The sequence below is a fragment of the Oncorhynchus gorbuscha genome, linkage group LG22, assembly GCF_021184085.1.
Source record: "Oncorhynchus gorbuscha isolate QuinsamMale2020 ecotype Even-year linkage group LG22, OgorEven_v1.0, whole genome shotgun sequence".
In the NCBI taxonomy this organism is placed as follows: Eukaryota; Metazoa; Chordata; class Actinopteri; order Salmoniformes; family Salmonidae; genus Oncorhynchus; species Oncorhynchus gorbuscha.
The window spans coordinates 17,130,011-17,274,189 of record NC_060194.1 but is presented as its reverse complement, the minus strand read 5'-3'; the positions used below and the strand labels follow the sequence as shown (position 1 = coordinate 17,274,189).

At 43.6% G+C, this 144,179-nt stretch overlaps 3 protein-coding genes and 1 long non-coding RNA gene across 10 annotated transcripts; 2 read left to right on the top strand and 2 right to left on the bottom strand.

Moving 5' to 3' along the window:
• Positions 1-291: 291 nt before the first annotated feature.
• LOC124009525 lies at positions 292-1,438 on the top strand. The gene is made up of 4 exons (XR_006834302.1): positions 292-559; positions 705-864; positions 1,085-1,166; positions 1,357-1,438. It is a non-coding gene; the product is annotated as an uncharacterized LOC124009525 (long non-coding RNA).
• A 78,862-nt stretch (positions 1,439-80,300) lies between these two features.
• Positions 80,301-82,900, top strand: LOC124010234 (frizzled-8-like). The gene has a single exon (XM_046322683.1). It carries the CDS (start codon positions 80,622-80,624, stop codon positions 82,374-82,376), a length of 1,755 nt encoding a protein of 584 aa, XP_046178639.1. The 5' UTR covers positions 80,301-80,621; the 3' UTR covers positions 82,377-82,900.
• Positions 82,901-89,407: 6,507 nt separating this feature from the next.
• On the bottom strand, positions 89,408-91,910 carry LOC124010132 (gap junction delta-4 protein-like). Its single transcript, XM_046322497.1, has 2 exons — positions 91,657-91,910; positions 89,408-91,404 (listed from the first exon to the last, which is right to left on the bottom strand). The coding sequence occupies exons 1-2, from the start codon at positions 91,718-91,720 to the stop codon at positions 90,233-90,235; spliced, it is 1,236 nt and encodes a 411-aa protein (XP_046178453.1). The 5' UTR covers positions 91,721-91,910; the 3' UTR covers positions 89,408-90,232.
• A 689-nt stretch (positions 91,911-92,599) lies between these two features.
• Positions 92,600-142,496, bottom strand: LOC124009531 (cyclin-Y-like). Of its 7 annotated transcripts, none has more exons than XR_006834304.1 (12): positions 141,880-142,468; positions 103,512-103,586; positions 102,800-102,820; positions 102,289-102,323; positions 102,150-102,173; positions 101,448-101,542; positions 101,304-101,339; positions 101,137-101,194; positions 100,880-100,999; positions 98,281-98,505; positions 94,616-94,778; positions 92,600-94,314 (listed from the first exon to the last, which is right to left on the bottom strand). XR_006834304.1 is itself a non-coding variant. In XM_046321398.1 (12 exons), exons 2-12 carry the CDS (start codon positions 103,576-103,578, stop codon positions 94,198-94,200), a joined length of 903 nt encoding a protein of 300 aa, XP_046177354.1. In that variant the 5' UTR covers positions 103,579-103,586; positions 142,475-142,492; the 3' UTR covers positions 92,600-94,197. The 7 variants fall into 7 exon arrangements, 6 of the variants coding, with proteins under 6 accessions (XP_046177354.1, XP_046177349.1, XP_046177355.1 ...); XM_046321398.1 differs by lacking the exon at positions 141,880-142,468 and adding an exon at positions 142,475-142,492 and having other exon boundaries at positions 98,339-98,505; XM_046321393.1 differs by having other exon boundaries at positions 98,339-98,505.
• Between the last annotated feature and the right edge of the window lie 1,683 nt (positions 142,497-144,179).

Below are 144,179 nucleotides of genomic sequence, written 5' to 3'. Positions count from 1 at the left end.
CTTAAACCATTTCACATGGTAAAACACCATTTTCAGATCTCACTTAGACTTTTCAGCAAAACTCTAAACACATTCTCATTCTCAAAACACATTCTGTACTCTAATGCACATGTCATCCATACTGGTAAACACAAGTGGCAACAATCAAATACAAATAGAGAACATATGTCATTGATTGAACACAACCACTCAAAATTGATTTAACCTGTTTCAAATGATGCGACACAACCAATATAAGCCAGTTTAGAGAGCAAACAGGTTGTTGAAGATAGGAAGGAGAAAGTCTGAGAATGGATAGAAGAAACAATGTGAGAGGACAAGGACGAGTGTGTATGCGAGGTGGGCGACGAGGAGGAAGAGGAGGAGGAGGGCAAGAAAGAGGAAGAGGAGGACGAAGAGGAAGACCAAGAGTGGAAATATCTGATGAAATCCGAGCAACATTTAAAGACCATGTTCTTGTTCATGGACTGACAATGAGGGAAGCAGGACTTAGAGTGCAACCTAATTTGAGCCAATTTTGTGTGTCCACTATAGTAAGGACAGTCAGAGAAGAGAACAGGTACAGTATACTACTGTATTTTTGTAATTGCAAATTTACTGTACTACACTATATGCAGCTGTTTCAATAGACATTTTTAAAGTTAATCACTGTATGTATTGTACTGCATGAATATATTTTGTAACTGCACAACTACTTTTTGTAGAATTGCAAGGCTGCCACATGCAGGTGGAAGGACAGCTATATTCACTCAGGACCAAGAGGCTGTTATAGTTGGCATGGTCCTTCAAGATAATGCAATACGACTCAGAGAAATCCAGGAACGAGGGATACAAGACCACACACACTTCCAGGGAATTGACAGTGTGAGTATTTCCACAATTGACCGTGTCCTCCATCGGCAGCAGGGTAGCCTAGTGGTTAGAGCGTTGGACTAGTAACCGGAAGGTTGCGAGTTCAAACCCCCGAGCTGACAGGGTACAAATCTGTCGTTCTGCCCCTGAACAAGCAGTTAACCCACTGTTCCTAGGCATTGAAAATAAGAATTTGTTAAATAAAGGTTAATTTTTGTTTACAAATTAACAGGATGTGAATGAAACAAGTATACAGAGTACCTTTTGAGCACAACTCACCAAGGATGAAAGAACTGCGAGCTCAGTATGTGCAAGTAAGTGTACATACAGAAACATTTACTGTAATCCAGATTGTCTACAGTACTAACAAATACTATGTGAATGACATTACACTTCAGTACATACAATGTATGTGAATCAAAAGCCTAATTGTACTCGACAGTATAGCACTGTCTCTGTACAACTTACAAAATCCTACATACAGTATATTGTATTTCTACACAGACAATATTTGACTTGGAATCCTTGGACAGACCCCATGAGTTCATCTTTGTCGATGAACTCCATGAACTACATGATTGGACAGCGGGCCATTGTTGAAGTCCCTGGTCAACCAGGTGGCAATGTCACAATCTGTGCTGCTATCGGCAACCATGGTGTTCTACATCACCATGTTACACTCCTTCTAAGATTTATTGCCAATCTAAGATATATTTTATTTGAGCAGCAGGTTCAAAGAGCAGCAGGGTCAAGAGCTAAATGAGAATCCCATTCCCACCTATGTGATAGTGTGGGACAATGTCAGTTTCCACCGAGCTGCTCAGGTAAGGGAATGATTTAACATCAATGGGCAGTTTATGAACTTGTACCTCCCTCCATACTCGCCTTTCCTGAATCCGATTGAGGAGTTTTTCTCCTCTTGGAGATGGAAAGTGTATGATAGACAACCCTACACCAGAGTAAACCTGCTGCAAGCCATGGTTTTAGCCTGCGGTGATATAGGTGAGGAATCATGTCAGGGCTGGATACGGCACACAAGAGGCTTGTTCCCCCGTTGCCTCAGGAGGGACGATATTGCTTGTGATGTCGACGAAGTGCTCTGGCTTGACCCAGCCCAAAGACAAGAAGAAGCACATTAATCACATGTTTACTCCTTAGATTTGTGTCCCTTTAAGTATTGTATACTGTATTACAGTGCATTGTAGGCTGTATACTGTACAGTGGACAAATTGTATGGCCCTGAACATTGTGCTTTCCATTTATTAACCATTACTGACTGCTCAATAGATTTTGAGTGGTTGCACGTTCATATCAACAAAGAATTACAGTATCACAGAGACAAAGGACAAGTTTGTGAGATGCAGGGTACAGTACTGTAAAAATAGGGGTACAAGGAGGAGGAAGAACAAACAACAAAATTGCAAAGAGCAAAGCAGAGTAGTAATTTCTGATACATTTTGACCTACTATGATAGAACATGTTTTCGTTCATCAAAAGACAATGACGGAAAAATATGAATATTTTTTTTAGATTAAAAATGTACTTCTCCCTGAGAATTGTATGTTTTGAACAATGTGTTTTCTATTTCTCAGTGTATTGTTTACTGACTGCTTGAGAGTGTATATCATTTTGATCACTTTGTTGATTTTGACCACAGAGGTAAAACTGTTTTGAGCTGAACGTTTCATTTTGGGAGAGGAGTTATGCAAATAGTGCTTGAAGATGAGGTTTTGGGTTGAATGTTTTCAGGAAATGGAGCAAGGTTTCAGAAATGGTGTTTTAGCAATTGAGAACAACTGTAAGTTAGATTTAGAGTTAAGTGATGAAAGAGATATGTGACATATTGGGTCTTTACCGAAGAGCAGTGGAGGAGCAAAGTCAAAATGCTTACACAGTAAATACTCTACTGCATACGTTGCCTATCTAACTCTTAATACTACTGTGTGTGCTGCGGGGGTAACTCAATTAAGACAACATATTTCTGAAATTCGATCCTTCAAATGTAACATTCCCCCTGGGGAATGACTGGGGAATAGTATGGGTAATTCAGTGACATATAATTTAAACGTTGTGCATTGGGATCATGTGAGTGTTTGAATATGGGGTGGAATTAATCCAAATTGAAGTGAAAGGGGGGATGCCATATCTGTCGTGAGAGTACTAAAACCTGAAGCAGTTGTCGAGCACACTGACATAATTGCCAGTTGTGACCTCTCTGACAGGCGAATCACACTGGAGCCAGCAAGACGGTAGTAAAAGCATCAGTCTAGTAGGACAGAATACGACAGGTCAAGAATAGCACTGGAAACAGCATAACCCAGCCCTGCTAGAGGACAGGACACTGTTGCATCCCAAATTGCACCTTATTCCCTATATACATTTTTGACCAGAGCCCTATGGCTCTAGTAGTGTACCAAATAAGGAATAGGATGCCAATTGGGACGCAAACACTAATACCACAAAGAGAAAGCCAATGTCATCATCCATGATGACCAATCCAACAAACGTACAAATTTCATCATAAATTGTGGAGCAGCCGACTACCAATGTTGTATTGTCATGTTTTGTCATAGATTGTCATGTCTTGTCCCTGTGCTTCCTCTTCTATTCGTTTCCCCCTGCTGGTCTTATTAGGTTCTTTCCCTCTCTCTATCCCTCTCTCTCCCCCTCTCTCTCTCTCTCTCTCTCTATCGTTCCGTTCCTGCTCCCAGCTGTTCCTCATTCTCCTAACTACCTCATTTACTCTTTCACACCTGTCCCCTATTTTGCCCTCTGATTAAGTCCCTATTTCTTTCTCTGTTTTCGCTTCTGTCCTTGTCGGATCCTTGTTTGCTGTACTGTGTTCTTGTTCCGTCCTGTCATGTTTTTGCCTTCATCAGATGCTGCATGTGAGCAGGTGTCTCTGTCAGCTACGGCCTGCGCCTACCCGAAGCGACCTGCAGTCTGTGGTCGCTTCTCCTGTCCTTCCCCTCTACAGACGAGAGGATTTCTGTTATGGATTCGGGATTTGTCGTTTTCTGTTGTGGACTTGAATAAACTCTGTTTCTGTTAAGTCGCTTTTGGGTCCTCACTTCACCTGCATAACATGTATAGTCAAATATTCATTCATTATCACCCCAGACCCCAAAGTGTAACATTTGTGTTTCAGGTGCCTTGCATTCGATGGTGCGGATAGGCAACAATATCCTTGTGAGTGACAGCTACTCATGTGTGGCTCATTTCTAGGGCACATATTGACTATGTCTGCAATCCCAAATGGCAGCCTATTCCTTACAGTGCCCTACGTTTGACCAATGTTAGCCACAACAAATTTGGATTTGTAACATATCATACGCATTGCAAATTCGTAACATATTGTACCCGTTTTAGCTACTTAGCATGTTAGATACCCCTAACCTTAACCCTTTAACGTGACTCCTAATCCTAACCTTAACACTAACCCCTAACCCCTAACCCCAACCCCTAGTCTAGCTAACATTAGCCATCTAGCTAATGTTATCGTTAGCCATCTAGCGACCTAGCTAACAAATTCAAATTCGTAACAGTATCATACGTATTGCAAATTCATAACATATTGTACAATTTGCAATTCATAATATATATAACATACTAATTGTAATTTGTAACATATCATAAGAAATGGATGATGGACATTCACTAATTAATACATACAATACCAAACGTAACATATATGAGTGTGCTGGATTTTCATTTTTTGTTTACTATGTTACACCTACACCCGAGTTGATCTTAGTCAGTGATGTGTGTATCACTGAATTTCTGTGCAAATGGACCAATAATTATATTGTATGTAGCCATGTAGCCACACCACTGTATTGTAGTCTGTAGCCATGAAGTGCTTTGAAAGGCTGGTCATGGCTCACATCAACACCATCATTCCAGAAACCCTAGACACACTCCAATTTGCATACTGTCCCAGCAGATCCACAGATAATGCAGTCTCTATTGCACTCCACACTGCCCTTTCCCACCTGGACAAAAGGAACACCTATGTGAGAATGCTATTCAAAGCTCACCTCAAAGCTCATCAATTAGCTAAGGACCCTGGGACTAAACACCTCCCTCTGCAACTGGATTTTGGACTTTCTGACGGGCCGCCCCCAGGTGGTAAGGGTAGGTAACAACACATCTGCCATGCTGATTCTCAAAACAGGGGCCCCTCAGGGTGGGTGCTCAGCCCCCTCCTGTACTCCCTGTTCACTCATGACTGCACGGCCAGGCACGACTCCAACACCATCAATAAATTTGCCAATGACACAAAAATGGTAGGCCTGATCACCGACAACAACGAGACAGCCTATAGGGAGGATGTCAGAGACCTGGCCGTGTGGTGCCAGGACAACAACCTCTCCCTCAACATGATCAAGACAAAGGAGATGATTGTGGACTACAGGAAAAGGAGGACCAGGCACGCCCCCATTCTCATCGACAGGCTGTAGTGGAATAGGTTGAGAGCTTCAAGTTCCTTGTTGTCCACATCACCAACAAACTATCATGGTCCTAACACACCATGACAGTCGTGAAGCGGACACAGCAAAACCTATTCCCCTCAGGAGACTGAAAAGATTTGTCATAGGTCCTCAGATCCTCAAAAGATTCTACAGCTGCACCATCCGACCGCAAGGCACTACAGAGGATAGTGCGAACGACCCAGTACATCACTGGGGCCAAGCTTCCTGCCATCCAGGAGCTCTATACCAGGCGGTGTCAGAGGAAGGCTCTAAAAATTGTCAAAGAATCCAGCCACCCTAGTCATAGACTGTTCTCTCTGCTACCACACGGCAAGCGGTACCGGAGCGCCAAGTCTAGTTCCAAGAGGCTTCTTATTAACAGCTTCTACCCCCAAGACATAAGACTCCTGAACATCTAGTCAAATGGCTACCCAGATTAATCGTATTGCCACCCCTCTCCACACCACTGCCACTCTGTGTTGTCATCTATGCATAGTCACTTAAATTAACTATACCGACATGTACATACTACCTCAACTACAATGTTGGTTAGGGGTTCGTAAGTAAGCGATTCACTGTAAGGTGGATACCTGTTGAATTCGGCGCATGTGACTAATACAATTTGATTTGATTTGATTATCTGTATCTTAAATGAAGAGTAATGTCAGTGACACAGCACAGGCTGAGGCAGTGCCGGATGGGTCTGTAGACTGATAGTGAGGTGCCTCTGACTACGTGTCAAATGGCATCCTATTCCCTACATAGGCCACCAGGGCTAAGATGGCTCTGGTCAAAAGTAGTGCACTATTAAGGAATAGGGTGCCATTTGGCAGCGTCTGAGTCCTTAGGTACTACTGTACAGACATCTGTCTGACTCCCAAGGCAACCTGCAGAACATGGAGATATGCTCAATGAAATGTCCCACTGAGCAAAGACGTCAATTCAACGTCTATTCCACCTTGCATGAAACACAAGCATGCGATATGTCAAAAGAGAGAGAGAGGAATAAACCGTGTAGTGCCTTCCCTTCCCTTCTTCCCATCCACAACCTCAGCTGTTCATTCATTCTACATTTTGTTACACGCGAGTTCATGTATATATATTAGTACTTACTGGATCTCCACAGTGCAAGAAATGCAAGGTTGCATCCCAAATGGCACCGTATAGGCCATGGTCAAAAATAGTGCACTGTATGGAATACAAAATGGCTGTGTGTAGGAATCAGAGTGGGGTCCTTGGCTCTCTCCCTCTCTGGTAGGTTGTCATCTCACTGCATACTTTATACATCGACGCTTAAGCCAATACTAAGGACACACACACACAGACACACAGACACAGACACAAACACAAACACACACACACACACACACACACACACACACACACACACACACACACACACACACACACACACACACACACACACACACACACACACACACACACACACACACACACACACACACACACACACACACACACACACACACACACACACACACACACATGGTACATCCAGTGCAATTCATAGAGAGAGGTTATACAAGATGCTATCTCGTAACCCCAAGGACAATTTTACTGCAACTCTATCTTTCCATTAGCCTCTCGCTTTTTCCATTATGGAAGATAGGAATGAAACAAGTCATAGTTCCAGCTAAATTTATGGGACAAGATCTTAACAGTCCACAACAACAGCGTAAGTCTTGCAGCACTCAGCTGTAAGCCTTGTCCAAATGTAACACCACATGGGATAAAAAGGTTTGAATCACTCATGTGACCGCTCAGGGATATTTCCTTCAAATGTTGAGAGGGAAATTGGCCCCTTCATGCCCTTAGGCACAGAAGCAATAAGTCTGCAATGCATACCTCAGCTCATATCGCTATGCTCTTGATGTGTCTCCTCATTAAATGCTGTATGTCTCACCAGAGGCCATTCGAGGTATTGTATGCGTCCCGAATGACACCCAGGGTCCGTAGGGGGGATATCAAAAGAGAGTTCCAAGCATCACTCAACAGCCAATAACAGATGGCGAGAGTTCCATAGAACACAGGGTCAAAGGTGACAGGAAGCTGAGGGCCAATCGTAATCCTCTCATAAATATACAACGCTAATGATTGATCACTGCCCTGTCTCAATCCTAGCCTGTGCCCGAAATGGCTCCATATACATTTACATTTAGATTTTAGTAATTTACCAGACGCTCTTATCCAGAGCGACTTACAGTTAGTGCATTCATCTTAAGATAGCTACAGTTGAAGTCAGAAGTTTACATACACTGAGGTTGGAGTCATTAAAACTAATTTTTCAACCACTCCCAAATTTATTTTTCTCAAACTATAGTTTGGCAAGACGGTTAAAACATCTACTTTGTTCATGACACAAGTCATTTTTCCAACAATTGTTTACAGGTCCTGGTCAGTTCCTGGATGGGAGACCAGATGCTGCTGGAAGTGGTGTTGGAGGGCCAGTAGGAGGCACTCTTTCCTCTGGTCTAAAAAAATATCCCAATGCCCCAGGGTAGTGATTGGGGACACTGCCCTGTGTAGGGTGCCGTCTTTCGGATGGGACGTTAAACGGGTGTCTTGACTCTCTGAGGTCATTAAAGAGTCCATGGCACTTATCGTAAGAGTAGGGGTGTTAACCCCGGTGTCCTGGCTAAATTCCCAATCTGGCCCTCAAACCATCACGGTCACTTAATAATCCCCAGTTTACAATTGGCTCATTCATCCCCCTCCTCTCCCCTGTAACTGTTCCCCAGGTCATTGCTGCAAATGAGAACGTGGTAAAACAACGGATAAATAAATTTAAAAAATACAGACGGATTATTTCACTTATAATTCACTGTATCACAATTCCAGTGGGTCAGAAGTTTACATACACTAAGTTGACTGTGCCTTTAATTAACCTTTAATTAAACAGCTTGGAAAATTATGTCATGGCTTTACAAGCTTCTGATAGGCTAATTGACATGATTTGAGTCCATTGGAGGTGTACCTGTGGATGCATTTCAAGGCTTACCTTCAAACTCAGTGCCTCTTTGCTTGAAAATCAAATGAAATCAGCCAAGACCTCAGAAAAATAATTGTAGACCTCCACAAGTCTGGTTCATCCTTGGGAGCAATTTCCAAACGCCTGAAGGTACCACATTCATCTGTACCAACAATAGTATGCAAGTATAAACGCCATAGGACCACGCAGCCGTCATAACGCTCATCTCCTAGAGATGAACGTACTTTGGTGCGAAAAGTGCAAATCAATCCCAGAACAAGAGCAAAGGACCTTGTGAAGATGCTGGAGGCAACAGGTACAAAAGTATCTATATCCACAGTAAAACGAGTCCTACATCGACATAACCTGAAAGGCCACTCAGCAAGGAAGAAGCCATAAAAAAGCCGCCATAAAAAAGCCAGACTACGGTTTGCAACTGCACATGTGGACAAAGATCGTACTTTTTGGAGAAATGTTCTCTGGTCTGATGGAAGAAAAATAGAACTGTTTGGCCATAATGACCATCGTTATGTTTGGAGGAAAAAAGGGGGATGCTTGCAAGTCGAAGAACACCATCCCAACGGTGAAGCATGGGGGTGGCAGCATCATGTTGTAGCGATGCTTTGTTGCAGGAGAGACTGGTGCACTTCACAAAATATATGGCATCATGAGGTAGGAACAGTATGTGGATATATTGAAGTAACATCTCAAGACATCAGTCAGGAAGTTTGGTTGCAAATGTGTCTTCGAAACGGACAATGACCCCAAGCAAACTTCCAAAGTTGTGGCAAAATGGCTTAAGGACAACAAACTCAAGGTATTGGAGTGGCCATCACAAAGCCCTGACCTCAATCATATAGAATATTTGTGGGCAGAACTGAAAAAGCGTATGTGAGCAAGGAGGCCCACAAACGTGGCTCCGTTACACCAGCTCTGTAAGGAGGAACGGGCCAAAATTCACCCAACTTTTGTGCGAAGCTTGTAAGAAGGCTACCCGGAATATTTGACCCAAGTTAAACAATTTAAAGGCAATGCTACCAAATACTTATTGAGTGTATGTAAACGTCTGACCCACTGGGAATGTGATGAAAGAAATTAAAGCTGAAATAAACCATTCTTTCTACTATTATTCTGACATTTCACATTCTTGAAATAAAGAGGTGATCCAAAACTGACCCAAGACAGGAAATTTCTACTAGGATTAAATGTCAAGAATTGTGAAAACTGAGTTTAAATGTATTTGGCTAAGATGTATGTAAACTTCCAACTTCAACTGTATGTTTAAACTCAGTTTTTCACAATTCCAAGCACATCAAGACAGTCGTGAAGAGGGCACAACAAAGCCTATTCCCCCTCAGGAGACTGAAATGATTTGGCATGGGTCCTCAGATCCTCAAAAGGTTTTACAGCTGCCCCATCGAGAGCATCCTGACGGGTTGCATCACTGCCTGGTATTGCAATTGCTGGGCCTCCGATCGCAAGGCACTACAGAAGGTTGTGCGGAAGACCCAGGACATCACTGGGGCCAAGCTTCCTGCCATCCAGGACCTCTATACCAGGCGGTGTCAGAGGAAGGCCCTACAAATTGTCAAAGACTCCAGCCACCCTAGTCATAGACTGTTCTCTCTGCTACCGCACGGCAAGCGGTACCGGCGCACCAAGTCTATGTCCAATAGGCTTCTAAACAGCTTCTACCCCCAAGCAATAAGACTCTGCAACAGCTGATCAAATGGCTACCCAGACTATTTTCACCCCACCCCCTCCCCACGCTACTCTCTTTTATTATCTATGCATAGCCATTTTAATAACCCTTCCTGCATGTACATAACTACCTCAATTACCTCGACACCTGTTCCCCCGCACATTGACTCTGAACTGGTACCCCTGTATATAGCCTCCACATTGACTCTGTACCGGTACCCCCTGTATATAACCTCCACATTGACTCTGAACTGGTACCACTGTATATAGCCTTCACATTGACTCTGAACTGGTACCCCTGTATATAGCCTCCACATTGACCCTGAACTGGTAACCCTGTATATAGCCTCCACATTGACTCTGAACTGGTACCCCTGTATATAGCCTCCACATTGACTCTGAACTGGTAACCTCCCTGACCCTATATAACCTCCACATTGACCCTGAACTGGTACCCCTGTATATAACCTCCACATTGACTCTGAACTGGTACCCCTGTATATAGCCTCCACATTGACTCTGAACTGGTACCCCTGTATATAACCTCCACATTGACTCTGAACTGGTACCCCTGTATATAGCCTCCACATTGACTCTGAACTGGTACCCCTGTATATAACCTCCACATTGACCCTGAACTGGTACCTCTGTATATAACCTCCACATTGACTCTGAACTGGTACCCCTGTATATAGCCTATACTTTGACTCTGAACTGGTACCCCCTGTATATAACCTCCACATTGACCCTGAACTGGTACCTCTGTATATAACCTCCACATTGACTCTGAACTGGTACCCCTGTATATAGCCTCTACTTTGACTCTGAACTGGTACCCCTGTATATAGCCTCCACATTGACTCTGAACTGGTACCCCTGTATATAACCTCCACATTGACTCTGTACCGGTACCTCCTGTATATAACCTCCACATTGACTCTGTACCGGTACCTCCTGTATATAGCCTCCACATTGACTCTGAACTGGTAACCCTGTATATAGCCTCCACATTGACTCTGAACTGGTACCCCTGTATATAGCCTCCACATTGACTCTGAACTGGTACCCCTGTATATAGCCTCCACATTGACTCTGAACTGGTACCCCCTGTATATAGCCTCCACATTGACTCTGAACTGGTACCCCTGTATATAGCCTCCACATTGACTCTGTACCGGTACACCCCTGTATATAGCCTCCACATTGACTCTGTACCGGTACCCCCCTGTATATAGCCTCCACATTGACTCTGTACCGGTACCTCCTGTATATAGCCTCCACATTGACTCTGTACCGGTACCTCCTGTATATAGCCTCCACATTGACTCTGTACCGGTACCTCCTGTATATAGCCTCCACATTGACTCTGTACCGGTACCTCCTGTATATAGCCTCCACATTGACTCTGTACCGGTACCTCCTGTATATAGCCTCCACATTGACTCTGTACCGGTACCTCCTGTATATAACCTCCACATTGACTCTGTACCGGTACCTCCTGTATATAGCCTCCACATTGACTCTGTACCGGTACCCCCTGTATATAGCCTGCACATTGACTCTGTACCGGTACCCCCTGTATATAGCCTCCACATTGACTCTGTACTGGTACCCCCCTGTATATAGCCTCCACATTGACTCTGTACCGGAACCCACTGTATATAGCCTCCACATTGACTCTGTACCGGAACCCCCTGTATATAACCTCCACATTGACTCTGTACCGGAACCCCCTGTATATAGCCTCCATTGACTCTGACTCTGTAACCTCCACATTGAAACCCCCTGTATATAACCTCCACATTGACTCTGAACTGGTACCTCCCCCCCTGTATATAGCCTCCACATTGACTCTGTACTGGTACCTCCTGTATATAGCCTCCACATTGACTCTGTACCTGGTACCTCCTGTATATAGCCTCCACATTGACTCTGTACCGGTACCTCCTGTATATAGCCTCCACATTGACTCTGTACCGGTACCTCCTGTATATAGCCTCCACATTGACTCTGTACCGGTACCTCCTGTATATAGCCTCCACATTGACTCTGTACCTCCTGTATATAGCCTCCCATTGGTACCTCCTGTATATAGCCTCCACATTGACTCTGTACCGGTACCTCCTGTATATAGCCTCCACATTGACTCTGTACCGGTACCTCCTGTATATAACCTCCACATTGACTCTGTACCGGTACCTCCTGTATATAGCCTCCACATTGACTCTGTACCGGTACCCCCTGTATATAGCCTGCACATTGACTCTGTATAGCCTATACTTTGACTCTGAACTGGTACCCCCTGTATATAGCCTCCACATTGACTCTGTACTGGTACCCCCTGTATATAGCCTCCACATTGACTCTGTACCCCGGAACCCACTGTATATAGCCTCCACATTGACTCTGTACCGGAACCCCCTGTATATAACCTCCACATTGACTCTGTACCGGAACCCCCTGTATATAGCCTCCACATTGACTCTGTACCGAAACCCCCTGTATATAACCTCCACATTGACTCTGAACTGGTACCCCTGTATATAACCTCCACATTGACTCTGAACTGGTACCCCTGTATATAACCTCCACATCGACTCTGTACTGGTACCCCTGTATATAACCTCCACATTGACTCTGAACTGGTACCCCTGTATATAACCTCCACATTGACTCTGAACTGGTACCCCTGTATATAACCTCCACATTGACTCTGAACTGGTACCCCTGTATATGTGTGGTCCTTCTGTAGCTCAGTTGGTAGAGCATGGCGCTGTATATAAGCCGCCAGGGTACCCCTGTATATAGCCTCCACATTGACTCTTCGATCCCCGGGACCACCCATGACTCGTAGAATGTATAGCACACATGACTGTAACCCCCTGTCATTGACTTTGGATATAAATTGACTCTGTCTGCTAAATGGCATATATTATTATTATTATTATTATAACCTCCACATTGACTCTGTACTGGTACCTCCTGTATATAGCCTCCACATTGACTCTGTACCGGTACCCCTGTATATAGCCTCCACATTGACTCTGTACTGGTACCCCTGTATATAGCCTCCACATTGACTCTGTACCGGTACCTCCTGTATTTAGCCTCCACATTGACTCTGTACTGGTACCTCCTGTATATAGCCTCCACATTGACTCTGTACCGGTACCTCCTGTATATAGCCTCCACATTGACTCTGTACCGGTACCCCTGTATATAACCTCCACATTGACTCTGTACTGGTACCCCTGTATATAGCCTCCACATTGACTCTGTACCGGTACCCCTGTATATAACCTCCACATTGACTCTGTACCGGTACCCCTGTATATAGCCTCCACATTGACTCTGTACTGGTACCCCTGTATATAACCTCCACATTGACTCTGTACCGGTACCTCCTGTATATAACCTCCACATTGACTCTGTACTGGTACCCCTGTATATAGCCTCCACATTGACTCTGTACTGGTACCCCTGTATATAGCCTCCACATTGACTCTGTACTGGTACCCCTGTATATAACCTCCACATTGACTCTGTACCGGTACCTCCTGTATATAACCTCCACATTGACTCTGTACTGGTACCCCTGTATATAGCCTCCACATTGACTCTGTACTGGTACCCCTGTATATAGCCTCCACATTGACTCTGTACCGGTACCTCCTGTATTTAGCCTCACTATTGTTATTTACTGCTGATCTTTAATTTTTTGTTTTTCTTGTCTCTTACTTTTAGGTATTTTCTTAAAACTGCATTGTTGTTTAAGGTGTGTAATTAAGCAATTCACTTGTTGTATTTTTTGTATGTGACAAATATAATTTGTGGGCAAGAAGGACCTTGGTCAGGGAGATGACCAAGAACACAATGACGGCTGGCAGAGCTACAGAGTTCCTTGGGTTAAATGGGAAAACCTGCCAGAAGGACAATAGTCTCTATCGCACTTCCCCAATCTGGGTATTATGGGAGCGTGGCAAGACGGAAGCCACTCCTGAGAAAATGGCACATGACAGCACACCTGGAGCTTGCAAAAAGGCACGTGAAAGACTCTAAGAGCGTAAGACAAAAGATTGTGTGCTCTGATGAGTCAAAAATGGAACTCTTTGGCCTGAATGCAAAGCGCTAAGTCTGGAGAAAACCAGGCACAACTAATCAACCATCTAACACCATCCCTACTGTGAAGCATGGTGGTGTCAACATCATGCAATGGGGATGCCTTTTAGCAACAGGGGCTAAGGGACTGGTAAGGATAGAGGGAACAATGAATGGAGCCAAATACAGAGTGCAAGAAACCTTAGACTGGGGTGGAGATTTACATTCCAACAGGACAATGACCCCAAATATACAGCCAAGCAACACTGGAATGGCTTCTGAATAAAGCCCAGACTTGAATTCCATTGAAAAAATGTGGAAAAACTTGAAGATTGCTGTTCACTGTTGCTCCCCATCTAGCTTGACTGAGCTTGAGAACATCTGCAAGGAAGAAAATTCCCAACAAAGCTGATACAGACATACCCAAGATGACTCAAACCTGTAATCGCCACCAAAGATGCTTCTACAAAATATTGACTCAGGGGTGTGTAATAATATATGAGATATTTCTGCATTTCATTTTCAATACATTTGCTAACCTTTCTAAACATGTTTTCACTTTGTCATGATGGGATATTGTATGTAGATTGGTCAGAAAATATTTATTTAATCCATTTTGAATTTAGGCTGTAAAACAAAATGTGGAATAAGTCAAGGGGTATGAATACTGTCTGAAGGCACTGTACATCAGGTTTTATTTGTTGAGGGGCTGTATGTCAGTAGTACAATAGTATCAAAAGTCTAAATTCACATGGGTCTGACACTGAAAGAAGCAAAAAAGCCACTGAACATGAATTTGAAATATGGATTGGCATGTTTTTTTAAATTGGATATATCATTTCTTGACTATGACTCTCTTAGGTTCCTGTTAAATATCACTACCATCTGCTTTTGGTGCCCCTCTCTGGCTACCTCCCTCTCTAGCAATCTGCTACCTATAACTTCCAAATTATGTTCATCATATTTGTCCCCCTTTAAACTGTTAAATCTTCCTTTGACTTGGGAAGTTGAAGAAGTCAATGGAAACGTGTGTCTTCAGAATGTTTGGCAGTGCCAGCGTACAGCCACAACCCCTCCGGAGTCATCTGTCATGTCATCACGTGTGATAGGGAATACAGAGCTTAAGCAAAGCTCTTCCTGTCATCGCTGTTGCCACTGTGAGATAACTGCCGCGTGGCCAGCTGTTACCAGCACTCAGGGTCAGTACAATGGAGTCCTGTGTTGGTTGGAGTCAAGACTATCTGCCTGGCTGTCACTCACACACACAGCCGTGCTGTGCTGCCCATTCCTACTGCAGAGCTAACACCGTTTCATAACCGAAGGGTGAAGGTACTGGGGAGAGGGGGTGTGTGGGGGAGGGGGGGGGTGCAGTCAGGGGTGTTTTTATTAGCTAGTAAAAGAGATATAAAATGCTAAATTAACTCATTTCTCAATTGCTATGGCCCAAGCAAAGATAAGGTTTCTAGCACATGCCAAGTTAACTTTGCACTTTCCACTCATAACCAGATGGCAATAACAGGAGTGTTTTAGATCACAGCATTAAGATCATAGTGTCAGATAGTTATGAATGGATGTCAAACCGCTGACAATTCTGATCAGACCTAGCAGAACATAAAAAGCGCAGGCCATGACATTTGAATGAATAGTTAATTAGCTTTTAAAAGCACCACTTAAACACATTTGTTTCTGTTAGAGTAACGGTCATCAAGTTCATATCCACCCATTTTAAAGGGTTATAGGATCCATTCTAAATGTAAATAAGTGGTGCTTTAAATGGCCATGTTGGTAGAGAATGAGAGATACCCTGTTGGTAACCGGGTCAAGTCCTTCATTTACCCAACTGCCATAGTAGTGACTGCGTGTAACAAGGCAGGCTGTCGCCTTGTGCCCTTAAAGGCTTAAAAAGTACACTGAGAATCAAAATATATAAAAAATACTTAATTTATTGTGAAAAAAAAAGCACAACATAAACCAATAAACCAGCTTGCCATTCCAAGGTTCTAAACTCAACCTCTCAGACATGACACACTCTAGGACATCCTAGAACACCGCTGTTAAATAATTAAAGTAATTAGGTACACCTGGAGAGTGACCTGTCAGGCAAAACAGATCAAATACCAATTAACACACGATTGAAACACTTAAAGGCCCATTACAGTCAAAAACGTGAAATACATGTGTTTTCTATATATTCCCACATTGAGGTTGAGATAATACTGTGAAATTGTGAAAATTATGCAACTGCCCTTTTAGCGTCAGAGCTGAAAAGGCTGCCTGAAATTTCAGACTGTTTTGGTGGGATGAAGTTTTGGCCTGCCTGGTGACTTCACCAGGCCGTACATTAGCTTTCCAAACATCATTTTCAGTTTTCCCCTCCCGACACAGACCACTCCCAGACAGTCCTAGAAAAATTCTTGCTTGAAAAATTGCTCTTTGCTAAGAAGCTATTTTTATTGTAATTTAAAACAATCCCAGTAAGGTAATTAATTGTTATCCAGAAACTCTTTTATAATGAGAGAAAAATGGATGCATTGGGCCTCTAACAAAACCTTTAACTGCAGGAAGTGATACTGATTGAAAGCGCTTGAATATATAAAGATTTGAAAGGTGAATGAATGAAACACAACAAACACATCTTGCTCTTGAATAAATACTTGCATAAATATATTTTTCTCTAGTGAAAGAGCCTCTCCTTCGCACTGTGTCGGCGACCCAAATGGCACCCTATTCTCTGTAGTGTACTACTTTTGACCCATAGAGCTCTGGTCAAAAGTAATGCACTTTGTAGGAAATAGGGTGCCATTTGGATCGCAGACATCTTTTCTTTCCATTTTATAGAGACTGACGAACAGTTCTAATTCTGAATGACTACTAGAGACTACACTTGTTTTCCTCACAGTAAAAGTACATTAAAATAAAAAATAAATAAATAAATAACACATTTTTTTTTAAATGTAGCCAACGAGAGAACTTGACAAAATCAGAGGGGACGTGAAATGGCAAAGACGAGAGAAGATGGGCTGCTGTGCTATGCTATCTTACTGCTCCTCTCTGTTCCTCTACTCATTTCCCTATGTAGTGTTAATTCTGCAGGCGCAGTCAGGGGAGAGATGAGCTACTGCGGTTGCACAGCGGCACCCTGGTGCGATGACAAGTTCTGTGGGCCACCCTTTCATCGGGGGGTCCCTGCACCCCGCGGCTCCTGACAGCTCACCCACGGCTCTAGCACGGCTTGGCGCTGACACACACACATATGCGTATGCATGTGCACACCAGACACACACACATGTACACACACACATGTACACACACACACACACACACACACACACACACACACACACACACACACACACACACACACACACACACACACACACACACACACACACACACACACACACACACACACACACACACACACACACACACACACACACACACACACACACACACACACACACACACACTGCAGCGGCAGCCTGACAGGAACAAGCTGATGTCTGTGTCAAAGCCATCTTCCTCTCTTCCCTCTCCTCCCCCTCTTCCCTCTCCTCTCTCTCTTCCCTCTCCTCCCTCTCTTCCCTCTCCTCCCTCTCTTCCATCTCCTCCCTCTCTTCCATCTCCTCCCTCTCTTCCCTCTCTTCCCTCTCCTCCCCTTCTGCCCATCACTGTGCCTAATGGAGTCCTGCCAAGAGAGAGACAGAGAGAAAGGTAGAAAGGGAGTGAGAAAGAGAGAGAGAGAGTGTATGTGAGATAGAGATGAGGGTGAGGATTAGAGAGAAATAGAAATAGAATTAGACAGAGAGATGGAGAGAGAGAGAATGTGAGAAAACAAGAAAGTGAGAGAGAGAGAGAGAGAGAATGAGTTGAGGATGGAAATATAGAGAGAAATATAAATGGAAGGTGATAATTAAAGAAATGGTGTAGGTTTTCCATACTTCTGATGATGGGAGCACATTTCCAGACACATGAAACTAAACCCACTCATCACCAGCTAACACATGTCATGCCCTGGGACAGGAGAGATGGAGGAATGTTTTTTAAATGTATTTCCTGGGTACGTATTTGAATAAGGATATTCAGCATCTGCATCCCAAATTACAGCATGTTCCCTATATTGTGCACTACCATAGGGCTCTGATAAAAAGTAGTGCACTATGTAGGGAATAGGGTACCATTTGGGATGAAACCCGGGGTAAGAGATTGGGGATTTCACGCTTGGCTAAACTAAACCCTTTTAAAGATGTTGTAGCTACTTTTTTAGAAAGCCCTAGTTCCCAATGCAGAACAAAGGTAATTTCTCCCTTTAAACAGCCCTGATCCAGCCCGGCCACCGCCTCATTAGCTGGTAAATCCCTGAGGACCCTTGGGGGGCTTCCTCTGAGAAGGAGGGCCCTTTAAGAAAACACACAGCTGATGTGCTAGTGGGCTACATCCCAAATGGCACCCTATTCCCTGTATTGTGTAGTAATTTTGACAAAAGTAATGCACTACAGAGGGAATAGGTTGTTATTAGAGACTCAGACAGAGTGATGAGGGTCCATAGTGATGTGGAGTCCCAGGGCAGGGTGGGCGGGGTGAGGGGCTTCCAGTTTCAGCCGTCCACCTCGGTTGATGAGGGGCCTTAGTGAGGGGCCTATGCAGGCTTGTGGTCATAGAAGATGGGTGAGGCAAACACTGAGTAAACACCCTCCTCCCATCCCCTGTGTGTGTGTGTGTGTGTGTGTGTGTGTGTGTGTGTGTGTGTGTGTGTGTGTGTGTGTGTGTGTGTGTGTGTGTGTGTGTGTGTGTGTGTGTGTGTGTGTGTGTGTGTGTGTGTGTGTGTGTGTGTGTGTGTGTGTGTGTGTGTGTGTGTGTGTGTGTGCCAATGCCGGTTAAGACTGGGGTGGAAGGTTAAGCTACAGAGAGGAATGCCAATTAACATTGACTTGATGCGTTCGCACAGACCTGCTTTTGGTTGGGTGAACTTGAACCTGGAGATGTAAGCCATGGAAGAGCAGTCTTCTTGACAGTTTTTCACCAGACTGAAACATGTAATTTCCTATTGGCGCAAGAGACTGGTTTTGAGAAAAGCCTTAGAGCGAAATCATCTGCATTAAACAGTCTTAATTATATCCCCTCGTCCTGTTGTTCTTATAGTACGTAGCCCTACAGGATATATTAACTGTGTGGCACTGGCTTTCATCATTTTACACTTCCAGTACCCTTAAAGTCTGATTCGTGTAACTGTAATGAAGACTACTAATTCTCAGCTCTATCTGTCACCCCACCAGCTGACTGTCTGTCTGTCTGTCTGTCTGTCTATCTGCCTTTACACAATATCTCATTTAAGTCGGCTTCATCTGCATAGAATAGAGAGCGGAGAGGAAAGGGGATTGGGAAACTGAGACGTCTGGATTAGTGCAGTGTGATGTATGCAGATTGTCTCCGGGGGGGGGTCTGGCCCCAATGTGTAATCTCCCCTGTCTGACAAACAACGTGAAAACGTACCTCAGCTCTCCATCCTTCTTAATCAGCAATTGGACAATTAATCCCCAATTTGCTGCTGCTCCCCCTGGATTAGGCTTCACCCTGAGCCAACAGGGCCTTTCAATGCAAATGGTGCTTAAACAGATGTGATTTGAAGACTCAGGTGAGGCTGCTTTTAAGTTATTGCAAAGGTGCAAAACACACACACACACCACTAGAGGTTGGTGGCACCTTAATTTGGGGAGGATGGACTCGTGGTAATGGCTGGATCAGAATAGGTGGAATGGTATCAAATACATCAAACACATGTTTTCCATGGGTTCGGTGCCATTCCATTCGCTCCGTTCCAGCCTTTATTAAAACAAATCAAATCAAATTGTTTTACAAGCTCTTAACCAACAATGCAGTTTTAAGAAAAATAAGTGTTCAGTAAAAAATGGACTAATCTGGGTAGCCATTTGTAATCTGGGTAGCCATTTGTAATCTGGGTAGCCATATTTAATCTGGGTAGCCATTTGATTAGCTGTTCAGGAGTCTTATGGCTTCGGGGTAGAAGCTGTTAAGAAGCCTTTTGGACCTAGACTTGACCGCTTGCCGTGCAGTAGCAGAGAGAACAGTCTATGATTAGGGTGGCTGGAGTCTTTGACAATTTGTAGGTCCTTCCTCTGACACCGCCTGGTATAGAGATCCTGGATGGCAGGAAGCTTGGCCCCAGTGATGTACTGGGTTGTACACATTCCCCTCTGTAGTGCCTTGGAGGCTGAGCAGTTGCCATACCAGGTGGTGATGCAACCAGTCAGGATGATCTCAATGGTGCAGCTGTAGCAATTCTGAGGATCTGAGGACCCATGCAAAATATTTTTTCATGACTGTCTTGATGTGCTGGTTGATGTGTCTTGACCATGTTAGTTGATTGGTGATGTGGACACCAAGGAACTCGAAGATCTCAACCTGCTCTGCTACAGCCCCGTCAATTAGAATGGGGGCGTGGCTCGGCCCTCCTTTTCCTGTAGTCCACGATCATCTACTTTGTCTTGATCACATTGAGGGAGAGGTTGCTGTCCTGGCACCACACGGTCAGGTCTCTGACCTCCTCACTATAGGCTGTCTCATCGTTGTCTGTGATCAGGCCTACCACTGTTGTGTCATCGGCAAACTTAATGATGGTGTTGGTGTCGTGCCTGGCCATGCAGTCATGAGTGAACAGGGAGTACAGGAGGTGGCTGAGCACTCACCCTTGAGGTGCCCCTGTGTTGAAGATCAGTGTGGCAGATGTGTTATTACCTTCCCTTACCACCTGGGGGCGGCCCATAAGGAAGTCCAGGATCCAGTTGCCGAGGGAGGTGTTTAGTCCCAGTCCTTAGCTTATTGATGAGCTTTGAGGGCACTATGGTGTTGAACTATGAGCTGTAGTCAATGAATAGCATTCTCACATAGGTGTTCCTTTTGTCCAGGTGGGAAAGCGCAGTGTGGAGTGCAATAGAGACTGCATAATCTGTGGATCTGTTGGGGCGATATGCAAATTGGAGTGGATCTAGGGTTTCTGGGATAATGGTGTTGATGTGAGCCATTACCAGCCTTTCAAAGCACTTTGTGGCTACAGACTACAATACAGTGGTGTGGCTACATGGCTACAATAGAATATAATATCACTGACTAAGCTGAACTCGGGTGTAGGTGTAACATAGTAAAGGGCACTATGGTGTTGAGCGCTGAGCTGTAGTCAATGAACGGCATTCTCATGTAGGTGCTCCTTTTTTATATTATGAGCCATCCTCCCCTCAGCAGCCGCCACTGGCACACACACAACCCACCACGTTGCCACATAATTTATTTGGTTACATCAGACCTGTTTTAGGGGGGGAAATAGGCAGTATTATCTGTATTTTGCTAGTGGGAAAACTAGGGCATGCAGAGATCAACCTGTGGGTCATCATGCAAGAACACAGTTTGTGACATGTTGTATAAAACGTATGAGTAGCCATCAATTTAATCAAAACTAATGCTTTTCACTAATACATGTGAACAACAGACTTGAGGAAACACTATACAACACCTACAAATTTTCTCTGAAACACCCGTTTGTTTGGCAGCAACGTAATTCTTCAGTAAATGATGACATTTAAACTACACTATCCCTTTGAAGGCACTATACACTAAACCAACACAGTTATAGCCTTGAGAATAAAATCTCATTCAATGTTTTGGCCATAACTTCAAAGACTCCTTCAATCCCAAAGCAAACCCTAAATACAAGGTTAAATCACACACAAAATAAACAAATCAAGAGTGAGATGAGCTAATAATGTATATTTTGCTGATGTTTTATACAGTAGAGAGTTGTTTTGCAGCATCTGCACCTTTAGCCAAAAGAAATGCACCATGGGACGTGCAGAGCAGAACCAAAGGTGGTTCATGAAGAATAAATCCCTCAGAGGTATGTCTGTCGTTGTCCCAAATGGCACCCTATTCCCCTTGTAGTGCACTACTTTTGACCATTCCCATTGTCTGTCAGTCCCTGAACACTGAGGTACTGAGGAACTTCACACAGGTAGGAAAGAAGACTTGCTGATGGACCTGCTCTGGTGGTTTGTACAGATGGGGATGGGATATTTAATTATTATCTCAGTTTGGATGGTTGGGGGATTATCTCACTCTTTTCTCTCCCTTTCTCCTCTTGCTGCCTCTTCCCCTCTGTCTTCTTCCCTTATCATTTCCTTCCCATTTCTCTCCCCACTCCCTCTCCTCTCTCTCCCTCTCCTTCCCTCCACTCCCTACCTCCTACATCCCAATCTCTCCCTCTCCTTCCCTCCACTCCCTACCTCCTACATCCTAATCTCTCTCTCTCCTTCCCTCCACTCCCTACCTCCTACATCCCAATCTCTCCCTCTCCTTCCCTCCACTCCCTACCTCCTACATCCCAATCTCTCTCTCTCCTGCCCTCCACTCATTACCTCCTAGATCCCAATCTCTCTCTCCTTCCCTCCACTCCCTACCTCCTACATCCCAATCTCTCCCTCTCCTTCCCTCCACACCCTACCTCCTACATCCCAATCTCTCCCTCTCCTTCCCTCCACTCCCTACCTCCTACATCCCAATCTCTCCCTCTCCTTCCCTCCACTCCCTACCTCCTACATCCCATTCTCTCCCTCTCCTTCCCTCCACTCCTTACCTCCTACATCCCAATCTCTCCCTCCCCTTCCTTTGTCCCTCCTTCTTCCTACTCCCCTACTCCCCTCACTCCCGCCTCCCTGTCTTCACCCCTCCCCCTACCCTTCCCTCTCCTTCCCTCATCATCCTCTCTCCTCCCCCTGAGAGGCTGTGCCTCTGCTTTGTGCTGCTGTTCAGGGTCAGTGGGAGCCTGCCTCAGTCTGAGAGTTTGCCTGGCGGCTGGGGATGTTATTGGTTTTCCCTGACCTTTTAAGACGTCCTGGCTTCACTCCAACTGACAGCCTATACCCTACATAGTGCACTCCATTTGACCAGGTACTATAGTGGTCTGGTCAAACCTAGTGCACTATGTAGGGAATAGGGTGCCTTTTGGGACAGAGATATCCTCTCAGCAGCTCGGCCTTGGCTAAGTAAAACCCTGAAAAGACTCTTCTCTCAGCATGTCCTCACACACTGTAATTGCATTGAGACTATAACGAGAGTCCTTAACCTCACATCTTATTAATTAATGCTGTTAAAAAACAATGCAGTTAGGTCTACTATATGACTGGCTGACTGGCTGCTGTTATGGCTGTCTATCAACTGGGCTAACTAACCAACTATCCAACAACAGTGGGTGGCCAGCGCTCGGTTTTGATACGGACTGAAGCAAGTTGCATTAGCCAGTAGGAATTATTTGAGCAATGTACAGACTTTGTGGCTTATTGTTATGCAGGTGAGTGAGGACCCAAAAGCGACTTAACAGAAACTGAGTTTATTTAAGTCCAAACAGAAATAACATAATCCTCAATCCTTAACAGGAAATGTCCAAACGGGGATAACAGAAATCCTCTAGTTGTAGAGGGGAATTGCAGGATAAGCGGCAACCGACTGCAGGTCCCTTCGGGTAGGCGCGGGCCGTAGCTGACAGAGACACCTGCTCACACGCAGCATCTGATGATAAGGGAAAACACGACAGGACGGAACAAGAACACAGCAACAGCAAACAAGAATCCGACAAGGACAGAGGCAGAAACCGAGAGAGAAATAGAGACCTAATCAGAGGGCAAAATAGGGGACAGGTGTGAAAGAGTAAACGAGGTCGTTAGGAGAATGAGGAACAGCTGGGAGCAGGAACGGAACGATAGAGAGAGAGAGGGATAGAGAGAGGGAAAGAAACCTAATAAGACCAGCAGGGGGAAACGAATAGAAGAGAAAGCACAGGGACAAGACATGACAATATATGACAATACATGACACTTATGCTCTCACATAAAGTGTTTCCCATTGATGAATGACCAAAGACTATTCAGGTTAGTTGTATTTCTGTAGCCTACTTGTCCCAGGCTGGGCTAGGCGCTGAGCTGGAGAGAGAGCCTGTGGGTGAGTATTAGCAGTTAGCTACTGAAACCACTAATCTCCTGTCTGCTGTTAGCAGCTCTGCTCTGCGGTGCAGACCTGAGTTCAAATACTATTTGAAATCATTTCAAATACTTTAGCTGGGCTTTATTGAGCTTGCCTGGAGCGCTGAACCAATAGAAGAGTCACAAACTGCAAACCATCCAACCCGCCCATCTGGCTCTCCAGGCAGGCTAAAGCAGATGCTAAGAGCATTTGAAAGATGTCAAATAGTATTTGAACCCAGGGCTGCTGCAGTGATGATGTTGCACACACGCAAACACTATGGATGGAAACCATGTTGGATCCGGCCTCAGGTGCTTCAACAGACCCAATGACCCCGGTCACATGACCCCGCCCGTCCACGGAGCAGAGGACCACACAGTGTGCTCCCCCTCTCTCTCAGGCAGCTGAACTAGAAAACGGAAAGTTCTGGCAGCGACGCTCTTTTCTCTAAACACAAGGAACATATCCTCCGGTCCAAAGAAAACTGCCTCTGAGTACCTTCCGTAGAAATCCCCCCACCGTATGCATTACTTCTGCATGGAGCAGAGCATTTGGGTTTCAGACAAGTGCTGTAGAAGACCTACGTGTTGTCGTTATTAAAACAAAAAGTTGTGTCGTTTCAGTTTCATTCAGCTGCCTTCTAGACAACATACACTACATGTATCCCATTTAGCAGGAGCACAGCTCAACAGTGGCTGGTTGTTCACATACTAGGAAAGCTATGCTTTCACTTCACACTGTTTGTTTTGGTGGTCTGTGGCGCAGACACTGCCTTGACCACATGATAATTCCAACAGGAAAGTAGATAGCCGCCCTACGAAACATACATTCTACTCATAACCATCAGTGCAAAGTGGATGAGATAGGAATTCATCGGGAGAGCTTTGAACTACTGTCACCGTACAGACAGTCAACCTCAACATTTAGCCTACAGTTGAAGTTATAATGCATATGTTCAGTTAAAGAAGCAATCTGCGATTCAACAACGACAAAGGGTACACTTTTCTGGGTAAACAGCTGAGTGATAAAGGGCTGCATGAACGTAACCACTCAAATTCACTGTTGAAGCTATTATACGGAATATTTTCCCCTTAAAAACACAAGTAAAATATTATGTTGAAGATGGAAAGTGGTGCTAAGGTTCCACAGGTCTCCAGGTAATACTGCTATGACAGATTTATATTCCACAGACATCAGGCCAGGGAAAGGAAAGTTGCACACCATGTGCTCTCTAGCTAGCCCAGGACATCAAGAGGTTTGGGAGGAACATCACCCATAACATTAATATCTTTCTGTTTTCAAAGAACATAAAAGGACCGTCTTAAAGTTACAATGGAATATTTTTCCGGAACATTCAAATTGAACTGCTCTTTGTTGGGGAATATTATGCATTTGGACTGGTAAACTACCAAGAGATAAAAACAGAAGTCAGGGCTCTCTCTTTATGACCACAACAAAAGTCTATTACTAGAATACTAAAAACAACTAAACCACACATAGAGTACTACAGTGTGTGTGTGTGTGTGTGTGTGTGTGTGTGTGTGTGTGTGTGTGTGTGTGTGTGTGTGTGTGTGTGTGTGTGTGTGTGTGTGTGTGTGTGTGTGTGTGTGTGTGTGTGTGTGTGTGTGTGTGTGTGTGTGTGTGTGTGTGTGTGTGTGTGTGTGTGTGTGTGTGCGTGTGTGTGTAACTTCCCACACGCATACAGTGGCGAAATTCCCCAAAACGAACCCAGACCCCAGACAAACAAATCTAGTGCCAACCTAACTAGTCTCTAACAGCAGGGATAATCAGAGGGAGGTGTCATCATAATAAGATTCTCGTCTGGAGCCTAGTTAAAAGGTGTTATTAAAATCCATTCGGTCTTCATTTGCACCGTTTCATTTCACCTCCCAAACTGACACTTACAAAGCTGAATAACAGTTATTCCGTGATTAATATAGTATTATGACAAATACCATTGTGCGTCCAAAACGGAACCCTATTCCATATCTAGTGCACTACTTTTGACCAGGGCCCACAGTGCCCATAGTGCAAAATATAGGGCATAGGTTTCCATTTGAGACGCAACCACTTTGCTTTGGAGTTATTTAAACAGACAGACAGACAGACAGACAGACAGACAGACAGACAGACAGACAGACAGACAGACAGACAGACAGACAGACAGACAGACAGACAGACAGACAGACAGACAGACAGACAGACAGACAGACAGACAGACAGACAGACAGACAGACAGACAGACAGACAGACAGACAGACAGACAGACAGACAGACAGACAGACAGACAGACAGACAGACAAACTGCTGCCTAGCTACAGTATAGCAGAATGTCCACTAGGATGGACCGGGATCTGCCCAGACATCTATCTAGACTATGTACTCAACTGGCACCCTATTCCATATATAGTGCACTGCTTTTGACCAGGGAGCATAGGCCTCTGGTCAAAATAAATGCAATATATAGGGGAAAGGGGAAAGTAGTGCACTATATAGGAAGTAGGGGACCACCAGAGGTAACACTGCATAGGCAAGATGTAATAGATGGTATAAAATACAGTATATACATATGAGATGAGTGATGAAAGATATGTAAATATTATTAAAGTGGCATTATTAAAGTGAATAGGGATCCATTTATTAAAATGGCCAATGATTTCAAGTCTGTATGTGGCTGCTGTCTGCATCTAACACTTTCCAACAGCTTAGGAAAGTTAAGTATATGTTGTTTTCCTGGGACTAGGTTCCAGCCTGGGCAAATGTACAATAGCTGGGATTTTTTAAATAAATATTTGTTATTATAATTTTTGTTAAACCTTTATTTAATTAGGCAAGTCAGTTAAGTACAAATTATTATTTACAATGACGGCCTACCCCTGCCAAACCCTAACCCGGACGATGCTGGGCCAATTGTGGGATCAGTAGCAGGGCAAGCCGAGCCTCCGCCCTGAGGGACCACATTACATGGTGTTCTGGCTAGAATATAAGAAGCTAAGCATTAAATTGAAGCAATTTCCCTTTTAGAGTTAACTACCCCTGCTTGAACCAAATAATCCATTGTTGATCTATGGGGGTGTGTCCCGATGCTGGTGGCCGTGCAGCCAGCAGGTTTATCTAAATATATCTCCTGCACAAGGCATTGAATGCACCCCAAATGGAACCCTATTCCCTATGTAGTGAACAAAAGCAGTGCACTATATAGGGAATAGTGTGGCATTTGGGATGCATACATTTATTTGTGTGTAGTGGAGCCCACTGTTTACAGACTGGATACAGATGGTGGCATCATGCCCTGAGGTGAGCTGGTTACACACACTTCACTCTCCACTGACAACAACTAAGACCATGTGGCTGCTGCCGGTAGATACCAGATGAATGGTTGTACTAGTCATGGCACGCTCCTGACAACTCTGAGGGAGGTCTATCTGTCTGCTTGTGTCTGCTTGTGTCTGCTTATGTCTGCTTATGTCTGCATCCAAGGAGAATGTGTGTTTTTGTATCTATGTTTGTCTCAAGGCATAACCTACTGTAGACGTGTTATGGAACCATTGACAAGGACAAGGGAAAGGAAACCTGAAACTGAAGTACTATTGAGGCACATATGGTAAGTCTGTATCGAATGCCTCTTTCTCTAAACAGTAGAGTGAGTCAGCCAGCATGTCAACGTAGGTCACACAAAAAAATAATATACTTCCAGGGACTGTCCAGTCAAGGACTGCATGGGTTATTGGGTTACTCCTCAGCAGACTAACATGCAATATCCTCTGAGTCTGTGTCTGTGTCCAAAATGACATCCTATTCACTACATAGTGCTTTATCCTTTGACCAGCACCGGTGCACTATATAGGGAATAGGTTGCCATTTGGGACACAACCTGCCTATTTCATTTTCATTTCCCTGTTCACCAGCAGTGTGGTTGTGTGATTAGGGAGAGGAGGTAGGCATGTAGCCAAGGTTTACCAGTAGTTCACAGCAGACAGACAGACAGACAGACAGACAGACAGACAGACAGACAGACAGACAGACAGACAGACAGACAGACAGACAGACAGACAGACAGACAGACAGACAGACAGACAGACAGACAGACAGACAGACAGACAGACAGACAGACAGACAGACAGACAGACAGACAGACAGACAGACAGACAGACAGACAGACAGACAGACAGACAGACAGACAGACAGACAGACAGACAGACAGACAGACAGACAGAGGCTGGAATACAGCTGCTGTGCAAAAAGGTAGGTAAGTAAAGTGCCAAAGTAGCTTCACTGAGGATGTGACTCAAATGGCACACTATTCCCTATTTGGCTCTGGTCAAAGGTAGTGCACTGTAAGGAATAGGGTGCCATTTGAGACATTACACAAGTATTTATCCAGGGATTTTTGGAGGCTGTTGAATTCAATGAAACATGGCTTTGGCAGTAAACTTATTTTACATGCAGGCAGGTGCTGCATGCACCTGGATTTTCCTAATGGCAGTGTGTTAGTAGTGTGACTCTCGTTTGGGTTTTAAGAAATCCACATAAAATGATGTGAAGATTACCTGGTTAGCTTTCATGTTTGGTGTTTTGGTTTTTACCTTGGATACTCTGTCAACGTCATTAGGGCAGCGATGGATGGAGAGCCGCATGCGGCCAGGGAAAACAGTGTGAACTTCAGCAACACTGTTTAGTTGGACACACTGGGACACAGTTTGGAATGTGATCAGGGCATACAAACTAAGCACCAGACCAACAGTTTTATATGTAGCTTTCTTATGGACTAGAGTTGTACAATTCCGGTAACCTTCCCAAAATTCCCAGGTTTCCAGAAATCTAAGCTGGAAAATTCCTGGAATCAGGAGAGAATTTAGCAGAAAATATGGGAGTCCTGTAAGCGGGATTTCTGAAATACCTGAGAATTTGGGGGAAAAAAACTGAAATTTGCAATCCTATTATGGACTGATACCCTGACAAATGCCTTCACACTACACTACATTCATTATCAATTGAGAGGGTGACTGAAGAAAATAACTGTGACAAAGATTAGAATACTATACAGGACTAACCTCATCCATTCCAATGAAACTCTTTTTTGTGATTCACTCAAATAGGACACACCAACTTGGTAGCATGGCAACTGAAAAAAAAAAGAACAGATTGAGGGGGAGATGGACTTGAGGAACAGAGCCGAGAACATAGAAGACTTCACCTGAACCTTATCTCCAGCAGTTCTCAGTTAACTCTCATCCCTTCTCTCTATTCAGATGCTTTTACAGTGACGCTCTGTGAAAGCAGTCTTTGAAGCCACGGTCTGCAGCATCTGAATGGAGAAAAACAAAACCCCAAGTGTACTGAGCCCCCAAAGACCAACTTGAATGAAATTCTTCCCCTGACTTCTCTGCCCAGCCACACAGTGAGAAATGTCACATTTTCTGTCAGTTTGCACTAATGGAAAAGACAATATTTGCCAGAGGGATGGGGTGGTGTGGTGAACTGAGGCATGGAAAGGGAGTTTAGAATCAATTTGCATGAAGGCATTGTGAATCTCTTTTTTTTACCAAATACATGGTTTATATTCCATTCATCAGATTGGCAGGATTTTCTGTTTTGACATTTACATTTGAGTAATTTAGCAGAGGCTCTTACTCAGAGCGACAGTCTTTATGAGTCATTTCCTTTCTTAAATCACTGTAAAATAAGTATATTTCCTACTCGGTCACTTAGGCTCAATCAGACAGAGAAAACTAGAGTTATCTGAAGAAAGTATCAGTGCCAAACAGATGCACTCTGCAGATGGAAGCCAAATGGTGTTTTATACAGTGTTGTTTACCTACTGATAGTATGCCGCATGGCGTACTGTGTGGCCTTCCTCCATTATATAAAAAAGGAAAGGTCTCTCAAACTAGGACTCTTCACATCTGCCATGTCAAGTCCTATTTTTGTTACTTACCAAAATATTTTTAAAAAATTCTACTTTCTCGAAAAGCCTCGGGCTAAAATTCCTCTTGCTCATAATTAGATGTAGCTGCAGTATTGTATAAGTAGTGTGACCTGTGTGAGTGAGAGCAATGCTCAGCTGCTTTCATACAAAGAGCTTTGGGTGAAAAGTGATCACATCATGTTTGTGGAAGCCATCCTAATACAGAGTGACAGGTGTGTAATAAACATAAAATCTAATACAGACCCGACTTTCTTTACACAATGTCCTTTTCTTAAGTTAGGTTTTACAGATTCATAATGACACAGCTAATTATCCGTGCAAATTCATCTTGGGTGCTGAATATAAACACAGGCATGTGGATGGATTGTTGCCATAGAAATCACTTAAAATGCAAACGGTATCTGTCACGACTGAATTATTGACTTTTGTATGCCTAGTCAATGCCTCACATTAATTAAGCATGAAAGCTGCAGATTGGGATATTAAAATGAATAGAAGCTGTTGCTAGTTGAGAATATGTTCATGTTCACTTTCTAAGTCACTTCATCCCTACCTACTGTATATGTACAGTGCATTCGGGAAGTAGTCAGACCCCTTTAATTTTTCCACATTTTATTACATTACAGCCTTATTCTAAAATATATATATATTTTTTAATTCTCATCAATACACAATACTCCATAATGAGAAAGCAAAAACAGTTTTATTTTTATTTTTGTAAATGTATTACAAATAAAAAATGAAAATGTCACATTTACATAAGTATTCAGACTATTTACTCAGTACTTTGTTGAAGCGCCTTTGACAGCGATTACAGCCTCGAGTCTTCTTGTGTATGATGCTACAAGCTTGGCACACCGGTATTTGGGGAGTTTCTCCCATTCTTCCCTGCATATCCTCTCAACCTCTGTCAAGTTGGATGGGGAGCGTTGCTGCACAGCTATTTTCAGGTCTCTCCAGAGATTGGGTTCAAGTCCAGACTCTGGCTGGGTCACTCAAGGACATTCAGAGACTTGTCCCAAAGCCATTCCTGCATTGTCTTGGCTGTGTGCTTATGGTTGTTGTCTTGTAGGAAGGTGAACCTTTGCCCCAGTCTTGTGTCCTGAGGGCTCTGGAGCAGGTTTCCATCAAGGTTGTCTCTGTACTTTGCTCCGTTCATCTTTCCATCGAAAACATTTCTCAAGGCGTCAGCTGCTGTTTTTTTACATGGATAAAAAATGAGTCATATTCAGTATATACCTGCTTTTAATGGAATACAGGAAGCATGTTTCTTCATGTGTGGATATGTATGCTATGGGCATTCTTCAAGAATCTGTGTGGTTGTGTTGTGTTGTGTTGTGTGTGTGTGTGTGTGTGTGTGTGTGTGTGTGTGTGTGTGTGTGTGTGTGTGTGTGTGTGTGTGTGTGTGTGTGTGTGTGTGTGTGTGTGTGTGTGTGTGTGTGTGTGTGTGTGTGTGTGTGTGTGTGTGTGTGTGTGTGTGTGTGTGTGTGTGTGTGTGTGTGTGTGTGTGTGTGTAGTTGTCCATTACAGTACCTACATCTATGCCATCTGTTTTACAACTGTATTCTACATCCAGTCAGTAGCTCAACTCAACCCCTCACGTAACAGTTTATCACCGGAAAATTCATAAATAAATAATTTTGCAGCTGAGCTCAAGTTCCCATTTGAAAAGAGCAACCAGCCAGCCATATATTCAAAGAGCTGAGACGAGAACATTTCTGGAAAAATGTGTCAAACCTGAGCCTTGCAATGATGGAAAACACATTCACTCACCGGGGGAAAAAAACACATTTTTTTAAAATCAAAGTAGCTACGTCCCTGTTGCGTATACACTCTCTTCAGTGGGAGCCTGATATAATTTCACTGTAATTGTGTAACGTTCCAGAATCTTCCAGAATATAAACTTGACTGAATGGAATGTTCTCTCTGCTTCTCTATGTTCCCGAGGCCACCCAGGGGTGTCTACATGTTTCAATGCTCTGTATGTTTTTGTGTTGCCCTGTATATTTGTCCTATAGATTCTGAACCGTGAGAAGTGAAACATCATACTCATCTGTCATTTTCACAGAACAGTAACTGTCCAGTATCTCATGGGCTGAAGACCCAGATGCTATGGTTTTACTATATGTTTTAAGAGATTATTCCTACTGTGTTGGCTTTTCGTTTGTCTCTCACTGTACACCATGATAACTGTCAATGTATAAAACGGAGAGCTACATTCTAGTCACTCTGGCTGTCAACTCAAGAGAAGATGATGCCTTTAAATTAACGGGACATGTAACAAAACACACAGACCACGTGGCATTCAATGCAACCTTCACAGAGACAGAGAACGACAGAAGCCTAGTATGTATTTAATCCATATTTGCATTTCGTTGAATGGTGTATCCCGTGTGTACATTTGGGATCAAATAAAACATTTGGGATAAAACTTGAAATTTGAAACACACTTCACATTTCACTCCTTTAATTCTGTAATGATTTGTTTGACTCTATAATTGAGGAGGTCTTTAGATGGTCTAGTCTGGGTGACTCCCTGCAGCATGATCATAGTGTGCGTCCCAAATTGCATCCTATTCCCTATATAGTGCACTTATTTGGACCCTGGGCCCTGGTCAAAAGTAGTGCACTATGTACGGAATAGGGTGCTATTTGGCAGGCCTACATAATCACCCAGAACAGAGACCTGGGATGTGAGTCACTCCAATTAACATTCCAACCTAAAGAGCAAGTATCTGTTCTCTGAAGAACAACCATGTAACCTGCAAAACCTCTCTCATTGTCATTGTAATTATTTTCAGGTTTTTAGACAGAATCAAGTCTTTCCTTTGGAATGTATTTATATGTATGGTATATGATTGGAGCATCCTGGTCCATTTATGGCCATCCTGGTCCATTTTATGGCCATCCTGGTCCATTTTATGGCCATCCTGGTCCATTTATGGCCATCCTGGTCCATTTTATGGCCATCCTGGTCCATTTTATGGCCATCCTGGTCCATTTATGGCCATCCTGGTCCATTTTATGGCCATCCTGGTCCATTTATGGCCACCCTGGTCCATTTCATGTCCATTCTATGGCCATCCTGGTCCATTTATGGCCATCCTGGTCCATTTTAGTGAGGTTACACACGTTACAATGACTAGTACTTGTGTTTATGTCGCGGGAGAAAGGTCCTTCTGTAGCTCAGTTGGTAGAGCATGGCGCTTGTAACGCCAGGGTAGTGGGTTCGATTCCCGGGACCACCCATACGTAGAATGTATGCACACATGACTGTAAGTCGCTTTGGATAAAAGCGTCTGCTAAATGGCATATATTATATTATTATTATTATATTATTATTATTATTATTATTATTATAGGAGGACACAGGACTATGTAGACCAAATCTTGTCATGCAGGTGAAAGAGGACCCAAAAGCGACTTGGCGAAAACAGAGTCTTTAATCCAGTAAAGTGAATACAAACAAAAAAACACAACTTTCACTCGAAATGACGAGGACAAACTGGAGACTCGATCTTGAACAGCAGGTGAACAGCAGGTTGCCTCGGGAAGGCACTCGAACCAGACAGACTCAGACACCTGCTCACCACGCAGCTTCTGAGGAAAACACGACACGACAGGGCGATACACAATCACAGCACGGTGAATTCTAAACAAGGAACCGACAGGACAGGAACGGAACACAAAGGAAGAAATAGGGACTCTAATCAAGGGAAAGGATCGGGAACAGGTGTGGGAAGACTAAATGATTGATTAGGGGAATAGGAACAGCTGGGAGCAGGAACGGAACGATAGAGAGAAGAGAGAGCGAGAGAGGGAGGGGGAGAGAGAGGGATAGAAAGAGGGAAAGAACCTAATAAGACCAGCAGAGGGAAACGAATAGAATGGGAAGCACAGGGACAAGACAAGATAATAAATGACAAACATGACAGTACCCCCCCACTCACCGAGCGCCTCCTGGCGCACTCGAGGAGGAATCCTGGCGGCAACGGAGGAAATCATCAATGAGTGAACGGTCCAGCACGTCCCGAGACGGAACCCAACTCCTCTCCTCAGGACCGTAACCCTCCCAATCCACTAAGTATTGGTGACCCCGTCCCCGAGAACGCATGTCCATGATCTTATGTACCTTGTAAATAGGTGCGCTCTCGACAAGGACGGGAGGGGGAGGGAAGACGAACGGGGGTGCGAAGAAAGGGCTTAACACAGGAGACATGGAAGACAGGATGGACGCGACGAAGATGTCGCGGAAGAAGCAGTCGCACAGCGACAGGATTGACGACCTGGGAAACACGGAACGGACCAATGAACCGCGGAGTCAACTTACGAGAAGCTGTCGTAAGAGGAAGGTTGCGAGTGGAAAGCCACACTCTCTGGCCGCAACAATACCTTGGACTCTTAATCCTGCGTTTATTGGCGGCTCTCACAGTCTGTGCCCTGTAACGGCAAAGTGCAGACCTCACCCTCCTCCAGGTGCGCTCACAACGTTGGACAAACGCTTGAGCGGAGGGAACGCTGGACTCGGCAAGCTGGGATGAGAACAGAGGAGGCTGGTAACCCAGACTACTCTGAAACGGAGATAACCCGGTAGCAGACGAAGGAAGCGAATTGTGAGCGTATTCTGCCCAGGGGAGCTGTTCTGCCCAAGACGCAGGGTTTCTGAAAGAAAGGATGCGTAGTATGCGACCAATCGTCTGATTGGCCCTCTCTGCTTGACCGTTAGACTGGGGATGAAACCCGGAAGAGAGACTGACGGACGCACCAATCAAACGACAGAACTCCCTCCAAAACTGTGACGTGAATTGCGGGCCTCTGTCTGAAACGGCGTCTAACGGGAGGCCATGAATTCTGAATACATTCTCGATAATGATTTGTGCCGTCTCCTTAGCGGAAGGAAGTTTAGCGAGGGGAATGAAATGTGCCGCCTTAGAGAACCTATCGACAACCGTAAGAATCACAGTCTTCCCCGCAGACAAAGGCAGACCGGTAATGAAGTCTAGGGCGATGTGAGACCATGGTCGAGAAGGAATGGAGAGCGGTCTGAGACGACCGGCAGGAGGAGAGTTACCCGACTTAGTCTGCGCGCAGTCCGAACAAGCAGCCACGAAACGCGCGTGTCACGCTCCTGAGTCGGCCACCAAAAGCGCTGGCGAATAGACGCAAGAGTGCCTCGAACACCGGGATGACCAGCTAACTTGGCAGAGTGAGCCCACTGAAGAACAGCCAGACGAGTGGAAACAGGAACGAAAAGGAGGTTACTAGGACAAGCGCGCGGCGACGCAGTGTGCGTGAGTGCTTGCTTAACCTGTCTCTCAATTCCCCAGACTGTTAACCCGACAACACGCCCATAAGGAAGAATCCCCTCGGGATCAGTAGAAGCCACAGAAGAACTAAACAGACGGGATAAGGCATCAGGCTTGGTGTTCTTGCTACCCGGACGGTAAGAAATCACAAACTCGAAACGAGCGAAAAACAACGCCCAACGAGCTTGACGGGCATTAAGTCGTTTGGCAGAACGGATGTACTCAAGGTTCTTATGGTCTGTCCAAACGACAAAAGGAACGGTCGCCCCCTCCAACCACTGTCGCCATTCGCCTAGGGCTAAGCGGATGGCGAGCAGTTCACGGTTACCCACATCATAGTTGCGCTCAGATGGCGACAGGCGATGAGAAAAATAAGCGCAAGGATGAACCTTATCGTCAGACTGGAAGCGCTGGGATAGAATGGCTCCCACGCCTACCTCTGAAGCGTCAACCTCGACAATGAATTGTCTAGTGACGTCAGGAGTAACGAGGATAGGAGCGGACGTAAAACGTTCTTTTAGAAGATCAAAAGCTCCCTGGGCGGAACCGGACCACTTAAAACACGTCTTGACAGAAGTAAGAGCTGTGAGAGGGGCAGCAACTTGACCGAAATTACGAATGAAACGCCGATAGAAATTAGCGAAACCTAAAAGCGCTGCAACTCGACACGTGACCTTGGAACGGGCCAATCACTGACAGCTTGGACCTTAGCGGAATCCATCTGAATGCCTTCAGCGGAAATAACGGAACCGAGAAAAGTAACGGAGGAGACATGAAAAGAGCACTTCTCAGCCTTTACGTAGAGACAATTCTCTAAAAGGCGCTGTAGAACACGTCGAACGTGCTGAACATGAATCTCGAGTGACGGAGAAAAAATCAGGATATCGTCAAGATAGACAAAAACAAAGATGTTCAGCATGTCTCTCAGAACATCATTAACTAATGCCTGAAAAACAGCTGGCGCATTGGCGAGACCGAACGGCAGAACCCGGTACTCAAAATGCCCTAACGGAGTGTTAAACGCCGTTTTCCACTCGTCCCCCTCTCTGATGCGCACGAGATGGTAAGCGTTACGAAGGTCCAACTTAGTAAAGCACCTGGCTCCCTGCAGAATCTCGAAGGCTGATGACATAAGGGGAAGCGGATAACGATTCTTAACCGTTATGTCATTCAGCCCTCGATAATCCACGCAGGGGCGCAGAGTACCGTCCTTCTTCTTAACAAAAAAGAACCCCGCCCGGGCGGGAGAGGAAGAAGGCACTATGGTACCGGCGTCAAGAGACACAGACAAATAATCCTCGAGAGCCTTACGTTCGGGAGCCGACAGAGAGTATAGTCTACCCCGAGGAGGAGTGGTCCCCGGAAGGAGATCAATACTACAATCATACGACCGGTGAGGAGGAAGGGAGTTGGCTCGGGACCGACTGAAGACCGTGCGCAGATCATGATATTCCTCCGGCACTCCTGTCAAATCGCCAGGTTCCTCCTGAGAAGTAGGGACAGAAGAAACGGGAGGGATGGCAGACATTAAACACTTCACATGACAAGAAACGTTCCAGGATAGGATAGAATTACTAGACCAATTAATAGAAGGATTATGACATACTAGCCAGGGATGACCCAAAACAACAGGTGTAAACGGTGAACGGAAAATCAAAAAAGAAATAGTCTCACTGTGGTTACCAGATACTGTGAGGGTTAAAGGTAGTGTCTCAAATCTGATACTGGGAAGATGACTACCATCTAAGGCGAACATGGGCGTAGGCTTCTCTAACTCTCTGAAAGGAATGTCATGTTTCCGAACCCATGCTTCGTCCATGAAACAACCCTCAGCCCCAGAGTCTATCAAGGCACTACATGTAGCACCCGAACCGGTCCAGCGTAGATGGACCGACAAAGTAGTACAGGATTTTGATGGAGAGACTTGAGTAGTTGCGCTCACCTGTAGCCCTCCGCTTACAGATGAGCTCTGGCTTTTACTGGACATGAATTAACAAAATGTCCAGCAACTCCGCAATAGAGGCACAGGCGGTTGGTGATCCTCCGTTCCCTCTCCTTAGTCGAGATGCGAATCCCTCCCAGCTGCATGGGCTCAGTCTCTGAGCCAGAGGAGGAGATGGTTGCGATGCGGAGCAGGGAAACACCGTTGATGCGAGCTCTCTTCCACGAGCCCGGTGACGAAGATCTACCCGTCGTTCTATGCGGATGGCGAGAGCAATCAAAGAGTCCACATCTGAAGGAACCTCCCGGGAGAGAATCTCATCCTTAACCACTGCGTGGAGTCCCTCCAGAAAACGAGCGAGCAGCGCCGGCTCGTTCCACTCACTAGAGGCAGCAAGAGTGCGAAACTCAATAGAATAATCCGTTATGGACCGTTCACCTTGGCATAAGGAAGCCAGGGCCCTAGAAGCCTCCCTACCAAAAACTGAACGGTCAAAAACCCGAATCATCTCCTCTTTAAAGTTCTGGAACTTGTTAGAGCAATCAGCCCTTGCCTCCCAGATAGCTGTGCCCCATTCTCGAGCCCGGCCAGTAAGGAGTGAAATGACGTAAGCAACCCGAGCTCTCTCTCTAGAGTATGTGTTGGGTTGGAGAGAGAACACAATCTCACTGCGTGAGAAAGGAGCGGCACTCAGTGGGCTGCCCGGAGTAGCAAGGTGGGTTATTAACCCTAGGTTCTGGAGGCTCGGCAGGCCAGGAAGTAACAGGTGGCACGAGACGTAGACTCTGGAACTGTCCAGAGAGGTCGGAAACCTGAGCGGCCAGGTTCTCCACGGCATGGCGAGCAGCAGACAATTCCTGCTCGTGTCTGCCGAGCATGGCTCCTTGGATCTCGACGGCAGTGTAACGAGCGTCTGAAGTCGCTGGGTCCATTCCTTGGTCGGTTCCTTCTGTCATGCAGGTGAAAGAGGACCCAAAAGCGACTTGGCGAAAACAGAGTCTTTAATCCAGTAAAGTGAATACAAACAAAAAAAACACAACTTTCACTCGAAATGACGAGGACAAACTGGAGACTCGATCTTGAACAGCAGGTGAACAGCAGGTTGCCTCGGGAAGGCACTCGAACCAGACAGACTCAGACACCTGCTCACCACGCAGCATCTGAGGAAAACACGACACGACAGGGCGATACACAATCACAGCACGGTGAATTCTAAACAAGGAACCGACAGGACAGGAACGGAACACAAAGGAAGAAATAGGGACTCTAATCAGGGGAAAGGATCGGGAACAGGTGTGGGAAGACTAAATGATTGATTAGGGGAATAGGAACAGCTGGGAGCAGGAACGGAACGATAGAGAGAAGAGAGAGCGAGAGAGGGAGGGGGAGAGAGAGGGATAGAAAGAGGGAAAGAACCTAATAAGACCAGCAGAGGGAAACGAATAGAATGGGAAGCACAGGGACAAGACAAGATAATAAATGACAAACATGACAAATCTTTGAGGACTGATAAACATCATTACCTGCATTTTCCCCCTGATACCAAACATTTATTCAAAGTGATATGACATGGTGTCAAAACTGATTTCACCCTGGTCTGTCAGACAAGCCTGCCAAATAACCAACCAGCACCTTTTCCGCTGACTCCGGATATCAAGCCACTGTCAAACTGCCCATTCCCCTCACCTCTCTTATTGTGCAGGAGATTGAGCCAGAGAAACCAGTCACAGAGTACTAAAGTGCATCCAAAATGACACCCTATTCCATAGATTGTGCACTACTTTTGACCGGAGACCCATGGGCCCTGGACAAAAGTAGTGCACTATCAAAGGGATAGGGTGCCATTTGGGATGCAACCCTAGAGCCCTTTTCTGAGGGAAACAGGTCCACTCCCCTTCCCTCGCTCCCCTGGGGCTTTAGCCTGGGGCCATATTGACTCCTGCCTGGCTGCCTTGCTTTATCGCTGAAGGCGATATCCAGTCCGGCCTGTGTGGTGCCTCATGCCTGGGCCTGCCTGCACCAAGAAAGACAGACAGACCGACAGATACACAGAGACACAGCCTGACATCTGATTGGACGTGCACAGGCCAGATAGTCAGACTACATGCCCTGGAGGGAACTGGCAGGCTATACCACTCACCACACCTCACTAGCACTCTACTCCTGAACTGAATACTGATTCATGTATACTGTAATAGGGATGATATTAGAAAGTACACATGTTCTATCCAGTTTGGTCACCAAAATATGTTTCAACCACAACTTGGTTGGATGGTACTAGTTGTTGTTTATGTTTGTTAGTTAGCAGGGGCTGCTATACATATTTTGATTCAACAGCATATCAGGACATATTTTGACTACACATAAATGGAACATTTCTGCTATTCTTCCAGCTGTTGAAAGACACGTCACATTTGCCAGAGTTGTGTTTAATAGGCACCAAACAGAAGAAGACAGACTGAAACAGGGCGGGTCTACCTGAATGCGTCAAATTAAGAAACACAAGGTTTTGTATTCCATTGCAAAACATTTTGTTACGGTTTACAGTCATGAATAAGAGTACTACATTCACTTCTGTGTTGGTTGGAGTTGCAGCTGCTTTAGAGAGAGTGGGTGGTGGGAGGGGAGGGCGGAGGGAGGTAGGGAGGGAACGGGAGATCTGGTCTGGCTTCTGACAGAGTCTGCTAAACATGCTGCTCCATGCTAAGTCCTTTGTCTGACAGGGTGGGAAGCTCCAACAAATAGCTGTCGGCAGCATGATTCATCTCTTGATCATGATGTGGAATCCGTCCTCATTTGCATTATTATTGAATGCTGAAATGCAAACAGACAGCCCACAGCACGTGAGTCAAACAGAGGCGTCATCTTAACGTAACGTGACAGTGCTTCTGACTGCCATGCTAAGAGGAAAGGTGTGATCTGGAGATATTTCTGTGTCACGTAAAGTCACAGATGAAGTGAAGAAATGTAAAGACAGATTGAAACTAAGTTGATAAGTGGTGATCTATGGTGGCCCGTAGGGGAACATTTTTCCAAAATTAAGTGATACACACACACACACACAAAGCAAGTGTCTGATCAAATACAGTGTGAAGTCAACGTGACATTTGCAGAGACTACAGTTAGTTAGTTAGTTAGTTAGTTAGTTAGTTAGTTAGTTAGTTAGTTAGTTAGTTAGTTAGTTAGTTAGTTAGTTAGTTAGTTAGTTAGTTAGTTAGTTAGTTAGTTAGTTAGTTAGGCAATACGTAACACACATGTAAAGAAATATGTTTTGCCCTGTTCTGTCACTTACATACACATTTTCACTAATATCATTAGGCACGATGATCTATAATGGCGCTAATAAATAAACATGTCAACAAGTGTTTGTCTTTTCTTTACCAGGCCTATAATGTACTTGAATACAGCTGTTAAGAGGATTTTTTTGGACCTTCCTAAACGTGTGTCTGTTCGTTGAGGGTTTTGGAAGAACAGAATTCAGTGTGACTGAGAAGTTTGATAGAGAAAATGTGCCTGAGTGTCTGATTACACTAGGGCCAATTAACAAGACAATGGAGAGGGATTGCAAGGAATTAAATCAGGCTATTTGTCAGCTCGCATCTGTTAATGATTTGTGCAAATTAGCTCCCAAACTCTAATTATCACCCACAATTAGTGGGAGGAAATGTTATTAAGTGTGTTTAGAGTGCTGACAAAAACAATTAGCTGCTGAATTCTCCTCCAATGCCACCCAAAGACTAACAGTTCTGCCTCCAGCAGCAAAGACCTGGCCTGTGTTCCAAATGGCACCCTATTCCCTAGGTCGTGCACTACTTTTGACTAGGGTCCTCTGGGCTCCGGTCAAAAGTAGCACACTGTATATGGAATAGGTTTCCGTTTTTTCCCCCCAGGGCTCTGGTCAAAAGTAGAGCACTACAGTTAAACACCTGTGGTTTAAATTGAGAGGGCAGTCCATAAGGATCTGGAAATATTATGAACGGAGGAATGGTCAGGAACCCTCCGCATTGCATGAGTATAAAAATATGACCATTTCAAACATTTTAGGCCTGACTGTATGGAAAGAATAGGGTGTGATTTCGGGGGCAGCCTTGGAGCAGACTCATTACTAACCCTGCAATACACAGCCAACCTTTACGCCAAAGTCAGTGTAGCAGTACAGATTCAACTAGTCTTCTTTTCAGTTGAATGACACTGGAGAGGTAAAAGCAAGAGCTGTCATGTAATCTCTAATAGGCTACATCATGCAACTCTATTCAAATCCATTCATGTTTAAGAGTCGAAACAACCTACGGTAATGAGAGATTACTCTGCTGAAATCATCATCAGTATACAGTATCCATGCACATAACTCAATTCCACGTTAGCCTAACCTCTCAACTTTATGTCTGCCCTATGACAGTGGACCAAAGAAAGAGTCAATGGCTCTCGGATAAGCGATCCCTTCATCAACGTCACACGATTACCGTCAAGGCCTCTGCTTCATGAGAGAGGGCCTTGGCTCTGCTCTCAGTATAAACCACCGAGGAGAGCTGGGTAGAAACATCTGTGACATGGAAATGAAATGAAAGGAGATGGATGTAAACAACCTTTCCTTGCTGATGACTGCAGATCAAAATGTTCTCCAAAATAGCAATGTGGGAAAACACACATGAAAGAGTTGGTTAGAGAGGGGGATAGAAAAACTGATCTCGGTTCACTTATCTTCCCTTTAGTTGCACTGGTGCATCATAGCAATATTTGTCCAATTCGCTAAATAAATGTAAAAAAAAAAAAAAAGAAGCTCTAAATAGCAAATATCAACCCACACTGAATGTTGATGCTTCAACAATGGCAGAATAAACAACTAGCTCTTTAAATGAAATAGTGGAGGGTAAAAGTCTAACTGAAATGAGACTAGATGATTACCCTGTCGATAGACATACTATATAACCTAGACAGATATCTCAATACAGTCAATTCGATTTTATTTCTTTACAAATGTGGTTAATTGTGTGGATTAACATGCTACTGTAAAACAAGCATATATTTCCCCCACAAAATGTTTATATATTCACCGCTGTATTTGAGTATTCATAAGTTCCGGCCACAGGCACTACACAAACTTAAACCTTTGTTACATGCATATATTTAAAGGCATTTGCATAATCCACTTCATAATCCATAGCAGCCCTTTCCCCATACAAAGATAAGGAGGGGTGGACACAGTTTCTCATGGGAATGCAATGGAGATAAAACTACACGTTCTGCTCATATTATGAGATTAAAGAGGATTTTTAAAGTTTCATGTTGCAGGGTATTTCCCTTTTAGGTTTGATGTACGGAATATCCCTGCTTGTATTTCTGTTCATTATATACATGGGGTGTGAAGGTTATGTGAAGACTACATCACTAGAAGGCATGTTGATCAAAACAGTCATTTAGCTGTTGAGATAAAATAGACATAGGATGTTACAATGACTGAATATGCTTCTACAACAACTAATGTTGAACGAAGTCCCCAAGAGTACGCCAAAGACAATCGGCTAAAAGAACAACAAATGAGCAGTAACTGACGGACTGAAAGAACCTACTGTGTAACGCATTGTATTAACCAGCTACTAAGGAGGGGGTCTGTGGCTTTGTTAAAGCCACATTCAAGAGACATGGTGGTGGACGGAAATGGCAGGAAGTTTGACTAAGGCAGTGAAAAGCTCTTTAAATCCACATCTCTCCATCCAATGGCCCTTAAATGGAGGCACCCACCACCCGCCCCAACCGTGTCTCTATACACATTCCTTGTGTTTTTGGACAATGGCAACACTTCCCTTTTGGCCTAATGGGCAGGAAGCCCCAGCCTCTGTGGCCTGATTAAGTTGGCCCATTCAGGGCTCAGCCTTTCTAATTGCTGTGGTCTTGTGTGGCTCTCCTTCCACTACTGTAAGAATGAATGAGACATAATTACGCACCCTACGAGTCCCGGGCCTCAGCCAAACCCTGAGTACCCACCCCCCATGAATAGCAGAGAGTGGAGGGAGAGAGCGGAGGGGAGGAGGATAGGAGGGAAGAGAGGAGGGGAGAGAAGGAGAGAGAAGGGGGGGTGGGATGGAGGAGGGGAGAGGGGAGGGGAGAGGAGGAGAGAGAAGGGAGGAGATGGGAGGGGGAGAGGAGGAGAGAGAAGAGAGGATGGGATGGAAGAGGGGAGAGATGAGGGGAGACGTTGAGTGATGTGTATTCTGAGAGGGAAAGAAAGGCTGAAGTATACAGCATGTTAAAGGGACCTTTGAGACCGGCCCGTAGTCTGACTCAAGAGGAAAACGTTCCTGTGTTCTCCAGGCATGAGCACAGTGTGGGAAGCAAGTTATGTCGGTTCTGAGGAGGTGTTGGAGCTATGAGCAATAATGAAGGGAAAGTCTCTCAGAGTACATCCCAATGGCACCCTTATTCCCTAATTAGTGCACTACTTTTGACCAGGCCCGTAGAGATATGATCAAAAGTAGTGCCCTAGGGAATAGAGTGCCATTTGGGACACACTCTCACATCTTTACACAGGAGCTCTGACTAGGACCACTCAAAGAATTGTTCCCCTGGCTGGAATAGTAATGGCGTTATTCTCTTTCATTCAGGACTGTGATTTTGAACAGTTCTCATGTGAAATATACATAGCTCTTCCACTGTCTGGAGGCAGACAGACTTCTCCTGAGAATGACACCTGCCATTGTTAGACTTTCTGTCTATCAATTCATAGGCAAAATGTCTCTGCTCGCAAACCTTTCCAGTCTCACATGAGTTCTTCATCTATGTGAACAGCAAACCAAAATCATATATAAGTTCTTTAGGGGTAATGATGACGAAATATTCTAGTCTATGATGGGTATCAATATCAAATCAATCCAGATTCTCTACTGTCCTTTACCTCATCATTAATTACCACAGGATATAGCTGGCTATTAGATTACAATTATTTTAGAATGACTAGAAACTTCTAATGCCTGAGGTGAAGAGCTGAAGATTTTCAGCATTTTTGTTTTATAGATTGGCGCTTGAGTAGAGTACAGTCATTTATTATTCTCTATGTTAATCCCAAGACATTCAGGAAAGTAATTTCAGTCTTCTGGCTGTTATTTTATCTCAAACCCTCTCAGTCACTTCTCTTGCCTTTGGCAGATCGCAACAGTGAACGAGACAACGATCTCAGTGAAATTTCAGTCTGTCTGCAGCTCTCTCAAAAACACACTGCTCTCACACTCTCTTTCTCTCACACACACACACACACACACACACACACACACACACACACACACACACACACACACACACACACACACACACACACACACACACACACACACACACACACACACACACACACACACACACACACACACACACACACACACACACACACACACACACACACACTAGGCTGCATCCCAAATTGCACCCTATTCTTTATATATGGAATAGGTTGCCATTTGAGATGTAGTGTCTGGCCCTCTGTTCTTTTAGTGTGTGCTGCCTCTCAACTCCTGCCTGAACCCCCTTTGTTTCCCCCGTGACCCTATTTAGCGCAGGTTGCAGCCTGCAGCCATTCCACTTTGGATTTGGACCCTATCGTGTATCACACTGCTAAGTAGACCAGGCCTGGGCCTCACTCCATTAGGCCAGCCAGGATGGCCAGTCAGTGCTGTTAGTCTGTCCAGTTCTCCACATACCTGTCCAAAGGGAAGGGAACACTGCCTTGTACTACCTCTCTCTCCAACCAAGGTGCATGAATTGAGGCGCAAACTGAAGTGAATAGGAAATTCAGCAACTCTTAGAGGGCAGTGGAAGTTAAATTTAACAGCTTCTTTATTGTTAAAAGATTTAAACGATAAAGAAGCAGTTTTATCCACTGTTCTCCAAGAGTTGCTGAATTTCCACTCTGCATACCTGTCATCTTATTACTGCCTGCCTGCCTGCCTGCCTGCCTGCCTGCCTGCCTGCCTGCCTGCCTGCCTGCCTGCCTGCCTGCCTTGCCTGCCTGCCTGCAGCAGCAGCAGAAATGGCTCTCTCTGTGTCTCTTTCCTAGTGTAGGACCATCAACACAGCAATCTATTCACACCGGTCCCTCCTAGTTATGTTGTTTGAGTAGTACTATTGCTTTAATATAGTTGTATGTCTCGTTGCATTTACATGGAGGACAAGGTGTTATCTGTCAAATCAAATCAAATCAAATGTATTTATATAGCCCTTCGTACATCAGCTGATATCTCAAAGTGCTGTACAGAAACCCAGCCTAAAACCACAAACAGCAAGCAATGCAGGTGTAGAAGCACGGTGGCTAGGAAAAACTCCCTAGAAAGGCCAAAACCTAAGAAGAAACCTAGAGAGGAACCAGGCTATGTGGGGTGGCCAGTCCTCTTCTGGCTGTGCCGGGTGGAGATTATAACAGAACATGGCCAAGATGTTCAAATGTTCATAAATGACCAGCATGGTCGAATAATAGTAAGGCAGAACAGTTGAAACTGGAGCAGCAGCATGGCCAGGTGGACTGGGGACAGCAAGGAGTCATCATGTCAGGTAGTCCTGGGGCATGGTCCTAGGGCTCAGGTCCTCCGAGAGAGAGAAAGAAAGAGAGAAGGAGAGAATTAGAGAACGCACACTTAGATTCACACAGGACACCGAATAGGACAGGAGAGGTACTCCAGATATAACAAACTGACCCTAGCCCCCCGACACATAAACTACTGCAGCATAAATACTGGAGGCTGAGACAGGAGGGGTCAGGAGACACTGTGGCCCCATCCGAGGACACCCCCGGACAGGGCCAAACAGGACGGATATAACCCCACCCACTTTGCTAAAGCACAGCCCCCACACCACTAGAGGGATATCTTCAACCACCAACTTACCATCCTGAGACAAGGCTGAGTATAGCCCACAAAGATCTCCGCCACGGCACAACCCAAGGGGGGCGCCAACCCAGACAGGATGACCACAACAGTGAATCAACCCACTCAGGTGATGCACCCCCTCCAGGGACGGCATGAGAGAGCCCCAGTAAGCCAATGACTCAGCCCCTGTAATAGGGTTAGAGGCAGAGAATCCCAGTGGAAAAAGGGGAACCGGCCAGGCAGAGACAGCAAGGGCGGTTCGTTGCTCCAGAGCCTTTCCGTTCACCTTCCCACTCCTGGGCCAGACTACACTCAATCATATGACCCACTGCAGAGATGAGTCTTCAGTAAAGACATAAAGGTTGAGACCGAGTTTGCGTCTCTGACATGGGTAGGCAGACCGTTCCATAAAAATGGAGCTCTATAGGAGAAAGCCCTGCCTCCAGCTGTTTGCTTAGAAATTCTAGGGACAATTAGGAGGCCTGCGTCTTGTGACCGTAGTGTAAGTGTAGGTATGTACGGCAGGACCAAATCAGAGTGATAGGTAGGAGCAAGCCCATGTAATGCTTTGTAGGTTAGCAGTAAAACCTTGAAATCAGCCCTTGCTTTGACAGGAAGCCAGTGTAGAGAGGCTAGCACTGGAGTAATATGATCAAATTTTTGGGTTCTAGTCAGGATTCTAGCAGCCGTATTTAGCACTAACTGAAGTTTATTTAGTGCTTTATCTGGGTAGCCGGAAAGTAGAGCATTGCAGTAGTCTAACCTAGAAGTGACAAAAGCATGGATTAATTTTTCTGCGTCATTTTTGGACAGAAAGTTTCTGATTTTTGCAATGTTACGTAGATGGAGAGCTTCTGGTCAGCGGGGTGGTGGCACCGGGATCCTCATCTCTCCCAAGTGGTCATTCTCTCTTTCTCCCCTTACCCATCTGTCTATCGCCTCCTTTGAATTCCATGCTGTCACACTTACCAGCCCTTTCAAGCTTAACATCCTTATCATTTATCGCCCTCCAGGTTCCCTCGGAGAGTTCATCAATGAGCTTGATGCCTTGATAAGCTCCTTTCCTGAGGACGGCTCACCTCTCACAGTTCTGGGCGACTTTAACCTCCTCACGTCTACCTTTGACTCATTCCTCTCTGCCTCCTTTTTTCCACTCCTCTCCTCTTTTGACCTCACCCTCTCACCTTCCCCCCCTACTCACAAGGCAGGCAATACGCTCGACCTCATCTTTACTAGATGCTGTTCTTCCACTAACCTCACTGCAACTCCCCTCCAAGTCTCCGACCACTACCTTGTATCCTTTTCCCTCTCGCTCTCATCCAACACCTCCCACACTTCCCCTACTCGGATGGTATCGCGCCGTCCCAACCTTCGCTCTCTCTCCCCCGCTACTCTCTCCTCTTCCATCCTATCATCTCTTCCCTCTGCTCAAACCTTCTCCAACCTATCTCCTGACTCTGCCTCCTCAACCCTCCTCTCCTCCCTCTCTGCATCCTTTGACTCTCTATGTCCCCTATCCTCCAGGCCGGCTCGGTCCTCCCCTCCCGCTTCGTGGCTCGATGACTCATTGCGAGCTCACAGAACAGGGCTCCGGGCAGCCGAGCGGAAATGGAGGAAAACTCGCCTCCCTGCGTACCTGGCATCCTTTCACTCCCTCCTCTCTACATTTTCCTCCTCTGTCTCTGCTGCTAAAGCCACTTTCTACCACTCTAAATTCCAAGCATCTGCCTCTAACCCTAGGAAGCTCTTTGCCACCTTCTCCTCCCTCCTGAATCCTCCCCCCCCCCTCCTCCCTCTCTGCAGATGACTTCGTCAACCATTTTGAAAAGAAGGTCGACGACATCCGATCCTCGTTTGCTAAGTCAAACGACACCGCTGGTTCTGCTCACACTGCCATACCCTGTGCTCTGACCTCTTTCTCCCCTCTCTCTCCAGATGAAATCTCGCGTCTTGTGACGGCCGGCCGCCGAACAACCTGCCCGCTTGACCCTATCCCCTCCTCTCTTCTCCAGACCATTTCCGGAGACCTTCTCCCTTACCTCACCTCGCTCATCAACTCATCCCTGACCGGTGGCTACGTCCCTTCCGTCTTCAAGAGAGCGAGAGTTGCAACCCTTCTGAAAAAACCTACACTCGATCCCTCCGATGTCAACAATTACAGACCAGTATCCCTTCTTTCTTTTCTCTCCAAAACTCTTGAACGTGCCGTCCTTGGCCAGCTCTCCCGCTATCTCTCTCTGAATGACCTTCTTGATCCAAATCAGTCAGGTTTCAAGACTAGTCATTCAACTGAGACTGCTCTCCTCTGTATCACGGAGGCGCTCCGCACTGCTAAAGCTAACTCTCTCTCCTCTGCTCTCATCCTTCTAGATCTATCGGCTGCCTTCGATACTGTGAACCATCAGATCCTCCTCTCCACCCTCTCCGAGTTGGGCATCTCCGGCGCGGCCCACGCTTGGATTGCGTCCTACCTGACAGGTCGCTCCTACCAGGTGGCGTGGCGAGAATCTGTCTCCTCACCACGCGCTCTCACCACTGGTGTCCCCAGGGCTCTGTTCTAGGCCCTCTCCTATTCTCGCTATACACCAAGTCACTTGGCTCTGTCATAACCTCACATGGTCTCTCCTATCATTGCTATGCAGACGACACACAATTAATCTTCTCCTTTCCCCCTTCTGATGACCAGGTGGCGAATCGCATCTCTGCATGTCTGGCAGACATATCAGTGTGGATGACGGATCACCACCTCAAGCTGAACCTCGGCAAGACGGAGCTGCTCTTCCTCCTGGGGAAGGACTGCCCTTTCCATGATCTCGCCATCACGGTTGACAACTCCATTGTGTCCTCCTCCCAGATCGCTAAGAACCTTGGCGTGATCCTGGACAACACCCTGTCGTTCTCAACCAACATCAAGGCGGTGGCCCGTTCCTGTAGGTTCATGCTCTACAACATCCGCAGAGTACGACCCTGCCTCACACAGGAAGCGGCGCAGGTCCTAATCCAGGCACTTGTCATCTCCCGTCTGGATTACTGCAACTCGCTGTTGGCTGGGCTCCCTGCCTGTGCCATTAAACCCCTTCAACTCATCCAGAACGCCGCAGCCCGTCTGGTGTTCAACCTTCCCAAGTTCTCTCACGTCACCCCGCTCCTCCGTTCTCTCCACTGGCTTCCAGTTGAAGCTCGCATCCGCTACAAGACCATGGTGCTTGCCTACGGAGCTGTGAGGGGAACGGCTCCTCAGTACCTCCAGGCTCTGATCAGGCCCTACACCCAAACAAGGGCACTGCGTTCATCCACCTCTGGCCTGCTCGCCTCCCTACCACTGAGGAAGTACAGCTCCCGCTCAGCACAGTCAAAACTGTTCGCTGCTCTGGCCCCCCCAATGGTGGAACAAACTCCCTCACGACGCCAGGACAGCGGAGTCAATCACCACCTTCCGGAGACACCTGAAACCCCACCTCTTTAAGGAATACCTAGGATAGGATAAGTAATCCCTCTCACCCCCCCCCCTTTAAGATTTAGATGCACTATTGTAAAGTGACTGTTCCACTGGATGTCATAAGGTGAATGCACCAATTTGTAAGTCGCTCTGGATAAGAGCGTCTGCTAAATGACTTAAATGTAAATGTAAATGGAAAAAAGCTGTCCTTGAAATGGTCTTGATATGTTCTTCAAACGAGAGATCAGGGTCCAGAGTAACGCCGAGGTCCTTCACAGTTTTATTTGAGACGACTGTACAACCATTAAGATTAATTGTCAGATTCAACAGAAGATCTCTTTGTTTCTTGGGACCTAGAACAAGCATCTCTGTTTTGTCCGAGTTTAATAGTAGAAAGTTTGCAGCCATCCACTTCCTTATGTATGAAACACATGCTTCTAGCGAGGGCAAGAATACTTTAATAAATGGTCTCTCCTGTGTTATTGGCAACTACAGTATGATACAACAGCAGTGCAGTAAATATGGCCATAGAACATCATGTATTTTCTGTGTGAAATGATTACCGATTTATGCTGCATGATGCTGTAATCATTAACTAACATAAAAACATAATCTGGCGTTCAAGTCTATGGATAACGTCATCTGTCACTTTCCCTGGCTGACAATGATGTCCCATTTAAAAATGTGTAAACATTTACAGTTCTGTTGTTGCTTGCTACAAACCAGGGCTGCATCCCAAATGGCACCATGTTCCCTACATACTGTAGTGCACTACTTTTGACCAGAGCCTCTAAGTCCTGGTCAAAAGTAGTGCACTAAATAGAGAATAGGTTGCCATTTGGGAGGCCCAGTTGGTGATAAATAGGGTCGATTTATATTATGACGCACTTGCATCAAAATCCAGCCACTCCATTGGACAGATAAAGATTTATTGCAGTGTCTGGAATTTTTATTAAAGTATTCTTAATGGTTTTATTAGCATGTATTTCATATCTTTATATTCTTGATGAAGTGTTGCAAAGCATGAAGAGCTCGACAGGTCAATCTCTATAACAAAGCGCATTGTACAAAACCTCCCTCAAAGACGATGGTGTGAATGTGTATTTGATTGTACGTGTGTACACACTGCATACATTATGCAGTATGCAAGCAAATATATTTGCATGTGTCCGACTGTTGGAGATGCCTATGTAGTAAATCACGAATGATCTCAGTAGTAGCATGCGTGTGACACTCAGGAGTGTGACCACAGACAGTCATGTGGAGGACTTTTATGGGTGTGCCATACAGATAGACCCAGAGTGTCCACTATGTGGCTGAAAAACATGGTCGATAAGAACAGAGAACGGAGTAGATGGAACGAAATCCGTCTTCCTCTAACGAGGAGTATGACAGATCGGACCAATGTGCAGCGTGGTAAGTGTTTGTCATTCTTTATGAAAAGTCACTGAACACGAAAATACAAATGAACAAAGTGAAAGACAGAAACTAAAAACGAAACAGTTCGGTATGGAGGAAACACAGACACAGAAAACAATCACCCACAACTAAAATGGGGAAAACAGGCTACCTATGTATGATTCTCAATCAGAGACAACGAACGACACCTGCCTCTGATTGAGAACCATACCAGGCCAAACACGTAAATACTACATAGAAAAAACAACATAGACTACCCATCCCAACTCATGCCCTGACCAAACTAACACAAAGACATAATAAAGGAACTAAGGTCAGAACGTGACAGTAGAGTTCTTACTGCTAGCTCTACTACTACAACTATGCCCAGGGACTACAGAAAGTAGCTATTAGCTATTGCCAAATAAACTTAATACATCAATTTAAATTATTCAGCATTTTGACATGTCCCTCTGTGACCTATAGGAAGAGTTTAACCGGCTTAACCCAAAAATGTAGATTTCACCACCATTGTTCAATTTACATTGAACATCTAATTGTCAAATCCTAGTGTAAAAGCAGGTGAGCTGATTCTACTATCTTTGGCCATTTTCTTGTGTTTTGTGGGTTGAGCATAACGGGGCTGACCAAGATGGCACCGACAGACATGGTCACCCTGTTTCTAGCTCATTGATAACTTTGCAGTATTTAGCTTTTTTTGTCACTTCGTACATTATTTGCTCAAAACAATTCTAGTGGTATTATCTGATACAGACAAAAATAACTTTTAGGCATTAGATCGGCGTTCACAGAAATTCAACTTCCCTGATTTGGACCAATTGTTTGGTCTTCCCGAAGGCAGACCCATTCATCCCGGGTGCTACACCAAAACATTGATTCCCAGTCACCTGGGAACATGGACTTTTACAAACAGACCAGCTATGACCTCCGTAACGCAATCAAAGAGGCAAAACAACACTACAGAGACAAAGGGGAGTCACAGTTGAATTACTCAAAGAGGCATGTGGTAGGGACTTCAGACAATTATAAAGGGAAAGCCAGACACGTCACTGACACCAATGCCTCACTTCCGGACAAGCTAAACACCTTCCTTGCCTGCTTTGAGGAATAAAACACAAGCCGCCAACATGAGCCCCCACAGCTCACGAGGACTGTGTGCTCGCAATCTCCATGGCCGACGTAAAACATTCAAGCATGTTAACCTTCGCAAGGCCCAGACAGCATCCCAAGCCGTGCCCTCAGAGCAAGTGCAGACCAGCTGGAGTGTTTACGGACATATTCAATCTCTCCCTATCCCAGTCTGCTGTCCCCACTTGCTTCAAGATGTCCAAAATTGTTCCTGTACACAAGAAAGTGAAGGTAACTGAACTAAATGACTATCGCCCGTAACCCTCACTTCTGTCATCATGAAGTGCTTTGTGAGGCTAGTTAAGGATCATATCACCTTACCAAACACCCTAGAGCCACTACCATTTGCATACAGCCCCAACAGATCCACAGATTACACAATCACCATTGCACTGCACACTGCCCTATCCAACCTGGTCAAGAGGAATACCTATGTGAGAATGCTGTTGATCGACTACAGCTCAGCCTTCAACGCCATAGTGCTCTCCAAGCTCATCACTAAGCTCAGGGCCCTGGGTCTGAACCCCTCCATGTGCAACTGGGTCCTGGACTTCCTTGACAGACTGACCCCAGGTCGTGAAGGTAGGCAACAACATCTCTGCTACGCTGATCCTCAACCCTTGGGGCCCCACTGGGGTTGGTGCTCAGCCCCCTCCTGTACTCCCTGTTCACCCATGACTGTGTGGCTACGCACGTTTCCAACTCAATCATCAAGTTTGGTGACGACACAATAGTGGTAGACCTGATTACCAAAAATGACTAGACAGCCTACAGGGAGGAGGAGAGAGCCCTGGCGGTATGGTGCCAGGAAAATAACCTCTCCCTCAACGTCGACCAAAGGAAAGAGCTGATCAGGGACTACAGGAGACTGAAGAAATTCGGCTTGGCCTCAAAGACCCTCACTATGCACCATCAAGAGCATTCTGTCGGGCTGCATCACCGCCTATTAGGGCAACTGCATCTCCCACAACCGCAGGGCTCTCCTGAGAGTGGGTGATCGGGCTCACACATCACCAAGTACACACTGCCTGCCCTCCAGGACATCTACAGCACCCGGTGTCACGGGAAGGCCAAGAAGATCATCAAGGACCTCAGACACCCGAGCCACAACCTGCTTACCCTGCTACATGTGCATTAAAGTTGGTACCAAGAGACTGAAAAACAGTTTCCATCTCCAGGTCATTAGACTGTTTAACAGTCGTCATTAGCCGGTCTCCGCCCGGTACCTTACCCTGAACCTTAGACACTGTCACTAGCCGGCTACCACCAGGTTCTCTACCCTAATCCTTAGCTACTGCTGCCCTATGTACATAGAGTCCTTGTACACTGGTCATAATAATATTTACATAGTGTTTACCCACTTTATATCTATATAATTCATCCTATAAAACAAACAATGTACACACCTATTCTATTCACATAATGTCCATACTGTCTACTTCTCCTTGTTTTTTTGTGAAAACTTTCTGAATGCACTGTATAATATATATATATATAATATATATATATATATATATATATATATATATATATTCAGCATGACAATGATCCCAAACACACCGCCCGGGCAATGAAGGAGTGGCTTCGTAAGAAACATTTCAAGGTCCTGGAGTGGCCTAGCCAGTCTCCAGATCTCAACCCCATAGAAAATCTTTGGAGGGAGTTGAAAGTCCGTGTTGCCCAGCAACAGCCCCAAAACATCACTGCTCTAGAGGAGATCTGCATGGAGGAATGGGCCAAAATACCAGCAACAGTGTGTGAAAACCTTGTGAAGACTTACAGAAAACGTTTGACCGTTTGTCATTGCCAACAAAGGGTATATAACAAAGTATTGAGATCAACTTTTGTTATTGACCAAATACTTATTTTCCACCATAATTTGCAAATAAATTCATAAAAAATCCTACAATGTGATTTTCTGGATTTTGTACCTATGATGAAAATTACAGGCCGCTCTCTTCTTTTTAAGTGGGAGAACTTGCACAATTGGTGGCTGACTAAATACTTTTTTGCCCCAATGTGTATATATATATATATATATATATATATATTATATATATATATATATATATATATATATATATATATATATATATATATATATTTCATGATGCTATAATCATTAATTAAGATAAAAACATCTGACATTCAATTCTATGAATAACGTCATCTGTCACTTACCCTGGCTGACAATGATGTCCCATTTAAAATGTGTAAACACTTACCGTTCTGTTGTTGCTTCTTGCAAATCGAGCCTACATCCCAAATAGCACCATATTCCCTACACACAGAGTCCTATGAGTCCTGGTCAAAAGTTGTGCACTAAATAGGGAATAGAGTGCCAATTGGGATGCAACCCCAGTAGTTCATGAGATATTGAGGTGATTTATCATATGATGCACTCCATTGGACAGATAAAGATTTATTGCAGTGTCTGGAATTTTTATTGAAGAATGTCATCGTGGTTTTATTAGCATGTATTTCATATCCTTAATGCAAGAGCTCAACAGGTCAATCTCTATAACAAAGTGCATTGTACAAAACCTCCCTAAAAGACCATGTGTTTGCATGTGTTTGTACAGTATGCCAGCTAATATATTAGCATGTGTCGGACTGCAGGAGATGCATATGTTGTAAAAGATGAAGGGATGTATCACACTTTCTCAGCTGCACACTCAGGAGTGTCTCACAGATAGCCATGTGCACTACATTTATGGGTGCACCTTCCGGACACAGACCCTAAAGTATGGACATGGGTCAGCATGGGGGAGACAATTAGAGTGCAAAGTTGAGTTCTTACTACTGCCTGGCTCAAAGGTCCGACCAATGTCATCAACAAAGATTACGTCCACTTCAAGACAACATGGTGGTGTTAATAAGCCCTCCAATTAAAATGCACACAAGGTCAAAGACATTTTGGGAATGGTTGAATATTTGGGTGTTACAAAAAGTGTGAGTGACACTAAAAATAACTAAGATGATATCTCATAAAAGATCACATGCAGGTAGTAATTGTATAGTTACCGTCCTGTACAGTAGGTTTCAACCACAGGCAGTCCAAGTCATTAGGTGTTTCTGTCAGAGGCCTGAAAAGGTTTAACTACCTACATCTCTCTCTCTCTTTTTCTCCTCTCTCTCTCTCTCTCTCTCTCTCTCTCTCTCTCTCTCTCTCTCTCTCTCTCTCTCTCTCTCTCTCTCTCTCTCTCTCTCTCTCTCTCTCTCTCTCTCTCTCTCTCTCTCTCTCTCTCTCTCTCTCTCTCTCTCTCTCTCTCTGCTGGAGCTAAATCACTTGTAGGAGATAACATCACAGAAGGAAATTCCGTCGGTGTTGCCAAACTGCTCAGTTTTCTCCCTGGGGCTGACAACAATGTGTGTCGTTCATAAGCACCTCTACTTCTGCTCTCCCCTCCCTGTGGGCATCGCAAATGGCACCCTACATCCAGTGGAGGCTGCTGAGGGGAGGACGGCTCATAATAACGTCTGGAACGGAGCAAATGGAATGGCAACAAACACATGAAAACCTTTTGTATAATGTATTTGATACCATTCCACCTACTGTAGTGCTCTGGTTAAAAGTAGTGCACTGTATAGGGAATAGGGTACCATCTCAGACCCAGCCACGGACTCTAAAGGAAACTCATCTGCTTTAAGTCCAATTACTTTTATAAAAACAACCCAAAGAGTCAGAAGTCTATGCATTTAATACCCATTACAGTTGAATATACATTGTACATTTGTCGGAACATATGATTTATATATAAGATAAATGGATTTCCTCCATCTTCACCGTAGTGCATTATCCTGTGTACGTTCATTATGTCCTTCATTCTTCTATGTTCTGGGATCAGGTCTTATCTGGTCTGTGGTTTGTTGTTTAGATGGGTTCTGTTGTTTCATTTATCCATATATGATGTCCATTTGGTCCAGGTCTTTACAAAGTGAAACTGGTCTTTCCCAGTTTCAAGCAGATTGTAGCTGATATTCTTGGATGTTGTTGGTTGTGTTGGTCCAGTCCAGGATGGTTGGTATTTGAGGTGATAGGTGACAGTGTCATGTTACTGCTTTCTTACTTGCGGCTAATGTGATGTTGTGTGGCATTTCTTCCCCGTATTGTTTCATTTCATTTTCAAACTATTCGTTGATATACAGTAGTTTCACGGACATCGCATAGGCTGCTGGACATACGTGGAACCAGCCATAACATCAACATGACCAGATGGATTCTCTCTCATTCACAAAGGGCAACAAGCCTCTATATCACTTTAAGAGTGCCTGTCAAACATATATCCCTGAACAGTAAACACCACTTTGCTTCCTTATGTCAAGGCTAAATATAGCACCCACTAAAGAGTAACAGAAACAAAATATCCATGGTAACTAAACACAGCATACAGACAGGGCTTCTCGGATTAGTAGGTAGCAGTCTGGACTCAGCCTGGACTGTGTATCTTTGCTATATAATAGTTGCTTGAACTGTATATAGAATTGTCTCTAAAATGAGAGTGAACACGGACTCTGACCTTTGGAACCTTGCGTTGGGAGCAGCCTCCTCATACCTTATCTCAATGCCTAAGACCAGCAGAGGGAAACGAATAGAATGGGAAGCACAGGGACAAGACAAGATAATAAATGACAAACATGACAACAAGCCTCTATATCACTTTAAGAGTGCCTGTCAAACATATATTGTGAACAGTAAACACCACTTTGCTTCCTTATGTCAAGGCTAAATATAGCACCCACTAAAGAGTAACAGAAACAAAATATCCATGGTAACTAAACACAGCATACAGACAGGGCTTCTCGGATTAGTAGGTAGCAGTCTGGACTCACCTATATAATAGTTGCTTGAACTGTATATAGAATTGTCTCTAAAATGAGAGTGAACACGGACTCTGACCTTTGGAACCTTGCGTTGGGAGCAGCCTCCTCATACCTTATCTCAATGCCTGTATTGTCTAAAGAAGTCTAAAGCCATCTCCCTCTCTCTTGGTTATCCTTTGGCAACACTATCTCATTAATGCAGGGTCTGGTAACTGCACCTCTTATTGACACTTTAACATTAACAACATGATAGGAAAGCACATTCTGGGGTGAGCAATGGTGGAAAAAGTCATCAAAAGTCATACTTTGAGTAAAGGTAAAGAAACCTTCATGTAAAATTACTCAAGTAAAGTACTACTTGTGTAAAAGTCTAAACTATTTGGTTTTAAAAATCAAAAGGCTGGCTAAGCAGGTGTGCATAACAATACATTTTCCAGTTTATTCTCAAGACTATTTCATGATAGGCAGTGATAACCCCCTCTCCCTCTCTTTCTCTCTCTCCCCCAGACCTGTCTATCTCCTCCATAACTCATTCTCGTCTGGGGAGGTGGTTCTGGAGCTCTCAGTTTAATGTGAAGCTATCAGTGAAGCAGTCAGTAGTTGCGTCCTAAATAACACCCTATTCCCATATTGTGCACTACTTTTGATCAGAGCCCCATAAGGCTCTGTCACAGTAATGCACTATAGAGGGAATAGGGTGCCATTTGGGACTTAACCAGTGTGTCAGGATTAATTATCCTGTGGACCAAGGGGCTTAGCCCACAGCCGGGGTTGTCCGGTGCCGTCTGGCCTGGATGGCTTGTCACGGCCGTGTGAAATGTGTCAAGCGGGTGCACCCCATAGGTCCCTGCACCGTGTACATGCTGAAGTAGGGCTGCTGTTAGGCTGCTGTTGGAGACACTGACATGGGCAAACATAGCAGGGCATTGCTGAAGGTTAAGCTGGTCGGTCAACGCAATGGTGATTGTTTGTGTGTGAACATGTGTGATTGTGTGTGTGTGTGAGAGCATGTGTGTGAGCGTGTGTGTTCCAAGATGGGTGAAATGAGGAAACATGACTATTTAAAAGTACAAGAAAATAATATTGCCCATAGATTTACATGCTTCTTATTCTAAAGGGTCAGACACACCGAGAAATCTGACTGCCGGTACTTAGCACCTCTTCTTAGAGTGTTGGCAATTAACTTTGTATTGTTCACACAGAACCGTTTTACCAGCGATTTGCTTCATTTAAATCCTCCAGGCCACAAGGTGGCAGTAGCTTGTTTGGCCTGTGCCTGCTGCAGCTAATGTAAGCTAACTAGCAAGCTGCGCAAATGTTGTTTCTAGCTAGATAGAATTTGAAGTAAGCCCTTGTTGATACTAACCAGATGGCCACAACTAGATAACTAACTTAAACTAGTAGCATTATAAATAAATGACAATGAATAGCGTAGCTAGCAACATTATAATTAAATATAATTATAATAATGTTATAATTCAATCACAATCTTTTTTAATGAAGTAGCTGCCTGTTAGCTTCCAAGAGTCGGTGAAGCAGCTAGCTAGATGTCTTTTGCAGCTTACTTTGTTTAAGTTAGAAAAATTCTGATGAAAAGGGGGTGGATTACACTGGGAAAAGTGCCCTCTTTTTTCCTTTTTGTTCTCATGTCCATCGGCTCCCCCACGTGGAGGCTCGTGCTCTCTAACTGGCTCAAAGTCAAAATTCTCGGTTACTGACGAGCATTGCGATTCCACAAGTAGAAACAGTAGGTTTTCTAGGTATCAGGTCGGTGCGCTGTAGCATTAGTGCGTGTTACATGTGATCTGATAATCATCTGCATTAGTTTTCCAACCCTGCTGCATGGAAACCAGGGGTTGCATCCCAAATGACACCCTATTCCCAATATATTGCACTACTTTAGGCTCTGGTCAAAAGTAGTACACTACACTACATGGCCAGAAGTATGTGGACACCCCGTCAAATTAGTGGATTCTGCTATTTCAGCCACACCTGTTGCTGACATCTCCATAGACTGAAGAGCTTAGTGACTTTCAATATGGCACCATCATAGGATGCCACCTTTCCAACAGGTCAGTTTGTCAAATTTCTGCCCTGCTTGAGCTGCTCCGGTCAACGCTAAGTGCTGTTATTGTGAAGTGGAAATGTCTAGGAGCGACAATGGCTCAGCCGCAAAGTGGTAGGCCACACAAGCTCACAGAACGGGCCCGCTGAGTGCTGAAGCTGTTTTTCTTGCTTCGAGTGAAGGGAAATCTTAAAGCTACAATATACAGTGACATTCTAGATGATTCTGTGCTTCCAACTTTGTGGCAACAGTTTGGGGAAGGCCCTTTCCTGTTCCAGCATGACAATGCCCCAGTGCACAAAGCGAGGTACATACAGAAATTGTTAGTTGAGATCGGTGTGGAAGAACTTGACTGGCCTGCACAGAGCCCTGACCTCAACCCCATTGAACACCTTAGGGATTAATATTGAACGCTGACTGCGAACCAGGCCTAATCGCCCAATATCAGTACCCGACCTCAATAACCTCATGGCTGGAAGGAAGTCCCTGCAACAATGTTCCAACATCTAGTGGAAAGCCTTCCCAGAAGAGTGGAGGCTGTTATAGCAGCAAAGGGGGGACCAACTCCATATTAATGCCCATGATTTTGCAATGAGATGTTTGACAAGCAGGTGTTCACATACTTTTGGCCATGTAGCATGTATAAGGAATAGGGTTTCATTTGGGATGCAGACCAGAGGTAGAAGGGTCAACAGGTTCACTAGTGGTAAACCAAAGTCTGGCGTGTACACAGAGGGCACAATGCCAACTCCACACTCCCCTAAGTGGATGAGGACAAGGCTCTTTGAGTACTAAAGTGATGGAATGCTACAGATCTCAGAAGGTTTGTGACCACTGCGCTCAGAACAGGTGCGTCGACCAAAATGCAAATAGAATTCCAAAATTGTGTAGCTGATCCGCACTCAAAGGAGATTCAAGATTAATTTTTAGTATTTGTTTTATTCAGGTGTAGGTAGATAGATAAACATTTCAAATTAATTAAATACTAAAAAGAAACCTTGAATCTCATTTTTGATTGCGGACCAGCAACCTGGGGCGGCAGGTAGCCTAGTGGTTAGAGCATTGGACTAGTAATCAGAAGGTTAGCAAGCTTGAATCTCCGAGCTGAAAAGGTACAAATCTATTGTTCTGCCCCTGAATAAGGCGGTTAAACCCACTGTTCCTAGGCTGTCTTTGAAAATAAGAAATTGTTCTTAACTGACTCGTCTAGTTAAACATTTTTTTTTAAATATACACAATCTTGTGACACAACAGAGCTGCTCTTCAGACATAAAACAAAATGGCATCTGGAGTATAAAGGTCTAAGTATTTTTCAATTGCAGTATTTACTAGTAACTAGATATGTCAGACATCTGCTTTAATACTTGAAATAAATCTGATGGGGAACATTATCTCCGAGGTCACAACTGTTAAATCAGGACAAGATATAGCGGAGGACAGAAGCCCTCTATTACAGAACTGCTAGTCTCACTTGGCCATCCTTCCATATCTCGTCTCGTTGACCTAACTATTGGACTATTGGACAATTTCAAACAGAACGTGAGAAGTCTGGACTTTCCAAGGCTTTTATTTTTAATTTAACCTTTATGTAACTAGGCAAGTCAGTTAAGAACAAATTCTTATTTACAATGACAGCCTACCAAAAGGCCTCCTGCGGGAACGGGAGCCTGGAATTAAATAAAATAATTAAATACAATATAAATATAGGGCAAAACACACATCACAGGTGAACGGAAAGGCTCTGGAGCAACGAACCGACCTTGCTGTCTCTGCCTGGCCGGTTCCCCTCTTTCCACTGGGATTCTCTGCCTCTAACCCTATTACAGGAGCTGAGTCACTGGCTTACTGGGGCTCTCTCATGCCGTCCCTGGAAGGGGTGCGTCACCTGAGTGGGTTGATTCACTGATGTGGTCATCCTGTCTGGGTTGGCGCCCCCCCTTCGGTTGTGCCATGGCGGAGATCTTTGTGGGCTATACTCAGCCTTGTCTCAGGATGGTAAGTTGGTGGTTGAAGATATCCCTCTAGTGGTGTGGGGGCTGTGCTTTGGCAAAGTGGGTGGGGTTATATCCTTCCTGTTTGGCCCTGTCCGGGGATGTCATCGGATGGGGCCACAGTGTCTCCTGACCCATCCGGTCTCAGCCTCCAGTATTTATGCTGCAGTAGTTTATGTGTCGGGGGGCTAGGGTCAGTTTGTTATATCTGGAGTACTTCTCCTGTCCTATTCGGTGTCCTGTGTGAATCTAAGTGTGCGTTCTCTAATTCTCTCCTTCTCTCTTTCTTTCTCTCTCTCAGAGGACCTGAGCCCTCGGACCATGCCCCAGGACTACCTGACATGATGACTCCATGCTGTCCCCAGTCCACCTGGCCGTACTGCTGCTCCAGTTTCAACTGTTCTGCCTTATTATTATTCGACCATGCTGGTCATTTATGAACACTTGAACATCTTGGCCATGTTCTGTTATAATCTCCACCCGGCACAGCCAGAAGAGGACTGGCCACCCCACATAGCCTGGTTCCTCTCTAGGTTTCTTCCTAGGTTTTGGCATTTCTAGGGAGTTTTTCCTAGCCACCGTGCTTCTACACCTGCATTGCTTGCTGTTTGGGGTTTTTAGGCTGGGTTTCTGTACAGCACTTTGAGATATCAGCTGATGTACGAAGGGCTATATAAATACATTTGATTTGAACAAGAGAGACCTAAGGCAACAACATAGCAAGGCAGCAACACATGACAACTCAGCATGGTAGCAAAAAAACATGGTAGCAGCACAAAACATGATACAAACATTATTGGGCACAGGCAACAGCACAAAGGTCAAGAAGGTAGAGACAACAATACATCACACAAAACAGCCACAACTGTCAGTAAGAGTGTCCATGATTGAGTCTTTTAATGAAGACATTTAGATAAAACTGTCCAGTTTGAGTGTTTGTTGCAGCTCTTTCTAGTCGCGAGCTCCAGCGAACTGAAAAGAGGAGCTTTGGGGACTACTGAAATGCAAACATGTATAGCCATTGTGTGACATAGCTTTATTACTTTCCGAACATTTTTAATTCCATTCCAAGGTGGTTGAAGTGTGGTATTTCTGCCATGCAGGTAAAGGGGAAAAACATCTTCACGGTACATTACAACATTTCCTCCTTTTCCACAGGGGCTTTGCCTAATTACTCTGAGAAATGATCTCTGTGAGCAGTCTGACTGCCTCCCAAATGTCACCCTATTCCCTATATAGTACACTACTTTGACCAGGGTCTGGCCAAAAGCAGTGCACTATATAGTGAAATAGGGTGCCATTTGGGACTCATCCACTGATTAGCCTCGCCCCGGCGTTCCCTCAGATGAGAGGTTAGTAAGTGCGCTAGCTAGTTTACAGCTTGTCATTACGGTTCTAATGAATCTGTGTTTATGTGAAGCCGATACGGCCCTGTTTCCCTTACTGAGGATGTAATAGCAGCAGAAGAAAGAACACAATTATAAAAATGCCATGAATCTTTCCAGTTGTTCCCTTTAAAATAGCCCCATCCTTCAGGGACTGATGACGTGAAGAGAACAAGTTGCAAGTTAGAAGGAAAAACATAGCACCATAGATGTGGGGCTCACATGGTACTAAATTAACTATGAATATAGAAACGTATAAAATATGTGTTTTGCATAATCATGAATGTATGAAGATGATTTTAACAGCTTCAACTCTGTTCTAAAAAAACAAAACCTCTTGAGTTAACTTAGCTTTCTTGAGAACAGGAACAATGGTGACCCTCTTGAAGCATGTGGGAACATGGGATTGATTGAATATGTCCGTAAACACACCAGCCAGCTGGTCTGCGCATGCTCTGAGGACGCGGCTAGGGATGCCGTCTGGGCCGGCAGCCTTGAGAGGATTAACACGTTTAAATGTTTTACTCACGTTGGCTGCGGTGAAGAAGAGGTTTTGGTAGCGGTGGCACTGTATTGCCCTCAAAGCGAGCAAAGAAGTAGTTTAGTTTGTCTGGGAGCAAGACGTTGGTGTCCGCGATGGGGCTGGTTTTCTTTTTGTAATCCGTGATTGACTGTAGACCCTGCCACATACCCAACATAGCCTGGAGGTGTGTTGGGTCATTGTCCTATTGAAAAAAATTAATGATAGTCCCACTAAGCACAAACCAGATGGGATGGGGTATCGCTGAAGAATTCTGTGGTAGCCATGCTGGTGCCTTGAATTCTAAATGAAATCACCAACAGTGTCACTATCAAAGCACCCCCACACCACCACACCTCCTCCTCCATGCTTCACGGTGGGAAACAAACATGAGGAGATCATCCGTTCACCTACGACACCCCCGGTTGGAACAAAAATCTCTAATTTGTACTCATCAGACCAAAGGACAGATTTACACCGGTCTAATGTCCATTGCTCGGGGCTCTTGACCCAAGCAAATCTCTTCTTTTTATTGATGTCCTTTAGTAATGTTTTCTTTGCAGTAATTCGACCATGAAGGCCTGATTCACGCAGTCTCCTCTGAACAGTTGATGTTGAGATGTGTCTGTTACTTGAACCCGGTGAAGCATTTCTTTGGGCTGCAATTTCTGAGACTGGTAACTCTAATGAACTTATCCTCTGCAGCAGAGGTAATTCTGGGTCTTCCTTTCCTGTGGCGGTCCATATGAGAGCCAGTTTCATCATAGCGCTTGATGATTTTTGCAACTGCACTTGAAGAAACTTTCAAAGTTCTTGAAACTTTCCGGATTGACTGACTTTTATGTCTTAAAGTAGTTATGGACTATTGTTTCTCTTTGCTTATTTGAGTGGTTCTTGCCATAATATGGACTTGGTCTTTTACCAAATAGGGCTATCTTCTGTATACCACCCCTACCTTGTCCCAATACAACTGATTGACTCAAATGATTGGCACGCCTGTTAATTGAAATGCATTCCAGGTGACTACATCGTGAAGCTGGTTGAGAGAATTCCAAGAGTGTGCAAAGCTGTAATCAAGGCAATGGATGGCTACTTTGAAGAATATAAAATACTTTGAAATATATAAAATATATATTGATTTGTTTCACACTTTTTAGGTTACTACCTGATTCCATATGTGTTATTTCATAGTTTATGTTTTCACTATTAATTCCACAATGTAGAAAACAGTAAAAATAAAGAAAAACCCTCCAAGCTTTTGACTGGTACTGTATCTGTTTATCATTATTTTCTTAATTGTTGTACTTATCACCAAGATGTTTGTGTGTGTGAGAGGTGTGGGGAATGTGGGGGGGGGTTGGGGGCAGACACACCTGAAACTGTTTAGCAGTAAATCTCTGGCTAAAGAAAACAGACAGGGGAGTCTGCCCCCTAATTTGGAGAGAGAGGGGGCCCAATCTCTTTCCTGGAGTCATAAATGAGACCTAATTACCCTCAGCCCCATCTCCTAATACACATACAGTATATACGGTTTCAAATCAAATAAATTATTCCTTTTTACCTTGGGACTAAAATTACATGTTCATGTACTTTTCAGACATTCTGAAACCTGATTTAGTTAGAGAAATAGGTCTGTATGCTCAGTTGAAATATCCAGAGAAAAGGCCAGACTGACTGCTAAAGAAATCAATCATAAGTTGTTAATGAGGGCGCCGGACGGTAAGGCTGCCATCTTATTGGCTCTCAACCAACCATGTTATTTTGATTGTTTTTTTCTTGCTTTATTTGTAACTTGTTTTGTACATCATGTTGCTGCAACCATCTCTTATGACCGAAAAGAGCTTCTGGACATCAGAACTGGGATTATTCACCTCAAACTGGACAAGGAGTTCATCTTCAATGAGTCGGATGCGAGGGATATACTGCAGACACCCGACCATGCCCCAATTGTCATGCAGGTGAAAGAGGACCCAAAAGCGACTTAACAGAAACAGAGTTTATTCAAGTCCAAACAGGGAATAACAGAAATCCTCTAGTCTGTAGAGGGGAATAACAGGAGAAGCGGCCACAGACTGCAGGTCGCTTCGGGTAGGCGCAGGCCGTAGTTGACAGAGACACCTGCTCACACGCAGCATCTGATGAAGGCAAAAAACACGACAGGACAGGGCGAAACACAATCACAGCACGGTGAATTCTAAACAAGGAACCGACAGGACAGGAACGGAACACAAAGGAATAAATAGGGACTCCAATCAGGGGAAAGGATCGGGAACAGGTGTGGGAAGACTAAATGATGATTAGGGGAATAGGAACAGCTGGGAGCAGGAACGGAACGATAGAGAGAAGAGAGAGCGAGAGAGTGAGAGAGGGAGGGGGAGAGAGAGGGATAGAAAGAGGGAAAGAACCTAATAAGACCAGCAGAGGGAAACGAATAGAATGGGGAGCACAGGGACAAGACATGATAATAAATGACAAACATGACAGTACCCCCACTCACCGAGCGCCTCCTGGCGCACTCGAGGAGGAATCCTGGCGGCAACGGAGGAAATCATCGATGAGTGAACGGTCCAGCACGTCCCGAGACGGAACCCAACTCCTCTCCTCAGGACCGTAACCCTCCCAATCCACTAAGTATTGGTGACCCCGTCCCCGAGAACGCATGTCCATGATCTTATGTACCTTGTAAATAGGTGCGCTCTCGACAAGGACGGGAGGGGGGGGGAGGGAAGACGAACGGGGGTGCGAAGAAAGGGCTTAACACAGGAGACATGGAAGACAGGATGGACGCGACGAAGATGTCGCGGAAGAAGCAGTCGCACAGCGACAGGATTGACGACCTGGGAGACACGGAACGGACCAATGAACCGCGGAGTCAACTTACGAGAAGCTGTCGTAAGAGGAAGGTTGCGAGTGGAAAGCCACACTCTCTGGCCGCAACAATACCTTGGACTCTTAATCCTGCGTTTATTGGCGGCTCTCACCGTCTGTGCCCTGTAACGGCAAAGTGCAGACCTCACCCTCCTCCAGGTGCGCTCACAACGTTGGACAAACGCTTGAGCGGAGGGAACGCTGGACTCGGCAAGCTGGGATGAGAACAGAGGAGGCTGGTAACCCAGACTACTCTGAAACGGAGATAACCCGGTAGCAGACGAAGGAAGCGAATTGTGAGCGTATTCTGCCCAGGGAAGCTGTTCTGCCCAAGACGCAGGGTTTCTGAAAGAAAGGCTGCGTAGTATGCGACCAATCGTCTGATTGGCCCTCTCTGCTTGACCGTTAGACTGGGGATGAAACCCGGAAGAGAGACTGACGGACGCACCAATCAAACGACAGAACTCCCTCCAAAACTGTGACGTGAATTGCGGGCCTCTGTCTGAAACGGCGTCTAACGGGAGGCCATGAATTCTGAATACATTCTCAATAATGATTTGTGCCGTCTCCTTAGCGGAAGGAAGTTTAGCGAGGGGAATGAAATGTGCCGCCTTAGAGAACCTATCGACAACCGTAAGAATCACAGTCTTCCCCGCAGACAAAGGCAGACCGGTAATGAAGTCTAAGGCGATGTGAGACCATGGTCGAGAAGGAATGGGGAGCGGTCTGAGACGACCGGCAGGAGGAGAGTTACCCGACTTAGTCTGCGCGCAGTCCGAACAAGCAGCCACGAAACGGCGCGTGTCACGCTCCTGAGTCGGCCACCAAAAGCGCTGGCGAATAGACGCAAGAGTGCCTCGAACACCGGGATGACCAGCTAACTTGGCAGAGTGAGCCCACTGAAGAACAGCCAGACGGGTGGAAACAGGAACGAAAAGGAGGTTACTAGGACAAGCGCGCGGCGACGCAGTGTGCGTGAGTGCTTGCTTAACCTGTCTTTCAATTCCCCAGACTGTTAACCCGACAACACGCCCATAAGGAAGAATCCCCTCGGGATCAGTAGAAGCCACAGAAGAACTAAACAGACGGGATAAGGCATCAGGCTTGGTGTTCTTGCTACCCGGACGGTAAGAAATCACAAACTCGAAACGAGCGAAAAACAACGCCCAACGAGCTTGACGGGCATTAAGTCGTTTGGCAGAACGGATGTACTCAAGGTTCTTATGGTCTGTCCAAACGACAAAAGGAACGGTCGCCCCCTCCAACCACTGTCGCCATTCGCCTAGGGCTAAGCGGATGGCGAGCAGTTCACGGTTACCCACATCATAGTTGCGCTCAGATGGCGACAGGCGATGAGAAAAATAAGCGCAAGGATGAACCTTATCGTCAGACTGGAAGCGCTGGGATAGAATGGCTCCCACGCCTACCTCTGAAGCGTCAACCTCGACAATGAATTGTCTAGTGACGTCAGGAGTAACGAGGATAGGAGCGGACGTAAAACGTTCTTTTAGAAGATCAAAAGCTCCCTGGGCGGAACCGGACCACTCAAAACACGTCTTGACAGAAGTAAGAGCTGTGAGAGGGGCAGCAACTTGACCGAAATTACGAATGAAACGCCGATAGAAATTAGCGAAACCTAAAAAGCGCTGCAACTCGACACGTGACCTTGGAACGGGCCAATCACTGACAGCTTGGACCTTAGCGGAATCCATCTGAATGCCTTCAGCGGAAATAACGGAACCAAGAAAAGTAACGGAGGAGACATGAAAAGAGCACTTCTCAGCCTTTACGTAGAGACAATTCTCTAAAAGGCGCTGTAGAACACGTCGAACGTGCTGAACATGAATCTCGAGTGACGGAGAAAAAATCAGGATATCGTCAAGATAGACAAAAACAAAGATGTTCAGCATGTCTCTCAGAACATCATTAACTAATGCCTGAAAAACAGCTGGCGCATTGGCGAGACCGAACGGCAGAACCCGGTACTCAAAATGCCCTAACGGAGTGTTAAACGCCGTTTTCCACTCGTCCCCCTCTCTGATGCGCACGAGATGGTAAGCGTTACGAAGGTCCAACTTAGTAAAGCACCTGGCTCCCTGCAGAATCTCGAAGGCTGATGACATAAGGGGAAGCGGATAACGATTCTTAACCGTTATGTCATTCAGCCCTCGATAATCCACGCAGGGGCGCAGAGTACCGTCCTTCTTCTTAACAAAAAGAACCCCGCCCGGCCGGAGAGGAAGAAGGCACTATGGTACCGGCGTCAAGAGACACAGACAAATAATCCTCGAGAGCCTTACGTTCGGGAGCCGACAGAGAGTATAGTCTACCTCGAGGAGGAGTGGTCCCCGGAAGGAGATCAATACTACAATCATACGACCGGTGAGGAGGAAGGGAGTTGGCTCGGGACCGACTGAAGACCGTGCGCAGATCATGATATTCCTCCGGCACTCCTGTCAAATCGCCAGGTTCCTCCTGAGAAGTAGGGACAGAAGAAACGGGAGGGATGGCAGACATTAAACACTTCACATGACAAGAAACATTCCAGGATAGGATAGAATTACTAGACCAATTAATAGAAGGATTATGACATACTAGCCAGGGATGACCCAAAACAACAGGTGTAAACGGTGAACGGAAAATCAAAAAAGAAATAGTCTCACTGTGGTTACCAGATACTGTGAGGGTTAAAGGTAGTGTCTCAAATCTGATACTGGGAAGATGACTACCATCTAAGGCGAACATGGGCGTAGGCTTCTCTAACTCTCTGAAAGGAATGTCATGTTTCCGAACCCATGCTTCGTCCATGAAACAACCCTCAGCCCCAGAGTCTATCAAGGCACTACATGTAGCACCCGAACCGGTCCAGCGTAGATGGACCGACAAAGTAGTACAGGATTTTGATGGAGAGACTTGAGTAGTTGCGCTCACCTGTAGCCCTCCGCTTACAGATGAGCTCTGGCTTTTACTGGACATGAATTAACAAAATGTCCAGCAACTCCGCAATAGAGGCACAGGCGGTTGGTGATCCTCCGTTCCCTCTCCTTAGTCGAGATGCGAATCCCTCCCAGCTGCATGGGCTCAGTCTCAAAGCCAGAGGAGGGAGATGGTTGCGATGCGGAGCAGGGAAACACCGTTGATGCGAGCTCTCTTCCACGAGCCCGGTGACGAAGATCTACCCGTCGTTCTATGCGGATGGCGAGAGCAATCAAAGAGTCCACATCTGAAGGAACCTCCCGGGAGAGAATCTCATCCTTAACCACTGCGTGGAGTCCCTCCAGAAAACGAGCGAGCAGCGCCGGCTCGTTCCACTCACTAGAGGCAGCAAGAGTGCGAAACTCAATAGAATAATCCGTTATGGACCGTTCACCTTGGCATAAGGAAGCCAGGGCCCTAGAAGCCTCCCCACCAAAAACTGAACGGTCAAAAACCCGAATCATCTCCTCTTTAAAGTTCTGGAACTTGTTAGAGCAATCAGCCCTTGCCTCCCAGATAGCTGTGCCCCATTCTCGAGCCCGGCCAGTAAGGAGTGAAATGACGTAAGCAACCCGAGCTCTCTCTCTAGAGTATGTGTTGGGTTGGAGAGAGAACACAATCTCACACTGCGTGAGAAAGGAGCGGCACTCAGTGGGCTGCCCGGAGTAGCAAGGTGGGTTATTAACCCTAGGTTCTGGAGGCTCGGCAGGCCAGGAAGTAACAGGTGGCACGAGACGTAGACTCTGGAACTGTCCAGAGAGGTCGGAAACCTGAGCGGCCAGGTTCTCCACGGCATGGCGAGCAGCAGACAATTCCTGCTCGTGTCTGCCGAGCATGGCTCCTTGGATCTCGACGGCAGTGTAACGAGCGTCTGAAGTCGCTGGGTCCATTCCTTGGTCGGTTCCTTCTGTCATGCAGGTGAAAGAGGACCCAAAAGCGACTTAACAGAAACAGAGTTTATTCAAGTCCAAACAGGGAATAACAGAAATCCTCTAGTCTGTAGAGGGGAATAACAGGAGAAGCGGCCACAGACTGCAGGTCGCTTCGGGTAGGCGCAGGCCGTAGTTGACAGAGACACCTGCTCACACGCAGCATCTGATGAAGGCAAAAAACACGACAGGACAGGGCGAAACACAATCACAGCACGGTGAATTCTAAACAAGGAACCGACAGGACAGGAACGGAACACAAAGGAATAAATAGGGACTCCAATCAGGGGAAAGTATCGGGAACAGGTGTGGGAAGACTAAATGATGATTAGGGGAATAGGAACAGCTGGGAGCAGGAACGGAACGATAGAGAGAAGAGAGAGCGAGAGAGTGAGAGAGGGAGGGGGAGAGAGAGGGATAGAAAGAGGGAAAGAACCTAATAAGACCAGCAGAGGGAAACGAATAGAATGGGGAGCACAGGGACAAGACATGATAATAAATGACAAACATGACACCAATCCCATGATTCGCTGGAGAAGGAAACTGAGATTTCGAGGCAAAAGATCAGGATGCCTTGCGAGGATCAGGCGACGAGTGGCTAATCTTCCCTTGCTTTCCATTCTGCTAGCTAACATTCAATCACTGGAAAATAAATGGGACGAACTGAAAGCACGTATATACTACAGCTGACGGGTTATACACTCTATCGGCAAGACAGAACAGCAGCCTCTAAGACACGGTGCAGGGGCCTATGCATTTATGTAAACAACAGCTGGTGCATGATATCTAAGGAAGCCTCAAAGTTTTGCTGTAGACCACACTATCTACCAAGAGAGGTTTCATCTGTATTTTTCGTACCTGTCTACATACCACCACAGAGCAAGATTGGCACTCAAACCACACTCAATTCCACCATAAGCAAACAGGGAAACACTCATCCAGGGGCGACGCCCCTAGTGGCGGGTGACTTTAATGCAGGGAAACTTAAATCAGTTTTACCGAATTTCTATTAGCATGTTAAATGTGCAACCTGAATGAAATTCTAGACCACCTTTACTCCACACACAGAGACGCGTATAAAGCTCTCCCTCGCCCTCTATTTGGCAAATCTGACCATAGCTGTATCCTCCTGATTCCTACTTACAAGCAAACATTTAAGCAGGAAGCATCAGTGACTCGGTATATAAAAAGGTGGTCAGATGAAGCAGATACTAAACTACAGGACTGTTTTGCTAGCACAGACTGGAATATGTTTCGGGATTCTTCCAATGGCATTGAGGAGTACACCACATCAATCACTGGCTTCATCAATAAGTGCATCAAGGACGTCGTCCACACAGTGACTGTACATACATTCCCCAACCGGAAGCCATGGATTACAGGTAACATTCGCACTAAGCTAAAGGGTAGAGCTGCCAGCTTTCAAGGAACGGTACTCTAACTCGGAAGCTTATAAGAAATCCCGCTATGCCCTCCGACGAACCATCAAACAGGCAAAACGTCAATACAGGACTAAGATCGAATCATACTACACTTCAAAGCTATTACAGACTACAAAGGAGAGCACAGGCGAGAGCTGCCCAGTGACACAAGCCTACCAGATGAGGTAAATAACTTCTACGCTCGCTTCGAGGCAAGTAACACTGAAACATGCATCAGCTGTCCCGGATGACTGTGTGATCACGCTCTCCTCAGCTGACGTGAGAAAGACCTTTAAACAGGTCAATATTCACATGGCCGCTGGGCCAGTCGGATTACCAGGACGTGTACTCCGAGCATGCGCTGACCAACTGGCAAGTGTCTTCACTGACATTTTCAACCTCTCCCTGACTGAGTCTGTAATACCAACATGTTTCAAGCAGACCACCATAGTCCCTGTGCCCAAGAACACTAAGGTTACCTGCCTAAATTACTACTGACCGGTAGCACTCACATCTGTAGCCATGAAACAATTTGAAAGGCTGGTCATGGCTCACATCAACACCATCATCTCAGAAACCCTAGACCCACTCCAATTTGCATACCGCACCAATAGATCCACAGATGATGCAATCTCTATTGCACTCCACACTGCGCTTTCCCACCTGGACAAAAGGAACACCTATGTGAGAATGCCATTCATTGACAACAGCTCAGCGTTCAACACCATTAGTGCCCTCACTAAGTTAAGGACCCTGAGAGTAAACAACTCCCTCTGCAACTGGATCCTAGACTTCCTGACGGCCTGCCCACAGGTGGTAAGGGTAGGTAACAACACATCCTCCAAATATGATCGTCAACACGGGGGCCCCTCAGGGGTGCGTGCTCAGTCCCCTTCTGTACAACTCATGACTGCATGGCAAGGCACAACTCCAACACCTTCATTAAGTTTGCCGATGACACAACAGTGGTAGGCTTGATCACCGACAACGATGAGATAGCCTATAGGGAGGAGGTCAGAGACCTGACTGTGTGGTGCAAGGTCAACAACCTCTCCCTCAACGTGATCAAGACAAAGGACATGATTGTGGACTACAGGAAATGGAGAACCAGCCACGCCACCATTCTCATTGACGGGGCTGTAGAGGAGCAGGTTGAGAACTTCAAGTTCCTTGGCGTCCACATCACCAACAAACTAACATGGTCCAAGCACACAAAGACAGTCGTGAAGAGGGATTGACAAAACCTATTCCACCTCAGGAAACTGAAAAGATTTGGCAGGGGTCCTCAGATCCTCAAAAGGTTTAACAGCTGCACCATCGAGAGCATCCTGATGGGTTGCATCGCTGCCTGGTATGGCAACTGCTCGGCCTCCGAGCGCAAGGCACTACAGAGGGTGGTGCATACAGTTCAGTACATCACCGGGGCCAAGCTTCCTGCCATCCATGACCTCTATACTAGGCAGTGTCAGAGGAAGGCCCTAAAAATTGTCAAAGACTCCAGCCACCCTAGGCATAGACTGTTCTCTCTGCTACCGCACGGCAAGCAGTACTGGAGCACCAAGTCTAGGTCCAAGAGGCCTCTAAACAGATTCTACCCTCAAGCCATAAGACTCTTGAACAGTTAATCAATTGGCTACCCAGACTATTTGCACCTCCCCACACTGCTGCTACTCTCTGTCATTATCTATGCTTAGCCACTTTAATAACCCTACCTGCATGTACATAATACCTCAATTACCTCGACACCTGTTCCCCCGCACATTGACACATAGACTCTGAACTGGCACCCCTGTGTATAGCCCCACTATTGTTATTTACTGCTGCTCTTTAAGTATTTATTTTTCTTATCTTTTACTTAAAATGTAAAAAAATATTAGGTATTTTCTTTAGACTGCATTGTTGGTTAAGGGCTTATAAGTAAGCATTTCACTGTAAGGTCATATACAAATGATTTGTATTTATAAATATTTCGTAACATAACAATCGTAAACAAGTATCATTATTTTAAGTTGTTGAAATGGTTCACAATATGTTTCATATAACTGTGTTGTTGACCTTAATGATAAACTCAATAAGCTCAGAAAGAAACTCAAAATCGACCATCACTTAGACGAAGCAGAACCACTCAATTCTGCCGTTAATACCTATCATTTGACTGATTCAATTGGGGTCAACTTTGCCACAAGGGAATTACATGGCTGCCATGTTTCATGTGGTGGGAGCGTAGAGAAAAGACATGAGAGTTGGTCCTCGGCAATGAGTCTTTACAAATCTACACGTGTGTCTCAAATGAGTCTCTGTCTCCCTCCCTCTTTCTCCTTCCCCTCTCTCACTTTCTCTCTCTCTCTTTCTTTCTGTGTGTCTCTCCCTCTCTCTCTCCCGCTCTCTCCCTGGCATCATGAACTGTGAGAGCCCTGGGAGCATAACGAGAGAGAAGGGGGGGGCGGGGAGTAGGTCCCACTCTGGCCAGAGAATGTAGGCCTAGAAATGTAGTTTTAAACAGATGCAGTAATTCCATTTCCACCCTTTTAAATTTGGAAAGCAGGGGGCCCATACGTAATCCAACACCTGCTATCACAGTTACACACAGGGGGCGTTTCAACAGTTGGTTGCTGGACTGCTGCTCTATCTGTCTGTTAATCAATACGGGTCCCTATAGATTCTGATAGACACACCGTATTTCCAGGGCCCGCAGTGCACTGTTATAGGGAATAGGGTGCCATTTGAGACGCACACACAATCAGGGTAACTGATGCGGCTCCTCATCTGCTGGTCTCCATTATATTGGCCTATGACCCTGAGACTGGACACCTGTTCTTTTCTGCAACTTTCACCTGCAGTTCAAAGCTTGTGTGCATTCTAAATGGAACCCTCTTTCCTGTATAGTGCACTACTTTTGAATAAGGCACATAAGGCTCTGGTTAAAATGAGTGCACTATGTAGGGAATAGAGTGCCACTTGGGCACAAACCCCTCTGATGGGGGCAGGGAGACGAGAGGGGAGGAGAAGCACTCACGGAAATCTATTTAAAATGTCAAGCTGACAGGCTGGCTTTGGAAGCACGGCTCTGCCAGATTTGCTCGAAACAAAATGCAAAAAAAATGACAGACCACATAAGCAGTATACCTCAATATTTGTAATTATGTGCATGTCAAACTGTTTACTCAACTATCAGTCTAAGTATTACTTGACATTTTTAGTTGGCTCAAACTTAGCTCCAACATGAGAAAACATAGGCAAAATTCAGTCAACTTAAACATTTCCTCATATGTTCATTCAACTAGAAATTATTATTTTGGCATCTTACCTATAAAAAAAGGCTGTGGAACTATTTGAGACTTGGTTTATTGATTTTTTTCCTGAAATTGCAGTAACAGCCTGAAACTGTCGCAGTCGGACCAGAGTTTTCCCTTATCTCGTAGTAGGCTAACCTAACTAACTCAGGACCCTAGTTGTAGCATATGAGATAGTAATAAATCAGAAGTAAAAAGTGGTTTTATATGGGCTGTGATGGGACCAGATCATTTTTCTAATCAGGTCATAATTATGGCCCTATGGAGGATGAAAACATTAAAACCCTTTACACAGACAAAGAGACAACAACTGCGATTGGACAAAAACGAACAGGGCTGAGCTCGCTGTTTGCTGGGTTGCATTGTGTAGGCCCTTCAAACTTAACTCTGGACCTCGAAGCCAGTTCCACTGCATTTTTTCATTGTTACCCTCTAAATGACTTAAATGTAAATGTAAATGTAAGCAGGGACTGATTTAGATCTGGGACATCAGGTGTGTGCAATTAATTATCAGGTAGAACAGAAAACCAGCAGCTTCTGGACCTCGTAGGGTAAGAGTTGAATACCCCTGGTGTAGGCCTTTGCATCTGTCATTAAAAATATACTCAAGTAGTGTTTCAATACTATTGTGTGTCAATAATTTTGGATTTAAAAGGCCTAGGTAGCCTTACCACCCGAGGTGTAAATATAAATCAAATTTACTCACATTCCCATTTCCTCAGAACACAAATAAATGGGCCTATTTTAGGCTATAAATACGTAGCGTAGGATATAAAAACCTGACCAGGCCCAGATGGGACAGAGCGCAATGGTTTCTCAAGACTACCTGCAGCTGTGGTTGTTATCAGTAGGCTACAGTTGATCAGACTGAAGCACTGACTAATTCTGCAGCTTAACAAACCATGAAGCATTTAATTTAATTTTTGGGGTGGTGGGTATGGGCTTCTATATACAGTGCCTTCAGAAATGACTCATACCTCTTGACTTATTCCACATTGTGTTGTTTTGTTACAGCCTGAATCCAAAGTGGATTAAACAAAACAAATTGTCTGCCCCATCTACACACAATACCCCATAAAGACAAAATTAAAACATGTTTTTAGAAATGTTTGCTAATTTATTTCAAATGAAATACATAAATATCTCATTTACATAAGTATTCACACCACTGAGTTAATACTTTGTAGAAGCATCTTTGGCGACAATTACAGCTTTGAGTCGTCTTGGGTATGTCTGTATAAGCTTTGCTCATTTAGATTTGGGGATTTTCTCCCATTCTTCCTTGCAGATTTTCTCAAGCTCTGTTAAGTTAGATGGGGAGTGGTGGTGAACAGCAATCTTCAAGTCTTTCCACAGACTTTCAATGGGATTCAAGTCTGGACTTTGGCTGGGCCACTCAAGGGCTTTCACATTCTTGTTCTGAAGCCATTCCAGCATTGCTTTGGCTGTATGCTTCGGGTCATTGTCCTTTTGGATCGTAAATCTTCACGCCCAGTCTAAGGTCATTTGCACTCTGAAGATGGTTCTCATTAAGGATTTGCCTGTATTTGGCTTCATTCATGGTTATCTTTATCCTTACCAGTCTCCCAGTCTCTGCCGCTGAAAAGCATCCCCATAACATGATGCTGCCACAACCATGCTTCATGGTAGGGATGGTGTTAAATAGGTAATGAGCTATGCCTGGTTTTCTCCAGACATAGAGCTTTGCATTCAGGCCAAAGAGTAAAATTTGTGTCTCATCAGACCACAGAATATTTTGCCTTATACTCTCATAGTCTTTCATGTGGCTTTTTGCAAACAGCAGGCATGCTGTCATGTGCCTTTTTCTCAGGTGTGGCTTCCCTTTGGCCACTCTCCCATTAAGTCCAGATTGGTGAAGTGCTGTAGAGACTGTTGTCCTTCTGGCAGGTTCTCCCATCTCAGCCAATGAACTCTGTAGTTCTGTCAGAGTGGTCATTGGGTTCTTGGTCTCCTGCCTGATCATGGTCCTTCTTGCCCGGTTGCTCAGTTTGGTCGAATGGCCAGCTCTAGACAGAGTCTGGGTAGTTCCATATTTGTTTACTTTCCCAATGATGGAGACAACTGTGTTCTTCAAAACTTTCATCAGTCTAGCAATTGTGTTATACCCTTCCCTCGATATATCACAATTTAATCTCAGAGATCTATGGACAGTTCCTTGGACTTCAGGGAATAGTTTCTGCTCTGACATGCACTGTCAACTCTTATATAGACAGGTGTGTTTCTTTATAAATCATGTCCAAACAATTGAATTGGCCACAGGTGGACTCCAATCAAATTGAGGTGAAATCTCAAGGATGATCAAAGGAAATTTGGTGCACCTGAACTCGATTTGGAGTGTCTTAGCAAAGGGGTGTGAATAATTATTGTCACGAACCGGCTCAAAGCCCGTAACAAAGGGAGACAACGTGGAGATAAGGAGTAACAAAAGATATATTTATTAACTAAAGCAACTAAGGAAAATATCCAATGGTGTGTGTAATCAGTAGTCCGTAGTGTAAGTGAGTGTTTTGCATGCATGAATGTGATAATGCAGGGTGTTGAAAGGTGCCAAAGCACACAAACAAAAGGCCACCAAGAACCACACCACAATCTACAACAGGTGTCTGCATGGAGAGAGTCTCCTCCATGAATGTGGAAGAGGTCTATTTATCCTGGGAGACACCTGGCCCAGGTGTTTCCCATGTAGCTGACGACCCTCTCAACTCCGCCCACCGGCATCCTAATAAGGAAACAAGAACAACGACAGAATACGGCAGACAGAGTGGGAGGGTCGTCACATTCCCCCCCATAAAACCGGGGACCAACAAGGACCCCGGAACAACATACCAGCCTCCCGCGTCCCAAATTGACACAGGCCTCTGCGTCCCAAATTGACACAGGCCTCTGCGTCCCAAATTGACACAGGCCTCTGTCCCAAATTGACACAGGCCTCTGCGTCCCAAATTGACACAGGCCTCTGCGAATTGACACAGTCCCAAATTGACACAGGCCTCTGCGTCCCAAATTGACACAGCCTCTGTGCCCCAAATTGATGAGGGTTTACGTGTTCACACTTACAATTTGCCCCAGCCAACCTCCTCCCCAGACCTCAGCAACCTTCGCACAGGAAGCAACATTTAAGAGGAAAGAAAACAAGACCAGGAGGGAGCAGACAGGACAGAGAGAACATGACAATACGAAACAATGGTCAGTCACGTAAACATTAGGAACAGGGCGCACGAGAGAGCGCATCAGCAATCACGTTTTCAGTCCCCCGGATGTGCCTCACATCGAGATGGAATGATTGTAAAAATAAACACCATCGCATTATCCTCTGGTTTGGACACATCATGGACCTCAAAAAAGTGAGGGGATCCCGGATGAGCCCCCACTTGTGTGACGACCCTCCCACTCTGTCTGCCGTATTCTGTCGTTGTTCTTGTTTCCTTATTAGGATGCCGGTGGGCGGAGTTGAGAGGGTCGTCAGCTACATGGGAAACACCTGGGCCAGGTGTCACGAACCGGCTCAAAGCCCGTAACAAAGGGAGACAACGTGGAGATAAGGAGTAGCAAAGTATGTATTTATTAACTAAAGCAACTAAGTATAATATACAATGGTGTGTGTAATCAGTAATCAGTAGTGTAAGTGAGTGTTTTGCATGAATGAATGTGATAATGCAGGGTGATGAAAGGTGCCAAAGCAAACAAACAATAGGCCACCAAGAACCACAACACAATCTACAAAAGGTGTCTGCATGGAGAGAGTCTCCTCCATGAATGTGGAAGAGGTCTATTTATCCTGGGAGACACCTGGCCCAGGTGTTTCCCATTAGCTGACGACCCTCTCAACTCCGCCCACCGGCATCCTAATAAGGAAACAAGAACAACGACAGAATACGGCAGACAGAGTGGGAGGGTCGTCACATTATGCAAATGAGATATTTCTGCATTTTATTTTCAACAAATGTGCAAAAATGTCTAAAACCATGTTTTCACTTTGTCATTATGGGATATTGTGTGTATATTGGTGAGAAAATATATATTTCATCTGTTTTGAATTCAGGCTATAACACAAGAAAATGTGGAATATGTCAAAGGTTATTAATGCTTTCTGATGGCACTGTAAAACCACACTTATTGGTGAATTCCCTTATACCCACGTTTTCAGTCACAATTTGCTTATACCACATGTAATGATTTGCATGATATTGATCAAAATGAAGCCTGGTTTGTTATAATGTAATTTAGGCCTGTATTTTATATTATATTCTATGGAGAGGGTTAATCATTCATTACCTGATGATGACATGCTGCTACATCAACTCTGTGCTTCTGTCTTGAAGCTAAAATGTAATGAGTGTAGCCTACAGACAAGAAAATAAACCCTTTAATTGTCTGCACATACTGTACATGCTTGTGAATTGTTGCATTACTAAAGAGTGTTATTTGGTTTGATTGCATTATTCAAAAGTGTAATAATGTTTTAGAAGAAAAGTTTGTCATTGTTGAATAGTTTGTGATTACTGGCTTGTGGCTACTGTGATATTTACGGTCAATTCTCTCTCTCTCTTTCTCTCTCTCTCTCGTAGGACCTGAGTCCTAGGACCATGCCCCAGGACTACCTGGCATGATGACTCCTTGTTGTCCCCAGTCCACCTGGCCGTGCTGCTGCTCCAGTTTCAACTGTTCTGCCTGTGGCTATGGAACCCTGACCTGTTCACTGTGATTACTATTATTTGACCATGCTGGTCATTTATGAACATTTGAACATCTTGGCCATGTTCTGTTATAATCTCCACCCGGCACAGCCAGAAAAGGACTGGCCACCCCTCATAGCCTGGTTCCTTCCTAGGTTTTGGCCTTTCTAGGGAGTTTTTCCTAGCCACTGTGCTTCTACACCTGCATTTCTTGCTGTTTGGGGTTTTAGGCTGGGTTTCTGTACAGCACTTTGATATATCAGCTATATAAATACATTTGAACATTTGATTTGAATTTGGGCTGCGGACCAAGAATGTCGCATTGCCAACCTCAACGAAAGGTAAGGCAAGGGTGTAGTGTGAATTAAAAAGTAGAATTCTCTATGGCCACCCCACTCAGCAGAATCTCCTTCATATCTCGTAGTGGGAATAGGGCCTTAGACTATTGACACACATCCTCAGCATGTTTGTTAGCCATTGGCAGACATTTCACTAATCACCTCCTCAGCATGGGGCTTATACAAGCCCTAAATCAAACAATGGCACCTCAATTAAGACAAACACATTTTTCTTTAGTTTAGGACAACCCCCTGGGGTCTCCTAACTATCTCAAATTAACCCCCAGGGTCTCCACCCTCCCCTATAGTTTGTATATTTATCTTGGGTCTATGCCTACTACAGTGTTAAAGGTTTACAATGAACGTGTTCCTTAAAAATCACAGATAAACCGGTCTTTCTCAAATAATTGTATCCATGATTGACTGAAATGTAAATATCATGTTGAACGTGAAAATGCATACACTGTAGTCTAATAAGGCCGAACGTTGCCCAAGGAGTGCAATGCAACGAATCAAATGGCAACAATGTTCTCGGTTAGTTAATTTAGCCACAATTTAATGTAAAAGTCCAATTCAATTCACTCAATAAACTCCTACCCCTCGTTTAATAACTCGCTATGCATCGCTTTGTACGGGGGAGGAAGAATAAACCAAGACCAAGTAATTAAAAATATTCTATAAAAGGGGAAAACGTAAACAAACACCTTTGAAAAACACTTGATTGACTTCCCTAGTTCCCCGCCCCTGTCGCTCTGTGATTAGACGCTCTGATAGGGGGAGTGACTTCGCTGCGCCTCCCTCCAGATATATTCCATTAAATGCGTTCGCCAACAACTGTTAACATGCAGATCGAGCGATTAACGGTGGTGCCAAATGGAGATATCGGTGCGTAAATTATATTCTGTCAGTCAACAGTCCACAGCAGACGGAGAAGAGTGGTAGTTTAAAAAAAAACAAAATAACGTAAACATAGAATAAACGATGTGATGTGTGGATTCCCTAACATTATACCAGCCAGAACCACCCGAAGGCTTGCTTATCCCCAAAAACACCGTCTGCGCCAAGGATGAGTTTACCCGCTTCTCTGGAATAATCGGACTCTACAGCCTACTTGCAAGCGCAAGTTCGCTGGCACGTTGAAGCAGACGAATTCAACAGTGAATGAGGATGGAGTTCCAGCTGCTGGGGTGGTGCATGCTTTTTGCACTCGTTCTACACAGGTCGAGCTGCGCCGCGGCGAAGGAGCTACAATGCCAGGAGATATCCGTGCCTCTATGCAAAGGAATCGGCTACAACTACACCTACATGCCCAACCAGTTCAATCACGACACACAGGACGAGGCAGGGCTGGAGGTGCACCAGTTTTGGCCCCTGGTGGAAATCAAGTGTTCTCCGGACCTGAAGTTCTTTCTCTGTAGCATGTACACTCCTATTTGCCTGGAGGACTACAAGAAGCCCCTGCCGCCGTGTCGGAGTGTCTGCGAGAGAGCCAAGGCAGGCTGCGCGCCTCTGATGAGGCAGTACGGATTCCCATGGCCAGACAGAATGAGATGCGATGTATTACCAGTGCAGGGTAACCAAGATACATTGTGCATGGACTATAACAGAAGCGAGACAACGACTGTTTCTCCAGTTGTTGCAAAGCCCACAAACCGCCCCGTTAAACCAATAAACCCACGAAAGAAGAATGGACACGGGCGTTCGAATGTTCCTAGTAAACACAAACCTCAGAGTTCTCCTTGCGAACCCCGGTGTCACTGCCGCGCGCCAATGGTTCAAGTCAACAGTGACAGTCATCCTCTATATAACAGAGTTAAAACGGGACAGACTCTGAACTGTGCCATGCCCTGCCACAATCCTTACTTCTCCCAAGACGAAAGGACATTTACTGCATTTTGGATAGGACTATGGTCCGTGTTATGTTTTATCTCCACTTTTGCAACAGTGGCAACTTTCTTAATCGACATGGAGCGGTTCAAATATCCGGAGAGACCCATTATTTTCCTCTCTGCTTGTTACATGTTTGTCTCCGTCGGTTATATTGTCAGACTAATTGCTGGACATGAACAAGTGGCTTGTAGCATGGAGCATGATACCGAACACATCCACTACGAGACCACCGGCCCTGCGCTTTGTACCATTGTATTTCTGCTCATCTACTTCTTCGGCATGGCAAGTTCAATTTGGTGGGTTATTCTGTCCCTTACTTGGTTTCTGGCTGCGGGGATGAAGTGGGGGAATGAGGCCATAGCCAGTTACTCCCAGTATTTTCATTTAGCTGCCTGGCTGATACCCAGCATGAAATCAATAGCTGTGTTGGCGTTGAGTTCTGTGGACGGGGACCCCGTGGCTGGAATATGCTACGTTGGCAATCAGAACTTGGATAACCTCAGGGGCTTTGTTTTGGCGCCGTTGGTTATCTATCTGTTCATTGGGACTATGTTTCTCCTGGCTGGATTTGTGTCACTGTTCCGGATCCGGAGTGTTATAAAGCAAGGAGGGACGAAAACAGACAAGTTGGAGAGACTGATGATCAGAATAGGTATTTTTACAGTGCTTTACACTGTCCCAGCCACGATTATAGTAGCCTGTTACTTCTATGAGCAGCACAACAGACAGACTTGGGAAATAACCAATAACTGTTCCTGCTTGTCGGAGCATGAAATGCAAAAGCCAGACTACGCTGTGTTCATGCTCAAATATTTCATGTGCCTTTTGGTTGGCATCACGTCCGGCGCGTGGGTCTGGTCGGGGAAAACTTTAGAATCCTGGAGAAAATTTTGCACCCGCTGCTGTTGGGCCAGCAAGACCACGAGCGGGTCAATGTACAGTGACGTTAGCACGGGACTGACGTGGAGGTCTGGCACTGCGAGCTCTGTCTCTTGTCCCAAACAGATGCCATTGTCTCGGGTTTGAAAAGGAAGAATAGACATCTAATTATGTTGGGATTGTCCATCAGTGTGTTCAAATTAACACATTAACGAGCACGTAATGATTTCTCTTCTTACTCAATGAGACCCGCAGCCAGTTTAGAACCATATAAATATAATGAGATGTGATTCTATGCTTACTGTTGAGGACCAGTTCAATGACATACACAATACAGTGATATTTTTCGATAGGCGGAAATTCAAGGTTATATCTACTGTTCTATTCCTTATTACAAATAACCATATTGTCTTAAACACACCATTTATTAATTCGAAAGAGAGACTTGGCTTTGTCTCATTTTAACTTGTAAAATTTGCTTAGCAAAGATGGTTTGAAGTATGCTGTCTCATACGGGTTTTGTTGGTGTTTAATGTATTTATATAATTATTCATGTAAAAACATTGTACATTTGTATATAAAATGTAGGCCTATACGAGATTGTAAATGTGTATAATTAACTTTGATAGAAGATCTTTATTTTGAGAATAAAACCATTTTTATAAAATGTTTACCTGTGCGTCTTGGTAGTCATTCAGTGCCAAAGCTGTAGGCTACATTTAGCAAATTTGCTTTTGTTGTCTTCCTGCCATGATAATAGATTTTTGGATAAGTTAGAAAGGCTATTCATAAATTGTCAAACAATTATAATTCATAGAAACGTATCCCTACTTGTGTATGGATATTGGGTTCCTTTTGGGTAGCATTGGTGAAAACAGTACACTTTTACGTATTGTAGATGCGACCGCGGGAAGGATTCGGAATAACATTGAAATGGCAATGAAAGCTTTACAGGTGGTCTGTTTGAGTAATCCTCTCTCAACGGAACCCCTCTGTGCGACAATTATGTTACAAGTCTTGCGTCTTCTGCCCCCAATTAATACTGACGACCCAATGAAACGTCAAATACTGCCTAGGTCTCGCTTGAATAAAGTGTAGGCAGGCTATCAGACTCTGCATGGACGTGGCACTGACCTCATATGAATATGAAATTATAAAGATTCTACTACTATTCTTATTGAAGTTTGTGTGGAGCAGAGTTCAGAATACCCACTGGTGTGCATAATTGGTTGGGTGCCCCATCTTACTGTCAAGATGCCCTAGGCCTGATAATTAAGATGTCAGACAGTGATGGAGTGGGACAGTAGAACTGAGTCCCAAAGGGCAACCTATCCCTATAGTGCACTACTTTTGACCAGAGCCATATGGGTCCTGGTCAAAGTAGTGCACTATATGGGGAATAGGGTGCTATTTGGGACGCACTTACAAACAAACAAGCTAGGCCCACTAGGCCGACCCTCTGCCTTCCCCGTTAGAAGGTAATTACGTCCCAGTGTGTGGTCGGTTTACTCTGAAAGCGCTTAAACAGCTTGCTTATCTTCTTAACAAGCATAGAGACACTGTTGCATGTGAAAACTGCAAATAGGACCCCTGCTTGTGGCGAAAACACTCGTTTAAGAGCGAGACCTGGGTGTAAATAATCTCAAACCTTATAAAATGAAGCCCGTGTTTACTTTTACGCAGAGGGGCATGTTTGTGTTGATCCAATATCCATATATATATATAATAATACAAAATAAAACATATTTTTGCAAATACATACCACTGGTTTTGTTAATTTGGACATTCAGGAGATGTAGTGTTCATCACAAAAAATGTACTTATCTATTTTTTTAAACTGTCCAACCAAATAGGGATTTTACAGCATGATGTTATTGGGACCCAGTGGTCATGCCTCTCATTCTACTTGATAAACTGCATCCTGACTTTAGTTCAAGTTGTATCTGCAACTTCATTAAGCCAAGGAAGCTTCATGAGAGCAGGAGCAACGCTTCAGGTAGACTACTGCAGTTCAATAATATCATACCGCCACCTTGTGGAAAAATAATTCAAATAAAATTGTATTTGTCTCGTGCGCCAAATACAACAGGTGTAGTATGCTTACTTACAACCCCTAACCAACAATGCAGTTAAAAAAATAGAGTTATGAAAATATTTACGAAATAAAATAAAGTAAATAAAAATAAATAAAAGTACCGGTACTGAGTCAATGTGCGGGGGTACAGGTTAGTCGAGTCCGGGTGGCTATTTGATTAATTGTTCAGCAGTCTTATGGCTTGGGGGTTAAAGCTGTTAAGGAGCCTTTTGGACCTAGAATTGGCTCTCCGGTCCCGCTTGCGGTGTGGTAGCAGAGAGAACAGTCAATGACTTGGGTGACTGGAGTCTTTGAATTTTTGGGGGGGCCCTTCCTGTGTTACAAGCTTTTTGGGGGACCTTCCTCTGTGTTGCAAGCTTTCAACAAGCCTGTAATGAGCACTCAATAAATGTTAATGTTAATAAATAACATGTTTTTTCCTGAATGCCAATTATAAGTGAATTGATATTCCAATAAAATGTTAAACAGTTGGTAGGCCTATAGCCTATTCAGAACAATATAATGTATGGTTGACAAACATGTGGCCACAACTAGGATTCAGCTCAGAGACAAAGTTAGAGGTTGGTAGGGTGCCATCGTCCCAAATGGCACCCTATTATACTGCAGCCCCCAGTAAAAATCAACAGAGGAAATGAGGTCATGGAGGTCACACCGGATCCACCTTATGCCAAGATAAACAGGAGGCCGTCCATAGAAGGCGACCCAAATGGCACCCTATTCCCTATAGTACAGGAATATGTAGGGAATAAGGTGCCATTTAGGACGAAAACATGGTATCCCATTTAACCCCCCATCCCCCTGAACTGCTAAAGCACATTGAATGGTGTCTTTGTCTACTGATTCAATTGGTTGTCTGTCATTGATTGAGATACATCTGTTTTAAATTGAATACAGAAGTAAGATGACGCCCACAGTTAAACAGGCAGTGGAGGAAAACTCAAACGCATACAGAGCATTGTATATACAGTAGATTTGCCCATATCGATACAATTCCATAAAGATGCTGTAACAAAAACATCAAAGCAAGTGTTTTATTCAGTTCTCACCTATTCATTAGCCAGCTGGTCACCCTGTGTTGTTTTGTAATCAACCAGCAGAAAAGCAGGCTCTCTAACTCCTTCCCCACTATATTTTCAAACAGAGTCGTGTATCATTCATGCTGCCTCTGCTCTGATAAAGTGTTGCTAGCTCAATGTACAATTCCTCAATACAGTCTCCACTTATTTGCCTTCCACAACAGTCATATTCACTAGGCCCGAAACTGAAGAAAACGTACTGAAACATGGAGGGACCACTTGACTTTGTCCTTTACGAAATCGCTTGTTTTCATTTTCTTTTGGAAAATGGTTTGCCATGTTTTGACATGTTGTGCACTAATGACTACCGCCCAGTAGGCTTGCTGGGAATGGTTCATTGTATGTAGTGATATTTTTTTAATGAACATTTAGTCTGACAACATCAAAGGAATGAGGAATGGATTTTTTTCTGTCACCAAGGTCAACAAGCATATAATCCTACTGATCTGTCTAAAGGTGAAAAGTATGTTTGGCAATATTCTTTATAGACTTTTGATGTTCTATTATGTTAATGTCTATCACCAGTTGCATTTACCCATGAGATCGGAGTGCTCTAGGTACAGCATGTAGGGCCATTGATGGGTTGCAGCATTTTTACATTAGGAATTCTTCCAAAATGGCACCCTGTTCCATGTATAGTGCACTTTTGACCAAGGCCCATAGTGGACTATATGGAATAGGGTTCCATTTGGGATGCAAATGAACAGTGGATCAATCAGGGGAATAGGAGCCAATGACTAGAAGGAGCTGATTTGTTATTTTCACTGTTCTCCCTTTCCCCTGGACACTGAACATTATGTTTGAAAAAACGAATTCATAGAAAATTGAATGATTTAACGTATTGTAAGAATAATGTTATAATTTACTATTTTACTGTTCAACTAAGGAAATGTATGTACATGTACACATATAGAAATGTCCATAGACTTCGCCTTGCTCATCTCTGGCAAGGTGGTTCTTCTTTTCACCTGCACTTTCATACATCTACCAGAGGAGGTCAGTATGGCTTACACTTACTTATTCCGACATTATTAGACCCTCAGTTGTTTAAATGGATTTCCAACATGGCTGTAACTATTACGTGTGAGGACACCGAGTTTCAGCAGTCATTTTTTTGTAAAAAAAAATAAAAAGTATATATATTGTACACATATTGTACAAATTGGATGCATTCTATCACAGTGCCATCCATTTTGTCACCATAGCCCCATATACTATACCCACCACTGCAACCAGGTCATCTAAGTCTTTACTAGGTAAAGCCCTGCCTTATCTCAGCTCCATGGTCACTATAGCAGCACCCACCTGTAGCACGCGCTCCAACAGGTATATTTCACTGGTCACCCCCAAAGCCAATTCCTACTTCGGCCGCCTTTCCATCCAGTTCTCTGCTGCCAATGACTGGAACGAACTGTAAAAATCACTGAAGCTGGAGACCCATATCTCCCTCACTAGCTTTATAAGCACCAGCTGTCAGAGCAGCTCACAGATCACTGCACCTGTATATAGCTCATCTGTAAATAGCCCATCCAACTACCTCATCCCCATACTGTTATTTATTTGATTTATTTTGCTCCTTTTCACCCCAGTATCTCTACTTGCAAACTCATCTTCTGCACATCTATCACTCCAGTGTTTAATTTATATATTTGTAATTATTTCACCACTATGGCCTATTTATTGCCTTACCTCCATATCCTACCTCATTTGCACACATCGTATATAGACCTTTTCTATTGTATTATTGACTCTGTTTGTTTATTCCATGTGTTGTTTGTGTCGCACTGCTTTGCTTTATCTTGGCCAGGTCGCAGTTGTAAATGAGAACTTGCTCAACTAGCCTACCTGGTTAAATAAAGGTGAAATAAAATACATAAAAACAATAAAATCAATTACGGTTCAACATCTAAATATTGCTCCCAGCGTTGATAGCTCAGAATGCTTATATTCTTGATCTGACTGATTCATTATGGCGCCTGCCTTTGTTCACTATGTTCGCCTTCTCCACCGGATTTGCCTTTTTGTGCAACAAATTCCCACTCTCTCAAACGGCGGTAACTCCGCCCTCTCGAGGCCCTGAGATATGAAACAAACTACCCCAGCTCACAGTCAGATCAATAGGTAACTACTGCTGACAGTGTATTTGGGAGATGCCGGACAAAAAGCTATTTAAAAAAATATAGATACACTATATACAAAAGTATATGGACACCCCTTCAAATGAGTGAATTTGGCTATTTCAGCCACACCAGTTGCATAAAATAGAGCACACAGCCATGGCCTTACTAAAAAGCTCAGTGACCTTCAAAGTGGCACCGCCACCTTTCCAACAAGTCAGTTTGTCAGATGCAAATTTTTGCCCTGCTAGAGCTGCCCTCATCAACTGTAAAAGCTGTTACTGTGAAGTGGGAACTTCTAGGCGCAACAATGGCTCAGCCACGAAGTGGTAGGCCACACAAAAGTGGTAGGCCACACAAGCTCACAGAATGGGACTGCCGAGTGACCGAGCAGCCGCACACAAGCCTAAGATCACCATGCGTAATATCACTCAGCTGCAGTGGTGCAATGTTCACCGCCATTGGATTCTGAAGCAATAGAAATGCATATTTCTAGAGTGATGAATCACACTCACCATCTGGCAGTCCCACGGATGAATTCCAGCTACCTGCCCCAATGCATAACGCCAACTGTAATTTTTGGTGGAGGAGGAATAACGGTCTGGGGCTGTTGTTCATGGTTCGGGGCTAGGCCCCTTAGTTCCAGTAAACAGAAATCTTAACGCTACAGCATACAATGACATTCTAGAAGATTCTGTGCTTCCAACTTTGTGGCAGCAGTTTGGGGAAGGCCCTTTCCTGTTCCAGCATGACAACGCCCAAGTGCACAAAGCGAGGTCCATACAGAAATGGTTTGTCGAGATCGGTGTGGAAGAACTTGACTGGCGTGCACAGAGCCCTGACCTCAACTACATTGAGCACCTTTGGGATGAATTGGAATGCCGACTGCGAGCCAGGCCTAATCGCCAAACATCAGTACCCGACCTCACTTATGCTCGTGGCTGAATGGAAGCAAGTCCACGCAGCAATGTTCCAACATCTAGTGGAAAGCTTTCCCAGAAGAGAAGAGGCTGTTATATCAGCAAAGGGGGGGGGAAACCAACTCCATATTAATGCCCATGATTTTGAATGACATTTTCAATGGACAGGTGTCCACATACTTTTGGGCATGTAGTGCATGTCAGTCAAGTGGCTAACTGCTGGCAGAGACTTATATTGCATTGATGTTGAAGGGCTTTGGTAGGTCTATTACTTAGCTTCTTACTTCATCCTTCTAGCCGGTTAACGCTAAACAGAGTACCTCAGCAGGAGCAAAAAACAGATCATAATAACTTTGCTTTACAGAGTTAGCCAATGAGACAGACAGTGACGTGGCGCTCAATGGTGAGACTGACGCAGGCTGCAATGCATGGTGGGAGAAGTAGAGACATAGTGGTTCGTAGAATAGTTCCCAAACTTGGGGTCAGGGCCCCATGTGTGGTCTCCTGAGAAAATATGGACTAATCTTATCAAAGTTAGTACCTTAAAAAAAACAAGATGTGTTTCAATATGAACATCTCCACATGGTCTATCATCCCAATAGGCCTACATTACAATGCAAACAATACAGTTCTACAAATGTAATGTGTTTGTTTTGTCGCTGATGCGACGTGTCAGTGTGAATCATTTCCTTATATTTCCTCCCCTTCAGGGGTATAATATTACAATTGTATAGGTAATAGGCTATGTGTCTGTAGGCAAATGATAATGGCCGGGATCATTTTTACTTGTTTTTGCTATTCTCCAAATAGCATTTAAAAAACAACATTATTTACTTCTAAACCTCACTAAAACTCACCCTGGTTACAGCCCTGATTTCAAAGAAGGTAATAATTATGGCAGTCCCATGTGTACTAAAATGTTTAATATAGTCTGTACATTCACTTAAAAAACAGAACACATAAATCCCTATGGTAGTTGAAATGATTTATTTAAAAATAAATAAAAAATAAAGTAGAATTTAAAAAAAAAATCAAGATGGTTTGAAATCCTACACTACTGCTATACTGGATGAAGGCTTTAGACAGGATTCAATCCAAAGCGCATTGTGCTAGACTTTTAATTTAAGGTAAATCTACAATTGAGCTGTCATCCACGGTATTGACTGTGAACTTGATCTCCGCAAAGGTCGGGAACATCGTTGACAGTACAGTGCAGTTCACTGTAACACTCCTTGGATTGAGTCTCTGCCCTTGTGTATTTGTCTAGGAGTCAGGTGCTCTTCCATTCACCTCAAACCTAAGTCTTCCATCACGGGCCTCCTTTAAGGCCATTGACCTCTCCAGAGGTCTCTTTTGGGTCTACGGTTTCCTTGGATGACACAGCAGAGTAATGTTCCTTTGTGACTCGCAGTTCTCCAAGTGACGTTGGCGTCGGTGGGGCCGGAGCATGTCAGTCTTGTCTGACTGTTGTTGGTGAAACCAATGATAAAAAACATTTGAGCTGAACAACAGCTGTGTGCTGCCACCATTGTCCTTGAAGGTCAACTGGCATTGTTTGAGTCACTCATTCTAATTCTGTAAGCCAACACAAACAGCTCTATAGACAGAATGTGGTCACTAAGTATAAAGTCAGCAAAATGTAATGTATAGCCCATTATTACATTCAGGAGGAAAATTAATTCAAGTGGAAGTAATGAGTAAATCATCAACAATGTTTAACTAAAAAAAAGACAGTCACATTGTTGTGTTTCGCCCTTGCACAGAATTACATACATTTAAACAATTAAAATAAACTTTATTGCGCATCTGACGAGGAAGAAGAACCACTGGAGGAGCTTGAGGTGCCCCTTACCCCCACTTCCTGCAGGATGACTTCCTCCTGGAGTCTGTCACGGGACTCTGCACTATCATAATGCTGCTCCAGGAGTGTTGAGTCTACCACGTTGTAGCAGCCGTGCCTCCGGCCACTGTTCATTGGCGAGGGGGTAGACTGGCGTGAGACTACCACTGGGTTTCTCTCGAACCCCCGGGAGAGGGGGACTGGAGATGAATGGGAGATGTGGTTTGGATGAACAAAGCTACCGTTCAATGGCGGCGGAGGCTCCATCCTTGCAGCTCTCCGTGGTGGCCTTCTCCCCTGCAGGGGTGGGGCAGCCACCCTTACCTGGGTCTCATTGTTTATTCTCACTCGTCCGTGTGAAAGGTCACTGTTTGGGATACACCTCGAGGTCGGTTTGTCAATGTGACTTTGTCCTCTCTTTAGGACAGTTTTGAGAGCGTTCTGGGCGTGCAGGACTTCAATATCTTCCCCAACTCCTTCATTCATGAACAGTCCGCCTTCCTTCAGCTCCTCCTCTCTCCTCCCCTGTGTCACCATGCGCTGCACGGAGCACATCAAGTCCGCCAGACTCAGTAGCAGAGACAGGGAGGCAGCCCCCAGCATGAAGTTGAGCATGATAGTCTTCTCTGTGGGGCTGGATATGTAGCACTCCACCATGGACGTACAGGGGGACTCATAGCACTGGAAGCGCCTGGGGACAGAGAAACCATAGAGGTAATACTGTCCGGTACTGAACGCTACCTCCAGTAAGATACGCAGTAGCAGGTCCAGGAGGTAGGCCCTTAGAAAGTTAGGCGTCCCTTTTGGTAGGGAATGTTGATGGGTACAAAGAGCCCCTGCCGGACTTCTGCTGCCGGGGAAATAGTTCCCTCCGATACGAAGAGCTGACGATACTTTGTGGACGATATACAACATGAACATCAGGTGAGGGAGACAGAGCATGATCAGTTGGAACAGCCAGAAGCGGAAGAGGGAGAGGGGAGCAAAGGTGTCGAAGCAGACGTTGGTGCAGCCCGGCTGGATGGTGTTGCACACAAAGTGCTCCTGCTCGTCCCGGAAGAGGGGATAGCCAGAGAACAGGAGGATGAGTAGTCTCAGGACCACCATTAAGATCAACCACGTCTTCCCTGCATCAAGAGCCAATCAATTAATACACTATTTTAACGTTAGACACCAATATTGAAAACAAAGCTATTTGCTAGTAACATTAACTATCAAAAGAAGACCATCACGCTCTCCCCTAAACATTTTGTTGGTACGGAAAACCTGTGAATCTAAATAAGTAATTTAATGGTCTGACTGCACTCAAAAATGTTGCATAAAGGCCCGAGAAACATCAACTATCCCATACATATACCATGCACATTATGTTTACCTACCCAGGAAAGTGACGTTGTGATTGAAAGTAATAAAGAGCATTTCCATTAGGCGCGTCTTCTCCATGGTGTAAACAAGCAGCTCATCCCACGGTCTGTATACCTTCCTCCAATCCAGGTTACTCAGCGAGGGTCTATTTCAGTCTGATCAATCCAATTCAATTCAACCAATTCACTTTGATTCAATTCAGTCCAATTCAAATCCAACGGTCTCATTGAGTCGTAGACAAGTGGCTCCAGCGTAAGTTCCCTAGCTGTTTCCCTGTGTGTGTGTGTCCACTAGACTATAGATCTCTCTCAAGTGTTATAAACAGCTTAGTGACAAGACACCAGGGACCTCTCTGCGCTATTATTATCATCACGCCAAAATCATGTTACCATCAAAGCATTGCTAGGATATTTCAACAAATTACACTGAGCTCAGACAACTGGTTGGGTCTACATGAACTCAGAGTAGCATAGTGACTATAATGGTACTCAGATTGAAGGTTACCAGGTTAAAGATTATAGAACAATAATGAGAACGTAGCTCTGTCCCCAAATGGTGATAGTCTGAGCCACGAGCCTCAATATCCATGAACCTACTGACCGCGAACGTCAAGGTTCGTGCGTAAATAGCTGAGTGATTCACGACGATTGTGGTGCTTCCCAAATGGCACCCTCATTCCCTGTACAGTGCACTACTGTTGACCAGAGCCTATGGTCCCTGGTCAAAAGTAGTGCACTATATAGGGATTAGGGTGCCATTTGGGATACAAGCCTGCTACTCCATGCGGGATATGTAACAGTATAGCTTCTGTCCCTCTACTAGCGCACAGCTAACTAGCTAGCATTTCCATTGGCTACGGATACACTGGTAATAGGGTGATTTAGTGATTAGCATACAGAGTCTTTAACAAGTTCTCCACATATAAAAATAAATGAATACAACTCTCGGACAACCAGATCGGAAATAAGTGTTTTTAACACTAATGTGTTATCCTCTGAGATTTATTTGTAGCCTGTTTAAATGTACAAAAAAACACAAAATAAGGGAACAAGGGAATTTTCTTTTAGTATAAACATGGATCAACACCTCAATATAAATATTTATCAATTATGTTAATGATCTCATCACTTTAATACTTGTTTACACACTGTAGAAAGTTGATTAGCAAAATAATTAAATTCTAGTGCTTCAGTTGTCAGGGGTCTTCTTGACAAATGATAAAACACAAATAAAAGTTGACCATCAGGAATTTAACAATAATATTTGAATCAAAAATAATTGCTTAAAAGACTAAACGAATCTGTATAAAGTTTGAATTAGCCATGTTATATATAAGTTGGCTCAGGGTTCAGGTTTTTGTTCTTAAAAAAAAACATTGTAGCTTAAAACATCCAGGGTTCTGAGACAAAAAACACAAGTCATGCTCTACAGTGTATCAAGTATGACAACCCATTTCTATCCTTTCATTGGTTGCTTTCTTGTCAACATAACCTACTTTGAATCCTGTGGATGACACATTCACAGTAGCTAAAAATCACTCACATATCTCCAAAAGCTTTCAGATTTGAATACAACATTCTAGGTATTGGGAGGCACAGTAACTGTACACTAGTGGAAAGGTTTTAATTATAGCCAACTTGTTTGAACATTTACAAAATAATTGTGTTCGTTAAGAACTAAATGATTCTGGAATGTGTATGTAGATCAAGTAGAAACGCCTGCACAGCTAGAAGGCTATTTTATCTGATCAAATATTGTACCTGGGTTTGGTTGGCTGTAGCACTTAGTAGTAAAAACAACTACGAATACAAAATAAATAAAAACCTGTTCACCAAAAGCCACAGAACCGTCTTTAAAGGCAACCATCTGTCCTGTCATGCCAGGTTGGATAGTCCAGACCCATGGTCGTATTCATTAGTGGACACTGTAGCAAAGCGTTTTGCAACGGCAACGAAAACACACGTTTCTTATTGGACAATTTCAGGTCGTCCCGCCTCGTTTCAGTCCCTTTTCGTTTGGCATGATCCAGGGTAAGAGGTCAAATGACATTGACATTTTGTTTTCTGACCACTTCTATCTTGGTTTGCTGCTTCAATGCATAAAGCTCATGTTGCCGCGGTGATCATCTGGCTACTTCTGTCAACAGGAAGCTATGATGTCATGAGCTCTCCAAACAGTCAAATCTTTATGTTATATCACAAAGAAGCTTTCTTTTTCTTAACAGTTAGTGAAGTACCAGTCCTGTAGAGAGTTCTTCCTTCTGTGTTACAGGAGCAGCGGCACTGCAAAGGCATCTATCTGTGATGAGGACAAAGTCTAAGGTCTGTCTAAGTTAGGGGAGCAGAATTCCGATAACTTTCCTCAAATTCTCAGGTTTTCCAGAAATCCAGATCGGAGGATTCTAGATGTCCTGCTGATTCCGGGAATCTTCCAAGCAGGATTTCTAGAAAATCTGGGATTTTTTGGAAAGTTACTAGAATTTTGCTAGGTAAAAGACTGGTTGTCCCCATGCTGGCCAGAGGCCCTGTCTCAGGTCTGGTCTATGTTCCTGGTTGTTAGGAGAGGATGGCAGGGACCCATCGCACTCCGACCAGGTTGTCCACGCTCGCAGAGCGCTTCTTGCCAGCTCTCCTGGCATCTTTGTACTTGTCGTCACACAACCTCGAGATCGCCTGCAGGAACAAACAAAAAACATGAATCGCTAAACAAACTCAGATGTATCGCTTGAACTGAATTGTTATTGACCTTCTGGCATGGACTACATCGTCAGCTCCAAGTGTTAAACCATTGCTATTAAGTGGACCAGCTGCCATCAATTCATCTATCAAATGCATTTCTAAAGCCATTTCCTCAGAACAGCAGTTGTCAGAAAGTGCTCTACTATAAAATCCCTTTGTGACAGCTGCTGATGTAAAAAGGGCTTTAGAAATAAATGTGATCATTGATAAACAGTGAAATTGAGTGGTGGCTCACCTCTAGTCGCTGGGCTTTGTCCTGGCTCAGGGGCTCCAGAGGGAAGCTCAGGTTGTTGGTCTCTGACAGTGAGCGAAGGTCAAAGTAGTACTTGGCATAAACACTAGAGGGAACGTTGATGTTGAACTGAAGAAGCTCCAGAAACTGACGCTCCAGCTCGTTCCTGTTCAGAAAAAAAGTGAGAAAATATGTTTATTTTCACAACAATTGGTGGCAATGCTACGTAGACAGCTCACTGTCCTAGAGATCAAAACCAATATATTAGGGCCATGTATCCAAAACGTTGGTGTAAAAACATGAATGTACAGTACCGGTCAAAAGTTTTAGAACAACTACTCATTGTATTATGTGTTAACCAAAAAAAAGTAATGACAACTTTGCACACTCTTGGCATTCTCTCAACCAGCTTCATCTGGAATGCTTTTCCAACAATCTAGAAGGAGTTCCCACAAATGCTGAGCACTTGTTGCCTGCTTTTCCTTCACTCTGCAGTCCAACTCATCCCAAACTCTCAATTTGGTTGTGGTCGGGGGATTGTGGAGGCCAGGTTATCTGATGCAGCACTCCATCACTCTCCTTGGTCAAATAGCTCTTACACAGCCTGGAGGTTTGTTGGGGCATTGTCTTGTTGAAAAACAAATGATAGTCCCATTAAGCACAAACCAGATGGGATGGTGTATCACTGCAGAATGCTGTGGTAGCCAAGCTGGTTAAGTGTGCATTGAATTCAAAATAAAATGACAGAGTGTCACCAGCAAAAGCACCCCCACTCCATAACACATCCTCCTCCATGCTTTACGGTGGGAAATACACATGCAGAGATCATCCGTTCACCCACACCGCATCTCACAAAGACACAGCGGTTGGAACCAAAGGACACATGTCCATCACTCGTGTTTCTTGGCCCAAGCAATAAACTCTTCTTCTTATTGGTGTCCTTCAGTAGTGATTTCTTTGCAGCAATTCCACAATGAAGGCCTGATTCACACAGCCTCTGAACAGTCGATGCGACTTCTACTTTAACTCTATGAAGCATTTCGTTGGGCTGCAATTTCTGAGACTGGGAACACGAATTAACTTATCTTCTGCAGCAGAGGTAATTCTGGGTATTCCTTTCCTGTGGCGGTCCTCGTGAGAGCCAGTTTCATCATAGCGCTTGATGATTTTTGCAATTCCACTTGAAGAAACTTTCAAAATGTTCCTTATTGACTGACCTTCATATCTTAAAGTAACGGACTGTCATTTATCTTTGGTTATTTGAGCCGTTCTTGCCATAATATAGACTGTCTTTTACCAAATATGGCCATATTCTGTATACCACCCACCCCTACCTTGTACCAATTCATTAAGGAGGAAATAAATGTCACATGAACTTTTAAGAAGCCACACCTGTTAATTTAAATGCATTCCAGGGGACTACCTCATGAAGCTGGTTGAGAGAAAGCCGAAGAGTGTGCAAAGCTGTCAAGGCAAAAGGCTGTCTACATTGAATAATATCAACTATATTTTGATTTAACACTACGTTGGTTACTACAGTCTTAGCCAAATGTTTTGAGAATGAGACAGTCTGCTGCCACAGTTTGTTTGATGGCAATTTGCATATACTCCAGAAAGTTATGAAGAGTGATGAGATGAACTGCAATTAATTGCAAAGTCCCTATTTGCCATGCAAATTAACTGAATCCCCCAAAATAATTTCCACTGCATTTCAGCCCTGCCACAAAAGGACCAGCTGACATCATGTCAGTGATTCTCTCGTTAACACAGGCGTGAGTGTTGACGAGGACAAGGCTGGAGAGCACTGTCATGCTGATTGAGTTCGAATAACAGACTGGAAGCTTCAAACGGGTGGTGCTTGGAATCATTGTTCTTCCTCTGTCAACCATGGTTACCTGCAAGGAAACACGTGCCGTCATCATTGCTTTGCACAAAAGGGCTTCACAGGCAAGGATATTGCTGCCAGTAAGATTGCACCTAAATCAACCATTTATCGGATCATTAAGAACTTCAAGGAGTGCGGTTCAATTGTTGTGAAGAAGGCTTCAGGGCGCCCAAGAAAGTCCAGCAAGCGCCAGGACCATCTCTTAAAGTTGATTCAGCTGCGGGATTGGGGCACCACCAGTACAGAGCTTGCTCAGGAATGGCAGCTGGCAGGTGTGAGTGCATCTGCAGGCAGAGTGAGGCGAATACTTTTGGAGGAAGGCCTGGTGTCAAGGGCAGCAAAGAAGCCACTTCTCTCCAGGAAAAGCATCAGGGGGACAGACTGATATTCTGCAAAATGTACAGGGATTGGACTGCTGAGGACTGGGGTAAAGTCATTTTCTCTGATGAATCCCCTTTCCGATTGTTTGGGGCATCCGGAAAAATGCTTGTCCGGAGAAGACAAGGTGAGAGCTACCATCAGTCCTGTGTCATGCCAACAGTAAAGCATCCTGAGACAATTCATGTGTGGGGTTGCTTCTCAGCCAAGGGAGTGGGTTCACTCACAATTTTGCCTAAGAAGATAGCCATGAATAAAGAATGGTACCAACACATCCTCTGAGAGCAACTTCTCCCAACCATCCAGGAACAGTTTGGTGACGAACAATGCCTTTTCCAGCATGATGGAGCACCTTGCCATAAGGCAAAAGTGATAAGTGGCTCGGGGAACAAAACATAGATATTTTGGGTCCATGGCAAGGAAACTCCCCAGACATTAATCCCATTGAGAATTTGTAGTCAATCCTCAAGAGGCAGGTGGACAAACAAAACCCCACAAATTCTGACAAACTCCAAGCTTTGATTGTGCAAGAATTGGCTGCCATCAGTCAGGATGAGGCCCAGAAGTTAATTGACAGAATGCCAGGGCGGATTGCAGAGGTATTGAAAAAGGGAGGGTCAACACTGCAAATATTGACTCTTTGCATCAACTTCATGTAATTGTCAATAAAAGCCTTTGACACTTATGAAATGCTTGTAATTATACTTCAGTATTCCATAGTAACATCTGACAAAAATATCTAAAGACACTGAAGCAGCAAACTTTGTGGAAATTAGTATTTGTCATTCTCAAAACTTTTGGCCACGACTGTACATGATTCCATGTGTTATTTCATAGTTTTGATAGTCTTCACTATTATTCTGCAATGTAGAAAATCGTTAAGAAAATAATGAAAAACCCTTGAATGAGTAGGTGTTCTAAAAACTTTTGACCACGACTGTTACATGATTCCATGTGTTATTTCATAGTTTTGATAGTCTTCACTATTATTCTGCAATGTAGAAAATCGTTAAGAAAATAATGAAAAACCCTTGAATGAGTAGGTGTTCTAAAAACTTTTGACCACGACTGTTACATGATTCCATGTGTTATTTCATAAAAACCCTTGAAAGAGTAGGTGTTTAAAACTTTTGACTGTCAGTGTATATGCTTTTGATTTCAAAATGTGGTCCAATGTCAGCCATAAATCAGTAAAGCTTTAAGTTTGAGTATTTACTCAGAAAAAGTGTGTACTTTAAAATGCAAGCAGCAAAACAGGTCAGCTACAATTAGCCGGCAGAAGAGAAGAGTCCCTTTTGAAAATAACATCCTGAAAATAAAATGTATCATGTTCCCATTCCAGTCATGGACATACACTCTAGACATGTGACAAACATGTGAGACACTGAAGTATATAATCACACACACAAATGTCTGAGGATCTGACAGTAGTCCATGTTCCATATATTGATTGATTAACGCACATGTCCTCCACGGTGATGTCTTTGAGGATCTGGCAGTAGTCTACGTTCCACACAGCCTGATCGTCCCAGACTTTAGATGCCAGCAGAATGGCTCCCAGCAACATACGCTTCCAGTTCCCTGGGCCAATGTCTATGTCTGCATACGTCAGCAGCCTCTCAACGTACACCTAAAAAACACAATGGGAAAATGAATACTAAAGTCATGAGGTAATTGAGGCCACTACCTTTGTGATATTGGTTGTATCCCAAATGGCACCCTATTCCCTAAATAGTATGTTCATCTCCTGATAACGCACACACAGAGCCATGTTCAAAACCTGACCCGTATCTCAAGCTTGAATCATACAGTGACCTCCCCTCAACCCTACTGATCCTCACCCGAGGCACACAACACACCCCCATCCCTACTCCCTCTCTCACAGCTTCCTTCAGCCCCCAGGGCGCTCTCATGATGATCTCAGGAGACAAGCCAAGGACGTGTGTAAATTGAAGACAAGGCCACAACATTGGTGCATCGAAATGTCACGTGGTGTGTGGAAAATGCATTTCTCTGATCCTAATATTAGCCCTTCTCTGCTCTGGCAGCAGACCGACTGTGTATTCCACAGGCAGTAGAGTAGTTTCTCTGGTCTGGCAGCAGACCGACTGTGTATTCCACAGACAGTAGAGTAGTTTCTCTGCTCTGGCAGCAGACCGACTGTATATTCCACAGGCAGTAGAGTAGTTTCGCTGCTCTGGCTACAGGCAGACTGTGTATTCCACAGGCAGTAGAGTAGTTTCTCTGGTCTGGCTGCAGACCTACTGTGTATTCCACAGGCAGTAGAGTAGTTTCTCTGGTCTGGCAGCAGACCGACTGTGTATTCCACAGGCAGTAGAGTAGTTTCTCTGCTCTGGCTACAGACCGACTGTGTATTCCACAGGCAGTAGAGTAGTTTCTCTGCTCTGGCAGCAGACAGACTGTGTATTCCACAGGCAGTAGAGTAGTTTCTCTGCACTGGCAACAGACAGACTGTGTATTCCACAGGCAGTAGAGTAGTTTCTCTGCACTGGCAGCAGACAGACTGTGTATTCCACAGGCAGTAGAGTAGTTTCTCTGCTCTGGCAGCAGACCGACTGTGTATTCCACAGGCAGTAGAGTAGTTTCTCTGCTCTGGCAGCAGACCGACTGTGTATTCCACAGGCAGTAGAGTAGTTTCTCTGCTCTGGCAGCAGACCGACTGTGTATTCCACAGGCAGTAGAGTAGTTTCTCTGCTCGGGCTACAGGCCGACTGTGTATTCCACAGGCCTTATACTATACATTGATGACTCAGTGGCTTACTGGCTTTGGCCTAGTTTTCCTCTACTGCTGCTCTTGACATTCTCTGAATCTGCCTGCCAGCAGCCTACAGACACAGGTTAGTTAGGAGGCTTCTTCTGGCAACCTATTCCCTATATTGACCTATGGGCCCTGGTAAAAAGTAGTGCACTAAATTAGGGTGCATTTTGGGATGCACACACAGGCTAGTTAGGCAGCTCACATGGTGATCAGCCTGAGACTGGAACACTCCAAGCCTGTGTCTGAGTGGGGATAGACATACTGAGACAGTGACCAACAGGACACCAGATGATCAAACATGGCGCTAAAGGGGATTAAATAACTTGGTGGAGAGGACTTGTGTCTGCCCAGTCTGAGAAGGTATCTGTTGAGCAGTGGTGTAAAGTACTTAAGTAAAAAAATACTTTAAAGTAGTACTAAAGTACTTAAGTCATTTTTTTGGGGGGGGGGGGGGGTGTCTGTACATTACTTTTCACTCTATACATTTTCCCTGACAATCAAAAGTACTCATTACATTTTGAATGCTTAGCAGGACAGGAAAACAGTCAAATTCATGCACTTATCAAGAGAACACGTGGTCACCTCTAATGCCTCTGGTCTGGCAGACTCACTAAACAATCGCATCTTTTGTAAATAATGTTTGAGTGCTGGTGTGCCCCTGGCCATCTGAAAATAAAGAAAACAATAAAACTGTGCCATATACTTTGCTAAATAATTGGAATTGTACATGTTTTATACTTATTTTTTATTTTTCTCTCCAATTTTATGGTATCCAATTGGTAGTTACGGTCTCGTCTCACCGCTGCAACTGCTGTAAAGACTCGGGAGAGGCGCATGTCGAGAACCGAGCATCCTCCGAAACACAACCCAACCAAGTTTGCTTCTTGACACAATGTCCACTTAACCCGGAAGCCAGCCGCACCAATGTGTCTGAGGAAACACCGTACACCTGGCGACCGTTTCAGCGTGCAGTGCGCCCCGGCCTGCCACAGGAGTCACTAGCGCGCGACGGGACAAGGACATCCCTGTCGGCCAAACCCTCCCCTAACCCGGACGACGCTGGGCCAATTGTGTGCCGCCCCACGGGTCTCCCGGTCACGGCCAGCTGCAACAGAGCCTGGACTCGAACCCAGAATCTCTAATGGCACTGCGATTAGTGCACTATATCGGTTATAGGGTGCCATTTGGGACACAAAGAAGGGAGTCAACCATCCCCCTCCTTTACCAGTGTAACAATGGCACATTCTGCAGTGAGCTGAGCAGCGCTGAACAGCGTCCGGACGAAGCGGTAGATCTGCTTCTGCTCTGGGTTGTGTTTGTCATAGTCAGACGGCACTTCGGATTTCTGTGGGAGTCGAAGAACGTGAAGGCTTTATGAACAGAGTATAAATACAGAGTATAAAAACTACATTTAATAGAGTCGTACACGCATAAACACAGTGGGTCAATATGAACACCTGCACGGATTGCGTCGGCTATTACCGAGAGAGGGTGAAGCTTCTCGTCAAAAATGTCTTGCTGCATTCCTCCATCTGTGTACCTGAAACAGGCCACTCAGGAAAGGTAAAATGTTTGACTGAACTGTTACACTAGCTAGACAAACTCTCCATTCAAGGCATTGCTTGCTCAAAGTGATAGGGTATTCTTACCGGTTCTTTATATGGTAATATATTGCAAGGGATACACTGTAGAGAAGGAAAAACAGGTCGTGGTTGAGGCATTTGTCATAACAAGGACTTTCTGTACTGTCCCATAGGTCAACTCATGAAAATGTAACTGGGACATATACTCACCATTTGATGGTGAATTTAAGGTTGGGCTGACTGACAGTGTTGTCATCTAGGAAGATGGTGGAACAGGAGCTGTGTTTTCGTCTCCTTGATCCATGCTACGATAATGAAATAGAATTACAGATACACATATGGCTACAAATGTAAAAGCTGACTGTTAGAGGGCATATTGATACATGAAGTAAGGTTTCTACAGTAGGCTACTTCGTCAAACGGAGCACGCGATGGACATGCATGACAAATGAAGACATGAAATGCAATAATGTATCGGCTAGCTAAGGACTGTTAATCTTTGGCAATAATGTATCGGCTAGCTAAGGACTGTTAATCTTTGGCAATAATGTATCGGCTAGCTAAGGACTGTTAATCTTCGGCAATAATGTATCGGCTAGCTAAGGACTGTTAATCTTCGGCAATAATGTATCGGCTAGCTAAGGACTGTTAATCTTCGGCAATAATGTATCGGCTAGCTAAGGACTGTTAATCTTCGGCAATAATGTATCGGCTAGCTAAGGACTGTTAATCTTCGGCAATAATGTATCGGCTAGCTAAGGACTGTTAATCTTTGGCAATAATGCAGAGATTCCTTCACTCCTAACACGTTACCATGAATGATGCAAGCCGGCGCTAACTGTATTAATTAAACAGGATGTCACACGAGTTGCAACTGAATGGATCCATGGAGGACATAATGTTGTGCATTACCTTTGACTCGTCAATGTGTGTTAACTTGTAAAACAACACAAGGAATTATCATTAACATTATGAATCAGCTACAAAGACTAACTTTCCAACATCGTGTAATAACATAGATGCCTATAATTAATAAGCATTGAACACTCACATGATTGATGAAGAGGCTCTTTCTTTTTTCCCGCACTTAACAGAGATAAAAAGAGAAAGAGCGAAAAAGGCTTTGATCCTTGGTTATCAGCATTGCCCTAGAAATTACGCAAGGCAATAGAAAAAAAAAAGCATCATGGTAGATTTGCCAGCATGATCGGCAAGACATGCTGCACTGAAACAGCAAGGCTTCTTGGGGATCCTACCTGGAATATTTGCGACAAACTGGTACAGAGAGAAGCATTTCAAAGTGTGCACAAAGAGGACAATGCGGTTATTATCACATTATCAGAGCTGGTTAAATCATAAAGGCAAGTCCTAACTTCCACATAGGTCAAAATGTAACTTGACATTAATGCGTAACTATTAAAGTAAAGCATTCACTTAAGTGGAAGCTAGGATTCACCCCTAATGCTGGTTAGACACTGAGAACATGATAGACAGACTCCACTCTGCAGCTAGGGGGAAGCAGAAGCTCTCCGTGACAGGTAGTAGCCTAAGCTTATACTCACCATTCTTGCTAGGCAACTCCACTGAAAGAGAACCAAAATCCATCTACTTCATTTACCTGTCCAACTCAACAACACACAACTATCATTGGCTCTCACTTTAACACATGGGTATGTATCAAATGTCATCTTCTCTTTGATGCAGCTTCTGGACAATGGTGTATCTTAACCTGCTCTGCTGCCAGTACTGTCTTGTTACAGTATAACACAACTAAGCATGTCATATCAGTCATAAGCAGGCGTTGTTCCTAGAAAAATGTTCATATTTATCAGAGAAAAAAAAACACAGTAATAGTGTGATAGTATGAGGATCCAGAGGCTGCTGGTACTGAAACTGCTGGTAGTGAAACACCCCAGGGCAAGGCATACATTACCACAGAGATCAAAGCTGACTGTGTTCAATGGAAGCTGTGTGATCTGGGATTGTAATAGCATATTTTGTAATGTATTGTGTTAGAGGTTATGCTGTACTGCAGTTTGTATCAAGCGTCTCAGAGTAGGTGTGCTGATCTAGGATCAGGTCCCCCGTCCATGTAATTTTATTCATTATGATTAAAAAGGCAAAACATAAACCTGGGTTTATTTCTTGATCAAGTCACATGATCAGAAAAACCATTGGTCTTCCCGAAAGGCCTTAGGTAAAGTCCATGTTAAATGCACCTGTTGAGTGATTCCAAAGAGTCTGAGATTCATTGATTTATTGAGGCCAACTCACCATCCGGCTGAGATTTACTGAGGAATATAGTGCTGGCCCGAGGATGGTCAGAGGGGTTGTACTCCATGTTCAACTCTGTGAAAATAAAATCACTGTCAGTTACTGGGATGTCATTGTAAGCAATATCAACTATGGTATAAGTCCCAAATGGCACCCAATTCCCTTCATAGTGCACTGCACTTCAGGGTCCTGGTCAAAAGGAGTGCAATAAATACATTAATCAAAATGTATTTGTAAACAACAGGTGAAGACTAACAATTAAATGCTTACTTATGGGTAATTTTCCAAAACTGCACAGTTAAAATAAAAAAGTGACATGAGGAGCAACTACACTGTGAATAACAAATAACAAGCGAGCTAGCTAGCTCGCTTTTTTATAAAAAACAATTAAAGACCAGCACTGTAGGTGCGTGAGACAACTTTACCAGCATCCTAGCATACGTATCGATGAATTGTTGTGACATATGAAATACGTGCGAGTGTAATCAATGTGTAATAACTAGGTAAAAAATTGTGACGTGCGATCATATTCAGGTCCTGATTGGTCAACGAGCTTATTTGACGTGTATCTTTTTTTGACAGGCAAAAGACCCAAACGGCTATCCATAGATATCCTAGTTGAGAATGAAACACCTGAACAAATGAACAATGAAACAGCACAGGAAGTAAGTGAAAGAAATAGGTTTTTGATTATGATAATGGGGACATACGTAAATGGCAACAAAATAGCTTTTTGGTCAGTGTGGTGTGTGTGTGTGTGTGACCTTTATTTAACTAGGCAAGTCATGTAAGCCGTCACCTATCCCGGCCAAACCCGGACGACGATGGGCCAAATTGTACGTCGCCCTATGGGTCTCCCAATCACGGCCGGATGTAATACAGCCTGGATTCGAACCAGGGGCTGTAGTGACACCTCTTGCACTGAGATGCAGTGCCTTAGTTAACATATACACACATGGATGCAGTGGTCTATGTAACTGTACTAGAATGCTTAAAAAGGCAGTATTAAGCAGGTATTGCTTTTTTGTCAAGGAAAATAATCAGAATCGGCCCAAAATGTTACAACATTCTAAAACATGTCGATCTACACACAATACCCCATAATGACAAAGCAAAAAAAACAGTTTAGACATTTTTGAAATGTTGATAAAAACTTAACATATTTACATAAATAAGTATTTTGACCCTTCCTTTGCTATGAGACACAAAATTGAGCTCTGGTGCATCCTGTTTTCATTGATCATCCTTGAGATGTTTCTACAACTTGGAGTCCACCTGTGGTCAGTTAAATTGATTGGACATGATTTGGAAAAGGCACACACTTGTCTATATAAGGTCCAGACACCACAGTTGACCGTGCATGTCAGAGCAAAAACAAAGCCATGAGGTCAAAGGAATTGCCCGTAGAGCTCAGAGACAGGATTGTGTTGAGCATCGAAGGTCCCTAAGAACACAGTGACCTCAATCATTCTTAAATGGAAGTAGTTTGGACCCACCAAGACTCTCCCTAGAGCTGGCTGCCCGGCCAAACTGAGCAATCGGGGGAGAAGGGCCTTGGTTAGGGAGGTGACCAAAAACCCAATGGTCACTGACAGAGCACAAGAGTTCCTCTGTGGAGATGGGAGAATCTTCCAGAAGGACAAGCATCTCTGTAACACTCCACCAATTAGGCCTTTATGGTCGTGGCCAGACAAAGGCACAACAGACCGCTTGGAGTTTGCCAAAAGGTCCCTAAAGGACTCTGACCATGAGAAACAAGATTCTCCAGTCTGATGGAACCAAGATGGATCTCTTTGGCCTGAATGCCAAGCGTCACGTCTGGAGAAAACCAGGCACCACTCATCACCTGACCAATACCATCCCTACGGTGAAGCATGGTGGTGGCAGCATCAGGTTGTGGGGATGTTGTTCAGCGGTAGGGACTGGGAGAGTAGTCAGGATGAAGGGAAAGATGAACAGAGCAAAGTACAGAGAGATCCTTGATGAAAACCTGCTCCAGAGCACGGAGGACCTAAGACTGGAGCAAAGGTTCACATTCCAACAGGACAACGACCCTAAGCACACAGCCAAGACGACACAGGAGTGAAGGGGTCTGAATACCTTCCGAATGCACTGTAATACGCAGCTGCTACAGATCAGTCTATGTAGAGCAGTAGCAGCATGTGGTGAGTGTGAAAGTGTGTGTGTGGCATTAGTATGCATGTGTAATGAGCAAGGGTGTGTGTGTGTGTGTGTCAGTATTTGTGATTGTGTGCAGAGTCGGTGCAAGAAAGTTAGTAAAAAAATAAAATAAAAAAAAGTCAACGCAGGTAGTCTGGATAGCCATTTTATTAACTATTTTGCAGCCTTGTTTAGCAGTCTTATGGCTTGGGGGTAGAAGCTGTTCAGGGTACTGTTGGTTCCAGAGTTGGTGCACTGGTACTGCTTGCAGAGCGTCTTGGGTGGCTGGAGTAAAAATAAAAATTCTTCCTCCGACACCGCCTGGTACAGAGATCCTGGATGGCAGGGTGCTCGGCCCCAGTGATGTAATTGGCCATACTAACTACCCTCTGTAGCGCCTTTGCGGTCGGGTGCCTTGCAGTTGCCGTACAAAGCGGTGAGGCAGCCGCTGTATAAAACAATTATACAGTCAACACGCTCTCTGTGTAATGTTTTGAGAATCTGAGGGCCCATGTCAAATCTTTTCAGCCTCCTGAGAGTGATGAGACATTGTTGTGCCTTAATCACAACTGTGGGGGTGTGTGTGAAACATGTTCATTCCTTAGTGATGTGGACACCGAGGAACTTGAAGCTCTCGACCCGCTCCACTAAAGTCCCATCGATGTGAAGGGTGTGCTCGCCCTTCCGTTTACTGTCGTCCACAATCAGCTCATGTCTTGCTGACATTGAGGGCGAGGTTGTTGTCTGGCACCACACTGCCAGGTCTGACCTCCTCCCTATAGGCTGCCTCATGGGGAATAACGTGTCATTTTAAATGCAAACTAAAATAGAATCTGTCAAGTAGAACTCAGAAGTGGCAAGTTCCTCAATTTACAACATAATGTCTTGCATGAAAAAAAAACTGTTTATTTGACCCTTATTTAACTAGGCAAGTCAGTTAAGAACAAATTCTTATTTACAACGACGGCCTACCCCGGCAAAACCCGGACAACGCTGGGCCAATTGTGCGCCGCCCTACGGGATCTCAATCATGGCCGGATGTGACACGGCCTGGATTTGAACCAGGTACTGCAGTAATGCCTCTAACACTGAGATGCAGTGTCTTAGACCAATGTAAGGGTGAGATGACATTTCAAAAAGGTTACATTTATACCCTACGTTTTTCTCTCATCCGTGCATTGGCCTCATTCAGCCACAAGGACAGACTATAAACATGCCCGATTCAATATCAGGGTCAACCCAAGCCAAGCTGTACTGGCCTGGCCTGATTATACATCCACGATAGTTCCTGAAAGCGTGCTGGAAAGGACAATGTGAAAAGAAAATATCCAAGCCAGAACAGTACGGTTCGGCTCTATAGACAGGAGGCCATATGTGTTGTACACACAGTGTAAAGGCAGAGGGCAGCAGCGCACATGCTAGTGCTGAAAAGTGGCAGTGATTAAAATGCTAATTCATAGATTTCCTAGAAAACACAGGGAACAGTCACACAAGCAGCCTTAACAGTGAAGGACCACAGGTTGCAGCCTGTCCTACATAGTGCTCTGGACAAAGTAATGCACTGTGTTTGTTGCATGCTGTTCTCCCTAGTCCTCTCATCCATGTGTGTTTCTTTCCCTCAGAGACATTGGAGCATGATTCATGCTTTGTGAGTCAGAGCAAAATCTACATCACAGCCTAGGGATATGAGCTATGGGTTGGTGTGCACATGTGTACATGTACATCAAAGAGATTGTTATGCTCATATGCTATACATATGCTATGGTATCAAATCAAAAGTTTATCGGTCACGTACACAGATCTGTAGAGGTTATTGCAGGTGCATCAAAATACTGCAAAGTTGTCTAGGAGATAGAAACAGGGCGACCGCTTGTCTTTTTCAAAAGATATTGGTAGCTACCATTCACTTGGACTCTGCATCGTAAAGAAAGAAAGAAGTCTTCAGGATAAAGTGTGCAATGTGTCAAAAATATGCATTTTATACCATTGAACATGGACTCAGGTCCTCACAGTCACAATTCCTGAGGAAAAAACACCTCAACACACCTGCTGAACCAGGAAAAGGGGACTTTGTGCTCAAACTGGACTAAAGATGCTACCTTAAATAATAGAATCACATCAAACCACAAAGTTTGGCCAACTTCATACTCAAGAGTGGGACAAATCCCTCAAAGATGCTTACGTTTCTTCTTGGTCGAGAACTCATATCAATGAATAAGACATGAGGAATCCAAAGGAATGGCCAAAAGCTATCCACAGACACCAAGCCATTTCCACACCAACAATGAGAATCTAGTATCAGTTCTCTATGTCAGACAGGTAGTATGGAGCTATTGTTTCTTCATCCGATGTCATCTATTCCTTGTGAATTTGACCCTGTTCAGAGATATTAGCCACTGAATTTGTTAGGTTTTTGTAACATCCTACATCATGAAAGTGTTAGGTTCTGACCACTGCTGTTCCTGCTATTAGGTGAAAAAAGTATGAAGACACCCCCACCACCCAAATGTTAACCCTTTCACATGTGATTTCCAAATATCTCTAACGGTCACCCTAGTGGGAGCTTTTAAGAATTTATTTTGTATTTTTTACACAGGACAGTTAACCAGTGCTGTCCTCAAACCAAGGCACACAGCCTATAGATAATTAGCAGGCAATGTTAACTTTAAAATAATGATGGACTGTCGTTTCTCTTTGCTCATTTGAGCTTTTCTTGGCATAATATGGACTTGGTCTTTTACCAAATAGTGCCATCTTCTGTATACCACCCCTACCTTGTCACAACCTTGTCACAGCAAGACAGATTGGCTCAAACAAATTAAGAATAAGGAAATAAATTCCACTAATTAAAAATGGCACACCTGTTAAATAAAATGCATTCCAGGTGACTACCTCATGAAGCTGGTTGAGAATGCCAAAAGTGTGCAAAGCTGTCAAGGCAAAGGGTGGCTACTTTGAAGAATCTCAAATCTAAAATTTGTTGAACACTTTTTTGGTTACTACATGATTCAATGTGTTATTTCATAGTTTTGATGTCACTATTCTACAATGTAGAAAATAGTAAAAAATAAAGAAAATCCCTGGAATGAGTAGGTGTGTCCAAACTTGCCAAGCAAAGTGCCAATCAAAGTAAGTGCCTTATTTTCTGTATATCGTGTTGTCGTTTCTACTGTAGCATACTGTATTTGTACAGTTGAAGTTAGAAGTTTACATACACCTTAGCCAAATAGATTTAAACTCAGTTTTTCACAATTCCTGACATTTAATCCAAGGAAAAATTCACTGTCTTAGGTCAGTTAGGATCACAACTTTATTTTAAGAATGTGAAATGTCAGCATAATAGTAGAGAGAATGATTTAGTTCAGCTTTAAATTTCTTTCATCACATTCCCAGTGGGTCAGAAGTTTACATACACTCAATTCGTATTTGGTAGCATTGCCTTTAAATGATTTAACTTGGGTAAACTGTTTTGGGTAGCCTTCCACAATAAGTTGGGTGAATTTTGGCCCATTCCTCCTGATAGAGCTGGTGTAACTGAGTCAGGTTTGTAGGCTTCCTTGCTCACACACACTTTTTCAGTTCTGCCCACAAATGTTCTATGGGATTGAGGTCCCGAATACGGCAAAGAGCTGGTGGGATGGATGGAGAGACCTGGGGGTGCCGTTGATGAGGACGATGAAGTCGTTTGTCAGCAGCAGAGGGATATGACCTGGCAGAAACCCAGACAGAGAGCTTGTGGGGCTGGCTATAGGCCAACTGACCAGGAGGGATGGGCCAGAGCTGAGAAAGTGAGTTACATTCGAACCAAATGGGTCTGAGACGAAGACTAGGGATTAGCTCAAGGAGCTAATGCAAATCTTCAGGTGTCAGGCAAAGTTACTTGACCATCTCAGGCTTCATTTCATGTTATTGTGGGTGAGAAGCAACAGCACATTACAATACTTCTGGCTGGAAACCAACCAGGGCCAACTAAAAATGGACTGACAGTGTAGATTAGTCTTGCATAAAACACGGCCATTTCGTAGATTTCAAACACTTATGCAACATAAACCCAGATTGTCTGAAATGGCATTCTATGCAATGTACAGTGCACTACTTTTGACCAGGGCCAATAGGGCTAAGGTCAACAATAGCACACCAAATAGGGAACAGGGTCTCATTTCGGACACAGCCTCAGTATAACACTGCGGGAGGATTCCACAAATTCAGAAATTAGGACCAGGAGGTATTTTGAGGGTGAGGTCACTTGAACACAATTAGCCTTTCGTGGGGGGTCAGGCATTCCACAACAAATACACTGCAGTTCTGAAGCATGGACAAGGTACCAACAGAGGTCTATTTTCTGTACAGCAAAGCTGTTAATACAGAATCAATTTGCCTAGATACTGTAAGATTCTATACGTAATCCATGAACGATCATTCACGCCTAATTTCCCCCTTTCAAACATGAACTCACTTTGCAGTACAGTGGGTTCCATCCCAAATGGAAGTAGTGCACTAATTTTAACCAGAACCCTAGGTGCCATTTGGGACACATAGCAATGTAGATTCATTGGCATCATCCCTGACAGCATGCAGACAGGAAGGATATGAGAGCGCAGCCTTTTAATCCATGCTTGCAGGGATGCCCTGCCCACTCATCCTGCAGGAGGAACTACCACAGAGCACACTACCAGAGGGAGGGGGGAAATTCCACATGAACAGAATGATGCGGAGACTCAGATTTGTGTATGTCAAACAAAAACCAATGATTACAAAGTTAAAAACAAACCATACAACTATGCACAAGGACAACGTTTAACAATTTCCACATTTAATAATTTGATTTTTTATAGCACTTTCGAATTAACTTAAGGCACACCTGTTAATTGAAATGTATTCCAGGTTACTACCTCATGGTGCTGGTTGAGAGAATGCCAAGAGTGAGCAAAGCGGTCATCAAGTAGAAGGAAAAAAGCAGGTACAACTATTTTGCTAAAATAATTACATTTTATGGTTGTGGAAGGCATATATATATATATTTTTTTCAGGTTAGGTATAGTTTACTAAGCTCGGAATTCATTAGTTAATTGCTGACTGCAGTGGATTTGACCTTTAACTGTACAACAAAGCTTATTTAGAAAAATATTTAATATCGAGTATCATTACACATTTTTCATTTGATTATTATTATTTTTTAGATGTGAGTTTTAGGCCATATCACCCAGCCCTACTACTAACAAAGACACAACACATAACATAACCAGAACCAGAGTACAGAAACCTCCACAGCAATATCCTTGTAAGGCTGTCATACTGCTATCTGCCAAGACTACCTTCAATCAAGTCCACATCGCTCTGCCACTCCAGATCCATTTGCAAATGACCGGTTGTTAAATACTGGTCTGCAAAGGACCAGAAACACAGCCCTGAATATGAAACGTCCCAGTGATGGATGAGGCAGTCAGTGAATCACACCCACACCAAATCCCCTTATAGTGCATTTAATATGTCCAGTATGTTCTCACAAACCAGACATTTTCTGCACACACACACACACCTATTCCCTATATGGTATACTGCTTTTAACCAGGGCCCATTTGGCTTATGCCCATAAGATTCTGGTCAAAAGTAGTGCTCTTTATAGGGAATAGTGTGACATTTGGGACGCACTAGCAGGCTGTAGACAAGACTGGACTTTTCTGGTGCCAGGTAGAACATGATATTTGGATTCCTGCATGCATGCCTGTGAGTGAGTGTTCAATGCAAGGACCAATGAGAAAGATGTATACACACACAATGACTGACAGGGGGTGCTGTTTTGAAGCCACCACGCCTCCATCTTGGAAGCTGTTGAAAAGGCATTTATTAACGTCTACATTTTTATTCATTTTTACGTTTATTTTATTACAGACCCAATGCAGGGATGGGCATCTGGCGGCTCCCTCTTCTATAGGCCAACGGATGTATTTTTCAGTCAGGGTCCCTCAACTTACTGTTAAAAAGTTAGAATAGTAGAATACATAAAAAGGTGCAATTTCGAAATTTGGTTGTGCATCAGATGTTTCTCTTGTGATGTCAGTCAATGAGTCACTCCATTAGCTCATGTCAGATTATTATTTTCAGATTGTTAAATTAGTCTAGCCAGCTTTCTTTCCATGGACCCTTCATGTCCGGTAGTCATTTATTGTAGTCATTGTGCTCTTTAGAGTTTTCAAGTTGAGTCAATTAACTCATGATATTCCTGGATTACTCATTATATTAATGAAGTCCTATTTAACAAATACCAGTCAGTTTGAAAACGCTTAAGGGTACAAAACAGTACATATCTGACTGTGTTGGCATAATCACTTCATATCCAATCAATTATTGACTATACAAAATAAACATTTATCACAAAAGTTGTGCACCGGGCCTTTACAACCCCTGTATTAGCGGATGGATAGAAGCCGCCTGCAGTGCCAATATTATACATGTTTTCACAAAAGTAGTGCACTGGGCCTTTTACAACCCATATTAGTGGATCGATACAGCCGTCTGCAGCACAGGGGGAAAATTTTTGATCCCCAAAAAATGTTGTACTACGTGCCAGGGCGAACAACTGTAAAAGCATCATGAATTTCTTTAATTGCTTTCATGGTGAAATACAGTGAGTGTACATTAAGGACACCTACTCTTTCCATTACATAAACTGACCAGGTGAATCCAGGTAAAAGCTACGATCCCTTATTGAGGTCACTTGTTAAATCCACTTCAAATCAATCAGTGTAGATGAAGGGGAGGAGACCGGTTAAAGAAGGATTGTTAAGCCTTGAGAAATGGATTGTCTACGTGTGCCATTCAGAGGCTGAATGAGCAAGACAAAAGATTGAATGCCTATGAACAGGGTATGGTAGTAGGTTCCAGGCACACCGGTTTGTGTCAAGGACTGCAACGCTGATGGGGTTTTCCACGCTCAACAGTTTCCTGTGTGTATCAAGAACGGTCCACCACCAAAAGGACATCCACCACTTGTGTGTTGGATTTTTTATTTTTTATTTTTTAATTGGCCCTGATAGTGTTAACAAATTAGCCCATGTTAATCCTTAAAACAAGTATTGTGACATATTGAAATGGGTTGGCTTGAACCGTATGTTTCAACTGGTTTCAGTAATCCGTTTTCTTTCTGTGCAATATCTAGGATAAACATGGGAGAGCTGGGCTTGAAAGGAAAGTGCTTTAAGTGAGTCATTTACCCGGTGTTCTCTTTGATGTTCCAAGCATTCATAAAAACACATGTACAGTGACCAAAGCTTACGGTTTACTGTTAACCTGGTTTGTTTACAGGGATTTTTCGGTCATTGAAATCCCTGGGCGGGCCGCCTAAGCATTTCTTCTGGTTGCATTCCATCTCCTGCCGTTGTGCCCTTGATCAAGGCACTTGACCCCATACAAAGTAGATTAACTGCACTGTTAAGCTACTGTATGTGGTCAATCCTCCATCGGCAGAGCTGCTGGGTGTGCAGGCTTTTGATGCAACCTGGAAACACACCCAAGCTTGCTTATCAAGGTCCTGTTGAGCAGCTGATATTTAGGGTACAATGTGGTGTATTAGAACGGGGCTCAGACAAAAGCCTGCACACCTAGTAACTCTCCTGGAGGATGGTGGACCACCCTTGATATAAAATATTGCAACATTACAACCAAATAGGCCTACTTTTATGTCTTTATACAATTATTCCCTCATTCAATGAATCAGGGATAAAATGGATATGGTAGGCTATTTCAAAGCAAGGTAGCTAACGAAGACATGTTTCTCTCTTAATCTTAAGGCTAAAATGGTAATGTTTCAGGGGAGGTCTAGGCACAGCATGGAAGTCATTTGTTAATTTGTCAATTCTTCTACTATTTTTAACGTTGGTCAGAATTACATGGCTAGCCTAGTGTTTAAAGAGTGAATGCCTTTAAAAAGCAGCGAATCCTGGCCTAGGTGGCATCGATATTAGTCAACACCCAGTCAAAACCCATTATTCTAGTGTTAAAAATGAATACAAAGTATAAATAGGAGAACTATGGTCAAAGTCAGTCATGTCTAAAACAGGGTAAATGCAGGTTTGGTTTTGCACTTGAGAAATACAGCACCAAACACCATAGTTCGATGTAAAATTGCGCAACTAAAAACTTCCTCTGCAAAAACGTCAAAACTCAAGAAATCTGTAATTATCTTAGATTCATTCTGAGGATTTTGAGAAAGTGAAATAGGCTTCCGTGTCTACAGTGTCTAATGGTGACAAACATCATTAACCAAATGCGGAATCGGTCAGGAAACACTTAGACTGAAATCAAATGCTTATCTTATGAGCAACAGAAAAACATGTGCCAACCGGCGCTTTCAGGGGCTTTTTAATAGAGGGGAATCCCAGCTTTCCAATAATGGTGTCAGATTTATTTCTCAACAGTGCCGGTGGAAAGGCGACAGCGAGTCAACACCATTAATGCTTAGAGCTCATTTGTTAACTAGTGAGGTAGTATGGCTATATAGTTAAGTCTATAATTATTTTATAGGCTACCTGCTGCTGAAATGTCCCCCTACCCTCAGGCAACACCACTGGCACACACACGCAGATGATGCACATGCAGAGAGGCCTAATTCTGATCATGGTTGATAAGACATTTTTAAGTGATTGATAATATATTTAAAAAGCCATGCCTTTTCCAGGATTTTCATGACCATAAGAACCCTCATTTGACAACTTCAGGCTGGCGCACTCTCAATCTGCACACAACAGATTCAGACTAGTGAAAAATCCCACTCTCCATTGCTAGTCAATGCAGATCCCACCTTCATTCCGCTTTGATCAATCTTTTTACGCTGTGTGTGAATCTGGGACAGTGATAGACCACTGTTTTTTTAGAGGAGCTGGTACGCAATTCCCCCAAAATTGTAGGTGCCAGTACAGCACTCAGGACAGCTCTCTGGCCCAAGTCAAGCACTGCCTGTAGGTCCAACAATGAAAATTTTAAAAAGAAAAAAAAGTTATAAAAATTGCTCAGAAACCTTAGGGGGCCAAATTCGTTCCGCAAGCCACCAGTTGCGAAACCCTGTTATAGAACATGTATTTGAGACTGAACTTCAGCACACGTATCAGAAGTCAACTGATAAGAATGGAATAGTAAAATGGAATAGTGCCAAAGCCAGCACTGCTGATACTGAATATCTAGCTCAGCAGGTAAACTTTAGAAAAGAGTCAGAGACGGCATCCCAATTGGCACACTATTCCTTCATTTTCAAAAGTAGTGCACTGTGGAGGAAATAGGGTACCATTTGAGGATGCAGCCTGTGCAAGAGGAGATGGCTATTGGCTAGTAGCCAGTAGTGCCGTTTTCTGATCAGCTTCATGAATTGACAATAGGGCTCCTAAAAAACACACACACACACACACACACACACACACACACACACACACACACACACACACACACACACACACACACACACACACACACACACACACACACACACACACACATCACAGTCACATGGTTGTTCAGAAACCCTGGAGGCCTGTGGGTGACTGGGCAGGCAAGGAGGGAGGGGTCTAAGGAGGATGGTCACAGTAGCAAACTTATTTTTCACCAGCTCTTGTCTGTTGACATATGGAATTGGCCATTTTGATTTTACGCATCTTCAGACTAAACAATAGGGATCGAATGGATTTAATGAGTCATTACAGCAACACATTTTGATTGGAGCCATTGCCAAAACAAATGTTGTCAGTGTGATAATATTGCCATTAAGATAAATGGGAGGTTGATAGAGCAGTCAATTATAACATAAATAGCTGCCGTTTAATGCATGTAAAGCTTTAACATCTGATCTGCAACAGGTCTTAAGTGTGAGGCAATGATAGAACATCCCTCAAGAAATAACACATTTGCTTCCACTGCCCTCTGTGTGAACAGTTCCCTTTCAGATCACATTACAAGGGAAGTCCTAAGAATGGTATAGTATGGTGACGTCAGCATGAGTATTTAGTTACTGACATTATTGTGTGTGGATCTCACTATATATTTCGGACTCTTACTTGATGTAAACTACTTTGCACATTAATGCATCTTTGTGTCAACTGTCAACAGAATCACACTTTATAAACTCCCAACCCGAAGCAAGACACATAAATGTCAGAAGAGAGAAATAACAAAAACAGCTACCACTCCCAAACTCCCGTCTGTAGCATCCATCCTGTCACTTAGCAAACACCCCCCTGCGCCCCAAATGGCACCCTATCCCCTATATAGTGCACTACTTTTAAACAGGGCCCATAGGACTTTGGTCAAAAGTAGTGCACTATATAAGGGTAGGGTACCATTTGGGATGTAGACCCCATCATCCAATCCCCTAGTACCATTTCAACAGACACACCATTGTTGGACTACAAATGCTGACTGTAAGAGTGTGGTGGATGGGTCCAGTTAAAGCCCTGAGCTACTGAGCTCTGTCTGGTAAAGAAAGGGTCCCAAATGGCACCCCATTCAATATAGTGCACTGCAATAGGGAATAGGGTGCCTTTGGGACACAAACTGCTCAGCTGTGGCATAATTTGAGGAATCCTCTGTCCAGAAGAATACAGCAGAAACACCATGAGCTCAACAAATCAACAAGAGGTGAGACAACTTGAGCTGACGGGGCTGGACTGAGGCCAACGCAACCTCAGTCAGTCCTATATCGGACAGGGGAGCCCAAGGCGTCAGATTCACACACAAGCACACATAATAAAATGTCAGAGGGGGAACACCAGTGTGTTCTCAGGCAAAGCCACAGTGCATATGAAGAGGCATTCATTCCTAGCCACCACATTAAGTTCTCATATGGTATATTCTGTGTTCCAAAATTGCAAATCCCTCATCCACTTGAGTGCCTGTGTATAGAGACACAGTAAATGAAAACATCTGTACTATAGACCAGACCTAGCCACATCATATTTAGCTTATGTTGATTGACAACTAAAATATGCCAAACACTATTTAGTCCACTGTATTAGACTAAGCAGAGGTGATTTGATGATGTTGAAAGTTGAAAGAGCGCAGGCAGCTCCTATTCTCCTTCTACCTGCTCTCCGTGGTTCAAAATTAAGTTGTTTAGTAGTCCGAAAATACCAGAAACATTAACTTGCTTGACCATGCTGTAGGTCATGTAACGGTTTGTTACATGTAGTATGCTTTGGCGACTTCCCCAGACAAGAGGTTGCTCTCTGGTATTGTGATGAAACAAGTGGGGTTGAATTTAATCTGCCACTGTCTTCTTATGGTCTCTGCCTTCAGGTCTATATATCACAGTGGCAAGACATATGAACTAGCAGGTTATAAAGCAGGGGTATTCCACTCTTACCCTACGAGGTCTGGAGCCTGCTGGTTTTCTGTTCTGCCTGATCATTGCACCAACCTGGTGTGGCAGGTCTAAATCAATCCCTGCTGAGAGGAGGAACAATGAAACAAAGCAGTAGAACTGGCTTTGGAGGTTCAGAGTGGAGTTTGTGGGTTATCGAGCAAATACTATTATCACAACAAAAAGGTTCTCATTCGGGTTGCACATTTTGGGGAATATTCAGGAGGTGGAAACTTTCCGTGGGAAATAATGGGAATACATATTAATACCATTTAAATGTAAGTTTTTTTTGCATTGGACATATTAACCATATGGAGAAAAACAACCCTTTTACCTTATCATAAGTAGACAATTGCATATGATTAAATCCTTCCAATAGAAAAAAACTAAACTATTTAGTTACGAATTGAACTTTAATTAAATGAGTTGACTCTTCACATGGGATGATTTTACTGAACAACAAAAGGGAATATTGAATGATCCACAATGATCCATCGCATCTCCCAAAAAATGTTTTCAACATACATCTGTAAAATGATTGTCTAGAAACTAAAGCTTTGGTTGTCTTCCATGACTTCTCCCTGGACCTCCTCAATGTCAACCCCTTGTACGTCAGACTGAGGCCTCATCTTCACTGTCACTTTCCAACCTTGTTGAGGATGGCTCGTTGTCAGGCTCAAAAACTCTCATATTTGCCCGGATTGCCACCAATTTCTCAACCGTTGTATTGGTCAGCCTGTTGCATGCTTTGGTGTGCGTGTTCCTAAACAAGGACCAGTTGCGCTCTGAGGTGGCTGATGTTGGTGGGATTTGGAGAATGATCCTCCGGGGAAAGAGCCTCAGATCTACAAAGTCCCTTCCATCAGGTGGCTGATGAAACATGTTGGCATGACTGCCATATTGCATCTCCATCCTAAAGCCCTTGCTTGGAAGTGTACTTCGCCAGACTGCCAAGAATCTTGCCCTCATCCAGGTCAAGGTGGCGAGACACGGTAGTGATGACACCATAGGCCTCGTTGATCTCTGCACCAGACAGGATGCTCTTGCCAGCATACTTGGGGTCCAACATGTACACTGAAGCGTGTGTGCTTCAGGCAGAAGTCTTCATGCTTTTTGATGCATTTCAGAACAGCAGTTTACTCTGCTTGGAGCAACAGTGAAGTGGGCAGGGCAGTATGGATTTCTTCTCTTACATCTGCAAGCAGAGTCTGAACAGCCGACAAGATGGCATTGTCTCCCTCAATCCATGCAATGGCTACTGCTGTAGGGTTCAGGAGTTTCAGGCTGCTTACCACTCTCTACCAAAATACACAATGCAGGAGGATCTTCTTGATGGGGCTGTCCATAACGACAGACTGATATGGCCATTTCTTGGAGAGACTCCTTCTCCTCCAGGAGACTGTGAAACATGATGACAACACCACTCCAATGGGTGTTGCTGGGCAGCTTCAATGTGGTGCTCTTATTTTTCTTACTTTGCTTGGTGAGGTAGATTGCTGCTATAATTTGACAACCCTTCACATACCTTACCATTTCCTTGTCTCTCCTGTAGAGTGTATCCATTGTGTTCAGTGCCATGATGTCCTTGAGGAACGGATTCAATGCATGAGCAGCACAGCCAATGGTGAGATGTGAGGGTAGGACTCCTCCACTTTAGACCAAACAGCCTTCATGTTCGCAGTATTGTCTGTCACCAGTGCAAATACCTTCTGTGGTCCAAGGTCATTGATGACTGCCTTCAGCTCATCTGCAATGTAGAGACCGTAGTGTCTGTTGTCCCTTGTGTCTGTGCTCTTGTAGAATACTGGTTGAGGGGTGGAGATGTGGTCAATTATTCCTTGCCCACGAACATTCAACCACCCATCAGAGATGATTGCAATACAGTCTGCTTTGCTTGACTTTCACTTGAACTCTGTTGAACTCTGCATCCAGCAAATGAGTAGATAAAGCAGGTCTGGTTGGAGGGGTGTATGCTGGGCAAAGAACATTCAGAAATCTCTTCCAATACACATTGCCTGTGAGTATCAGAGGTGAACCCAGTTGCATACACAGCTCGAGCAAGACATTCATCAGCATTCCTCCGACTACGTTCCTCCATTGAGTCAAGGAAAAACTTCTGATTCCAGGAGGACCATGAGCTGTTGCTACCGATAAGGTGACTGGTTCATCATTTTAACCTCGATTAGAAGTAGAGGGACTTTTGTCAGAGGTTGGTTGTTGTGCGCACTAAGGGACTTTTATGCACTGGTCAGATGATTCTGCATCTTTGCTGCATTCTTCACATATGATTTTGCACAGTATTTGCAAATGTACACAGCTTTTCCTTCTATATTAGCTGCAGTGAAATGTCTCCACACATTCAATAGTGCCCGTGGCATATTCCTGTAAAGAAAAAACAAAACAATTCCATGTACAGATAAATAGTTAAGCAATTAGATTAAACAACTCCTCTGTAAGAAAAATGTTTTTAAATGAAACATGTATGGAAACACTCAGTAGGCTCAAGCAAGCTAAAATCCACATGGTAGCAAAAACTAACTAGCAGAAATTTTTAACACGTTAGATATGATTTAAAAACACACTTTGCTGTTGGCTACTATTTACTAGTTAACAAAAAAAAATCATGCATGTCATAAAATATATTCACCCCACCCAGTATTTTAATCAAAACTTACCAGAAAGCATGTAGTCCTTGGCTCAGACAGTGTAGTAGTTTGGGCTCAATAGCAGCTCATTCGTGTGCAAAATCTTGAGAATCAGCTGTACATGTGATGGAAGAATGCACTGTGCATGCAGAGGGTTGCAATTCCATTGAATTGGGGATAGTTTAACCAAAATATGCCACAAGCCTAGAATTGCCTTATTTGTATCCCACAAAAAAAAAAAAAAAAAAAAAAAAATCCCCCAAATTCCAGGGCTTAACTTCCCATGTAACATTTTCGGAAAAATTAGAGAAAGTTTCAGACCCTTTGCAACCCTAGCTATAATATGGCATTTTTTCCACTGGCCTGGCTTCCGAATCATAGACCAAATGGCACAGTTCTCAGCAATCTTGTATCTATTCCATCTCAAACCACATGGCTATAGCATATACAGGGTTACCTACTGATCATGGCATGTTTGTGTTAGACTCAATCTGATCTGAAATCCTGCAGCTGTAGCCTTGGAATGATTCGTGACATTTGACATGAATCATTCCAAGGCTACAAGTTACATTTTGCAAAGTCAACATAACTTTTGAATTGTGCATCTGAGTGGTGGAAATCCAGCTAAATTCTGGAAAGTGATCAAATCTTGGCTGTACATCAACCTATGATAAAAATCACTGGCAAACTCTCAGCTAAGAACTTTAACTTCAAATTATACCAGTCTGGTTTATAAACTGGACATGGCATCATTTCAGCAGCTACGCTAGTCTTAAATGATATACTAAATTGCTTCAATGACAGGAAACACTGTGCTGCCATATTTACAGACCTATCCAAGGCCTCGGATACTGTCGACCATCCCCTAAGGTTGTCTGAAATGGGACTCGACCAGGCATCTTGCAAGTGGTTTCGGAACTACAGTATCTGTCCGACTGGACACAATGTGTGCTTTCTGATGGTGTCAAGTCAAGTTACCGCAATCTTTCTAAAGGTGTCCCACAGGGGTCAATTTTGGGGCCTGTCCGCTTTTACATAGAACAATATTATTTATCTGCAAAAAGCTGTAGCAGTCAAATAAAGATGACACGTACAGTGTACAGTATGTACACCATTGCCCCTATAGCTGACCAGGCTATTTTGTTACATTGCAGAAAGTCCTTGTTGATTTCAAATTGGTACTTAATGCTGGAAAAAGTCAATGTATACAGTTTTCTAATTCTCAAAAAAAATATTATTTCAGCTGGCTTACACATTTGTGCATTGGATGGTTCTTTCATCGAGCAGGTTTCCACCTATAAATATCTGGACTTTTGGATTGGACAGTATTTAAAATAAACAACAACATACAGATGAGCTAGTTAAGCTGATATTTAAAGTAGGCTTATTTTATAGAAATAGATCATGCCTCTCCCTAAACAGCAGGATGCAGATTGTACAGTCAACTTTACTGCCAGTTCTTGACTCTGGTGACACAATTTCTCAGAATGCGGCAGCCACTATTCTTAAACCTTTTGATGAATTGTACAATAGCACCCTTCACTTTATCGCAGGTGACCGTTTTAATACAACACAGCATCGTGTATCAAAAGGTTGGCTTGTCCTCTTTAAAGTCCCGTAGATCACTTCATTAACCCTTTGTTACTGTACACCCTTTCTACTGCACAAGCTTCTGATCTACCTCACGTCACTGTTCAAATATGAGATACCAAACCCATTCACAGAGATGGTTAACTGCCTTTAGGGCAGTTTAGGACTTTAATGTTGAGTGAATTTAAATGAGAATTGCAACTGTTTGGATTAAATGTGAATAATTGTATTTGTGGTGTTTGAAGCTTTAGTGATGATTCTGTCATTTGTAGTTAATTTTATTTTTATTGAACATTACAATTTGTTGCATTGTTGTCCTCAAGGTACCATTGTAAATGAGACACTGGTCTCAATGGGTTCCCCTGAATAAAGAAAGAGTTAAATCAAATTACCTGGAGAATGGCGTGGGGCCGCCTCCCAAATAGCACCCTATCATCTATATAGTGCACTACTTTAGACCAGAGCCCTATTGGCCCTGGCCAAAAGTAGTGCGCTGTATTAGGAAATAATGTGCCATTTGGGACAAACACCTAGTTCAACCCAGGGGACCTGGAGCAAATTCCCCTGCAGAAGGGAGGCATAATCAATGTCCCAATCAATGTCTCTCAGATCAATGTGGGCTCTACTTGAAGAGGTACAGTATCAATGAAATCCCCTAAATGAAAAGGATAAATCAGGGAAATGCTGGGACTCAAGACTACTGAATGTGTGATCTGGCGGTGCTTTTGTACACTACCTCAGTATAATACTATGGGTATATGTGAACAGATAGTGAGTTTGGAAAGTATTCAGACCCTTTGACTTTTACCACTATTTGTTACGTTACAGCCGTATTCTAAAGTGGATAAACAAATAATCAAGAATCTACACACAATACCCCATAAATCCAAAGTGGAAACAGGTTATTCTTAATTTTGCAAATGTATTAAAAATAAAGACTTAAATACCTTCCTTACATAAGTATTCAGACCCTTAGCTATGAGACTTGAAATTGAGCTCAGGTGCACTTGTTTCCATTGATCATCCTTGAGATGATTCTACAACTTGGAGTCCTGTGGTCAATTAAATTGATTAGACATGATTTGGAAAGGCACACACACATCTATATAAAACAGTCCCACAGGAGACAGCACATGTCAGAGCAAAAACCAAGCCATGAGGTCGAAGGAATTGTCCAGAAAGCTCCAAGACAGGATTGTGGCGAGGCACAGATCTTGGCAAGGGTACGAAAAAAAGCATTGAATGTTCCCAAGAACACAATGGCCTCCAGTCTTAAATGGAAGAAGTTTGGAACCACCAAGACTCTTCCTAGAGCTAGCCAACCGGCCAAGGGTTGGGAAGGGCCTTGGTCAGGAAGGTGACCAAGAACCCGGGGATCACTCTGAAAGAGCTCCAGAGTTCCTCTGTGGAGATGGTTGTCCTTCTGGAAGGTTCTCACATCTCACATCTCTGCAGCACTCCACCAATATTGTAGAGAAGTTTTTCAGCGACAGGGACTGGGAGAGTAGTCAGGATCGAGGGAAAGACGAACAGAGAAAAGTACAGCGAGATCCTTGATGAAGTCCTGAGCGCTCTGAAGCAGGTTATCAGACTGGGGTGAAGGTTCATATTCCAACAGGACAACAACCCAAAGCACACAGCCAAGACAACGCAGGAGTGTCTTCGGGACAAGTCTCTGAATGTCCTTGAGTGGCCCAGCCAGAGCCCGGACTTGAACCCGATAGAACATCTCTGGAGAGACCTGAAAAAAGCTGTGCAGCAACGCTCCCAGTCCAACCTGACAGAGGCTGAGAAGATCTGATGAGAAAAATGTAAGAAACTCAAATACAGGTGTGCCAAGTTTGTAGCGTCATGCCCAAAAAGACTGCCAATAGGTGCTTAAACAAAGTACTGGAGTAAAGGGTCTGAATACTTATATAAATGTGATGTTTTTTTGTTGTTGCTTTGTCATTATGGGGTATTGTGTGTAGATTGATGAGGGAAACAAACTATTTAATACATTTTAGAATAAGGCTGTAACATAACAAAATATGGAAAAAGTCAAGGAGTCTGAACACTTTCCCGAATGCACGGTATGTAACGGATTGCTTCAGAGTTGCCCTGAGAAGACCATTTCTCTGAATAAAGATTCCAAGAATCTTACCCAACATCACACAGGTATGTCAACTCAGATTTGTATAATATCACTTGACACTTGACTACAAATCAATGAGCAGTGAAAATCAGTAATCAGTAAATGATTTCCTCAGAGCACATTATTTAAGACCAATGAGACTGATGCTTCTAAAAAGGGGTTATTAAAGTGATGAGATGCTCAAAGATGGGAGTAAATAACACAGTCAATTACTCAATCACACACCTCTAGTATGCATGAAAAGGCTTAATCTGCTTGAAATGATTCATTAGCAGTAAAGGGCGAGACCATAACAGTGGGAATTTAACTGCTCTCCATTCCACAAGATGTCATCATTTATTATTTTTAGACAGATCTCCTCAATGGGTAAGGACTAGAGGTTGACCGATTATGATTTTTCAACACCGATACCAATTATTGGAGGACCAAAAAAAGCCAATACCGATAAAATACATTTACAGTACAACTCTGGGTATTAAAATAACAATACTGAATGAACACTTATTTGAACTTAAATAAAATCTATTTCTGTCTCAAATAAATAATGAAACACACAGTGATGGAGAAGAAAGTAAAAGAGCAGTATGTGCCATGTAAAAAAAAAAAAAAACTAACTTAAGTTCCTTGCTCAGAACATATGAAAGCTGGTGGTTCAATATTCCCAGTTAAGACGTTTTAGGTTGTAGTTGTAGGAATTATGACACGTCGACTATTTCTCTCTATACCATTTGTATTTCATATGCCTTTGACTATTGGATGTTCTTATAGGCACTTTAGTATTGTCAGCCTAATCTCGGGAGTTGATAGGCTTGACACAGTAAAGTTTGAATGAATGCTTACAAGCCTGCTGCTGCCTACCACCGCTCAGTCAGACTGCTCGATCAAATCATAGACTTAATTACAATAAAAACACACAGAAATACAAGCCTTAGGTCATTAATATGGTCAAATACGGAAACTATCATTACGAAAACAAAATGTTTATTCTTTCAGTGAAATACGGGCCATTCTGTATTTTATCGAACGGGTGGCAACCCTAAGTCTAAATATTGCCGTTACATTGCACAACCTTCAATGTTACATCATAATTATGTAAAATTAATTAAAAATCTTTTTTCGGAAGAAATGGTCTTCACACCAACGAGCCATGCGGCCCAAACTGTTGCATATACCCTGACTCTTTCCCTAGTTAATATTGCCTGCTAACATTAATTTCTTGTAACTAAATATGCAGGTTTAAAAAAATATACTTGTGTATTGATTTTAAGAAAGGCATTGATGTTTATGGTTAGGTGCATTCGTGCAACGATTGTGCTTTTGTGAAATCACCCTTTTGGTGAAGTAGACTGATTCGATGATAAATTAACAGGCACAGCATTGATTGTATGCAACGCAGGTCAAGCTAGTTGTGTAGTTAATGAGTGATTATGTGAAGATTGAGTGTTTTTATAAGATAAGTTTAATGCTAGTTAGCAACTTACCATGGCTCCTTGCTGCACTCACGTAACAGGTGGTCAAGCCCGCCACTTAGTTTCCTTGTGGAATGTAACCGGCCATAGTTGGCGTCCAAAAAGGCTGATTTCTCAAGTTAACATCGGCCCTAATTAAAAATAAAATAAATCAGCCATGCCGATTAATCGGTCAACCTCTAGTAAGGACTAACTAATTCCAGGTATATCAATGAGAGATGATTGGTTTATAAAAAAGGTCCCCCCCCCTCATCAAAACTACAATTTTGTTTGAGCTTTCACATATTTTCCCAAAACCACAGGAGGACATGTGAGCTTCAAAGACCTGTGTTTATTGGTTATTATTATGCATCCTACTGGTGTGGCTCATGGAGAATGAAAAGGATGACGGGGACAATCTAACCAGCCAGCGAATCTATTTGTACATGCTGTTTATTATGCCAGGATGCTTTGAGCAGCTGAGGAGCAGCTGATGAAAGGGGGCCGGGGGGGGTCATTGTGTGGTGTGAATGGAACTGAAGAGACGGTTGTAGGGGTGAGGACGGGAGGATAATATTAGAGCAGAGGTGAAGGAGCACCATAGGGGATAAACATGCCCATTTAAGTCCAATCGCATTTAAGTACAACTTGGGGTATTAAAAGGAAATATGACAGCGTCTGAGCTTATTTCAAACTCTCTCATTTGCATAATTACAGACGAGACCAGTGCATGCAGACAGAAAAGGAGTGGAGAAATGGAGTTCAAAGTGGTGGAAAAGAACAGCGTGTCATACAGTTGAAGGAACAGGGGGTTTTCAGACTACCTTAACAGCTTCACATCAGTCTAAATTTAAACTTCTCAATAGGCCTGACACACACACACACAGCTTGTGATGTGGTCTGAGACAAGGTAGACGCATCACAAGACATTTGCCTCAAGGCATGAGCAGTAAGCACCATCTTATATCGGATAATTCAACTGTATTTGAGATGGGCAGTGATGTACATGTACAGTGCCTTCAGAAAAGTACTCACACCCCTCGACTTTGTCCACATTTGTTGTGTTACAGCCCAGACTTAAAATGGATTAAATTGAGTCACTGGCCTACACACACAAAATTACAAGTTAATACAAAATTAAAAGCTTAAATGTCTTGAATCAATAAGTATTCAACCCCTTAGTAATGGCAAGCCTAAATAAGTTTAGGAGTAAACATTTGCTTAACATGTCTCATAATAAGTTGCATGGAGTCACTGTGCGCAATAGCAGTGTTTAACAGGATTTGTGAATGACTACCTTATTGCTGTACCCCACATGTAATTAATTACCTGTAAGGTCCTTCAGTCGAGCAATGAATTTCAAAACAGATTAAACCACAAAGACCAGGGAGGTGTTCCAATGCCTTACAAAGGGCACCTATTGGTAGATGGGTAATTGAATATTGCTATGAGCATGGTGAAGTTATTAATTACACTTTGGATGGTTTATCAATACACCCAGACTACAATGATACAAGGTGTCCTACCTAACTCAGTTGCCGGTGACGAAGGAAACTGCTCAGAAAATTCACTAGGAGGCCAACGGCGACATAAAAAGTAAATAAAAATAGTTTAATGGCTGTGTTAGAAGAAAACTGAAGATGACCCAACACTGTACTGACTCCACAATACTAACTTAAATGGCAGAGTGAAAATTAGGAAGCCTGTACAGAATAAAAATATTCCAAAACACGCATACTGTTTGCTATAAGGGACTAAAGTAAATTAGCAAAACATGTGCAAAGAAATTAACTTTGACCTGAATACAAAGTGTTATGTTTGGGGCAAATCCAACAACACATCACCGAGTACCACTTCATATTTTCAAGCATGGTGGCGACGGCATCGTGTTATTGGTATGCTTGTCTTCGGCAAAGGACTAGAGAGTTTTTCCTTCTATAAAGATAGCTCTATTCAGTTTAAGCGCAGAAACCCTAGAGGAAAACCTGGTTCAGCCTGCTTTCCAATAGACACTGGGAGAAAAATTCCCCTTTCAGCAGCACAATCACCTAAAAGGACTAACAAGGCCTAACATACACTGGAGTTGCTTACCAAGATGACATTGTCTCTAGGCCACTCAGAAACATTCATTTTTGACATAAATCTGCTTGAAAATCTATGGCATGACTTGAAAATGGCTGTATAGCAATCATCAACAACCAACTTGACAGTGCTTGAAGGAGATTAAAAATATTGTGCAAATGTTGTACAATCCTGGTATGTAAAGCTCTTAGACACTTACCCAGAAAGAGTAATAGCTGTAATTACTGCCAAATGTGATTCTAACATGTGAATACTTATGTAAATGAGATATTTAATTTAAGAAATTTGCAACAATTTCTAAACACACTGAACGGAAAATATAAAACGCAACATAAAGTGTTGGTCCCATGTTTCATGAGCTGAAAGATTCCAGAAATGTTCCATACATACAAAAAGCTTCCCTCAAATATTGTGCACAAATTAGTTTACTACCCGGTTAGCTAGCATTTCTCCTTTGCCAAGGTATTCCATCCACCTGACAGAAGCTGAATAAACATCACAAGTACACAGGTGCACCTTGTGCTGGGGACAAAAAAGGACATCAAAATCTGCCGTTTTGTTACAACACAATGCCAAAGATGTCTCAAGTTGAGGGTGTGCAATTGGAATGCTGACTGCAGGAATTTCCACCAGAGCTGTTGCCAGACAATTTCATGTCTACCATAAGCCACCTCCAACATCGTATAAGATAATTTGGCAGTACATCCAACCAGCCTCACAACCGCAGACCACATGTAACCACGCCAGACCAGGACCTCCACATCCAGCTTCTTCCCCTGCGGGATTGTCTCAGACCAGCCACCTGGACAGCTGATGAAACTGTCAGAAACCGTCTCAGGGAAGATCATCTGTGTGCTCATCATCCTCACCAGGGTCTTGACCTGACTGCAGTTCGGCGTCGTAACTGACTTCAGTGGGCAAAGGCTCACCTTCGTTGGCCACTGGCATGCTGGAGAAGTGTGCTCTTCACGGCTGACTCCTGGTTTCAACTGCACTATCCTCGGTAACAACTTAAAAATCCAAGATGGCAGCATGTCAAGTCGTTTGTCTGTGACTAGTACATTTTAACCTACTAATAACCTATTTATTTATGGTTGCGTAACTTCGTTGTTGTGTAGTGCAAACTATTTTATTTTTGCAAGTGTAAAGATCACGGGTCCTCCTCAACTCGGCACTTCATTACTTGAAGTTTACCAAAGTAAACCGATCTCTGGCTGGCCTGAGTTCCTCCTTCGTCTGTGGAGTGTCTTGTCCAAGCTGCTCCTTTTTGCTCTTCGCCTGGCTGTCAGTGGCAGCTCAACAATCTCAACGTTCTCTCTATTGGCCCCAACACCCAATCTACTCACACGCGCAAACACTCACATTCAGACTCATACATACACGCTGTCCCTCTCTCCCCTTACCTTCGTTGGCCTCTAATATTTTTATTATTTTTGTCCGAGAAAATGACAGTTTGTGGTATTGCTTTGTGCACTGACTTTACTGAACTCTGGAGAAAATGAACATTGTCGCTGGGTGAGTACATCTGACAATGTGCTCTCCTGTCCATTGGACATTTTGTCTGCAGGAAATTGCTCTTTTTCACTCGGTCCACTCGTCCAAGTGCTGATGTATTTGTGGCATGATGTGAACAGTACGAATGTGTCACAACCAAAGTCTAATGGTTTTAAATGACTGTTTTGTATTGTCTGGAAATTCACTTGTAGAATTTGTGCAAGGTTATTAAACAGAGGTGCCTACTTATTCTTTTGTTGATATCAGGTAACGTGTTACCTAACCCTGGCCCTGATACGCAATGTCTCCAAACCCCCTCTGATTTTAAATTAAGATCTGGTTTTGGTATTTTTTATTTAAATGAAAAAAAAAAGTATGGGGTTAGGATTTGGGCTAAAATCAACTGATGCTGATGTAATTGTGTTCTGAAACCTGGCTCAGCAAGTCTGTTTTTGTAAGTGGTTACAATGTTTATCGCACTGATCGGGTTAAGTATGGTGGGGGTGTGGCTATATATATGTAAAAACTAAAAGTGTAAGTTTGGCAAAGTCTGAAACTATTTGTAAACAGTTGGAATTTCTTGCTTTGAATATTGAAGTTTCAAAGGGCCTCTCTATAACTGTGATTGGCTGTTACAGACCCCCCCTCTGCTCTCTATAACTGTGATTGGCTGTTACAGACCCCCCCCCCCCCTCTGCTCTCGGTGATGCATTTTCTTCTTTGACGCACTGTATGTCTAAACTTCTTTCCAGCAAAATGATCTTGATTGGTGATCTCAACTGGTGTTGGTTATAGCCGGTGTCTGATGATTTACAAATGTTTTGTAATTCTATTAATCTTACCCAGTTGATTAACTCACCCAAATCTTAAATGCCCAGATAAATCTACCCTGATTGATTTGATATTGGCAAATGTTCCACATAAATATTCTGCGGTTGGTGTTTTTTGTAATGATTTAAGTGACCATTGTGCTGTTGTTGCTGTTACAAATACTAAGGTTCCAAAGACAAACCCAGGTTTTATTCGTAAGAGAAATTTGAAGTGTTTTAATGAGCAGGCTTTCTTTCATGATTTGTTTTATTTTGACTGGAGCAAGATTGAGCTTATTCCTGATGTGGAAACTGCCTGGAAATTCTTTCATGATGGTTTTTCCCAAATAGTAAACAAACATGCCCCATTCCGCAGGTTCGGGGTTAAAGGGCGGGATAATCCATGGTTTTCTTCTGAGCTGTCTTGTATTATTCACGACCGTAATCTAGCCTGGGCTAAAGCAAGGAAATCATGTTCTGATGCTGATTGGCTTATTTTTAGGCAGTTACGAAACAAGTGTTCTATTCTTCTCAGGAAGGCCAAGTCTGAATATTTTATGTCTGTTACCACTGATAACCTGAATGACCCTAGAAAGGTTTGGAAGGCTATTAAGTCTGTCTGGTAACAGTAATGTTAATGAATTACCGTCATGTGTTTTGAAGGACTCGGTTGCTGTATATGACAAAACTGAAATGCTGAATTGTTTCAATGAGCACTTTGTATCATCTGGTAGGCTGTTTGACTGTGTCCTCGGTCTCTGTTCAACCCTGTGTGGATGAACCAGTGAGAGCTGGTCAAACATTGAGCTTTTTGCCATTCTCAGTGCAGGTGGTACATAAAGCCCTGAAATCCTTAGATCAGAGAAAGCCTGCAGGTCCTGATCTTTTGGATCCCTGCTTTTTAAATCTGGCATCTGATTTCAAAGCTTAACCACTTACATCTCTGTTCAATCTAACCCTGGAATGTAATGAAATTCCAAAGATCTGGAAATCAGCATGTCCTACCACTTTTAAAAGGGGGAGAGCTAACTCTGAAATAATTATAGGCCAATCTCAAAGCTGTCACCCCTGGCAAAAATACTTGAAACTCTTGTAAGTGAACAGCTAAAATAGTAAATAAAAACAAACTATTTTTTCAATGTACCAATCGGGCTTCAGGAAGAAGCATAGCACAATTACAGCAGCCATGAAGGTTTTAAATGATATCACTGAAGCCATTGACAAAAAACAGCACTGTGTCTCACCTTTTATTGATCTCTAAGGCTTTTGATACAGTTGATCATGCTATACTAAGGCAGAGATTGTCGAGTGTAGGTCTTTCGGAGCATGCAGTCGCATGGTTTGCTAACTATCTGCCTGATAGAACTCAGTGCACTCAATTTGAAGGGCTTATGTCTGTTAAATTGTCTGTCTTGAATGGTGTGCCCAAAGGCTCTGTACTTGGTCCTCTCTTAATCATTTATATAAAAAAAGTGAATAAGACAAATGTTGAAAATGCACAACTTCATTTTTATGCTGATGATACTGTTATTTACTGTTGTGCCTTGTCTCTTACAAAAGCTTTCCAGAACATGCAAACTGCTTTTTATACTGTTCAACATACCTTGTGTCAATTGAAGCTTATCCTCAATACTGACAAAACTAAACTAATGGTGCTTTCTAATGCAAGAAATAGACATCTGAACCTTTCACCTATTACTACATGTCAGGGCAAGGAGATTGAAGTTGTAACCTCAAATATCTTGGAGTTTTAATTGATGACGGCCTCACTTTTAAATTGCATATTCAACAACTTACAAAAGAATTGAAGCTGAAATTGAGATTTTATTTTAGGAATAAGGCCGGTTTTCTTTTGAAGCCAGAAGGAGGATAGTATCAGCTTCATTTATGCCTTTACTAGGCTATGGGGAAATGTTATATATGAATGCTTCCGCTCAGTGTTTGAGATCAATTGACACTCTTTACCATGGCACTTTGAGATTTATTTTAAACTGCAAAACCCTTACGCACCACTGTACTTTGTATACCAGGGTTGGCTGGCCTTCTCTAGTCACTGGTAGGCTCAGTCACTGGTATGCTTTTATTTACAAAGCCATTTTGAGTTTACTACCTTTTTATTTGTGCATTTTTATTGTTCAGAAATGTGGTGGGTACTCTTCGTTCGCTGGACTTTATCCTGCTAACTGTTACAAATTTGGTAAAAGGGCTTTTATCTACGCCGCGCCATCGTCTTGGAACACCTTACAAAATACTTTTAAAACTGGAAGAATTTGTCCCGATAGGTGTTTTGAAATCACTGATGAAGGATTGAGGCTGATTCCCTGACCTGTTAATGTTTTTAATTTTCTGTTTTATACTCGTGAATTCAAAGGTTTTTACTAGATTACTTGTAGTTTCATGTTGTCTGTCTGTAATTTGTTTGTAATGACTTGGTGCTGCCCATCTTGGCCAGGGCGCTCTTGAAAAAGAGATTTTAATCTCAATGAGCCCTTCCTGGTTAAATAAAGGTTAAATAAATAAAAAATAAAACTGGGCAGATAGCGTGTATGGCGTTGAGTGGTTGAGCTCAAAGTTGTGAACAGAGTGCCCCATGGTGGCAGAGTGGTTATGTTATGGGCAGGCATAAGCTGCAGACAATGAACACAATTGCATTGTATCGATTGCAATTTGAATGCAAAGAGATACCGTGACGAGATCCTGAGGCCCATTGTCCTGCCATTAATCCGCCGCCATCACCTCATGTTTCAGAATGATAATGTAGTGGCCCCATGTAGCAAGAATCTGTACACAATTCCTGGAAGCTAAAAATGTCTCAGTTCTTCTATGGCCTGCATACTCAACAATTGAACATGTTTTGGGATGCACTGGATCATCGTGTACAAAAGCGTGTTCCAGTTCCCGCCAATATCCAGCAATTTCTGGATTGGTTCTCTGATCCATGGCGCTACTTTAAAAACTTTTTTTTAAGGTATCTGTATTCCAAGTCATGTAAAATCCATAGATTAGGGCCCAATTCATTCATTTCAATTGACTGATTTCCTTATATGAACTGTAACTCAGTAAAATTATTGTATGTCATGTTTATATTTTTGTTCAGTGTAATTAGTTTAATTCAGGCTGTAACACAACAAAATGTGGAATAAGTCAAATGGGTATGAATTATTTCTGAAGACACTAAAATCGGTGCGCCAACAGGAGAACAGACAGTTGAGGAGAACATTATTTCTAATTCATGCTGCATCTTACTTCCAGTTGACTACTACATGTACAATGAACATGCTACTCACATGGGGGAGAACAATAGGGCAATGAACTCGTGCAGATTCATAACCTCTTCTTTAGAGGGACAGTTTCTGACCATATAATCAATGCAGTGCCCAAATAATTAGTGCCATGAATGGGATCTAGCCACTGCAGTCACAAATACAAAAAGGGGAGGACTTGAGCTATAGATCGCCCACAAAAGGCTACAGAAGTTATTTTCCCCATTCAAGATGATATTACTCAACCTAATTTACACCCAAGTAATGAGCACCCAGCATGTTTGGTCAGTGAGGATAGACTCACTGCATCCATAAACCGAAATAAGAGCATCAGTGGATGCTGCCTTGCACCCTAGTCTGCAGAATGAACTATGGTAAGATTCAGGAACACAGTAAGCTTTGTGTGAGACCTCTCCCGCCCTCTCAATTTTAACTGCAGAAAGACATTTAATTTAGTCAAGGATGTTTCCTGGAATATAGGACAGACTCTTCGGTATTCAACACTTGGTATTCTTCTTTACTCAGGTAATGAGGAGACATGTACTGCGATTATCACGATGTCATATGTATTGCGATTTGATGTTCCAAATATATTGCTCACCATGTCTGCTGCAGAGGAACAAGATTTTGATCAGTAAAAAGCTGAAAACAAAATTGGCTCCCTATTAAAATATGCGATACGCAGAAATCGCTCCACCATTTCCTGTTGTTTTCTAAAGGGTTGACTAATTTCTGGTTGTGACAAAACAAGACAAGAAATATTGTGTAGTGAATCATTGTACCATATAGATAACCAATGACATTGCATTTTCAGCTGGTGTACAAAACCGAAAGTAAAATAGGCACCAACTTAATGGGATGCATAGAAATAGTGCACAGAGAACACATCTACAGCTTCTTAGAAATGTTAGATATGTCATTCTATGTGAATTTGGTTGGTCGCTCAAAAAGTTACAAGCTGTGAAGGAAAAATACTGGAGTTTTGGTGCAGGTACGGCCAAATAATATTGCGATAGTCAAAACAATACGATATACAGTGCCTTCAAAAAGTATTCATACCCCTTGACTAATTCCACAGTCGTGTTACAGCCTGAATTCAAAATGGATTAAACATGTCTCACCCGTCGGTGCTGTTTTTAAATTGATGTACACTGAACAAAAAAAGTAAAACGCAAATGTCAAAGATTTTACTGAGTCCTTAAAAGGAAATGAGTCAATTGAAATCAAATTCATTAGGCACTAGTCTATGCATTTCACATGACTGGGTATGCAGATATGCATCGGTTGGTCACAGAACTTTTTTTAAAAGTAGGGGGGGTGGATCAGAAGACCAGTCAGTATCTGGAATGACCACCATTTGCCTCGTGCATTATGCTGAAACATGAAGTGATTGCAGTGGATGAAAGTCACGACAATGGGCCTCAGGATCTCGTCACAGTATCTCTGTGCATTCAAAATGGACACCAATAAATAGCAATTGTGTTCATTGTGTGTAGCTTATACATGCCCATACCATAACCCAACCATGGGGCACTCTGTTCAGAAAACCACCAGCCAACACAATGTCATGCATGATGTCCGCAATCTGCCCGGTACAACTGAAACCGGGATTCAACCGTGAAGGGCAAACTTCTCCAGCGTCCCAGTGCCATCGAAGGTGTGCATTTGCCTACTGAAGTAGATTATGACACCGAATTGAAGTCACGTCAAGACCCTGGTAAGGACAATGAGCACACAGATAAGCTTCCCTGAGATGGTATCTGACAGTTTGTGCAGAAATTCTTTGGTTGTGCAATCCCAGTTTCATCAGCTGTCCAGGTGGCTGGTCTCAAATGATCCAACAGTAAAAAAAACAAAATGGACGTCCTGGGCTGGCGTGGTTACGTGGTCTGCGGTTGAGGCCGTACTGCCAAATTCTCTCAACTGACATTGGAGGTGGAAATTAAGATTACATTTTCCAGCACCAGCTCTGGTGGACTTCCCTGCAGTCAGCATGCCAATTGCACACTCCCTCAAAACATGGCATGTGTGGCATTGTGTTGTGACAAAACTGCACATTTTAGAGTGGCCTTTTGTGGTCCCCAGCACAAGGTTCACCCATTAAATGATCATGCTGTTTAAATCTGCTTCTTGATACGTCTCACCTGTCAGGTGGATGGATTATCTTGACAAAATGAGAAATGTTCACTAATAGCGGATGTAAACACGTGTGCACAATATTTTAGAGTAATAAGCTGTGTGTGTTTGGAACATTTCTGGGATCTTTTATTTCAGCTCATGAAACCAACACTTTACATGTTGCGTTTATATTTTTGTCCGGTCCTCATCTATTAATGTTCTTTAATATGTCATGTTTCATGTTGTGTGGACCACATGAAGAGTAGCTGATGCTTTCCCAAAAGCTAAATGGGGATCCTAATAAAATACCCAAATTACACACAATAGCAGATAATGACAAAGTCAAAACATGTTTAGGAATGTATTGAAAATGAAATACACCCTGAATCAAAACATGTTATAATCACTGCTGTGAGTGATTAACAGCTTTGCACACCTGGAATGGACAATATTTGCCCATTATTCTTTTCAGATTTCTTCAAGTTCTGGCAAATTGGTTGTTGATCATTGCTAGACAAAACATTTAAGTCTTGCCATAGAGATTCAAGCAGATTTAACTAAAAACTAACTAGTCCACTCCAGAACATTCACTGTCATCTTGGTAAGCAACTCCAGTGTAGATTTGGCCTTGTGTTTTAGGTTATTGTTCTGCTGAAAGGTGAATTAATCTCCCAGTGTCGGTTGGAAAGCAGGTGTTCCTCTAGGATTTTTTCTGTGCTTAGCTCCATTCAGTTTCTTTTTTAATCCTGAACAACTCCACAGTCCTTAAAGATTACAAGCATACCCATAACATGATGCAGCCACCACTACGCTTAAAAATTTGTCCCAAACTTAACACTGTGTTCAGGACAGAAGGTGAATTGCTTTGCCACATTTTTTGCAGTATTAGTTCAGTGCCTTGTTGCAAACAGGATGTGTGTTCTGGAATATATTTTTTTTTACAGGCTTCATTTTCACACTGTCAAATTAGGTTAGTATTGTGGAGTAACAACAATGTACTCGATCCATCCTCAGTTCTCTTATCATAGTCATTAAACTCTAAACAGATTTAAAGTCACCATTAGTATAAAAATAAACAAAATTCCACTTTGACATTATGGAGTATTGTGTGTAGGCCAGTGACAAAAAAAACTATGTTAATGTAGGCTGTAAAACATGTGGAAAAAGTCAGAACTAATATCCGGATATGCAACTATCGGTCCCCCCCACCGTATCACTACTGTAAAGGGAATAAGTTGCCATTTGGGTATCAAACCTGAGAGAGGCAGAGGCACCTAGAAGACATCTCTGCCCAAAGTAAGCCTTGCTCTAAATTTCTTCAAAAGCAGCCTGCCTGGCATGTCCGACCTGAAGTCGACTGAGTATCAGCCAAGGAGCAGCAGGTAGCCTGGCTGGGTAGGTGCGTTGGGTCAGCAACCGTCAGTTCGCTGGATCTAATCCCCATGCTGACAAGGTAAAAACCTGTCGTTCTGCCCCTGAGCAAGGCAGTTAACCCACTGTTCCCCGAGCGCCGAAGACGTGCGGGGGGCTGCCTTAATCAACATCCACCTCTCTGATTCATAGCGGCCGGGTTAAAATGTGGAAGACATTTCAGATGAATGCATTCAGTTGTACAACTGACTATGCATCTCCCTTTCCCCAAGACATCAGTCCATACAGGGCAAGCATGAGACTTGATGTTATGCCATGATGATCTCTGCTTAAGAACACAAGATGGAGAATAACATTAGGACAAGGCCACAAAGCCCTACATGGATTGTGAAATAACATAACTCAGGCTGGCTGGGTCAGACTCGAGGCTTCTCAAACAGAACTATATCCCACTTTAAATAAACTGCAACTTTCAATGCTTAGTGAAGCCTTCTAAACAATGTATACTGCTTATATAGATGGTTCTAAAGTTGTAGTTTGTTTATGTGATTCAGAACTATTTTGACAAGAGTATCGTAATGGTGATAGACTTATATTTCTCATAAGTCAACATAGAGGCATCAGGTTCTCTCTCTCAGCAGTGATTTGTCATTACCTATCTACCTCTTCAGGCCTGCTGCTGTGGTAGGACAGCGACAGACTGCCCGCTAAGAAGTGTAACATTCAGCAGCCCATCTTCATACGGTCTGACCTCACATACTCTGTCCCAAATGGATCCATATTCCGTTCATAGTGCACTACTTTTGACCAGGGCCTTACGGCTGGCATTTGAACAACACATCCACCTACACGCTCCTTTCCAATCACACTATGAGCAGTCCCCAGTACTCTCACTCTTCTTTAACCTCTACATACATACATACATACATACATACATACATACATACATACATACATACATACATACATACATACATACATACATACATACATACATACATACATACATACATACATACATACATACATACATACATACATACATACATACATACATACATACATACATACATACATGGGTTTCTCTTTATTTTTACTATTTTCTACATTGTAAAATAGTGAAGAGGTCCAAACTATGAAATAAAATGTATGGAATCATGTAAGCAAAAAAAAGTGTTAAACAAATCAAAATATATTTGAAATTCGTCAAGGTAGCCACCCTTTGCCTTGATGACAGCTTTGCACACTCTTGGCATTCTCTCAACCAGCTTCATGAGGTAGTTACCTGGAATGCATTTCAATGAACAGGTGTGCCTTGCTAAAAAGTTAATTTGTGGAATTTCTTTCCATCTTAATGTGTTTGAGCCAATCAGTTGTGCTGTGACACGGTAGGGGTGGTATACAGAAGATAGCCCTATTTGGTAAAAGACCAAGTCCATATTATGACAAGAACAGCTTAAATAAGCAAAGAGAAATCACAGTCGATCACCACTTTAAGATATGAAGGTCAGTCAATGCGGACAATCTCCAGAACTTTGATAGTTTCTTCAAGTGCAGTCGCAAAAACCCATCAAGCGCTATGATGAAACTGGCTCTCCTGAGGACCGCAACAGGAAAGGAAGACCCAGGCCCTGCTGCAGAGGATAAGCTCATTAGAGTTACCAGCCTCAGAAATTGCAGCCCAAATAAACATGTCACAGAGCTCAAGTAAGATATCTCAACATCAACTGTTCAGAAGAGACAGTGAATCAGGCCTTTATGTAGAATTGCTACAAAGAAATCACCACTAAAAGGACTCCAATAAGAAGAGACATGATTGGGCCAAAAAACACGAGCAATGGACATTAAACTGGTGGAAATCTATCCTTTGGTCTGATGAGTCCAAATTTGAGATATTTGGTTCCAACCACTGTGTCTTTGTGAGACGCAGAGTAGGTGAACATATGATCTCCGCGCGTGTGGTTTCCACCGTGAAGCATGGAGGTGGTGTAATGGTGCTTCGCTGGTGGCACTGTCTGTAATGCATTTAGAATTCAAGGCAGAGTTAAGCAGCATGGCTACCACAGCATTCTGCAGCAATACACCAACCCATCTGGTGGGACTATCATTTGTTTTTCAACAGGACAATGACCCAACATACCTCCAGGCTGTGTAAGAGTTATTTGACCTAGAAGGAGAGTGATGGAGTGCTGTGTCAGATGACCTGGCCTCCACAATCACCAAACCACAACCCAAAAGAGATGGTTTGGGATGAGTTGGACTGCAGAGTGAAAGAAAAGCAGTCAACAAGTGCTCCGTGTAACAGTATGACTTTACGTCCGTCCCCTTGCCCATACCCGGGCGCGAACCAGGGACCCTCTGCACACGTCGACAACAGTCACCCTCGAAGCATCGTTACCCATCGCTCCACAAAAGCCGCGGCCCTTGCAGAGCAAGGGGAACTACTACTTCAAGGTCTCAGAGCAAGTGACGTAACCGATTGAAACGCTATTTAGCGCACACTGCTAACTAAGCTAGCCGTTTCACATCCGTTACACTCACCCCCCTTTTGACCTTCCTCCTTTTTCCGCAGCAACCAGTAATCCGGGTCAACAGCATCAATGTAACAGTATAATTTTAAACCATCCCCTCGCCCATACCCGGGCGCGAACCAGGGACCCTCTGCACACATCGACAACAGTCACCCTCGAAGCATTGTTACCCATCGCTCCACAAAAGCCACGGCTCTTGCAGAGCAAGGGGAACTACTACTTCAAGGTCTCAGAGCAATTGACGTAACCGATTGAAACGCTATTTAGCGAACACCGCTAACTAAGCTAGCCGTTTCACATCCGTTACATCCGCAAATGGGGGAACTCCTTCAAGACTGTTGGGAAAACATTCCAGGTGAAGCTGGAAGAAAGAATGCCAAGAGGGTGCAAAGCTGTCAAGGCAAAGGGTGTCTACTTTGAAGAATCTCCAATATATTTTTATGCTTACATGATTCCATATGTGTTATTTCATAGTTGATGACTTCCCCATTACTCTATAATGTAGAAAATAGTAAAAATAAAGAAAAACCCTTGAATGAGTAGGTGTGTCCAAACCTTGACTGGTACTGTACTTGTAGGAGAGATATGCGCCAGTCTTCCAGCTAAATGTCAAATGCAGAGAGGTTATTGGTAGAGATCGACCAATAAATCGGAATGGCCAATTAATTAGGGCCGATTTCAAGTTTTCATAACAATCGGTAATCTGTATTTTTGGACAGATTATGGCCGATTACATTGCACTCCACGAGGAGACTGCGTGGCAGGCTTACTACCTGTTATGTGAGTGCAGCAAGGAGCCAAGGTAAGGTGCTAGATAGCATTAAACGTATTTTAGTTTTAAAAAAACAATCAAATCAACATTATCACTAATTAAACTAGTAATATCATCAACCATGTGGAGTTATCTAGCTTGTCCTGCGTTGCATATAATCGATGCGGAGTCTGTTAATTTCGCATTCGCAAAAAAAAGCACTGTCGTTGCACCAATGTGTACATAACCATAAACATCAATGCCTTTCTTAAAATCAATACACAAGTATATTTTTTAAAACCTGCATATTTAGTTAATATTGCCTGCTAACATGAATGTATTTTAACTAGGGAAATTGTGTCACTTCCCTTGCGTTCTGTGCAAGCAGAGTCAGGGTTTATGCAGCAGTTTTGGCCGCCTGGCTCATTGCGAACTGTGTGAAGACCATTTCCGTAATTAATTAATTTGCCAGAACTGTACATAATTATGACATAACATTGATGGTTGTGCAATATAACAGCAATATTTAGACTTAGGGGTGCCACCCATGAGATAAAATACGGAACAGTTTCGTATTTCACTGAAAGAATTAACGTTTTGTTTTTGAAATTATAATTGACGTATTTGACCATATTAATGACCTAAGGCTCTTATTTCTGTGCACTATTATAATACACTTAATTATATGATTTGATAGAACAGTCTGACTGAGCGGTGGTAGGCAGCAGCAGGCTCGTAATCATTCATTCAAACAGCACTTTACTGCGTTTGCCAGCAGCCCTTTGCTGTGCTTCAAGCATGGCGCTGTTTATGACATCAAGCCTATCAACTCCTGAGATTAGGCTGGCAATACTAAAGTATATATTAGAACATCCAATAGTCAAAGGTATATGAAATACAAATGTTAGAGAGAAATAGTCCTATAATAACTACAACCTAAAACTTCTTACCTGGGAATATTGAAAACTCATGTTAAAAGGAACCACCAGCTTTCATATGTTCTGAGCAAGGAACTTAAACATTAGCTTTTTTACATGGCACATATTGCACTTTTACTTTCTTCTCCAACACTTTGTTTTTGCAGTATTTAAACCAAATTGAACATTTAATTATTTATTTGAGACTAAATTGACTTTATTGATGTATTATATTAAGTTAAAATAAGTGTTCATTCAGTATTGTTGTAATTGCCATTATTACAAATACACACACAAACACACACACACACACACACATATATATATATAAGTAAAAAAATAATCTGCATTTTTTTTAGTCCTCCAATAATCGATATCGGTGTTGAAAAATCATAAATCGGTCGACCTCTAGTTATTGGTAATGTTTCCAGAGACATGCAAGGCTGCCTGAGAAAAACATGCTGGGCATATTGAACCCACACTACCTGATTATGTTGTCCCATTCCAGCACTCAGAAGTAACTTGAAGAGGAGAGCCAAGGTAGAATTAGACACTGAGCCTGTATTGTACAGACAGTCACAGCCTCTATCCACCACTGTAGGTTCTAGTGGCTTGGACATACTCAGTGTTTGAATTAGGCTGGTACACACCGGTACCAGCACCTGAAATGTTCTACTGCTTTAGAACCAGCAACTCATAGAATATTGGCTTTAAATTATTGTGACCTAAATATATACAGTACCTGACAACCAAAAGGAGTACCAGACCCCTTTTCAGTCAACGGACATATCCACAAGAAATACTGATGAGAAAATGGGGAAAAATGCCAAAAGTGGTTGATGTAAAATGTACAGACTTTGCCAATCATGGATATTCAGACATGCACGTTGCAAAGCAGACCACTCAATATCAGAGAGTTGCATCTCTACATGAGACATTCAGCTTGAATAGTCTATACCCATTTAGTAGACACTTTGAATGGATCAATTGTAATGCATGTTAGCATGTGTGGCAGAGTGCTATACCATGTCGCCATTGGTGTCTTTCATGCTGAAATTGAAAACAAAGAGAAGCACAAAGGCGTCTTTCTTTATGAAGAGGATGCGGTCTGCTCTGTTGCACCATGGTGGCGTCCCAAATGGCACCCTATTCCTTATATATTGCACTACTTTTGACCAGGACCAATAAGGCTCTGGTTAAAAGCAGTGATCTTTATTGGGAATAGGGTGCAATTTGGGACACAATCCCATATTTCAACATGTCACATGGGACTGAGAGGCAGACTGGATTGCCATGTTGCCTAACCCCATGTACAGTAATAACAGCACACATTCAGATAAACAGTCATATTAGAAGCATTGTAAGTCAATAATATAGACCCACTGCCAGGGAGGGAGGACAGAAACCCCTACCTAAGTGGAATATGCTTAATAATGATTTCTGCATGGCATTTGGATAGAGTCTCAAAGGAAATAAAGAATACTTCAAATAAATCCAAATTCAAAGCAAATTAAGCAATGTTTACAATAAATGTTACCGCTATAAGCTACTTGGCAAACCAATGCAATAAAATCCAGTGTGAACTTCAAAATGGTTAAGTCGTGTTATTTATCAAAACACTCACCACCAGCACACAGGCACATTTAACTTTAGGTTAATATTATTATACATTAGGCTATTATTAAGATATGGGCTGCCTAAAATACTTCACCGTCGACATTCTCTCGGTCGCTGATATGCTGCAGGTTGCAGCCCGTATCCTCCCTACTCAACTCCGGCTCCGGGTTGTGCGACTCCAGCCTCGAATGGGCATTTCTCCGGAGCTTCGGGCTCGAAGACACACAGCAAGAGCTCGTGCTTCCCATCTTTCCAATATTGCTCTCTTCGAAGAATGATATTAGTCGGTTCAAATTGATACTGAAGAGGGGAGGAGGATCAGAGCACCAAGGGTGAAACCGCCACTGCGACCAGCACGTAAATGTACTGTCATTGATAAATCCTCGCACAGTCAACGAGATAATGACTAGACTCAGCAGAGAAAAATGACAGATTTTACACTGTAAACCGTTGCAGCCAGCCTTCCTCTTAGTTTCTACAGTCTGCCAAGCTCACGCATTAACAACGCTATTGACTGTTATTTAAATCAGACGTGCCAGGGGTGTAATCATTAGTCCAAACAGTTGCAAAACGATTTGCAACATAATCGACATAATAAACAGCTTGCCACGGCCGTATTCATTACACCAATTCTGTTGCAAGAAGTTTCTTAAACGGAAGCAAACGAAATGAAATGGGGAGTTAGCTACCTGAATCTGTCCGATATAAACTTTAGTTTTTCTCTGTGTGCTTCCGTTTAGTTGTAAAAACGGTAAACGGTTTCCGTAATGAATACGCCCCCTTTTTTAACAGAGGGGAAGAAGTGAAGCGAGAGGTTTTACTATTCTCAAAATCTGTCCACGAAAATAAGCGTTTTTGAATCGAGGTCAATGAATAAGAATTGTTGTATTGAGGTCAATGAGGGAGTGTAGCATTTGGTAAACAAAACATTTGAATTGCCAATTTGCTACTTGAGGTTTATTTGATCTAATCTAATTTTCACAATGGTTAGGTTTTCACGAATGCACTGATATGTGGGCGCACGTGACATTTCGACAACTTTGAAAATATTGGAGTTTATCAGAATTCCAGTCATTCCAATAAATGTAATAATAAATGTAATACCCCTTAATCTTCAAGAATAGGACTTGTAAATATGGAAGTATAGATTAGCCAAATCAAATGTTATTGGTCATGTACACGTTTAGCAGATGTTATTGGGGGTGTAACGAAATGCTTGTGCTTCTAACTCTGACAGTGCAGTAAAATCTAACAAGTAATATCTAACAATTTCACAACACCTACCCAATACACACAAATCTAAGTAAAGGAATGATGAATTAAGAATATATAAATATATGGACAAGCAATGTCAGAGCGGCATAGACTAAGATAAAATAGTATAGAATACAGTATATACATGAGATGAGTAATGCAAGCTATGTAAACATTATTAAAATGAATAGTGTTCCATTTATTAAAGTGTCCAGTGATTTCAAGTCTATGTATATAGGCAACAGCCTCTATGTGCCAGTGATGGCTATTTAACAGTCTGTTGGCCTAGAAGCTGTTTTTTAGTCTCTGTCACAGCTTTGATACACCTGTACTGACCTCGCCTTCAAGATGATAGCGGGGTGAACAGGTAGTGGCTCGGGTGGTTGTTGTCCTTGATTATCTTTTTGGCCTTCCTGTGACATCGGGGGCTGTAGGTGTCGTGGAGGGCAGGTAGTTTACCCCCGGTGATGCGTTGGGCAGACGGCACCACCATCTGGAGAGCCCTGCGGTTGCGGGCAGAACAGTTGCCGTACCAGGCGGTGATACTGCCAAGCCAAATTTCTTTAGCCTCCTGAGGTTGAAGAGGCGCTATTGCGCCTTCTTCATCACTCTGTCTGTGTGGGTGGACCATTTCAGTTTGTCAGTTGTGTGTACGCTTTTCGCTACACTCGCATTAACATCTGCTAACCATGTGTATGTGACAAATACATTTGATTTGATTTGGAGGCGTGCTTGGCCACACAGTCATGGGTGAACAGGGAGTACAGAGGGGGGCTGAGCACGCACCCTTGTGGGGCCCCAGTGATGAGGATCAGCTGAGTGAAGGTGTTGTTTTACCTGAACTGATTTTGTTGATTTTGTTGTCATGGAGGACTGATTGGGCTCATTAATTAGAGTTTAAAAATAAATGCTGCGCTCAAGGAAGGGCATGCTTTGAGCACTACTGAAAAAATAAATGCCAAATGCTGTATTTTCCATAGGCCTATTGTTTACATTTTTGTTGGTGACACTTTGATATCTTGATAATATGCATCTGTTTAAAGGGCAAATCTACAGATGAAACAATAACAAAACGGTTGCCCTGCCTCTGTTTTGGTAAAAAAAAAAAAAAGCTGAGGGCCTTGAGAAATGTTTCCACTC

Excerpts from the sequence above, each read along its gene's own strand:
- LOC124010234 (XM_046322683.1), top strand. The coding sequence starts at position 80,622 with ATGAGGATGGAGTTCCAGCTGCTGGGGTGGTGCATGCTTTTTGCACTC.
- LOC124010132 (XM_046322497.1), bottom strand. The coding sequence starts at position 91,720 with ATGGAGAAGACGCGCCTAATGGAAATGCTCTTTATTACTTTCAATCAC. Across the intron at positions 91,405-91,656 it reads TCACAACGTCACTTTCCTGG|GGAAGACGTGGTTGATCTTA; the intron begins GTAGGTAAACAT and ends CTCTTGATGCAG.
- LOC124009531 (XM_046321393.1), bottom strand. The coding sequence starts at position 142,033 with ATGGGAAGCACGAGCTCTTGCTGTGTGTCTTCGAGCCCGAAGCTCCGG. Across the intron at positions 103,587-141,879 it reads CGACCGAGAGAATGTCGACG|AGTTGAACATGGAGTACAAC; the intron begins GTGAAGTATTTT and ends TTATTTTCACAG. Across the intron at positions 94,315-94,615 it reads ACAAAGCCCAGCGACTAGAG|GCGATCTCGAGGTTGTGTGA; the intron begins GTGAGCCACCAC and ends TTGTTCCTGCAG.